This window comes from Scyliorhinus canicula, chromosome 23, assembly GCF_902713615.1.
Source record: "Scyliorhinus canicula chromosome 23, sScyCan1.1, whole genome shotgun sequence".
In the NCBI taxonomy this organism is placed as follows: Eukaryota; Metazoa; Chordata; class Chondrichthyes; order Carcharhiniformes; family Scyliorhinidae; genus Scyliorhinus; species Scyliorhinus canicula.
Genome location: NC_052168.1, coordinates 18,375,523 through 18,519,701, shown reverse-complemented (window position 1 = coordinate 18,519,701; position 144,179 = coordinate 18,375,523). Strand labels below are relative to the sequence as shown.

The 144,179-nt window shown below is 49.7% G+C and overlaps 2 protein-coding genes across 3 annotated transcripts; both read right to left on the bottom strand.

Annotated features, from left to right (window-relative positions):
• Nucleotides 1–27,203: 27,203 nt before the first annotated feature.
• Nucleotides 27,204–43,326, bottom strand: c23h22orf23 (chromosome 23 C22orf23 homolog). Its single transcript, XM_038783985.1, has 6 exons — nt 41,882–43,326; nt 39,332–39,394; nt 31,152–31,331; nt 29,409–29,539; nt 28,227–28,328; nt 27,204–27,375 (listed from the first exon to the last, which is right to left on the bottom strand). Exons 1-4 carry the CDS (start codon nt 41,973–41,975, stop codon nt 29,424–29,426), a joined length of 453 nt encoding a protein of 150 aa, XP_038639913.1. The 5' UTR covers nt 41,976–43,326; the 3' UTR covers nt 27,204–27,375; nt 28,227–28,328; nt 29,409–29,423.
• Nucleotides 43,327–47,549: 4,223 nt separating this feature from the next.
• Nucleotides 47,550–135,620, bottom strand: micall1a (MICAL-like 1a). Of its 2 annotated transcripts, none has more exons than XM_038783392.1 (16): nt 135,435–135,620; nt 129,393–129,441; nt 110,016–110,157; nt 107,896–107,996; nt 100,298–100,437; nt 94,973–95,856; nt 88,742–88,808; nt 73,328–73,650; nt 71,331–72,004; nt 59,171–59,305; nt 57,311–57,437; nt 53,177–53,267; nt 51,752–51,825; nt 51,550–51,664; nt 50,672–50,718; nt 47,550–48,186 (listed from the first exon to the last, which is right to left on the bottom strand). In XM_038783392.1, exons 1-16 carry the CDS (start codon nt 135,572–135,574, stop codon nt 48,062–48,064), a joined length of 3,234 nt encoding a protein of 1,077 aa, XP_038639320.1. In that variant the 5' UTR covers nt 135,575–135,620; the 3' UTR covers nt 47,550–48,061. The 2 variants fall into 2 exon arrangements, with proteins under 2 accessions (XP_038639320.1, XP_038639321.1); XM_038783393.1 differs by having other exon boundaries at nt 100,298–100,434.
• Nucleotides 135,621–144,179: the final 8,559 nt, after the last annotated feature.

The following is a 144,179-nucleotide window of genomic DNA, read 5'->3' as shown; positions in this document are numbered from 1 at the left end:
TGAATGGTCTCCTTCTGCACTGTAGGTTCTATGAAAGCTGTTCAAATGGAACCTCCGCGGTGACATTTTGTTGAAGATCTTCGTCTCGCTCTCAACGTGACAGGTTCGCAAGATTTTCAAAGGAAACAATATTTGATACTGTAAGGGAATACTCCCAGTGTGCGCACATTACCAATTTACCAAGGAATTGGCCAATTTACACATGTGGCATGAATATCTGGCAGTATTGTGAGGCCTCAGGGCCAACCCAGAGATATATATCTGTAAGTCCAACAGAGCCACTGGGATTGACACCATTCTTATCAAATGCGTATCCATTGGGCTGGCCACAAAGCATTACTGTTACAAATAATTTGAAGTTTACGAATCATGCAGTTCAGGCAGTACAGCGGCCAGAAAATGTTTTACGAGCACGGAACGCATCCTTTTTGAGCTGGGATGTTAAGAGTTTATCTTAAACTCTATAAGCAGCTGGGAAGCCCACATCTGGGGTACACATTCATAGTTTGGAGTCTGCACTTTCAGAGAGAGTGCAGGGACATGTTACAGAAAATGGAAGGGGGCGGCATGGGAGCACAGCGGTTAGCACTATTGCTTCACAGCGCCAGGGACCCGGGTTTGATTCCCGGCTTGGGTCACTGTCTGCTCGTTCTCCCCGTGTCTGCGTGGGTTTCCTCCGGGTGCTCCGGTTTCCTCCCACAAGTCCCGAAAGACGTGCTTGTTGGGTGAATTGGACGTTCTGAATTCTCCCTCTGTGTACCCGAACAGGCGTCGGAGTGGGGATTTTCACAGTAACTTCATTGCAGTGTTAATCTAAGCCTACTTAGGGGGCAGGACGGTGGCACAGTGGTTAGCATTGTTGCCTCACGACGCTGAGGACCAGGGTTTGAATACCGGCCCTGGGTCACTGTCTGTGTGGAGTTTGCTCATTCTCCCAGTGTCTGCGTGGGTTTCACCCCCACAACCCAAAAGATGTGCAGGATAGGTGGATTGGCCACGCTAAATTGCCCCTTAATTGGAAAAAATAATTGGGTACTCTAAATTTATTTTTTAAAAATAATAAATTAAGATCTAAGCCTACTTGTGGCACTAATAAAGTTTATTATTATGAGGGGACTACCTTATGAGGAGCATTTGCAAATTCGTGGACCACAATCTTTAGAGAAGGGAAGATTGATTTTTGATTTAGTTGAAGTTTATAAATTGATACAGGGCCTTGCTACTTTTGAGCCCAAGAAGCTCTTTATTTGCAATGACAGTATTATGCCGGGTCATCGGTTTAAGCTACACAAATTTGTTTTTAGTCTTAATATTCATTTTTTTAAAATTCCCATAGAATTGTTGATACTTGGTGTTGCGGGGGCTGGCAACGGCACCGCTACTGTTTGCCCCAGGGAAGTTTAGCGGGAGGCCTGTCCTGGCAGCCACGGAGGAAATTCCGCCAGTACTAGGTTGAGAGCAGGCTTGAGGGTGATGCTGATAAGAGGGAACCAGGGGTTTGAGCCAGGGGGAGATGGATGTGAGGTTCCGGGGATGGGAGGAGAGAGGGGTGAAGGAGATGAAGGATTTGTTTTTGGAGGGGCAGTTCACAAGCTTGGAGGAGTTGTGGGGGGGGGGGGTGAGGTTTGGGTTCCAACGTGAGGAGGGCTTCAGAGGAATTTTGCAAGGAAGGTCTTCCCAAACTTTCCAGTGGCACCGTTCTCTTCGTTGTTGGCGGAGGTGCTGTTGGCGATAGGGCTGGAGGGTAGGGTCGTTTTGGCGATTAACGGTGGGATCATGGAGGAGAATAAGGTGTCCACGGAAAGGAACTGAGACCAAGTGGGAGGAGGAGCTGAGGATTATGGTGCGAGGTGATGGGGAGGGTTAACACCTCAACCCCATGCGCGAGGCTGGGGTTGATTCAATTAAAAGTGGCGCACTTAACGAAGGCGAGGATGAGGCGGCTGCTTGAGGGGTGGCAGATAAGACATAGGAGCAGAATTTGGCCATTCAATCATGGCTGATATGGGCAACACGGTAGCACAAGTGGATAGCACTGTGGCCTCACAGCGCCAGGGACCCAGGTTCAATTCCCCGCTGGGTCACTGTCTGTGCGGAGTCTGCACGTTCTCCCCGTGTCTGCGTGGGTTTCCTCCGGGTGCTCCAGTTTCCTCCCACAATCCAAAGACGTGCAGGTTAGGTGGATTGGCCATGCTAAATTGCCCTCAGTGACCAAAAAAAAAAGGTTAGGAAGGGTTATTGGGTTACGGGGATAGGGTGGAAGCGAGGGCTTAAGTGGGTTAAGTGGATCAGTGCAGACTCGATGGGCCGAATGGCCTCCTTCTGCACAGTATGTTCTATATGTTTCTCACCCCCACCCACCTGCCTTCAAGAACCTCTCTATCTCAGTCTTAAAAGACACTCAGTGATTTGGCCTCCACAGCCTTCTGCGGCAAAGAGTTCCACAGATTCACCACCCTCTGGCTGAAGAAATTCCTCCTCATCTCAGTTTTAATACTAACTGCGAACGGTGTGGGAAGGACCCAGCTAATCATGTTCATAGTTCTGGTCCCGCGAGAAGTTGGAGAAATTTTGGGGGCGTCTTTTAGCCCCATATCAGGGGCCCTAGATGTATATTTGGAGCCTGGGTCCCTGGTGGCTATAGTCGGGCATGTCGGAGTTGCTGATGGGTACGATCGCTCGCAGGCGGGTCCTGTTGGGGTGGAGGTCAGCTTCTCCCCCCTGTGCCTCGGTGTGGCTGGGGAATCTAATGGAGTTCCTGTACTTCGAGAAGGCGAAGGTGGCTCTGAGAGGGGCAGATGAGGGCACCCATAAGAGATGTGGCTCATTTATCTTATACTTTGGGGATCTGGTTGCCGTCAAGGAGCGGGGTGCGGGGTAGTTTTGTGTGTGGGGGGGTGTTGGGTTTGTGTTTATTCTTTGTAAAAATGTTAAAATATTGAAAATTTGGGCAGCACAGTGGCGCAGTGGTTATCACTGGGACTGTGGCGCTGAGGACCCAGGTTCGAATCCCGGCTCTGGGTCACTGTCCGTGTGGAGTTTGCACATTCTCCCCGTGTCTGCGTGGGTTTCACCCCCACAACCCAAAGATGTGCAGGTTAGGTGGATTGGCCACATTAAATTGCCCCTTAATTTCAAAAAAATTAATAAATTGGCTACTCTAAATTTACCCCAAAAAAAGGAAAATTTGAATTAAAATATTTAGAAAAAAAGAATTGTTGACACTTTGCCAGATTTTGTTGTAAATACCGAAAATGTAGTGACTTTTAGAAGATTTATTAGAAACCTGTTATGTATAGGTTGTCTGATGTTTATGTTCTATTTTTCAAAACATGCTGTGCTTCCCACTGCAGGGCAATGAAAATGATTTTTGAAAAGGCATTTTGGTTTACTGATGTTTATTTCTAAGTCCGGTCAAATAGATTTGCAGTTACATGCACAGGAATTCCACTGGAGAAAATCCTCAAGCCAGGCAGACTTCCAAAACTTCCCACCTTTTAACCTATGAATTCCTTTGATGATGGAATACGAAGCATAAAAACGTGAGAGGGTTCCAAAGATGGCAGATTGCCAGTTAGCTCAGCAAGCTTTATCCCTCCGGTACCCTAATGCTTTCAATCAAATTGGAGGGATAGTGAGTTAGACTGAGACAAATTACAGGACATTAATTAACTTGCAGAAGGAGCAAACAATTGACAAATTAATTTCAACAATTGATAAAAGTGAGGGTGGCATGGTAGCACACTGGTTAGCACTGCTTCTTCACAGCGAACAAGGTCCCAGGTTCGATTCCCAGCTTGGGTCACTGCCTGTGCAGAGTCTGCATGTTCTTGTGTCTTTTAAAAAAAATTTTAAGTACCCAATTAATTTTTTCCAATTAAGGGGCAATTTAGCGTGGCCAATCTACCCACCCTGCACATCTTTGGGTTGTGGGGGTGAAACCCACGCCAACACGAGGAGAATGTGCAAAGTTCACATGGACAGTGACCCAGAGCCGGGATCGAACCTGGCACCTCGGCGCCGTGAGGCAGCAGGGCTAACCCACTGCGCCACCGTGCTGCCCTGTTCTCCCTGTGTCTGCGTGGGTTTCCTCCGGGTGCTCCGGTTTCCTCCCACAAGTCCCGAAAGACGTGCTGGTTAGGTAAATTGGACATTCTGAATTCTCCCTCAGTGTACCCGGACAGGCGCCGGAGTGTGGCGACGAGGGGCTTTTCACAGTAATTTCATTGCAGTGTTAATGTCAGCCTACTTGTGACAATAAAGATTGTTTTTTTAGAAACCTGCTCCTACAGATTGAAGAGAATGGTGTTGATGTAGTTCAGGGGAAACCAGATAAATATATGAGGGAGAAGGGATACGCTGGTAGATTTAGATGAGAAAAGGTGGGAGGACGCTCCAGTGGAACATGAGCACGGACTGGATGGGCCGAATGGTCTATTTCTATGTGTCGTTCTATGGAATGACAGCATTTTTAAAAATCTGCATGGATTCTGAATCAAAATGTAATTTGTCTTTACTCAACCCCAGAAATGCCAAACGCATTTGACTCTCCATGGGGCAGAAGGGCCTGGCATTGCCATCTGGGTCACCAATCAACACGAGGCATTTGTGCCCACTAAGTTTGCTTAAAGGGTGGCACTTTGCACGGTGCTTGACGGACCTATGCTGAATTCCAAGGCAATACTATCCCCACTGTGGCCTGCAGACTGGACGACCCATCCATGTGAGCCCGAGTGGTCCACAGAATCCATCCTTTGGGCGTCTAACTTTTCTTAGGACCTTTTCAGCTTTTGATGGGACACTAAATTGGGAGCTGAACAGATATCAGGGGCATCGCCAGGAGAACTTGCAACCACAATTGACAGCAAAGCACAGACCACACACTAGGGGCAGGACGACTGCATTATTCAAGGATGTTGATCCTGCAGTCGGGGGGGGGGGGGGGGGGGGGGGGGGTTGAAGGCGTTGAAGGCAGGGCTGTTAGATTTTTGGGGTTTTGGAGTGGATATATGTAGTAAATGCAATAATTGACCCACCAGTTAGCTAACTAACAACAATGGGTTTATTATCAATACAAACTTTGGGGCAGCACGGTAGCATTGTAGATAGCACAATTGCTTCACAGCTCCAGGGTCCCAGGTTCGATTCCGGCTTGGGTCACTGTCTGTGCAGAGTCTGCACATCCTCCCCGTGTGTTCGTCGGTTTCCTCCGGGTGCTCCGGTTTCATCCCACAGTCCAAAGATGTGAAGGTCACGTGGATTGGCCATGATAAATTGCCCTTAGTGTCCAAAATTTCCCTTAGTGTTGGGTGGGGTTACTGGGTTATGGGGATAGGGTGGAGGTGTTGACCTTGGGTAGGGTGCTCTTTCCAAGAGTCGGTGCAGACTCGATGGGCCGAATGGCCTCCTTCTACACTGTAAATTCTATGATAATCAATGAAACTAGAGATAATCGATGTCTTCATTCTAATCACTGGCTTCAAAAACCCGCACTCTGCACAGAGACCCCCGTGCCCGTTCTTCATTGATCGAATCACATGACTCTTCCGATACACGTCTTCTTAAAGGGATTAGGTTCTACAATATCCTCCTGGGGCAGCAGGGTAGCATGGTGGTTAGCATAAATGCTTCACAGCTCCAGGGTCCCAGGTTCGATTCCCGGCTGGGTCACTGTCTGTGTGGAGTCTGCACGTCCTCCCCCTGTGTGCGTGGGTTTCCTCCGGGTGCTCCGGTTTCCTCCCACAGTCCAAAGATGTGCGGGTTAGGTGGATTGGCCATGCTAAATTGCCCGTAGTGTCCTAAAAAAGTAAGGTTAAGGGGGGGTTGTTGGGTTACAGGTATAGGGTGGATATGTGGGTTTGAGTAGGGTGATCATGGCTCGGCACAACATTGAGGGCCGAAGGGCCTGTTCTGTGCTGTACTGTTCTATGTTCTATGTTCCTCGAGTTCAGTGTCAATGATCACTCCCTCAACAGAACCTTGTTACGATTCACCCCCCCCTCCCCCCGCACCCCAACTCTTCCCCTCCACTTCCTCCTCCCCCCAACCTCGGTTCCTTCCCCCCAACTTTCCACCCCGGCTAGACTCATCGGACCCTGTTCTGCCAGGCTCCGATGGCCGCAGCCCCTCCCCCACCTCACCCACGTTCACTGGCCGGCTAAAACCGGCCAGCGTGGAGGCCCCAGCCCGGGTCTCCTTCCCCCTTGCCCAGCCCCAGAAAAACCCAGAGGTCCCCTTTAGCACACAAACCCCGCATACACACCCACACCCCAAAGAACCCTCATTACGACTGAAAGTCCCATTTCTTCCCTTGTCCAAATATACACAACGTTGGCTCCTGTAGCCCACACTCCAGCTCGTAGAACAAAAAAGAAAAAAATACAGTCATGAGGCTACATCGGTACATGACCATTTCTCAATTCTGCCTTTGCAAACTCCTCCGCTGCTTCCGCCATCCCAAAATAAAAGTCCTTGAACTTGTAGGTCACCCTCAGCTTCGCTGGATATACAATGCTGCACTGCACCTTACTAATGTACAGTGCCCTCTTCACCCGGTTGAAGGCAGCCCGCCTCCTCGCCAGCTCCACCGTAAAGTCCTGGTATACACATATACCAGCTCCAGCCCACTGCACCACCCGCTTCTGCTTAGCCCAGCACAGGACCTTCTCCTTCACACTGTCCCTACAGAAGCAGAGTCACTACTCTTGGCGGCTCACTCGCCTTTGGTACAGACCTCCACAACCGATAAGCCTGATCCAGCTCATATCAGGAGGGATCCTCCCCCTCCCCCAATAGCTTCGCCAACATTGTGGCAAAATACTCAGTCGGCCTCGGTCCTTCCACTCCTTCGGGCAGCCCCACAATCCTCAAACTCTGTCGCCTGAACCTGTTTTCCAGGTCTTCCGTTTTGCCTCGCAGATCCTTGTTGATCTCTATCACCTTCCGCATCTCCGTCCCCATCGAGGTAAGTTGATCACTGTGCTGCAGTAATGTCTCTTCCACTTCCTTCAGCGCCTTGCCTTGCTCCCGCAGTTCGCCACTGCGCTTGCCACCCCCGTCCTCACCGGGGTAATCGCCTCCTCCACCAGCACTTTCAAAACCGCCCCCATCTCCTTCCTCATTGCCTCCATGTTTTTTGTGAACTGCCTTTCGAATTCCACGGCCATCACCTTAGTCAGCCGTAAGCAATGCGGCCTCCCCTGGTGCTCCAGCCTCCATTTTCTTTACCGACCCCGCGGTGACCTTTCCTCTCCCCGACGGACTTTCAGCTGCTTTTTTCACGGCCGTTTTTTTTGATCCTTGATATTTCCCTTCCCTGTGCTTTCTCCCGACTTTTACTGCCTTCGCTGCCCCTAGGACCGGGCGTTAACCCCCGACAATGCCGTTCCCGAACGGGAGCCCTCCAACACGCAGCTGCCTACCGCCCGCCATCACCAGAAGTCTAAAGAGTGAACCTTTATGATAAATGCACCATGTGATCTCGGTAGGTGGATGAACATCAGGTCGAAACTCAAGATATAAACCAACAGAGATTTATTTAACATTGAACAGGTAAATCTACAGAGCTCAGGACAAATACCTAGGTATCTGTGTTAGAATGGACATGTCCTGTGAGACTTTGTCAATATAAATGTTTTTATATTGGATATGACCTCAGGTTCAGTGTCATTGACCCCAGGAGGCTTAGAGGGGATTTGAGGAAAAACCTTTTCACCCAGAGGGTGGTGGGAATCTGGAACTCGCTGCCTGAAAGGGTGGTAGAAGCGGGAGCCCTCACAACATTTAAGAAGTATTTAGATGGGCACTTGAAACACCATGGCGTACAAGTCTACGGACCAAGTGCTGGAAAATGGGATTAGGATAGGTTTTTGATGGCCGGTGTAGACATGGTGGGCTGAAGGGCCTCTTTTGGTGCTGTGACATTCTATAACTCTCTGACACTTCCATAAGTGATTTTGAGAGCCCTGCTTGTTGCTTAAGTGTGAGAAAAACAATGGGAGAACCCCTCGGAAATTGGGAACTCTTACTCTGTGCACCCACTACTGCAGTGTTCTTCAAACTTTTTTTCCGGGGACCCATTTTTACCAAGCGGCCAACCTTCGGGACCCAACGCGGCTGACCTTCGCGACCCACGCCGGCCGACCTTTGCGACCCACGCCGGCCGACCTTTGCGACCCATGCTGGCCGACCTGAGCGACCCACCAAGGCTGACCTTCACGACCCACGCCGGCCGACCTTTGCGACCCACGCCGGCCGACCTTTGCGACCCATGCCGGCCGACCTTAGACAACTATTTTGGACATAGTGGGCTTGACTGAGATGGCTGAGAAGATCACTGCTCAGAAATCCCATATCGCAAAATTTCATCAAGGGTCACTTTTTTTTTGAATAAACATTTTATTGAGGTATTTTCGGTACAGTAACAACAACAAAATAAACAATACACATGAAACCATAAACATAGTGCAAAAGCCAGTTACCTTTTGTACAGGACCCACCCTTATTACTCCCCTACTCTAACCTAAACTACTCCCCCCATCTGCTGACGATTAATTTTCCGCGAAGAAGTCAACGAATGATTTCCACCTCCGGGTGAACCTCTCAAATCGTACTTAATTTTCTCCATACAGAGAAAGCTCGCCATGTCCGATAGCTAGGTCTCCGACTTCGGGGGCTTTGGGTCCCTCCATGCCAATAGTATCCGTCTCCGGGCTACCAGGGAAGCAAAGGTCAGAACATCTGCCTCTTTCTCCTCCTGGATTCCCGGGTCTTTCGACACCCCCGAAAATTGCCCCCTCTGGACTCAGCGCCATCCTTGTTTTAACACCGTGGACATGACATCTGCAAACCCCTGCCAAAATCCCCGAAGCTTCGGACATGCCCAGAACATGTGGACATGGTTCGCTGGTCCTCCCGCGCATTTTGTGCATCTGTCCTCCACCCCAAAGAATCTGCTCATTCGGGCCACTGTCATGTAAGCCCGGTGAACAACCTTAAATTGTATCAGGCTGAGCCTGGCACATGTTGAGGACGCGCTGACTCTACTCAACGCGTCATCATCTGTCACTTGATGAGAGTGTTTGAACCTTGCAAACATTGGACTAAAAACTGGGTACATAAAAGTTCTGGGTTGACCTAAAGGGGTCAAGTATTTCCATGGTGGGTGCGATTCTCTCATACAATCCTGGGGTGTCCCTTTTGCTGGCCTAGTTGTTGAGCAGGAAGGGGTAGACTTGGGTCAGAGAGGATGAAAGGTGTACTCAACGGGCGTGGTTCAGTGACACTGGGCCCAAGGAAATATGTTGTTGAAAAACACGACAAGTCTGAAAAGAGGGGTTTAAATAATGAGGGGGAGGGGGCTGAACAGGGAAAAGAAATGCGATAACGAGGATTAAAATATCAAAGGACTGATAAGTGAAACAGACTGCATCACCTCAAAAGTTAATATGATTTTACTTCAAATAGCATGGCGGCACGGTGGCGCAGTGGTTAGCATTGTTGCCTATGGCGCCGAGGACCCGGGTTCAATCCTGGCCCCGGGTCACTGTCCGTGTGGAGTTTGCACATTCTCCCCATGTCTGCGTGGGTCTCACCCCCACAACCCAAAGATGTGCAGGGTAGGTGGATTGGCCACGCTAAATTGCCCCTTAATTGGGAAAAAAAAAATTGGGTACTTTAAATTCATAGAGAAAATAAATGATTTTACTTCAAATAAACTAGCGCCATCGAACAAAAAAAAACTTAGCGAGCGAAAGACTGAATTTCTTTTCCAATTTGACTGATTCTGGAATTCCTTCGCTGATTAATGTTCTCTGCTTGTTCAGAGTTTTGCACGCAATGAGGTGAAGTCACCATAATCCTGCTGTAATATGCACTGCATGATCCCTACAGAAACGAGCCACTTAATAACAATGCTTAAATCCCGTCTGATGCTTGCTAATTATTCAAACTGCTAATCCAGGGAGTTGAAACTCCTCCAGCCTCTTGTCCTCTAATGCCACTTTCCCCCACACTATTCATTCTGAATCTTTCGCTGGGTGTGGCTACAGCAGATTAGAAGCAGGCGGAAGTATTGTGGGTTTAAGCGTGCTAATATTTGGTGATAAGTAGAAGGGCTCTTGCACAATGGAATATTGTTTGGAACTCGTGGAAAGGAACAGACATGGGTCTCTGTCCACCCAGTTCAGCCTCAGTGGAGTCCTGTCAGACTCAAATAAACACAGAAAATCCGGGAGAACTCAGCTGAAGACCACGTTCTCTCATTCGCTCCCGAGCTATTGGCTCACAACGCCGGTGGTCTTCGTTCTCAAGGTTGATAGGTGTTGGAGTCTGGCTCAGAGCTGCAGCTGATGTTGGGTTGAAGTCATTCTGACTCAAAACGTTAACTCTGATTCTGTCTCCACAGATGCTGCCAGACCTGCTGAGGTTTTCCAGCATTTTTAGTAACGATCAGATATTTATATCCATATGATTTTGTTTATTGGGGATCCAGTGTCCTTCAGGATTTACAGATAAACAACAACACCTCCTCCATGATAGATCTCAATAGCGGGGCCCCGCAAGGCTGCGCACTTAGCCCCTTACTGTACGCCCTATACACTCACAAGTATGTAGGAAATTTTGATTCCAACATCTACAAGTTTGCTGATGACATGACCGTACTGGGTTCGATCTCGAACACGATGAGTCAGAGTAGAGGTGGGAGATAGAGAACCTAGTGGCATGGTGTAACGACAACAATCTCTCCCTCAACGTCAGCAAAACTAAGGAGCTGGTCATTGACTTCAGGAAGTGAAGTGTTGTACACACCCCCTGTCTGCATCAATGGTGCTGAGGTGGAGATAGTTGAGAGCTTCAAATTCCTAGGTGTGCACATCACCAACAATCTGTCCTGGTCCACCCACGTCAACTCTACAACCAAGAAAGCACAATAGTGCCTATTCCTCCTCAGGAACTAAGGAAACTAAGAAAATTCAGCATGTTCATATTGATTCTTACCAATTTTTACAGATGCACCATAGAAAGCATCCTATCTGGCTGCATAACAGCCTGGTATGGCAACTGCTCGGCTCAAGACCATAAGAAACTATAGAGAGTCGTGAACACAGCCCAATCCATCACGCGAACATGCCTCCCATCCATTTTCTTTTTGATAAACAATTTTATTGAGGCATTTTGGCATAACAAACAAAAACAATACAAAACAGTGTGCAAAGAACAATCAACATAGTGCAAAAAAACAGCTCTCCTCCCAAAAGGACTCGCCTAACTAACCCCCTAATCTACGTTACCCTACATCGGCCGCTCTGTCCTCCTGGACTCCCGGGTCCTCCAAAACCCCAAAAATTGCCACCTCTGGACTTATCGCCACCTTTGTTTTCAGTACCCGGGACATAACGTCGGCGAATCCCTGCCAGTACTCCCTGAGTTTTGAACATGTGAACATGGTTCGCTGGTTCTCCCACACATCTGGCGCATCTGTCTTCCAGTCCAAAGAATTTACCCATCCGGGCCGATGTCATGTGGGCCCGGTGGACGACCTTGAATTGGATCAGGCTGAGTCTAGCGCATGTTGCGGTCGCGTTTACCCTACTCAACGCCTCCGCCCATTAATCTTCTTCTATTTCACCTCCGAGCTCCTCTTCCCATTTAAGCTTCAGCTCCTCGGTCTGAGTCTCCTCAGCCCTGATAAGTTCTTTATATATATATCCAAGACCCTCCCCTTCCCCACCCATCCTCTGGACACCACCCTGTCCTGGATCCCCCTAAATGGCAGGAGATGGGAAGGACGGAATGTGTCTGCGTAGACAATCCCGCACCTGCAAGTACCTGAAATCATTCCCTCTCACCAGGCCAAATTTCTCCTCCAGCGCCCTCATGTTCGGGAAGCTCCCGTCTAGAAACAGATCCCCCATCCTCTCAATCTCAGCCCTCCACCATGCTTGAAACCCACTGTCCATATTCCCCGGGACAAACCGGTGATTGTCGCAAATAGGGGACCAAACTGATGCTCTCACTTCCCCCACGTGCCTTCTCCATTGGCCCCAGATCCACAATGTTGCCACCACTATGGGGCTGGTGGAGTACAGTGCCGGCGGGAACGGCAGGGGCGCCGCAACCAGGGCCGCCAAGCTGGAGCCCCTGCATGAAGTGGCCTCCATCCACCCCCAAACCGACCCCGCACTCACCATCCACTTCCTTATCATAGCTATGTTGGCCGCCCAGTAGTAATTACTAAAGTTTGGCAGCGCCAGCCCCCCCTCCCCTCGGTTCCTCTCAAGCATCAATCTCTTCACCCGCGGGGACTTTCCCGCCCACACAAATCCCATAATCATAGAACATAGAACAGTACAGCACAGAACAGGCCCTTCGGCCCTCAATGTTGTGCCGAGCCATGATCACCCTACTCAAACCCACGTATCCACCCTATACCCGTAACCCAACAACCCCCCCTTAACCTTACTTTAATTAGGACACTACGGGCAATTTAGCATGACCAATCCACCTAACCCGCACATCTTTGGACTGTGGGAGGAAACCGGAGCACCCGGAGGAAACCCACGCACACAGGGGGAGGACTTGCAGACTCCACAGACAGTGACCCAGCTGGGAATCGAACCTGGGACCCTGGAGCTGTGAAGCATTTATGCTAACCACCATGCTACCCTGCTGCCATTCAATTGACCTTCCTAAAGAAGGACCGCGGAATGAAAATGGGGGGACACTGGAATACGAACAGGAATCTCAGGATCGTCATTTTAACCGTCTGCACTCTCCCCGCTAGTGTCAGTGGGAGCGCATCCCACCTCCTGAACTCGACCCTCATTTGCTCCACCAACCGAGATAAGTTTAACTCCCTCAGCCCCCTCCGGGAGACCAACAATTCTTAAATTCTGCCGATGGGACCTATTTTCCAGGTCCTCCACCTTTTCTAGGAGCCTGTTTTGTTGGTCCTTCAGCCTCTCCATCTCCACCACCGTTTGGTGATCCTCCTGCTCCTCCGGTGCCTTCTCCAGCTTCTGGATCATCCGATCCTGGGCATCCAGCCTATGCTCCAGGCGCTCGATTGATTTCTGAATCGGGTCTAAACTGTCCCGTTTCAGTGTGGTGAAGCGCCCTTGGATGACCTTCAGCAGATGCTCCGACGTTGGCTGGGCTGTCTGCACCGGGGTCCGGACGTCGGCCATATTGTCCTCAGCAGCAGCTTCTACACCACCCTTGTTTGCCCACTTCTTCAACTGCTTACGATTCTTCCTGCTCCTTAATTCCATACACATATCTGGAGCCAGTGCCTATGCCTTCAAATCCAGCGCTCAAAAGTACAAAAAAGTCGGAGGAAAAGGTCCAAAAGTCCAACCGAACCGAGAGCCACCAAATGTGCGACTTACTCCCTCATAGCTGCCACCAGAAGTTCCCGCCTCCCATCCATTGACTCTGTCTTCACCTCTTGCTGCCTTATGAAAGTGGGAAACATAATGAGAGCCACTTCCACCCAGGTTATTCTCTCTTCCAACCTCTTCCATCGGGCAGAAGATACAAAAGTCTGAGAAAACTAACAGGTTTAAAAGCAGCTTCTTCCCTGCTGTTACCAGACTCTAAATGACCCTCTTATGGACTGAACTGATTCCTCTACACATCTCCCTCTGTGGCAGCACTAAACTCCGTATGCTCACCCGATGTCTATGTCTACATATTTATCGCTGTCCTATGTTTTTCATGTATGGAACAACCTACCCGGATTGTACGCAGAATAATACTTTTCACTGTACCTCAGTACACATGACAATAAATCTAAATCTCTGCAGGACTATCCAGCTCTGACACCATTAGCCCAGCCCCTCCCATATTGACCTGAGGCTAATCCCAGTTCTTCTAATTCTATGTCACTTGTATTGAGGAATATTTTCAAGTGACCAACGCTGGGATTAGGGGTGTGGCTGAATGGAAAGAGACTTTACAAAATGTGAAAAGGCCAAAGACTGCCCTGGACAGAGGCTCCCTCACATATTAGCTGCCAGAGTCAGGTGCCCTATGGTTCAGTCGGAGACGCTTACACCTTAGTCCGAACATTGTGGACTCAGTTCCATGACAGAGATGTGAGGGACTGCTGCATTGTTGGAGGTGTAGCACTGAGGGACTGCTGCACTGTTGGAGGTGTAGCACTGAGGGACTGCTGCATTGTTGGAGGTGTAGGACTGAGGGACTGCTGCACTGTTGGAGATGTAGGACTGAGGGACTGCTGCACTGTTGGAGATGTAGGACTGAGGGACTGCTGCACTGTTGGAGGTGTAGCACTGAGGGACTGCTGCATTGTTGGAGATGTAGCCCTGAGGGACTGCTGCATTGTTGGAGATGTAGGACTGAGGGACTGCTGCACTGTTGGAGGTGTAGGACTGAGGGACTGCTGCACTGTTGGAGATGTAGGACTGAGGGACTGCTGCATTGTTGGAGATGTAGGACTGAGGGACTGCTGCATTGTTGGAGATGTAGGACTGAGGGACTGCTGCACTGTTGGAGATGTAGGACTGAGGGACTGCTGCACTGTTAGAGATGTAGGACTGAGGGAATGCTGCATTGTTGGAGATGTAGGACTGAGGGACTGCTGCATTGTTGGAGATGTAGCCCTGAGGGACTGCTGCACTGTTGGAGATGTAGGACTGAGGGACTGCTGCATTGTTGGAGATGTAGCCCTGAGGGACTGCTGCACTGTTGGAGATGTAGGACTGAGGGACTGCTGCACTGTTGAAGGTGTAGGACTGAGGGACTGCTGCACTGTTGGAGATGTAGCACTGAGGGACTGCTGCATTGTTTGAGGTGTAGCACTGAGGGGCTGCTGCATTGTTGGAGATGTAGCACTGAGGGAATGCTGCACTGTTGGAGACGTAGCAGTGAGGGACTGCTGCACTGTTGGAGACGTAGCAGTGAGAGACTGCTGCACTGTTGGAGATGTAGCACTGAGGGACTGCTGCATTGTTGGAGGTGTAGCACTGAGGGACTGCTGCTTTGTTGGAGAGGTAGCACTGAGGGATTGCTGCATTGTTGGAGGTGTAGCACTGAGGGACTGCTGCATTGTTGGAGGAGTAGCCCTGAGGGATTGCTGCATTGTTGGAGGTGTAGCACTGAGGGACTGCTGCACTGTCGGAGGTGTAGCATTGAGGGACTGCTGCACTGTTGGAGACGTAGCACTGAGGGACTGCTGCACTGTTGGAGGTGTAGCACTGAGGGAATGCTGCATTGTTGGAGGTGTAGCACCGAGGGACTGCTGCATTGTTGGAGGTGTAGCACTGAGGGACTGCTGCACTGTTGGAGAGATAGCACTGAGGGACTGCTGCACTGTTGGAGATGTAGCACTGAGGGAATGCTGCACTGTTGGAGATGTCGCACTGAGGGAATGCTGCACTGTTGGAGATGTAGCCCTGAGGGACTGCTGCACTGTTGGAGATGCATCACTGAGGGTCTGCTGCATTGTTGGAGGTGTAATGCTGAGGGACTGCTGCATTGTTGGAGGTGTAGCACTGAGGGAATGCGGCACTGTTGGAGGTGTAGCACTGAGGGTCTGCTGCACTGTTGGAGAGGTAGCACTGAGGGACTGCTGCACTGTTGTGGAGTAGCACTGAAGGAAGTCTGCACTGTTGGAGGTGTAGCACTGAGGGAATGCTGCACTGTTGGAGATGTAGCACTGAGGGACTGCTGCACTGTTGGAGGTGTAGCCCTGAGGGATTGCTGCATTGTTGGAGACGTAGCACTGAGGGACTGCTGCATTGTTGGAGATGTAGCACTGAGGGACTGCTGCATTGTTGGAGGTGTAGTGCTGAGGGAATGCTGCATTGTTGGAGGTGTAGCCCTGAGGGATTGCTGCATTGTTGGAGATGTAGCACTGAGGGACTTCTGCATTGTTGGAGGTGTAGCACTGAGGGACTGCTGCACTGTTGGAGGTGTAGCACTGAGGGACTGCTGCATTGTTGGAGAGGTAGCCCTGAGGGACTGCTGCACTGTTGGAGGTGTAGCACTGAGGGACTGCTGCACTGTTGGAGGTGTAGCACTGAGGGACTGCTGCACTGTTGGAGACGTAGCACTGAGGGACTGCTGCATTGTTGGAGAGGTAGCCCTGAGGGAATGCTGCATTGTTGGAGATGTAGCACCGCGGGACTGCTGCATTGTTGGAGAGCTAGTGCTGAGGGACTGCTGCATTGTTGGAGGTGTAGCACTGAGGGACTGCTGCACTGTTGGAGAGGTAGTGCTGAGGGACTGCTGCATTGTTTTATTTTTGTTATTTTTAAAACGCATCTTATTCAAACTTGTATCAAAGTAGTTTGCAGCAAATAAACACTCTGTGAAACATTATTCCCAATAATCAACTATACAGTTTGGGGCAGCACGGTGGCTCAGTAGGTTAGCACTGCTGCCTCACGGCGCCGAGGTCCCAGGTTCGATCCTGGTTCTGGGTCACTGTCCGTGTGGAGTTTTTACATTCTACCCGTGTCTGCGTGGGTTTCGCCCTCACAACCCAAAGATGTGCAGGCTAAGTGGATTGGCCATGTTAAATAGCCCCTTAATTGGAAAAATGAATTGGGTACTCTAAATTTATTTTTAAAAACTATACAGTTGGTACAGATTCTCCTCCCACTTCTCCTTGATCTTCACCACCCGCTCGCCTCCCCGCTCCCACAGCCACTTATATATATCCCCAATTCTTCCCTCCCCTTCCACATCCGGAAGCAACAGTCGCTCCCAGCAGGCTGTATCCCGGCAATCTAGGGAACCCCTTCCAGACCTTTTGTGCAAAGTCCCTAACCTGCAGATATCTGAACTCACTACCCCTCGACAGCTCTACCCTCTCTCTGAGCTCCTCCAGACTGAACCCTTCCTCCAAATACAAACCCTCACCTTGACCAGCCCCACTACACATCCCATCCCCCCCCCCCCCCCCCCCCCCCGGCTCAAACCCATGATTCTCGCACAGCAGCGTTAGCACCGACATCCCTTCCACCCTAAAATGCCTCCTCAACTGATTCCATATCTTCACTGTGGACTGCACCACTGGGTTCTCTGAACACCTACTCGGAGCCATTGGCAATGCTGCCATCACCATAGCCCTCAAACTAGACCGCTTACAAAATTCCTCATCCATCTAACCCACTCTACCCCTTCTCCTTCCCATCACCGCTGCACCTTGGCCACATTCGCCGCCAAATAATGAAGCAAGTTTGGCAACACCAACCCCCCCTGCTGCCTCTGCTTCTGCAGCAGGGTCCTCCCCACCTTAGGACCTTCCCCATCCATACAAAGTCAGAGATGATTGTGTCCACTTTCTGAAAAAAGGCCTTTGGTATCAAGATCGGGAGAGACTGAAAGATAAGGGGCAGCAGGGTAGCATGGTGGTTAGCATAAATGCTTCACAGCTCCAGGGTCCCAGGTTCGATTCCCGGCTGGGTCACTGTCTGTGTGGAGTCTGCACGACCTCCCCCTGTGTGCGTGGGTTTCCTCCGGGTGCTCCGGTTTCCTCCCACAGTCCAAAGATGTGCGGGTTAGGTGGATTGGCCATGCTAAATTGCCCGTAGTGTCCTAATAAAAGTAGGGTTAAGGGGGAGGTTGTTGGGTTACGGGTATAGGGTGGATACGTGGGTTTGAGTAGGGTGATCATGGCTCGGCACAACATTGAGGGCCGAAGGGCCTGTTCTGTGCTGTACTGTTCTATGTTCTATAAACAAGAACCTCGGCAGAATATTCATTTTCACCACTTGGACCCTCCCCACCAATGTTAAGTACAGTGTGTCCCACCTCTTAAGATCCTCCCTGGCCTCCTCCACCAGCTTTGTTAAGTTCCACTTATGGAGCCCCGTCCATTCCCTCGCTACCTGAATCCCCAAGTACCTAAAACTATCCTTTGCTACCGTGAATGACATCCCCCCTAAATTAGCCCGCTGTGCCAGCTCATTCACCGGGAATACCTCGCTTTTCCCTACATTCAACTTGTATACCGAGAACCCTCCAAACCTCCCCAACAGGCCCATAATCCTTCCCATACTCTCCAACGGACCCGAAACATACAGCAGGAGGTCATTGGCATAGAGCGACAACCGAAGCTCCCTCGGTCCCCTCATTATCCCCTGCCACTCTGCCGACCCCCTGAGAGTCATCGCCAACAGCTCTATGGCCAGCACAAACAGCAGCGGCGACAGCGGGCACCCCTGCCTCGTACCCCTGTGTAAGTCAAAGCTCCGTGAGCTCATATCATTCGCCCTCACCCTCGCTCTTGCCGCCACATACAGCAACCGCACCCATGCCACAAATCTCAGCCCAAACCCAAACCTTCCCAAAACTTCGAACAAGTACCGCCACTCTACCCGATCAAATGCTTTCTCCGCGTCCATGGACACCACCACCTCCGATACCAGAGCTCTCGACGGATTCATCACCACATTCAACAGCCGGGAGCTGCCTGCCCTTCACAAAGCCTGTTTGATCTTCTGCAACCACCCCGGGACACAATCCTCCATCATCCCCGCCAACAACTTAACCAATACTTTCACATCCATGTTCAATAGTGATATGAGTCTACACGACCCACATTCCACTAGATCCCTCCCTGTTTTTGGGATTAGTGTGATTACTGCCTGCTTCATCGTCTCTGGCAACTCCCCCTTCTCCAGTGCTTCATTAAATGCCCCCAACAGATGTGGTGCCAAGTCCGCTGAAAATTCCTTATAAAATTCTGCCGGGTACCTATCCGGCCTTCCCCGACTTCATACCCCTGATACTATCCAGCACCTCCCTCAGCCCCAGGGGCTCCTCCAACACCTGCCTCTTTGCTTCCTACACCTGGGGAAATTCCAGCTTGTCCAGAAACCACCCCATGTACCCCTCATCTCCTCCTGGGTCTGCCTCATAAAGTCCATGGTAATACTCTCTAAATGCCTCATTTATCTTCCCTGGCTCTGACACCAGATCCCCAGCCCCAGTCCGGACCTTCAATATTTCCCTGGACGCAGCCTGTCTCAGAAGCTGGTGCGCCAGCATGCGGCTCGCCTTCTCCCCATAGTCATATTGCACCCCTCTTGCCCTTTGCAGTTGCCCTACCGCCCTCCCTGTTGTCGGCCAGTCAAATTGCCTGTGATCTCAGTGATCCAGCTCTGTGACCAGTGATCCAGCTCTGTGATCTCACTGATCCAGCTCTGTGATCTCAGTGATCCAGCTCTGTGATCTCGGTGATCCAGCGCTGTGACCTCGGTAATCCAGCTCTGTGATCTCGGTAATCCAGCTCTGTGATCTCGGTGATCCAGCTCTGTGATCTCAGTGATCCAGCTCTGTGATCTCGGTAATCCAGCTCTTTGATCTTGGTAATCCAGCCGTGTGATCTCGGTAATCCAGCTATGTGACCAGTGATCCAGCTCTGTGATCTCAGTGATCCAACTCTGTGACCAGTGATCCAGCTCTGTGACCTCAGTGATCCAGCTCTGTGATCTCAGTGATCCAGCTCTGTGATCTCGGTAATCCAGCTCTGTGATCTCGGTAATCCAGCTCTGTGATCTCAGTGACCCAGCTCTGTGATCCAGCTCTGTGATCTCGGTGATCCAGCTCTGTGATCTCAGTGATCCAGCTCTGTGATCTCGGTAATCCAGCTCTGTGATCTCAGTGACCCAGCTCTGTGATCCAGCTCTGTGATCTCGGTGATCCAGCTCTGTGATCTCAGTGATCCAGCTCTGTGATCTCAGTGACCCAGCTCTGTGATCCAGCTCTGTGATCTCGGTGATCCAGCTCTGTGATCTCAGTGACCCAGCTCTGTGATTCAGCTCTGTGATCTCGGTGATCCAGCTCTGTGATCTCGGTGATCCAGCTCTGTGATCTCAGTGATCCAGCTCTGTAATCTCAGTGATCCAGCTCTGTGACCTCAGTGATCCAGCTCTGTGACCTCAGTGATCCAGCTCTGTGATCTCAGTGATCCAGCTCTGTGATCTCAGTGATCCAGCTCTGTGATCTCAGTGATCCAGCTCTGTGACCTCAGTGAATCCAGCTCTGTGATCTCAGTGATCCAGCTCTGTGATCTCAGTGATCCAGCTCTGTGATCTCGGTAATCCAGCTCTGTGATCTCAATGATCCAGCTCTGTGATCTCAGTGATCCAGCTCTGTGATCTCGGTAATCCAGCTCTGTGATCTCAGTGATCCAGCTCTGTGATCTCAGTGATCCAGCTCTGTGATCTCAGTGATCCAGCTCTGTGACCTCAGTGAATCCAGCTCTGTGACCTCAGTGATCCAGCTCTGTGATCTTGGTAATCCAGCTCTGTGATCTCAGTGATCCAGCTCTGTGATCTCAGTGATCCAGCTCTGTGATCTCAGTGATCCAGCTCTGTGACCTCAGTGATCCAGCTCTGTGATCTCAGTGATCCAGCTCTGTGACCAGTGATCCAGCTCTGTGATCTCGGTAATCCAGCTCTGTGACCTCAGTGATCCAGCTCTGTGATCTCGGTAATCCAGCTCTGTGATATCAGTGATCCAGCTCTGTGATCTCAGTGATCCAGCTCTGTGATCTCGGTAATCCAGCTCTGTGATCTCAGTGATCCAGCTCTGTGATCTCGGTGATCCAGCTCTGTGATCTCGGTAATCCAGCTCTGTGATCTCAGTGATCCAGCTCTGTGACCTCAGTGATCCAGCTCTGTGATCTCAGTGATCCAGCTCTGTGACCAGTGATCCAGCTCTGTGACCTCAGTGATCCAGCTCTGTGATCTCGGTGATCCAGCTCTGTGATCTCAGTGATCCAGCTCTGTGATCTCAGTGATCCAGCTCTGTGATCTCAGTGATCCAGCTCTGTGATCTCAGTGATCCAGCTCTGTAATCTCGGTAATCCAGCTCTGTGACCAGTGATCCAGCTCTGTGACCTCAGTGAATCCAGCTCTGTGATCTCAGTGATCCAGCTCTGTGATCTGTGATCCAGCTCTGTGATCTCAGTGATCCAGCTCTGTGATCTCAGTGATCCAGCTCTGTGATCTCGGTAATCCAGCTCTGTTATCTCAGTGATCCAGCTCTGTGATCTCCCCTGTGATCTCAGTGATCCAGCTCTGTAATCTCGGTAATCCAGCTCTGTGACCAGTGATCCAGCTCTGTGATCTCAGTGATCCAGCTCTGTGATCTCAGTGATCCAGCTCTGTGATCTCGCTAATCCAGCTCTGTGATCTCAGTGATCCAGCTCTGTGATCCAGCTCTGTGACCTCAGTGATCCAGCTCTGTGATCTCTCCTGTGATCTCAGTGATCCAGCTATGTGATCTCGGTAATCCAGCTATGTGACCAGTGATCCAGCTCTGTGATCTCAGTGATCCAGCTCTGTGACCTCAGTGATCCAGCTCTGTGACCTGTGATCCAGCTCTGTGACCAGTGATCCAGCTCTGTGATCTCAGTGATCCAGCTCTGTGATCTCAGTGATCCAGCTCTGTGATCTCAGTGATCCAGCTCTGTGATCTCGGTAATCCAGCTCTGTGATCTCAGTGATCCAGCTCTGTGACCTCAGTGATCCAGCTCTGTGACCTCAGTGATCCAGCTCTGTGATCTCGGTGATCCAGCTCTGTGATCTCGGTAATCCAGCTCTGTGATCTCAGTGATCCAGCTCTGTGATCTCAGTGATCCAGCTCTGTGATCTCGGTAATCCAGCTCTGTGATCTCAGTGATCCAGCTCTGTGACCTCAGTGATCGAGCTCTGTGATCTCCCCTGTGATCTCAGTGATCCAGCTCTGTGATCTCAGTGAATCCAGCTCTGTGATCTCAGTGATCCAGCTCTGTGACCTCAGTGATCCAGCTCTGTGACCAGTGATCCAGCTCTGTGATCTCAGTGATCCAGCTCTGTGACCAGTGATCCAGCTCTGTGATCTCAGTGATCCAGCTCTGTGACCTCAATGATCCAGCTCTGTGACCTCAGTGATCCAGCTCTGTGATCTCAGTGATCCAGCTCTGTGATCTCGGTGATCCAGCTCTGTGATATCAGTGATCCAGCTCTGTGATCTCAGTGATCCAGCTATGTGATCTCGGTAATCCAGCTCTGTGATCTCAGTGATCCAGCTCTGTGACCTCAGTGATCCAGCTCTGTGATCTCAGTGATCCAGCTCTGTGATCTCAGTGATCCAGCTCTGTGATCTCGGTGATCCAGCTCTGTGATATCAGTGATCCAGCTATGTGATCTCAGATCTTCATAAGGAACACTGTCTCCACATCGACAGGATACACACCACACACACTCATGACCGGACGCCCTATGAAAGGTACAGAATTCCTTTTAGGACTGGACATGACAAGCCCCGAAGTGACGGCCCTCACACATGAAAAGGCAGTTAAAGATCTAGTTGAGACTGTGAGGTCTGCACAGCTCGCAGCCGCAGTCCAGCTAGGGAAACGCCGACAGCAACGGACTGCCTGTTTCAATAAGACCGTACACACCACAGAATTCCAGGTTGGGCAACAGGTAATGTTATCTGTTTATAACCCCAGCAGTTTTTTGGCTCCAAAATATCCGGCCCCTACTCAATTTCGGACAAAATTAGCCCCTCCGTTTACAGGATAAAGTATCCTAATGGGAAGACCGCGTGGTTCCATATAAACCAGTTAAAGGCATATGGAACACAGGCCAACCATGCTCACCATGTCCTGCTGGATGCAGCAGAACACTTCACCCCGCCCACCAGAGACACTTTTCCACCATCCCCCTCACAGACCAGTTCATCCACGGACTCGCCCAAGACTCCGCCCACAGACCACTACAGACCACGCCCCGACACGCCCACAAGCTGCCACAGCAGAGACAGCAGGACTGACACTGACTCTGAAGACAGCGACACCACACAGCCATACAGCCCACACTGCACCAACTACGACCCCGACTCCAGTGACCCCATGGAAGTCACCTACCTCAAATATCCAGAACCACCACCCGACCCCGACTACCCCGACAACACACTCGACCCTACACAATGGCACAGGGACAATTCCTACAGACTTGTCCGCAATGATGAAAGTGACCCCCGGTCACACAACTCCAAAATAGCATGCCTGATCCACACAAGGGTGTGGGATCCGGGAGAGCAGGACGACACGGTGTCTGACTCCCGACACGGCAACCCCTTTGTGACCCTGTTCACAGAGGCAGAATCAAAGTGAGGTGTCCAGATGATGTAAGATAGGAATCGTTTGAGGGAAACGATGTCCTTTCTGATGGAACCTGCACGTATGTTTGTCTTCGTTGTATGTTTGTTTGTTTTCAGGAATGTACATTGTTCAGCTGGAGGATGGACATCTTCTTTTCAGCTGAAAAGATTGTGACCACCTCACATGCACGTTAGTTTGTCCGCAGATACTTTTGAGAACTTCGGTTTGATTGGAGATCTTTTCCAAAGTTGTAACACTTGTGACAGCCTGGTGAGCAGCTCACCGTATCGTCTAAAATATCTGAAGACCAGCTCATGTCCTCAGTTGGAGCATCTTGGCTCCCTTGGTTTCTTTTTCAGGTGCCCCTCTATTCGGCGAAATAGAGGCTGCAAGTCATGGTAAACACATTCGTACCCGTTTTTTCCAGGTTACTCAGGCAGTGGACAAACGGCACTGAGGACCCGCCCTGTCTGAGAACCAACCCTTGGTCAGCCAAGCTCGGGTATGGCACAGCACGCCCTACCCGGGGATCCCATCCAACTCGTACCCGTAGCGGCCCATACGCAACTCATTCGGATGTTTATTTCAAAGTTTGTTTTCATTTTAGGTTAGGTAGCCCTTCGGCCACCATCCCACATGCTATTTACATCCGGGAACATTCGGATGGTAAATCAGCAAAGCCTGCGAGACGGCTCGCAGAAGGAAGGATTGTTAGGTGTATGCTGGTCTTTAAATTCGCTTTTTGAAAAAAAAAATGAGGGGAGTCACAGGGTGTGACTTAGCCAGTCATTTTAAAGGGTCAATTGGGATTTGAAAGACAGATGCACTAACAAGTAAAGGTCTTAAACTGTGTATTGACAGATACTGTGCTTGATCCCAAAGGTTTCAAAGGACGAGACAGAGGTCGAAGCCAGGATTGTCAATACCGGAGGAAGAAGGAAGAGAAAGAAGAAGAACAACAAAAGATGATGGAAGCCCACTTATTACTGTTTAATGTCATATGTATATGTGTGGAAACAAGACACGTTTCCCCCACAACCCCCACCGTAAATGTTAGTACAACAAACCCCCAGTGCTCAGCTCTGATCAGCGAGGTTCAGACCTGGTGTACTAAATTCATGACGTGGTACTCCATGTCCTACATAATCGAATCACTGTTGGTGATCGCGATCCTCATCATCCTAGTGCAGACCCTCAGGTTGAGGAAATGGAAGAGGAGAGCCTCTCGTTCCAGCACCTCACCCATCTATAGAGTGCAATCCCCCATCTTCGGATTCCACCAACCCCTCAACCCCTCACTGATTACAACACTCTGTAAATAAAATTCAGCCATGTATTATATTGTTCCATACTCGACTGCCGAGTTGGGAAGTGTGATGTTGTGGTGTGAATGGTTAAGATTTTAGAGTGATTAAATGTTTAAGTTAAGGTTAAGGTTAATAGTGATAGGTAGAGGTTCCCAGTTGTAGTAATGCATGTCCCTTTGACATAGGGCCAAGTAGAAATGTTAGTTAAAAATTTTTTCTCTTCTTCCCATAGTTTAGAACAGAGTAGAACAGGAACTGGCAAGAGGTCAGAACACAAGGAAGGCAAAGTACATAGGTGATCCTTCACAATAGTATGATTGTGAGGATCACAAGGAGGGAATGTAGCCATGCTGGCCACGCAAAATGGACACTGAGCCAAACTAAAATGGAAGACTGCTGGGAAACAGACAGTTTAGCCAGAACAGCAGTCTGCAAAGAGCAGTTTGCATTCTGCAGCAGCAGAAACCAGTTTGGGCTCAGGTGAAAAGACCTTAGCTAGGTGCAAATGGCAAAACGCTTTGCATGCTAATGAGGCCATCAGACTTGAACACCCACACAATAGATACATTTGGTTCTGAATGGACACATTCTAATCAAGACCCAGACATCGAGGCACCAGAAACCTCCAAACAAAAGGACATAAGAAACGCCCCCTCCATCACGGAGACCCCCTCGCATTGGGGAATTAATCCAGTATCGATAAGAAATTGATCCAATAGGTAGAGCCCGCCCGAGAAGAGGGAAGGACAATGGAACCCCTATAAAAGATAGGGACCTCGTGTTGTCCGGTCTGTTAAACCCGTGCTCCGGCTCTGACTGACACCTTGCATCCTGACTCCAGCCGTTGAGCACCAGCCGCCGAAACCGTAAGTTCAACGCTCGCTACGCGATCCAAGCCCACTAGACTCCCAAGTACCAGAACGCTTGCTGAAGGCTGCAGTGCCAGACCAGGACGAAGGCCTCGTTCTCTGACCTTGCCTGTTCCTGTTAGATAAGTATTCTGTTCACTTAAGTTTAGTTATAGCTTAGTCTCTTAGTGTGTGCATGAGTATTTATTATAACTGTATAATAAATATTGATCGTTTGAACTTTACTAATCGGTGTATCGTCTTTATTACTTTGAACTTGACCTTGGAATACTTGTGACGTTGCCTATACGGCAACTGGCGACTCCAGAGCTAAATAATTACATAGAACAGAGCCTAGCAGTGTTAAGCACACGTCGAACTCGGAGGCGTGTTAATACACTCCAATAAACGCGTTTTACGCCCATAGTAAAACGTGCAACACCAGCTCTGTGATCTCAGTGATCCAGCTCTGTGATCTCAGTGATCCAGCTCTGTGACCTCAGTGATCCAGCTCTGTGATCTCAGTGATCCAGCTCTGTGACCAGTGATCCAGCTCTGTGACCTCAGTGAATCCAGCTATGTGATCTCAGTGATCCAGCTCTGTGATCTCAGTGATCCAGCTCTGTGATCTCAGTGAATCCAGCTATGTGATCTCAGTGATCCAGCTCTGTGATCTCAGTGATCCAGCTCTGTGATCTCGGTGATCCAGCTCTGTGACCAGTGATCCAGCTCTGTGACCAGTGATCCAGCTCTGTGATCTCGGTAATCCAGCTCTGTGATATCAGTGATCCAGCTCTGTGATCTCAATGATCCAGCTCTGTGATCTCAGTGATCCAGCTCTGTGACCAGTGATCCAGCTCTGTGACCTCAGTGATCCAGCTCTGTGATCTCAGTGATCCAGCTCTGTGACCAGTGATCCAGCTCTGTGACCTCAGTGATCCAGCTCTGTGATCTCAGTGATCCAGCTCTGTGATCTCAGTGATCCAGCTCTGTGATCTCAGTGATCCAGCTCTGTGATCTCAGTGATCCAGCTCTGTGATCTCAGTGATCCAGCTCTGTGATATCAGTGGTCCAGCTCTGTGATCTCAATGATCCAGCTCTGTGACCTCCCCTGTGATCTCAGTGATCCAGCTCTGTGACCTCCCCTGTGATCTCAGTGATCCAGCTCTGTGATCTCGGTGATCCAGCTCTGTGACCTCCCCTGTGATCTGACAAACCAATATAAACACAAAATGCTGGAATCACTCAGTGGGTAGAAACATTTTGTGTCGAGGAGAATTGGGAAGAGTTAGAGATGGAAGAAGTTTAAAGGAAGCAAAGGGATGGGGAACAGAGGAATGATCATAGAGGAAAGGTCTGTGAAAGACAAAAGGGTCGGGTGGAGATCACCTCTCCACCCTGTGCCCTGGCGTGACGGGGGGACCTGCTGGAATTCCTGATGCGTGAAAAGGTCAAATTTGAACTGAGGGGAAGGATGGAGCACAATTCACGGGCATTATTCATTATGCACTTTCGAGAATTGGATTGCATCGAACATTAGGAGGGTGCCTGGGCGGGTTGGGGGGAGGGGGGACTGTATGTGTTGACTATGGGTGATTCCTGGTTCCTTTTTGTCATTTGTTAACATGCGGGCATGCAGACATAATGTCTGGGATTTGGTGAGAGAATGGGATCGTTGTTATTGATATGGGGATTGACATTACGTTCGTCACTGATTATTGTTTATTTTTGGGTGAAAATTTGGGAGAAATGTGAAAAGGAGGAGAAAGAAAAAGGTGGTTGTTGTGGGGCTGAAAAGGGTAAGCTTGAGCAAATGCAGCAGCTTCTGTCCAACACACTGAGGGAAGTGTTTAGGAATAAAGAGGAGGGTATTGCTGGAGAGGAGCTGGACATGAATTGAATCAGTCCTTGGCAGCGATCAGCTCCACAAGTAGGTGTTTCTGTTTTATTATTTTAAATAAATTTATTCCAGATAATTTATAAGACTTTTGACTTGCTGATGAAACTAGGACTAAGCGGATTCTGTCTCTCTCTTGGCCGTCTCCAGTTCATTATTCCTGCTCTTGTCAATCTCCTCCATCTCACGGATTTTCTGTAACAGACAGAGGGGTAGTTAATGAAGGGGTGGCAGAGAGATTTAGGGGGGAAATGTGCTGCGTGAGGGGGTTGGCACTCTCTTCGCCCTCAGAAAGGCCAGCTCGTGCCAGGCAGATGGGTGAGGAGAGTGCCAACCCCCTCACTCAAGACACCAACACGCCTCTTGCACGCGTAGCTCGGTAGCTGTGTGAATCCCGCCATTCACTGTGTGCTGCAGCCCCATCAACCACTGGACGTTCTCCCTTCACCCTCTCAGACCACAATCTGTGCTCAGGCAAGCTTTCCCTCTGCCTGTTAGCTGTTTAATTAGGAGGAGGGACTCCCTACAGTACATTCAGCAGGGCCGGCCCTACACAGTGGGGGTATACTGGAGGTGTGGGGAGTGGAATCCTCAGTAGCTCGAGCTCGAGGGCAGCATGGTAGCACAGTGGTTAGCACAATGGCTTCACAGCTCCAGGGTCCCAGGTTCAATTCCCGGTTTGGGGTCACTGTCTGTGCGGAGTCTGCACATCCTCCCCGTGTGTGCGTGGGTTTCCTCCGGGTGCTCCGGTTTCCTCCCACAGTCCAAAGATGTGCAGGTTAGATGGATTGGCCATGATAAATTGCCCTTAGTGTCCAAAATTGCCCTTAGTGTTGGGTGGGGTTACTGGGTTATTGGGATAGGATGGAGGTGTTGACCTTGGATCGGGTGCTCTTTCCAAGAACCGGTGCAGACTCGATGGGCCGAATGGCCTCCTTCTGCACTGTAAATTCTATGATTCTGCCAGAACTTTAGCACGGAGCTCTTTCTCTGACATAAAAGAATAATAAGATCACAGTGCCTGTGAATGGGGATTGTCCCGGTACCTGAGAGATTTCGGTTTGAATGATTGCTCGGAAATCCTTTCCCCGCCAAGGACACTCCATTTCCTCCAGGAACACTTCGCCTCTCTTCAATCTCATTACACACTGGAAATAGAAAAATAAAGTTTAATAACAGACATCACCGTCCTCCTCCCCGCCTTCACTCTCACTGACTCATTATCCACCATCCCTTCACTAACTGCTCCCTCCCTCAGTAACACCCCCTCACTAACTGCTATCCTCCCTCAGTAACACCCCCTCACTGACTGCTCCCTCCCTCAGTAACACCCCCTCACTAACTGCTCCCCTCCCTCGGTAACACCCCCTCACTAACTGCTCCCTCCCTCAGTAACACCCCCTCACTAACTGCTCCTCCCTCAGATACACCCCCTCACTAACTGCTCCCTGCCCTCATTATCACCCCCTCACTAACCTGCTCCCTCCCTCGGTAACACCCCCGTCACTAACTGCTCCCTCAGTACACCCCTCACTAACGGCTCCCTCCCTCAGTACCCCCCCTCACTAACGGCTCCTCCCTCATTCACCCCCTCACTAACTGCTCCCTCCCTCGGTAACACCCCCTCACTAACTGCTCCCTCATACAACCCCCTCACTACTGCTCCCTCCCTCGGTAACACCCCCTCACCAACTGCTGCCCTCCCTCGGTAACCACCCCCTCACTATCTGCTCCCTCCCATCGGTAACACCCCCTCACTAACTGCTCCCTCAGTAAACACCCCCTCACTAACTGGGCTAGCCCTCCCTCAATAACACCCCCTCACGAACTGCTCCTCCCTCAGTAACACCCCCATCACTAACTGCTCCCTCCCTCAGTAAAACCCCCTCACTAACTGCTCCCTCCTCATTATCACCCCCTCACTAACTGCTCCCTCCCTCGGTAACACCCCCTCACTAACTGCTCCCTCAGTAACACCCCCTCACTAACTGCTCCCTCCCTCAGTAACACCCCCTCACTAACTGCTCCCTCCCTCAGTAACACCCCCTCACTAACTGCTCCCTCCCTCGGTAACACCCCCTCACTAACTGCTCCGTTCCTCAGTAATACCCTATTTACACTGTCCACCCTCACTGACATCCACCTCACACCCGGCCCAGGACCAGTGGTGTCGGAATCAGACTCAGGAACAAACTTGGTAGTGGAGGCTCTTGGACAGAAACATTTACATTCATCAAACCGGTCTATTTCCGGTGCCTCTTCCTCCTCCTTTTTGGTATTGGTTTGCGATGGAGCTTGGGTTCGTCTTTCCCAGTCTCCATGAGATTCTGCAGCCGCTGCTTTTCCTTCTCCAAGTTCCCTGTGGTAAAACAATGAATAAGTGTCACAGCGAGTGAGTGTGTGAGCAAGTGCAGAGGCGGGAAAGATAGTCGCAGCTACTGACAGAGGGAGAGGGAATATGAGCGAAGGAGGGAGTGTGAGCCAGAGAAGGAAAGAGAGCAGGAGGGGAAGAAGGGGAAGGCGGTTGGAAGAAGGGAGTGGAAGGCAGGGAGAGAATAAGGGGAGGAGGAGAGAATGGGGCAGCAGTAAAGGGGGGCAGGGGACAAGGAGAGGTGGCAATGAAGGGAACGGGAAGGGGGGAAAGAATGAGGGGAGGGAGAAGTGAAGATCAGGGAAGTAAAAAAGAGGAGATTGGATAGTAGGTAATGGGCAGCATGGGAAGAAGGAGAGTGAAAGAAAATAAAGGGAAGAGAAGTTAGTGAGGGGGGAAAGGGATGGATGCAGAGGAGAGGGAGTATGGGGAGAGGCGAGGAGGCGTGGGCTGGTCGATGAAATGGGAGGCATGGTGGGGGCGGAAGAAGTGATTGTAAGGGAAAGGGAATAATTTGTGAGGGAGGACACAAAGACTAGGCAGTTGTCATTCCATGGATATTCTCATGGACAGCTGAAGCCGTGTCAGGTAGATTGGTGAGGGTGAGATCGAGTAGATTTCTCTCTCTGGTTGATTCTCTCACCAGCAGCCACAAGCCCAGTCTAGCTGTAATCTCCTTCGGGAACGTGAACTGTTCACTAAGTGCTAATGATGACACAAAGGGGCTGGTTTAGCACACTGAGCTAAATCGCTGCCTTTTAAAGCAGCACGGTTCAATTCCCGTACCAGCCTCCTCAAACAGGCGCCTGAATGTGGCGCCTAGGGTGTGGTAGTCGGTTGTAGAGGTATTACGGTACCTAGTAATGCTGGAACACCATTGGTAGATAATGTATGCTTGCGGTGGGTCGAGCCTGTATGGTAGCTCCGCCCAGCAAGGCGGGGTATAAGAGCCCGTGCCACCCCAGCAGCTTCCTTTCTGTACCTGAGCTGCTGGGGGAAACATCTAGTTGTATTACAACCCTCGCTTTAGTAGTCATTGATTGTGAACATAGGGCTTTTCACAGTAACTTCATTAAAGCCTACTCGTGACAATAAGCGATTTTCATTTTTTTCATTTCATTTCATTTTCAAGATAGATAGGACCGTAAGTTATGAAGAGGACGTAAGGAGGCTACAAAGGGACCAAAAATAGGTTAAGTGAGTGGGCAGAAATCAGGCAAATTGAGTGTAATGTGGCAAATGTGAAAGTCAATTTTATAAAGTATATTATTAAAGATATAATCTAAGTGGCGAGAAGGTACAAGACTCTGAAATGCAGAGGGATCGGAGTGTCCTAGTGCATGAATTGAAAAAGTATACAGGTTGGGGAGAGGCAAGGAGGAGTGGGGTGGCATTCAAAACCCGGGTCCTCTGGAACAGTACCCTGGGTCCCTGGATTACTAGTCCAGCGACAATACCACTATGCCACCACCTCCCACTTCCCGAGGGTCCTTTTCTGTGGGGTCTGTTTAATAAATAATCCAGTGATGGGACAGATTGAGATGTGACAGATTAGAGGCTGCTGCAAAGTTTGCTCCATTGGATAAATTTGAACACCTACTTGTTGCCCGAGGCCGGAACCTTTCCCGTTGGTATGCGTCTCCAGCACGGCAGCTCTCTGCGGATCGCAGGTGTGGTTTGCAGGAAGGATAGACTCGGACGGATGGGGTTGGTGGAAGTGGCGGGGGTGTCGAAACCTTGCTGGAGTTGGGATTGCAGCGCGTAGGAAATGAATCTCCCTCTAGAAGAAAAAAGAATGTTAAAACAACAAACATGGTCCGGGCTCCAGCAAATATGAGACCACATTTTCTTAGCGAAGGAGGCCATTCAGTCCATCGTACCTGAGCTAGTTCATAGTGGTATTTAAGTAATCACCGTTACTTTGAATCCATAGGATCCATGCGTTGTACAAGGCCATTCGGCCCATTGAATCTGCACCGACCTCCAAAGTGTATCCCACCTAGGCCCACTTGCCCACACCTATCCCTGTAACCCCACCTAACCTGCACAACTTTGGACACTAAGGGGACAATTTAGCACGGCCAATCCACCTAACCTGCACATCTTTGAAGTGTGGGAGGAAACCTGAGCACCCGGAGGAAACTCACGCAGATACGGGGAGGATTGTGCAGACTCCACACAGTCACCCAAGGCTGGAATTGAACCTGGTCCCTGGAGCTGTGAGGCGGCAGTGCTAACCACTGTATCACCGTGCTGCTACCGTTCCCTACCCTTTCCCCATTGGTCCTGTTTTTCAAGCTTTTACCCATCTCCTTTTGGAAAGTTACTACTCAATCTGCTGTCACCCTGCGCCCTGTCCGGTGGTGGATTCCAGATGATAAGCACGGACGTGTAAAATTAATTCTGTTCATTTCTTGCTTTTGCTGTTCTGCCAATGATCGTAAATCCATATTCTCCGATTACTGACCATTCTGCTAGTGGAGGCTGTTTCTCCTTATTTATTCTTTCAAAACCCTTTACAATTTTGTCAAATCTCCCCTTGACCCTCCAGCGCTGTGGAGAATAATCCACGGCGTTGCTTCACTGTCGCTGGGTCAAGTCCTGGGCCTCCCTCCCTTTCAAGCGCCGTGAGTGTGCCTATGCCACATGAACTGCAGCGGGTTCACGAAGGTGGCTCATCACCACCTTCTCAAGGGCAATTAGGGAAGGGCTTCACAGCGCCAGGGTCCCAGGTTCGATTCCTGGCTTGAGTCACTGTCTGTGTGGAGTCTGCACGCTCTCCCTCTGTCTGCGTGGGTTTCCTCCGGGTGCTCCAGTTTCCTCCCCAAGTTCTGAAGACGTGCTGTTAGGTGAATTGGACATTCTGAATTCTCCCTCCAAGTACCCGAATAGCCGCCGGAATGTGGCAACTAGGGGCTTTTCACAGTAACTTCATTGCAGCGTGACACTACTTGTGACAATAAAGATTATTATTATACAAAACGCTGGGCCGGGCCAACGAGGGCTCACATCCCTCTAATGAACGAAAAAAGCAAAGCTTCTGATGAGACCATCAATTCACTGCGACACGTGGTTAGAAGTGAACAGTGGTTTTAATCGTCTACAACAGAGCCTGCCTGTGATAAGATGAACTCCAGATGAACTGGCAGGCAGGCTCTCAGCATCAACCTTTATACTTCCGGTTAGGGGAGGAGCCGTGGTGGAGCCAAGGGTGGAGCCCAGTACAAACTCCCGTACACTCCCAGTGCATCTCCCTCTAGTGGCAGAGCAGCGCAACTGCTCGTGTGCCGAGCTTACAGAGACATAGTACACATGTGTAATACAGTGTGAATTATGCTACTGTGATTCACCACATTCACCCCCTGTAAAAAAATCAAGTCCGGTGGGGGTGGTGGCTTACAGATTGAGTCTGTCCGGTGGCCGAGTTGTCCGCTGTGATCGGCGGAGCACCGGGATTGCAGCCCCTTATGGTGACTGGGTGAGCACCGTCGGTTGGGGTACGATGGCGGACTCCGGGGGCGATTCCGCCCGAGCTTCGTACCCGTCTGGTTCGACTGGGGACGCTGGGAGCTAGCTGGCGCGGAGCGCGCAAAAAAAAAAGCGAACTGGTAGGTGCGGGGCATGGGGGGGCGAGTTGGGTGGGATGTAGTGTGAGGGGTACCTCGGCGGTGGTAGTGGGCGGGTTGGATCCTGCAGGTGCTAGGTCCCAGAGGGATACAGTGTCCTGACGGCCGTCAGGGAACTCTACGAAGGCGTACTGTAGGTTAGAATGCAGTAGGAGCTCTTTCTCTACGAGTGGGTCAGTTTTGTGTGCCCTGACGTGCTTCCGAGGAGTACTGGGGCTCGGTGTCTTCAACCATGTCGGGAGCAAAACCCCCGTGGTAGCGCCCCTGGAAAAATAAAGAGCCGCTCGTGAGGGGTCTGGTTGGTAGCGGTACATAAGAGGGACCTAATAGTGTTAAGTGCGTCGGGGAGGACTTCTTGCAATGGGAAATCGGGAGATTCCTGGACCGGAGGGTCAGTAGGACGGTCTTCTAGACCGTCGCTTCTCCCTCTCCACCTGCCCGTTCCCCCTGGGGTTATATCTGGTAGTCCTGCTTGAGGCGATGCCCTTGCCGAGCAGGTACTGACGCAGCTCGTTGCTCATAAAGGACAACCCTGGTCCCTGTGTACATAGCGGGGAAACCAAACAGGTGAAGATAACTATGCAGGGCCCAAATGACTGTGTGGGAGGGTCGTATCGGGGCACGGGATAGCAAAGGGAGAACTCGTCTATGACGTTCAGAAGTACACATTCCTGTTAGTCCGAGGGGAGTGGCCCTTGAAATCGATAGCGAGGCGTTCAAAGGGCCTAGAAGCCAGGTGGGCCCTGTCTGGTCTGTAGAAGTGCGGTTTGCACTCCGCACAGATCGGGCAATCCCTGGTGATGGCTTTTACCTCCTCGGTGGAGAAAGGCAGATTTCGGGCTTTAATGTAGTGGGCGAGCCGGTGACCCCCGGGTGGCAGAGGTCACTGTGGATGGCTTTTAAGCGGTAGCTCTGTGCGCTGGCACATGTCCCGCGGGACAGGGCATCTGGGGGCTCGGTGAGCTTCCCCGGTTGATACATAATATCGTATTTGTAGGTGGAGAGTTCGATTCTCCATCTCCGAATTTTGTCATTTTAATTTTGCCCCTTTGCGAGTTGTCAAACATGAAGGCAACCGATCGTTGGTCGGTGATGAGGGTGAACCTCCTACCTGTGAGGTAGTGCCTCCAGTGACGAAGAGCCTCCACAATGGCTTGTGCTTCCTTTTCGACTGAGGAGTGTCGAAGTTCCGAAGCGGAGAGGGTTCGGGTGAAAAATGCGACTGGTCTCCCTGCCTGATTAGTGTGGGTTGCTAGAGCTACCTCTGAGGCGTCGCTCTCAACCTGAAAAGGGACGGATTCATCCACCGCCCGCATGGCAGCCTTGGCGATGTCCTCCTTGATGCAGTTGAAGGCCTGGCGAGCCTCAGCTGACAGAGAAATAGTGTGGCCTTAAAGAGTGGGCTGGCTTTGTCCGCATATTGAGGGACCCACTGGGCATAATACGAAAAGAATCCAAGCAACCGTTTGAGGGCCTTGGGACAATGAGGAGAGGGAGTTCTAAGAGGGGGCATACGATCCGGGTCGGGACCCAGGACTCCGTTTTCCCACGACATAGTCGAGGATGGCTAGTCTGGTTGTGCGGAAAACGCCTTCTCCTTGTTGTATGTGAGGTTAAGCTTCTGGGCCGTCTGGAGAAATCGGTTGAGGTTGGCATCGTGGTCCTGCTGGTCATAGCCGCAGATGGTGACGTTATCCAAGTACGGAAACGTGGCCCGCAGCCCGTACTGGTCCACCATTCGGGTCCATTGCTTGTTGGAACACCTAAACCCCATCGTGACGCCAAAGGGGACCCGGAGGAAGTGGAAGAGCGCCAGCGCCTCAAACGCCGTGAAGTGGCGGTCCTCCGGCGGATTGGGAGTTGTGGTATGCAGACTTCAGATCCACCGTGGAAAAAATCCGATACTGGCCGATCTGATTCACCATGTCTGCAATCCTGGGCGGGGGTACGCGCCGAGGAGCGTAAACCGATTAATAGTCTGACTATAATCTATGACCATGCGGAATTCCCCCCGGTCTTGACGACCACCACCTGAGCTCTCCAGGGATTGTTACTGGCCTCTATGATCACCTCACGTAAAAGCCTCCGGACCTCGGATCGAATGAACACCCTGTCCTGTAGGCTGTACCACCTGCTGTGAGTGGCTACGGGTTTACAGTCCGGAGTGAGGTTGGCAAACAGAGGAGGGGGGGGAGATTCGCAGCGTGGCTAGGCTGCAGATAGTGAGTGGGGGTAGGGGTCCGCCGAAGCTGAGGGTGAGACTCTTGAGATTGCATTGAAAGTCGAGTCCCAATAAGAGTGGGGCGCAGAGTTCTGGCAGGACGTATAGTTGGAAATTAGAGTAGCTAGCGCCTTGGATTGTTAGAGTTGCGACGGTGCACCTTTGGATATGGCAGAGTGGGAACCCGAAGCGAGGGAGATAGTTTGCCGTGCAGGGAAAACGGGGAGTGAACAACGTCTTACCAGATCTGGGTGTACGAAGCTCTCAGTGCTCCCGGAGTCGAAAAGACACGGTGTACTGTACCCGTTGATTTGGACCGTCGTCATAGAGTTGTGGAGATGCTTTGGGCGTGATTGGTCCAGTGTGACTGCGTTGAGTTGCGGGTAGTCGGCGGCTCGGTCGGCTGCGCTGGGATGGCCCCGCGATGAGTGCCCGCTGAGGTCGCAGTCTTCAATCGAGTTTTCTGAGTGTGGAGAGGATGGGGCCCAAGATGGCCGCCCCGTGGATCGCACGTGGCGGGCGGCAAGGAAGATGGCATCCAAGATGGCGGCCCCCATTAGTCGCCCGTGGTAGACCGCGTGGTGGGGGTCTGCCAAGATGGCGGCCCCCATGGATCACACGTGGCGAGTGGGGGCGGAGTTGTGGGCATAGGCCGTTGCGTTCCGGGGCCTGTGGGCCTGCGAGTGCGGAGAGCGATTACTTTGTGCCGCTGGAGGTTATGGGGCTGGGGTCTTCCTTGCCAGGCACACTCTGGCGTAGTGGCCTTTTCGCCCGCAGCTGCTGCAGGTCGCGTTGGGGGCCGGGCAGTGGTGCCGCAGGTGCTGGGCCTGGCCACAAAAGTGGCAGGCTGGGGCAGCATGGTGGCTGAGTGGCCGCGCGGCACAGGCCTGGGGGAGTCGCTGGTCGGGGGCCCATGACGGGGTCACGCGGTCGGCAGGAAACGAGGTGAGGCTACGAAATGAGACCTCCATAGTTGTAGCGATTTCAACAGTATCTTCTAAATTTAGGGCCCCCTTCTCCAGCAGTCACAGGCGCACATAATTCGATCTAAGGCCTGCAACAAAGACATCGCGGACAGCAAGTTCTCTATGTTCTGCCTGATAATTACACTTACAGCCTGATAATTACAGTCCCGGGATAAGGGCTTTTAAAGTCTCTGAGGAATTCTTTTAGCAATTCTGTGGGGCGCTGGCGGCGAGTAGTAAAAACGTGGCGCGCGTAGACCTCATTGATAGGCCTCACGTACATTCTATCGAGTAGGGCCCGGGCCTCTGTATATGAGCTGGTACAGTTTAGCTGAGTAGATATACGATGGCTCACCCTTGCGTGCAGTAGACTGAGTTTCTGCTCCTCCGTCGTTTCTGTGATGCTTGCTTCAGCCAGGTAGGCCTTAAAAACATCGGAGCCAATGCGAAAAGATTTATTTCGCCTCTGCATCCTGCTTTCCTGTTTCAAAACCATGGATATTACAGAAACAGCTGTTTCCACTTGTCATGTTGCTTCAAAGACCTCTGGATGTAAAAATCCACCCACGCCCATCCAGACCCCATGTTCCTGCCAGTTCATTATAATAGACCATTTAGTTCAGGGGTTTCCTGCTCTGCCAAGAATAATTGCAGTATATGGAAAACCCTCTCTACAACTCCATCCCAGAATCGGTTTAGACCATCACCATCTTTCTCTTCCCCGCTAAAGCAAAATGTTTTTATAATGTTTACCAAACTGTTGTATTTCCTTTGATCTTCAATCAGAAGAGATATCCTCGGCAATTGTTTTCAAATGTCAAACATAACCCGGTCACATCGAATCCCCCCCCCTATGCTTACTGCTTTCTTTCAGTTTATTATAACCCACCCATCTCCCCTTTCTAAATGGGGGAGGTTAAGGGCAGTCGTATATAAAATCATGGAGGTTCACTCAAAAGAAAGGTAGGTCCGATGAGACACTGGAAAAGAGATCCATGTGAGAAGTCGACATTTTCACAAAAAAGAAAACAATAACAGTAAATTCTAAGAACAACAAAAAAAAACAGAACCCCCCCCCCCCCCCCCCCCCCCCCCCCGTAAATACAAAAGAGAAACAATAAATTAACGCCCGTCATTGGCAAAAAAACAGATATTCAACCCAAAACAAAGAGACAACCCCCCCCCCCCCGCCCCCCCGGGTTGCTGCTGCTGCTGACCTTTTGTTTTTACCGTTCTGCCAGGAGATCTAGGAATAGTTGCCATCTCCTGAAAAACCCCTGCACTGACCCCCTTAGGGCAAATTTCACCCTCTCCAATTTAATAAACCCCGCCATATCGTTGACCCAGGCCTCCACACTTGGGGGCCCCGCATCCTTCCACTGAAGAAGAATCCTCCGCCGGGCTACTAGGGACGCAAAGGCCAGAACACCGGCCTCTTTCGCCTCCTGCACTCCCGGCTCCACTGCAACCCCAAATATTGCGAGTCCCCAGCCTGGATTGACCCTGGATCCCACCACCCTCGATACCGTCCTTGCTACACCCTTCCAAAATTCCCCCAGCGCTGGGCATGCCCAGAACATGTGGATATGGTTTGCTGGGCTCCCTGAGCACCTAATACTCCTGTCCTCGGTCCCAAAAAACCGGCTCATCCTTGTCACGGTCATATGAGCCCTATGCAGTACCTTAAACTGTATGAGGCTAAGCTTCGCACACGAAGAGGAGGAGTTCACCCTTTCTGGGGCATCCGCCCATGTCCCCTCCTCCATCTCCTCACCCAGCTCCTCCTCCCATTTATCTTTCAGCTCCTCCAACGAGGCCTCGTCTACCTCCTGCATCACCTGGTACACTTCTGAGATCCTCCCGTCTCCAACCCATACCCCCCCGAGAGCACCCTGTCCTGGACCCCACGAGGCGGCAGCAGGGGGAACCCCGCCACCTGCCGCCTGACAAACGCCCTTACTTGCAAGTACCTAAAGGTGTTCCCCGGGGGGAGCCTGAACTTCCCTTCCAGCTCACCCAGGCTCGCAAACTTCCCGTCTATGAACAGGTCCCCCAGCCTCCTGACACCTGCCCTGTGCCAACTCAGGAACCCGCCATCAATTCTTCCCGAGCGAACCGGTGGTTCCCCCGTATCGGGGACCACATCGAGGCCCCCACCTCCCCCCTGTGCCGCCTCCATTGCCCCCAAATCTTGAGGATAGCTGCCACCACCGGGCTCGTGGTATACCTCGTCGGAGGGAGCGGCAGCAGCGCCGTTGCAAGCGCTTCCAGGCTCGTACCCACACAGGATGCCATCTCCAGCCTCTTCCATGCCACCCCCTCCCCGTCCATTACCCACTTACGCACCATCGCTGCGTTGGCAGCCCAATAATACCCACAGAGGTTGGGCAACGCCAGCCGCCCCCCCCCCATCCCTGCCACGCTCCACGAACACCCTTGGAGTCCCGTGTGCCCACACAAACCCCGTAATGCTCCTGTTAACCCGCCTGAAAAAGGCCTTCGGGATAAGGATGGGGAGGCACTGGAACAGGAACAGAAACCTCGGGAGCACCGTCATCTTGACTGACTGCACCCTACCCGCCAAAGAGAGTGGCAGCATGTCCCACCTCTTAAACTCCTCCTCCATTTGCTTCACCAGCCTTGTGAGGTTTAGCTTATGCAAGGCCCCCCAGCTCCTGGCCACCTGAACCCCCAAGTACCTGAAGCTCCTCTCCGCCCTTTTCAGTGGGAGCCTCCCAATCCCCCCCTCCTGGTCCCCCGGGTGTACCACAAACAGCTCGCTTTTCCCAAAGTTAAGCTTATACCCTGAGAAATCCCCAAATTTGCTGTCCATGTGTTGAGGGTACACCCACAGCGCTGTTGGAGCATTGCGTGGGGGGGGGTCCTGGATTTTGACAAACACTCCCGGCACAGTTACAACATGAGATTTTGTTGAGGATGAGAGGCTCGTGTGTACGTTTATACTCACCCTGAAGTTTTCTGGAAAGCTGTCTCTGCTGGAATTGATTTAATTTGGATTCCTGCATCATCACTGCAAGAGGGATAAGATGAGGTCAGACAGTGTGAGCAATGAGGTGGAGGGGGGGTGGTGTTGGCATACACAGCCTGAGGTACACAATGTGTCTGTCACATTTGCAAGTAAGGAAGTAAAATTGCCTTGGTTCCAGGTGACCACAGGCTGCTTTCCCCTTTGAGAGGGGGGGGGGGGGGGGGGGGGGGGGAGAGCTGACTGGTGGTGATTCAACTCGAGGATCACCACACCTCAGACGAGAGGCAAGGTTGAGAAGGCGGGGCCTTCATGAATAACCTCAGCCGGTACGGGGATTGAACCCACGCGGTGGCCTTGAACCCACGCTGTTGGCCTCGCTCTGCATCTTGAACTAGCTGTTTACCACCATGCTAAACCAGAGTGCGTACATTCCATACTGACAGAGAAAATGATGCTGAACACCTCTCGGGTTCTTGCCCCTCTCTGTCCTTTCCATGATTGCTACATTCAAATAATTAAAGTCCCTCGTTATAACCACTCGAGAATTCTTGCAATTCTTTTTTAAAATAAATTTAGAGTACCCAATTAACTTTTTCCAATTAAGGGGCAATTTAGTGTGGCCAATTCACCTAGATTGCACATCTTTTGATTGTGGGGGCGAAACCCACACAAACACGGGGAGAATGTGCAAACTACACATGGACAGTGACCCAGAGCCGGGATCAAACCTGGGACCTCGGCGCCGTGAGGCAACACTGCGCCGCCGTGCTGCCCTAATTCTTTATAATTTCTATGACTATTTGTTTGCCTACCTCTTTCCCACTATACCAGTTGCTGGCTAATAAACTACACTGGGAAATGTAATGGCACCTTGTTTGTTTCTCAGTTGCAGCCAAATAGATTCTGTCCTTGACCCCTGTCCCTCCACCACTGTCATCTGCTTAATCAACACTGCTACCACTCCTCCTTTCACTCCTTGCCTGAACACCTTGCATCCAGGGGTATTTAGTACCCAGACCTGCCCTCACTGAGTCAGGTCTCTGTAATCGCCATAAATCATATTTGGTAATGATATTGGTTCTCTGTGTCTGCAGCTCACCCATCTTAATTAGCGAACTCCACACAAATGGGAGCAGGACATTACACAGGGGTATCGATAGATTAAATGAAGGGGACGGGGAGAACTGTGGTAGTTAGAGTTCGATTGCGACCTTGGGTCACTGTGTGGAGTTTGCACGTCCTCCTCGTGTGTGCGTGGGTTTCATAGAACATAGAACATAGGACAGTACAGCACAGAACAGGCCCTTCGGCCCTCAATGCTGTGCCGAGCCATGATCACCCTACTCAACCCACGTATCCACCCTATACCCGTAACCCAACAACCCCCCCCTAAACCTTACTTTTATTAGGACACTACGGGCAATTTAGCATGGCCAATCCACCTAACCTGCACATCTTTGGACTGTGGGAGGAAACCGGAGCACCCGGAGGAAACCCACGCACACAGGGGGAGGACGTGCAGACTCCACACAGACAGTGACCCAGCCGGGTCCTCTGGGTACTCAGGGTTCTTCCCACAGTCAAGAGATGTGCAGGTTTGGTGGATTATCATAGAATTTACAGGGCAGAAGGAGGCCATTCGGCCCATCGAGTCTGCACCGGCACTTGGAAAGAGTACCCCACCCAAGGTCAACACCTCCACCCTTTCCCCATAACCCAGTAACCCCACTCAACACTAAGGGCAATTTTGGACACCAAGGGCAATTTATCATGGCCAATCCACCTAACCTGCACATCTTTGTGACTTTGTGACAATTAGCCAAGCTTAATTCCCCTTAGTGTCCAAAAAGGTTGCCGTGATGTGGAGATGCCAGCGTTGGACTGGGGTGAGCACAGTAAGAAGTCTTACAACACCAGGTTAAAGTCCAACATGTTTGTTTCAAACACGAGCTTTCGGAGCGCGGCTCCTTCCTCAGGTGAGGAATTCACCAAAGGAAGGAGCAGTGCTCCGAAAGCTAGTGATTGAAACACACATGTTGGACTTTAACCTGTAAGACTTCTTACTGTTTGTAATTGCTGGCTGTATCTGTAATTTTCACAGTAACTTTGATGCAGTTTTAATGTAAGCTTCCTTATGACACTAATAAAGATTATTATAATGTTAAATTTCTGTGATTCCTATACAAGGAAACTCACGTTCCTAAAGCATCATTTAAAAAAATAAATTGGTACCCAATTCATTTTTTCCAATTAAGGGGCAATTTAGTGCGGCCAATCCACCCATCATGCACACCTTTGGGTTGTGGGGGTGAAACCCACGCAGACACAGGAGAATGTGCAAAGTCCACACGGACAGTGACCCAGAGCCGGGATCGAACCTCGGACCACGGCGCTGTGAGGCAGTAGAGCTAACCCATTCCACCACCGTGCTGCCCCCTAAAGCATCATTTATTAGACTTGCATTGCTCTCTCTATATCAGTGCTATCAGTGATATCCGTGAATATTTATTGTTGTATATTTTTTCTCACCTTTCAAAAGGTCCTGGGTCTCTTTGCTGTATGAAGCTCTGGCACAATTCCAGAATCCGATCCCAGTTTGTCCCTTTTCCTGATTGTTGGCCATTTTATATGAATGTGTCTCTGCTTCACCACCAGCCCTAGGTTCTGAGGCACTGGATCAGCAGCTGGTTACAGTGCCTGTTAGTGTTAGGACACAGAGCAGCAAAATCCCAGACTGGTCAGTGTCTGGAGAGACTGACCAGAGGCCAGATGGATAGTGACTGGTTAGACTGACCAGAGGCCAGATGGATAGTGACCGGTCAGAGACTGACCAGAGGCCAGATGGATAGTGACCGGTTACAGTGACCAGAGGACAGATGGATAGTGACCGGTTACAGTGACCAGAGGACAGATGGATAGTGACCGGTTAGTGTGACCAGAGGACAGATGGATAGTGACTGGCCAGAGGACAGATGGATAGTGACCGGTCAGAGACTGACCAGAGGACAGATGGATAGTGACCGGTCAGAGACTGACCAGAGGACAGATAGATAGTGACCGGTTAGAGACTGACCAGAGGCCGGGCCGACAGTGGGTGACCAGTGGCCACTCAGAAGCCGGGCGGACAGTGGCGAAAGGCCAGACAGACAGTGGGTGACCAGAGGCCGGGCCGGCAGTGGGTGACCAGAGGCCAGGCGGTCAGTGGGTGACCAGAGGCCGGACCGGCAGTGGGTGACCAGAGGCCGGACTGGCAGTGGGCGACCAGAGGCCAGACGGTCAGTGGGTGACCAGAGGCCGGTCGGACAGTGGGTGACCAGAGGCCGGGCGATCAGTGGGTGACTAGGGGCCAGACGGTCAGTGGGTGACCAGAGGCCAGATAGTCAGTGGGTGACGAGAGACCGGTCGGACAGTGGGTGACCAGAGGCCAGACGGTCAGTGGGTGACCAGAGGCCAGACGGTCAGTGGGTGACCAGAGGCCGGTCTGTCAGTGGGTGACCAGAAGCCGGGCCGGCAGTGGGTGACCAGAGGCCAGACAGTCAGTGGATGACCAGAGGCCGGTCGGACAATGGGTGACCAGAGGCCAGACGGTCAGTGGGTGACCAGAGGCCGGGCGATCAGTGGGTGACCAGAGGCCGGGCCGGCAGTGGGTGACCAGAGGCCAGACGGTCAGTGGGTGACCAGAGGCCGGTCGGACAGTGGGTGACCAGAGGCCGGTCGGTCAGTGGGTAACCAGAGGCCAGACGGTCAGTGGGTGACCAGAGGCCGGGCCGGCAGTGGGTGACCAGAGGCCGGGCCGGCAGTGGGTGACCAGAGGCCGGACAGGCAGTGGGTGACCAGAGGCCAGACGGTCAGTGGGTGACCAGAGGCCGGTCGGTCAGTGGGTGACCAGAGGCCGGGCCGGCAGTGACCAGCTGCTGTTCTTCAATCTGGGCGCCGAGGCCCCGCTGCTGTTGTTCCGCTCCGAACCCGTTACTATGGTGACACAGAGCCCGCCCCTTAAAACCCAACACCCACCGCGCGAACTACAACTCCCAAACCGCACCGCGCGGACAACGCCCAACATGCACCGCGCGAAGTGCAACTCCAACCAATCACCTCGCGAACTACAACACCCACCATGCATCAGGCCAGACAGAAATAAAATACCGACAGGGTTCGAGGGGCAGTGGCTACCGGCGTCGGGGCTAGTAACCACCTGATCCAGTGGAGTGTCGCGGGGCGGGAAGGAGGAGGACACGGGATCCAGTGCAGTGTCACTGGGGTGGACAATCACTGGATCCAGTGCAGTGACACTGGGGTGGGTAATCACTGGACCCAGTGACATTGGGTCATATGGTCATTGTATCCACTGGTGTGGCGATGCCGGCGTTGGACTGGGGTGGGCACAGTGAGAAGTCTTACAACACCAGGTTAAAGTCCAACAGGTTTGTTTCGAATCACTAGCTTTCAGAGCACTGCTCCTTTGTTGTAATGATGTGGAGATGCCGGCGTTGGACTGGGGTGAGCACAGTAAGAAGTCTTACAACACCAGGTTAAAGTCCAACAGGTTTGTTTCAAACACGAGCTTTCGGAGCACGGCTCCTTCTTCACCTGAAGAAGGAGCCGTGCTCCGAAAGCTCGTGTTTGAAACAAACCTGTTGGACTTTAACCTGGTGTTGTAAGACTTCTTCCTTTGTTGTAAGACTTCTTACTGTATCCAGTGACAATGGTGCAGATGGTCATAGGGAATCCAGTGCAGTGATCTCTGGGGGGGGGGGGGGGGCGGGGATAAGCGAAATTAATCACTGGACCCAGTGATAGTGGGGGGGTAATCACTGAATCCAGTTACATTGCAGTGGGCGGTCACACTGGATCCAGTCAGGTTCATTGCGGAGCAGTTTCTGATGAGCTTTTAACTACATATTTGCAGTCATTAAAACCACCTATTTTTCTTTTACCTTCAATCCATCGTCAAACTCCAACCCTTTCTCAGCTCACCTGAGCCTCATTCACAATTTCACTAACTCTGAAGTTGGCTATTCTAATTGGATGGTCATCCACTATAATTTTGAGGTCAACCACAACTCTGTTGCCCATGTCCTGACTTACACCGAATTCCATTCCCCTAACCCCCGGCCTCTTTATTGCTAAATTACAATGGTTTCCTGTTTTTAAAAATTCTCATCCTTTTTTCAAATGCCTCACTGACCTCAGCTCTCCATAGCTCTGTAATCTTACCCAATCCAATGATCCTCCAAGATATCTGTACTCCTCTAATTCTGGGCTGTTAAGCATGCCAGGTTTCAGTGATTCCACCGTGGGCGGCTTTGCCTTCAGCTGCCGAGGCTCCCAAGTGCTGGAGCTCCCTCCCTGACCACCTGTCTAGCTTTCCTCCTTTCACCAAGCTTGGTGTCCTATTTTGTTTTATAATGTCTCTATAAAGCTCTGCGATGTTCCATTAGGGCAGCACGGTACAGGTAGCATGGTGGTTAACACAATTGCTTCACAGTTCCAGGGTCCCATGTTCGATTCCTGGCTTGGTTCACTGCCTCCCCGTTCTCCCCGTGTGTGGGTTTCCTTCGGGTGCTCCGGTTTCCTCCCACAGTCCAAAGATGTGCAGGTTAGGTGGATTGGCCATGCTAAATTGCCCTTAGTGTCCAAAATTGCCCTTAGTGTTGGGTCGGGTTACTAGGTTATGGGGATAGGATGGAGTGGGCTTGGGTGGGGTGCTCTTTCAGAGGGCCGGTGCAGACTCGATGGGCCAAATGGCCTCCTTCTGCACTGTAAGTTCTATGATTCTATGATTAAAGGCACAATATTAATGCAAATGGTTGGTGAAGCTGCAGGTAACATGAATGTTGGTGACTGGGAAGCATGAAAATAGCTTGCACAGGCCCCTATTCAAACAAAACGACCATCAGACGTGAGGTAACAAAGGAGAAAGTTTCCCACTTGAACATTGAGTGTTTCCAAACCTGACAAAGTAACACGTTGATGAGCGTCTCAATCACAATCAGTCATTAACCAGTCACACATTTGGACAATATTCCATTTTATTGGTCCCAATTTTTCCCATTTTGTTAGCAGAATAATATAGCTTTAGAACAGTGCTTGTGGTTTCAATAAATATTATATACAAATAGGTACGGCCGAAGAACAGAACAAAGAAATGATCTGCATCAGCAAAACCGTCCAATTCATCTGAGGAAAGCAACCCGATGACTACCAAAAACATCTGATGAAATGACACCAATAGTCCCTCTAGAGTAAATACAAAACAAAAGGTTTGATATCAAATTGAATTAAGGCATATTTTTGGCAGCTGTTCCTGTATATTAGATAGAAATATAATTAATGCTAAGAAACTACAAAATCTAAAGACAAACTGTTAACTGGAGTAAGAGTGCATATTGCCAGGGCTCAAGTCCAGTATTCAGACCAACACACAAAGTTTCTCAGTCAATTTACGGAAGCACAGGGTTAACGTTTCAAAAGACAAAGTTGAGAGTCCTTGATAAAGTCTGGGCGACGTGAGAATGCAAACCAATGCCAATTTGATCGTGTTCATGTGCAAATGCCCCAACACAAGGCAGGACTGGAAGTAAGACCCTAACTGATTGAAATACGAAGACTTTTCCTGCATCAGAATGGCGTCAGCTCCCCTTCGGCATGCGGAATTAGAAACAGATCTAAAGGACAGGCCATTCACCAGCCTCAAGTTTAAGTCCCACCGCACGATACTACAGCATACTGTAACGCATACTGATCACGGCCGAGGTGTAGCAACAGCACTGGCACATTAAGTGCAGTTGTGAAGACCATCTGATTTCCAGTTTGAACCTGGAGAGTAATGATCAACAATAGCACAATGCAGGCTGACACATTACAGGTCAACTGAAGTGCAATATTAGCCTCAGGAACAGCTTCACTGTATATATGTGATCTTCATTACAAATAACATGTAAGAGCACAGTTGCAGCACCTGGTGTCTGCAAATGGACACCTGTAGGATGTTTGTCTGCTCACAAGATGCTTGAAAGTGCACAATGCCACATGCACGTGTTATATATGGACATGCATGCGTATATATCCTGCTACAGCTTTCAGATGACTGCGGTGGTGTTGCACAGCAGTGCAAATGTTGTTAACCATTGTTTACACTATCACTGCAGAGTGGAATGCCTCATTTATGCAAAGCTAGCACCGAAATGGGAACATGAAGACGGTTATGGTAGAAGTGAGCTTCTTCTGCAAGGTTCCAGTTGTGAAGCTTTCACAGTCTGGAGGTTTGTAGCTCCGTCACGGTGCAGAGATTCGCCTGATGGCAATGAAAGAGACTGGGGACCACAGCCCACCGATTCCACATTCGAAGACCGTTCACACATACTCTATCCTGCTTCATTCTGAAAAGATGCCTTGGATGATGTGCACAAAGCAAAATTAGTGAAGCCGGCAACAGCTCCCTCCATACAAGGGAACTCCAATATTGACGGACCGGCAATTGAAAGGGAAGTGGTGCAATCAACAGTCTGTTCAGGACTCGAGCGCGTTCATAACCAGAGCTGGAAAGGGTCAGCATCACGTCTCAACAACGAGCTGAAACAATATGGGACCAAGTGAAAAGTCAGTGTGACGCACAAACCCAGAGATAGAGAGGTTAATGCTTTGGGCTCTGGCCCTTCTGTCTTTTCCCTTCCTGATTCTAGCACTGTTCCTCTTCATTATTTCAATTCTGAAGGACTGCTCACCCCACAGATGTTGATTGACCTGTGCCCAAACCCAGAGAGTGCCCAGTGCCCCCAGATGGCACCCTGTGCCTCCAGACTGGTGGGCGCTCTGTGCTCCCAGTGTCCACATCCTATGTTCCCAAATTGGTGCCCTGTTTCCCCCCCCCCCCCCCCCCCCCCCAAAGAATGCCCAGTGTCATGTGCCTGACGCCCTGTACCCCCAGAGTACGCCCTGTGCCCCCAGACTGTCTGGCACCCTGTGCCCTAAGGTGCCTGGTGCCCTCTGCCCCAGGGTGCTCGCCACCCTGTGCAATGAAGTAGCACACAACTCTCATATATAGTCCCTGATGAGACACTGGTAAGTTACTGCATTTTGGAGATTTCAGTTACAACTGGTAAAGGTTTCCACTTTCTTCTGGTGATAATTAATCTTCAGACACCGTGCCTAAAAAAAACCCAGCACCTGAAAATAAAAGTTCAATATTGTGTTGTGCGTTGCCAGGTATTTTATGCAATGTGTTGTACAGTAGCAGGAGTGTGAGAGACAGGAACTAGACAGGATCTTCACATACTGATAAAGAGATGCTACCCCAGAGCACAATGGCTAGGCGTGGAACTAGTGAACAAGTATAGAATCAGTCAGGAACTAGCACTCAACCGTGCAGCTGTGAAACTCTGCATAACACTGTAGAGAAGGAAAGAACAGACTTTAGCCCGAGAGAATGGATGAAGTGTCTCATCGGTGATGTTAAAACGCGTTCAGCACTATAATACAGGACTGGAGTGGCTTCTATTGCACATAAACTAAAGATATATAGTGAGTAACATCAGGTCAGCACCATGAGGGAGCTGGTTAATGTCAGTATGAGACTTCGATACTCTTCCTATAAACCAATCACCAGACACTGTGAAGTTGAACAAGTCCCAACAAGTGCAGCCGTGCCAGTCATCGTCAGCTGGTGCCACACATGCAGCTTTCCGTTCACCTCAGAACTTTCACCAGTCACAAATTCTTCTCCTTGGCATTTTTGGACTTTCCCTCTGGTTTGTTGCCCAGAAACTTCAGCATCTTGCTGGGTTTGAATTTCAACTTTTTCTTTATTTCACTGTTAGTGTCTTTGTGGAAATCTGTTTCGTAAAAAAAAAAGATCAGGTTTCTGAAGAATACAAATTGGTTAACACAGCCCGGCCAGCACGAGGGAGCGGGGCCTGCGGTCAGCCCGGGGGAGCGGGGCCTGCGGTCAGCCCGGGGGAGCGGGGCCTGCGGTCAGCCCGGGGGAGCGGGGCCTGCGGTCAGCCCGGGGGAGCGGGGCCTGCGGTCAGCCCGGGGGAGCGGGGCCTGCGGTCAGCCCGGGGGAGCGGGGCCTGCGGTCAGCCCGGGGGAGCGGGGCCTGCGGTCAGCCCGGGGGAGCGGGGCCTGCGGTCAGCCCAGGGGAGCGGGGCCTGCGGTCAGCCCGGGGGAGCGGGGCCTGCGGTCAGCCCGGGGGAGCGGGGCCTGCGGTCAGCCCGGGGGAGCGGGGCCTGCGGTCAGCCCGGGGGAGCGGGGCCTGCGGACAGCCCGAAGGAGCAGGGCCTGCGGTCAGCCTGGGGGAGCGGGGCCTGCGGTCAGCCTGGGGGAGTGTGGCCTGCGGACAGCACGAGGGAACGAGGCCTACACAGCACGAGGGCACGGGTACTGGATTCACTGTTGGTCTGCCTCAGGAGTTAATAAGAACATAAGAACTAGGAGCAGGAGTAGGCCATCTGGCCCCTCGAGCCTGCTCCGCCATTCAATTAGATCATGGCTGATCTTTTGTGGACTCATCTCCACTTTCCGGCCCGAACACCATAACCCTTAATCCCTTTATTCTTCAAAAAACTATCTATCTTTACCTTAAAAACATGTAATGAAGGAGCCTCAACTGCTTCACTGGGCAAGGAATTCCATAGATTCACAACCCTTTGGGTGAAGAAGTTCCTCCTAAACTCAGTCCTAAATCTACTTCCCCTTATTTTGAGGCTATGTCCCCTAGTTCTGCTGTCACCCGCCAGTGGAAACAACCTGCCCGCATCTATCCTATCTATTCCCTTCATAATTTTATATGTTTCTGTAAGATCCCCCCTCATCCTTCTATATTCCAACGAGTACAGTCCCAGTCTACTCAACCTCTCCTCATAATCCAACCCCTTCAGCTCTGGGATTAACCTAGTGAATCTCCTCTGCACACCCTCCAGCGCCAGTACTTCCTTTCTCAAGTAAGGAGACCAAACTGAACACAATACTCCAGGTGTGGCCGCACCAACACCTTATACAATTGCAACATAACCTCCCTAGTCTTAAACTTCATCCCTCCAGCAATGAAGGACAAAATTCCATTTGCCTTCTTAATAACCTGTTGCACTTGTAAACCAACCTTCTGTGACTCATGCACTAGCACACCCAAGTCTCTCTGAACAGCGGCATGCTTTAATATTTTATCGTTTAAATAATAATCCCGTTTGCTGTTATTCCTACCAAAATGGATAACCTCACATTTGTCAACATTGTATTCCATCTGCCAGACCCGAGCCCATTCACTTAACCTATCCAAATCCCTCTGCAGACTTCCAGTATCCTCTGCACTTTTCGCTTTACCACTCATCTTAGTGTCATCTGCAAACTTGGACACATTGCCCTTGGTCCCCAACTCCAAATCATCAATGTAAATTGTGAACAATTGTGGGCCCAACAATTGTTAAGAGCACTGACAACAGCCAACGTTTATATAACACCTTTAATGTAATAAAGTGTTCCAAGGTTCTTCAAGAGATTGGTATCAAACACAATTTGACACTGTGCCAGGTAAGGAAGCTTTAGCAGAGGTGACTAAAAGCTTGGTTTCAAAGAGGGTTTAAGGAGTGTATATCAGGAGAGAGAGGTGGTGTGGAAAGGTTTAGGGAGGTAATTACAGTGTTTAGTCTCGATGTTGGGGCGATCACAATTGATTGTGCAAGAGACCAGAACATGATAAGCACAGGTATGTTCGAGGGGTTAATGACTGTAGGAAATTAGAGATGAGGGAAGTGAGGACATGGAGGGATTTGAAAGAACGAATGAGAATTTAAAAATCGAGGCACTGTTCCCTCAGGGAGCAAGCACACTCTGCTACACAATGTCTCAGATGGGGCAGAGTACATTCTCCTGGGCACTATGTGACATTTGTCTAACAAAACACTCAATATTCAATAGATAAGAAACCATCACTAGGCACAGACACATTTGTGCATGAAAGGACCCAGCCAGGTGGGGGGAGGTTACCACACAGAATGATAACAACATCAATATTTGTGCTTCGACCATGAGAACCTCCAGCTTTGGGCAGACTTGAACCTGATGTGACTGGTTCTCGGTGAGAGGTGGCAGTAGCTGAAGGCATGACTACCAATGGCAGAGTGATTTAAAATTCAGGGATGCTCAAGAGGCCAGAACTAAAGGGCAGAAATCTCAGAGGGTTGCAGAGCTAAAGGAGATTACAAAGATAGGAAGGGGTGAATTCATGGAGGGATTTTTGGACTTTTCAAATCAAGATGTTGCTTAACTGGAAGCCAATGGGTTCACCTGATGGGTGAATGGGACTTGCAGCAAGTATCTTACCTTTGTTTTTTATCATTGCCGCCAGCAACTTATCCTCCTCTTCCTCTCTGTAAAATAGTAACGAGAGAGAATTAATCTCCTAGTTCTCTCTCACGTACACGCCTTTGGGCATAATAAAGATATCGTCCACTATCCCGCGCCCATCGCTCACCGCCAAGAAGCTTGTTTTCTAACATCCTGTGCCAGTTCCCCCTACAGGACCCTGGTACCCCAATATCCATAAGATGTAGGAGCAGAAACAGACCACTCGGCCCATCGAGTCTGTTCCGCCATTCAATGAGATCATGGCTGATCTGATATAATCCTCACCTGCATTTTCCCGCCTTATCCCCATAACCCTCGATTCCCTCACTGATCAAAAATCTGTCCATCTCAAAACCCGCTGCAGGCTATGGCACAACAAGCAGTTGGGAACCATTCTACTAAACTCCAATGAGTACAGGCCTAATCTACTCAACCTCTCCTCATAAGAAAATTCCTCAATATCCGGGATCAACCTTGTGAACCTTCTCTGGACGGCTGGTTACCAATAAAGGATCCTAGTACTTCCACATAGATAATCGTAGAATCCCTATAGCGTAGGAGGCTATTTGGCCCATCGAGTCGGCACCAATCCTCTGAAACTGCACCCTACATAGGCCCACTCCCCCACCCACTGCCCGAAGCCCCACCTAATCTTTGAACACTAAGGAGCAATTGATCATGGCCAATCCACCTAACCTGCACATCTTTGGACTGTGGGAGGAAACCGAAGCACCACCCTGTGCCAGTTACCCCTACAGGACCCGAGTACCCCTACATCCTGTGCCAGTTAACCCCTACAGGAAGCCAGGCCCCATTATCCTGCACCCCAGCACCCTAATTACTGATTAGATTACCGCTGTCGGTCCTCATCTAGGCTGTTGATGATGGCATTTCTTTGCTCGATGACTGTAATTAACTCCTGCATTAACTCGGTCTCTCGCGCTCGATCCTCATCGGTCCAATCTTTCTCTGCAGGGACAATTGAAGCAGTGATGAGCCGGAGGGATTTGGGAGTGAGGGGGTAAATCCTGAGTGCACACTGTAGCAGCCACTGACCTGGTTTGTTGAGTAGACAGCGTAGTTCATACTCCACGTCAGCCTGTCGCTCCTCCAGATTCTGCTGCTTGAAACTGGGAAAGGACAGGGTTCATTCACATCATTAATACGGGCTTCACACAATCTTAAAATCATAGAATGACTGAAGTGCGGAAGGAGGCCATTAGGTCTGCACCGACTCTCCGAAAGAGCACCCTATCCAGGCCCATCCCACTACCCTCTTCCCTATTCCTGAAAGGCCACCTAACCTGCACTAAGGGGCAAATTGATCATGGCCAATCCACCTAACCTGCACATCCTTGGACTGTAGGAGGAAACCGGAGCACCCGGGGGAAACCCCACAAGGTTGAGGGGGGCTCATGCCGCCCCCCTCAAACACAACTCCAAATGCCAATTGGTATATAGCCGACCATCCATTTACAACTCCTTCATTAAGCCAGTGCGACTGGGCTAGGGCAAACTGCGCCTGGGTCCAACAATTGGGTCCAAGCTCAGGGACTAGGACAACCTATTGATTTAATCTTCTTGTACTACATGGAAACAGTTGCCTGGGCCAGAGCAGGCCTGTCTGAAATACCAGTCTGTATTAGCACTCTTGTTCATGATAGAGGAACGAGCATAAGATAGAAATGACAGCTTCACACAAGCACCCGCAGGGATCAGTGCTGGGACCTTTGCTGTTGAATAAACTCGGTTTGTTCTCACTGGAACGACGGAGGTTGAGGGGCGACCCGATAGAGGTCTACAAAATTATGAGGGGCATAGACAGAGTGGATAGTCAGAGACTTTTTCCCAGGGTAGAGGGGCCAATTACTAGGGGGCATAGGTTTAAGGTGCGAGGGGCAAGGTTTAGAGGAGATATACGAGGCAAGTCTTTTACACAGCAGGTAGTGGGTGCCTGGAACTCGCTGCCGGAGGTGGTGGTGGAAGCAGGGATGATAGTGGCATTTAAGGGGCATCTTGACAAATACATGAATAGGATGGGAATAGAGGGATATACACCCCGGAAGTGTAGAAGATTTTAGTTTAGAAGGGCAGCATGGTCGGCAGAGGCTTGGAGGGCCGAAGGGCCTGCTCCTGTGCTGTACCTTTCTTTGTTCGCCCAAAGTTTACACAGGGGTGCAGAGGATAATAATTTCAATAACAAACTAGCTCAGGATTGGCTGTATGCCTAACGCCACAGACGGTTCACCAAAGGCAGCCCGCTTCCCATCACCTCTCCTTCACACACCACCCCCTAGGTCAGAGACGTCTCAGCAATCCCTGAACATCCACAAAGAGTAAATTAATTAGGAACAGAGCCCTTTACCCTCAGGACACCCCTAACATTCACAAAATCATTGCGCTTCAGAGGTGTCTGAGACTTGGCATCAGAGGACTTCTTGGAAGGAAGAAGTCCCAGTTTCAGGCCTCGGCAGAACTCACGTGTAAACCAGCTCCGACTCCCGGCGAACTAGCATGTGCTTCTCATGGATCAGCTTGAACCAGTCGACCAAGAGATCATCTTCCTCTTCATCTGCAGATGCAAAATAAAAATTAATGCTTTTTTTCTTTCTTTTCCAATTAAGGGGCAATTTAGCACGGCCAGTCCACCTAACCTGCACACCTTTGGGTTGTGGGGGTGAGACCTGCACAGACACATGGAGAATGTGCAAACTCCACACAGTGACCCGGCGGTGGGATCAAACCCAGGTCCTCAGTGTTGTGAGGCAGCAGTGCTAACCACCGTGACGCCCCAACGAAAATGTTTGCTGATTGGAGATGTGCCAAGTCCCATTTGCCCTCCGAAGAATCACTGCCACTCACTCACCTGCCTAACCCACAGTCCCCTATTTCGCCCACGTTTTATCCTTATTTTCAAAACCCTCTGTAGCTTTCCCGTCCCGAATACATAACAGGGATGAGTTATATACGCAAACTACAATGGAAATCTCTCTTGGCCTTTGATGTGAACGGATATGAATTCTCCTCCCGCCAGCTGATCAGCATTCCATCCTCTGTAATATTGGGACAGCATTTCTGTAACCTCCAGCCATCCGGAATTCTGCCAAGCTCCAATTCCAGCCTCTTGTGCATTCCCGATCTTCATCCCTTCACAATTGGTGGCAGTTCCTTCAGTTGCTTTGGTCCCAAGCTCTGAAATTCCCTCCTTAATTCTCTCCCCCTTTTTAAGAAAAGAACTTTCCATTCCCTAGGCACCAACTCCGACCCTCTCCCTGGTAACAGTCGAACTGTTGCAACGTAACAAGATAAACTTCCAACCAGAAAACTGTGTAATTACCAAGACAGGTGTTCCCGCCTCGATAACATCGCCCTGGTCTTCTACATTTTCCCCTTCGCAACCTGGAACTCATCCTAAACATCTGCTGCCTGGGTCCAAACGCGCACCAAAGCCCATTGAGCCATCACCCTTGTACTCGCTGACCTACACTGGCTCCCACGGGGTTAAGCCACACCGTGTATTAAAATACTCAACCTTGTTGTCAAATCTCTCCACCAGCTCATTGCTCCCCATCTCTGCAAACTCTTCCCACTCCAAAACCCTCCGTGATATCTATGCTCCTCGACAATTTTCTGCAGCAATATGTTCTAGAACCAACAAGTGGACAGGGTTCCGGCTTTGACCTGAAACACTGACTCCTTCTCTCTGTCCACAGATGCTGAGAATTTGCAGCATTTTTGTGTTTTTATTTCAGATTTCTAACATTGAAAACATTTTGATTTTGCTGTTATACTTGTTAGGGATGGTGTGTTATACAGAATATTACTTTCACTTCATCGGCTGGACAGACACGTGCATATAAATAGAGTTTTTTGAAAAGAACACTTCCGCTAAGCGAAGGATGCTGGCCTACGGCAGCTACTATGTTGCATTTGCGAAGGACACAAGCTGCTTTATGGAACGAAAGAGAAAATACTGGAAAATCGCAGCAAGTCTGGCAGCATCTGTAGGGAGAGAAAAGAGCTAACGTTTCGAGTCTAGATGACTCTTTGTCAAAGCTGCTTAATGAGTCGATGCAGCTCTCTGTAAGTGGATAAGAGAGTGAGTGGACGGAGTGGATTACAGAAGCCTAGCTGAAACCAGAAATCCAGCTCTTGGATGTAAAATATACTGGATTTGAATTAACAGAGAATGCCACAGGAGACAGGGCAACTAAACTGCCTTATCCCCTCTCCCCTTCTCTGAAAGCTCTCTCATTAAAGCGGAGATGTTTCTCATTTGAAAACCCACCAGAAGACATCGCATTAATGGGAAGTTGGACGTATTTGTACATTTGCTAATATTTTCTGCATCTTTACCCGAGTGAGTTTTAGCAATTAAACTAACTCTTTACTTGTTAACTTAAACAACCTGTCAGGCTTATTTCTTACACCAAGGTATGTACATGGTTAAGTGCATTTTGTCTGGACTTAAGGTGGCATTCAAAAAGATTCTACACAAGAACACTACTAATAAAAGTGACAGTGCATGGAACCGGAGCCACAAGTAGGAAACTAGTTAGGAGGTAGGAGACAGAAAATAGGGATAATGGGTAGGTGTTACCCAGAGATCTATACTGTCGCTGAAACTTTTCACTATATTTCTTGTTCTGATATGTATAATGTAGGGAGCGTAAAGGTTAACAAGATGATGTTCATGCATCTGAACACTAGATGGCACCACAGAGTAGTCATATAAATATACTATGACTCCTGGGATTCTGGGAGAAGATGTTAATGGCAGGTTAAGATAGGCTGTTCATTGTATTAGAGAGAGATTAGACAGCATAGTCAGTTCTTATAGATTTCTGTAGCATAGATTAAATAATGTTCTTTCCTTAGCTATTACTTAGTAAGGTGTGCAAATCATTAAATAAACTAACTTTGTTTGAAATACATAGCTTGATGTTCTTTGTCAGCACTACGACTTTTAGCCATCTTGAGGGACTTAACTGAGAACAGCACATTTCTAAATGGCATAGATTGAGGAAGTGATCCATGTATCCAAGTTTGCTGATAACATCAAGTTAGGTGATATAATAAGTACTGCTGAAGTGAACAGAATCTTGAAGAGGCGTTGATGGATTCGATGGGTCCATGTGGACCCCGGTTGAGAACCACTGGTCTAAATAGTGAGAAGCTGGGAATTGTGAAGTAGGGATATTTAAAGGCCCAAGTACAGAGCTATGTCAAGCTACAGGTACAAAAACCTTTGAAAAGGCTATTAAACACAGTGGTTAGCACTGCCGCTTCATGGCGCCGAGGTCCTGGGCTCGATCCCGGCCCCGGGTCACTGTCCGTGTCGAGTTTGCACATTCTCCCCGTGTCTGCGTGGGTCTCAACCCCACAACCATAGATAGGTGGATTGGCCACGCTAAATTGCCCCTTAATTGGAAAAAAAAGAATTGGGTACTTTAAATTTAAAAAGTATATAAAAAGGCTATTGAAATAACAATAATAACAATCTTTATTAGTGTCACAAGTAGGCTTACATAACACTGCAACGAAGTTACTGTGAAAATCCCCTAGTCGCCACACTCGGCGCCTGTTCGGGTACACTGAGGGAAAATTCAGAATGTCCAAATCACCTAACACGCGCGTCTTTCGGGACTTGAAGGAGGAAACCGGAGGAAACCCACGCAGACACAGGGAGAACGTGCAGACTCCGTAGACAGTGACCCAAGCTGGGAATCGAACCTGGGTGCCTGGCGTTATGAAGCAACAGTGCTAACCACTGTGCTACCGTGCCTCCCCTAATGGCCACTAACTCTTGAGAGAGGTCAAAATATTGGCCTGTGTCTCAGGGGGCAGCAATATAAAGGGAAGTTACGTGACCACTGTGTAAAGCTCTGGTTAGACACCATCTGGAGTAATTGAGTTCTGAGGAACACACTCAAGAAGGATATTTTGGAGCTGATTCACCAGGTATTATCAGGGTTATATTATGGGGACAGATTGCATTGATTAAGCTAGCAGTCCCTTGAATAACGATTAAGGGGGTCATCTAATTGATGTGCTTAAGATATCAAAGGAGCTGTCGGGATAGAGAGTGAGAAGCCGTTTCCTGTAGAGGGGGGGGTCACTGTAAAGTGTGAGGTAGGCCGTACAAGGAATTCTGGAACTCTCTCCCTTAAATAGATGTTGAGGCGAGGGGTCAAATGAAAATTTAAAAATATTGTAAATAATTGTGGCCCGAGCACTGATCCCTGTGGCACTAGTTACAGGTTGTCATTCTGGTAATGCCCCTCTCATCCCAACTCTGTCTTCTATCAGTTAGCCAAGCCGCTATCCATGCTAATATTCTACCTGCATCACCATGGGCTCTCCCCATAGCTCTGCTTATTTATTTCCCTCAATTACATATCCAACTCTCTTTTGAAATCATTTGCCGTCTCCGCTTCCACCACGCTCATGGGAAAGGTCTTTCAGGTCATTACCACTCGTTACATTTTTAAAAAAAGTTCGCCCTCACCATTCCCCCTGCACCTCCAGCCCCAAACCTTAAATCTGTGCCCCTTCAGTCCCTGTACCATCAGCTATTCTGGCAATTCTAGTTTAAAGAGCGTCAGCTGAACCCACCATTTTCACAGCTGCGCAGCTTTTCCTCCAGTGCAACCCCATGATGCTCCAGTTCATCCAGACTCTGCTCCAGTTGTTCCAACTCTCCTTGGATACTCTCCTCTGGAATGTACTGATCTGCATGCACCTGAAAAATCACACAACTTTGACAGATTAGAAACTGTTTTCAAAATGAACAGAACACATCAGGGTAGGAAAAGAAAAGCGTGAATCATCCTCAAAGGCCACATTTGAGGTCCAGAGTTACGAGCACAGGTCCATGCTACTCAATCCCATTTGCCCTGGATCAGTTGCAGGGTTTGGCCACATTTTCAAATGGTTGCCAGGCACAGCACCACGCAAAGCTTTTCCATTTTGACGTGAAGGCAAATTTAACATCGTCCAAACAGTGCTCCTCAAATAACACTTTCTACCGGTTGAGAAAGTGAAAAAACAATCCGAGTGTGATAACAGGTCTCTTTCTTATTTTCTTTCACACACACAGGGAACCCACACATGATGCACTATCAGAGTGTGTGAAAATAGCAAACACGTACACACAGGGCATAAGTGAACACACTAACAGCTCCCAATGGACAGTATTTTCCAGTCCCCCCGTGGCGGGTTCTCCTGGCGAGTCACTGAAACCTCCATTCACACTGGCAGGACTGGAAGATCTCACCAGCTTGAAGGGTTGGAAAATTCCGACCACAGTGTGTTAACAGCCAAGCTGCAACCCCACCCACACGCGCGCACAGCTCCAGCCCCGCGCGCACAGCCCCAGCCCCGCGCGCGCACAGCCCCAGCCCCGCGCGCGCACAGCCCCAGCCCCGCTCGCGCACAGCCCCAGCCCCGCTCGCGCACAGCCCCAGCCCCGCTCGCGCACAGCCCCAGCCCCGCTCGCGCACAGCCCCAGCCCCGCTCGCGCACAGCCCCAGCCCCGCTCGCGCACAGCCCCAGCCCCGCTCGCGCACAGCCCCAGCCCCGCTCGCGCACAGCCCCAGCCCCGCGCGCGCACAGCCCCAGCCCCGCGCGCGCACAGCCCCAGCCCCGCGCGCGCACAGCCCCAGCCCCGCTCGCGCACAGCCCCAGCCCCGCTCGCGCACAGCCCCAGCCCCGCTCGCGCACAGCCCCAGCCCCGCTCGCGCACAGCCCCAGCCCCGCGCGCACAGCCCCAGCCCTGTGCATGCAGAGGGTGACATGCGGAGCCTTAGCAGAGGGGTGGCAGGTGGGAGCTCGGGAGAGAGATGGCGAGAGGGGTGGCAAGCAGGGTCTCACGAGAGGGGCGGTGAATGGGAGCCTACCAGTAAGAGATGCCAAGTGGTAGGCGGTGAGCAGAGAGGGAGGTGGGGAGCTGGATGCAGGGAGTCAGAGATGGGAAGTGGGAGACAGGGAGCAGGTGGTGTAGAGGAGGCGAGGGCTCAGGCTAACGGCACAACCAAAATCAATACTGCCACCAGTTGTGAATACATAATACTGATGTCAGTGGGAGGAGAAGCCTTGCATTCGCTGGATTGAGTGAGTGGGTACCGAGTGCATTCTTTAAAAAAAAAATTTAGATTACCCAATTATTTTTTTCCAATTAAGGGGCAATTTAGCCTGGCCAATCCACCTACTCTGCACATTTTTGGGTTGTGGGGGCGAAACCCATGCAGACACGGGGAGAATGTGCAAACTCCACACGGACAGTGGCCCTGAGCCGGGATCGAACCTGGGACCTCAGCGCCGTGAGGCAGTTGTGCTAACCACTAGGCCACCGTGCTGCCCTGGTACCGAGTGCATTCAGTCACCCGTTCCTTATCAGTGTTAGATGATAGCGTTCTTGGTATTAGAAATGTAGGTTCAGTGAAACCAAAAGCAGGTTAAACATCTTACACTTACCTTGCGTTTAATTAATGGGAATCCATGGCCAGGTGCAGGTGGGCGAGCCGGCTTTGGCCCTTTCCGTGGCCGAGGTGGGGCAGTTATTCCAGCTGGACTGGACTTTCTGTCAAATGGATTTTCTTTACATGAAGACTGGAAAAAAAAAAGTGTTTTTAATTTTCTGAACAAACATTGATTCCCCAATGGGTGCACAGCGGCCATGGACCAAAACAGCGCTATGGACCCGGGTTTGATTCACGGCTCGGGTCATTGTCTGCGTGGGTTTCCTCCGGGTGCTCCGGTTTCCTCCCACAAGTCCTGAAGGTCGGGCTTTTAGGTGAATTGGACATTCTGAATTCTCCCTCATTTTATTTCCTATATTAATCAAAGAGCGTAAAGGGAGCCAGGAGTTTAGAGTGCAGCTGACTGGAAGCAGAGTCGGAGGGCGGAGGTCCAGTTGGTCTACGGGGCAGCTAATTCTGTAAAGTAAGAGGGGATGGAGGCTAGGGCAGTTGCATGCTCCTCCTGTAGGATGTGGGTGGTGAGGGATACCACTGGTGTCCCCGCTGACTATACCTGCGGGAAGTGCACCCAACTCCAGCTCCTCAGAGACCGTGTTAGGGAACTGGAGCTGGAGCAACTTCGGATCATCCGGGAGGCAGAGGGGGTTATAGAGAAGAGTTACTGGGACGTAGCCACACCCAAGGTACTGAACAAGAGTAGCTGGGCTACAGTCAGGGAAAGGAAAACTAACAGGCAGACAGTGCAGGGATCCCTCGTGGCCGTTCCCCTTCAAAACAAGTATACCGTTTTGGATGCTGTTGGGGGGGGGGGGGGGGGGGAATGACCTAGCGGCCAGGTCTCTGGCACTGAGTCTGGCTCTGGGGCTCAGAAGGGAAGGGGGGAGCATAGAAAAGCAATAGTAATAGGAGATTCAATGGTTAGGGCAATAGATAGGAGATTCTGTGGTCGAGAGCGAGACTCCCGGAAGGTATGTTGCCTCCCGGGTGCCAGGGATGTCTCGGATCGTGTCTTCAGGATCCTGAAAGGGGAGGGTGAGCAGCCAGAAGTCGTGGTGCACATTGGTACCAACGATGTAGGTAGGGCAAGGGGTGTGGAGGTAATAAACAAGTTTAGGGAGTTAGGCTGGAAGTTAAAGGCCAGGACAGACAGAGTTGTCATCTCTGGTTTGTTGCCAGTGCCACGTGATAGCGAGGCTAGGAATAGGGAGAGTGTGCAGTTGAACACGTGGCTGCAGGAATGGTGTAGGAGGGAGGGCTTCAGGTATTTGGATAATTGGAGCGCATTCTGGGTAAGGTGGGACCTGTACAAGCAGGACAGGTTGCATCTGAACCAGAGGGGCACCAATATCCTGGGCGGGAGGTTTTCTAGTAGTCTTCGGGAGGGTTTAAACTAATTTGGCTGGGGAATGGGAACCGGATTTGTAGTCCAGCAACTAAGGAAGTCGATATTCAGGATGCCAAAGCACGTAGTGATACAGTGAGGAAGGTAACACTGACAAAGTAGAGTACTTGTAGGCAAGGAGATGGGTTGAAGTGTGTATACTTCAATGCAAGAAGCATCAGGAATAAGGTGGGTGAACTTAAGGCATGGATCGTACTTGGATAGAAGAGGGGCAGAAATGGTTGTTGGAGATCCCTGGTTATAGATGTTTCAACAAGATTAGGGAGGATGGTAAAAGAGGTGGGGCGGGTGGCATTTTTAATTAGAGATAGTATAACAGCTGCAGAAAGGCAGTTCGAGGGGGATCTGCCTACTGAGGTAATATGGGTTGAAGTCAGAAATAGGAAAGGAGCAGTCACCTTGTTGGGAGTTTTCTATAGGCCTCCCAATAGCAGCAGAGATGTGGAGGAACAGATTGGGAAACAGATTTTGGAAAGGTGCAGAAGTCACAGGGTAGTAGTCATGGGTGACTTCAACTTCCCAAACATTGAGTGGAAACTCTTTAGATCAAATAGCTTGGATGGGGTAGTGTTTGTGCAGTGTGTCCAGGAAACTTTTCTAACACAGTATGTAGATTGTCCAACCAGAGGGGAGGCCATGTTGGATTTGGTACTTGGTAATGAACCAGGGCAGGTGATAGATTTGTTAGTGGGGGAGCATTTTGGAGGTAGTGACCACAATTCTGTGACTTTCACTTTAGTAATGGAGAGGGATAGGTGCGTGCAACAGGGCAAGGTTTACAATTGGGGGAAGGGTAAATACAGTGTACTTGATAAGTATGTACCTGTCAGGCAGGGAGGAAGTTGTTGAGCAAGGGAACCGTGGTTTACTAAGGAAGTTGAAGCACTTGTCAAGGGGAAGAAGAAGGCTCATGTTAGGATGAGACATGAAGGCTCAGTTAGGGCACTTGAGAGTTACAAGTTAGCCAGGAAGGACCTAAAGGGAGAGTTAAGAGCGAGGAGAGGACACGAAAAGTCGTTGGCAGATAGGATCAAGGAAAACCCTAAGGCTTTCTATAGGTATATCAGGAACAAAAGAATGACTAGAGTAAGATTAGGGCCAATCAAGGATAGTAGTGGAAAGTCGTGTGTGGAATCAGAGGAGATAGGGGAAGCGTTAAATGGATATTTTTCGTCAGTGTTTACACTGGAGAAAGACAATGTTGTCGAGGAGAATACTCAGGTTCAGTCGACCAGGCTGGATAGAATTGAGGTTCACAAGGAGGAGGTGTTAGCAATTTTGGAAAGTGTAAAAATAGATAAGTCCCCTGGGCCAGATGGGATTTATCCTAGGATTCCCTGGGACGCCAGGGAGGAGATTGCAGAGCCTTTGTCCTTGATCTTTATGTCGTCTTTGTCGACAGGAATAGTGCCAGAAGACTGGAGGATAGCAAATGTCGTCCCCTTGTTCAAGGAGGGGAGTAGAGACAACCCTGGTAATTATAGACCTGTGAGCCTTACTTCGGTTGTGGGTAAAATGTTGGAAAAGGTTATAAGAGATAGGGTTTATAATCATCTTGAAAAGAACAAGTTGATTAGCGATAGTCAACACGATTTTGTGAAGGGAAGGGTCACGCCTCACAAACCTTATCGAGTTTTTTGAGAAGGTGACCAAACAAGTGGATGAGGGTAAAGCGGTTGATGTGGTGTATATGGATTTCAGTAAGGCGTTTGATAAGGTTCCACACGGTAGGCTATTGCAGAAAATAAGGAAGTATGAGATTGAAGGTGATTTAGCGGTTTGGATCAGTAATTGGCTAGCTGAAAGAAGACAGAGGGTGGTGGTTGATGGCAAATGTTCATCCTGGAGTTCAGTTACTAGTGGCGTACCATCTGTTTTGAGGCCACTGCTGTTCGTCATTTTTATAAATGACCTGGAAGAGGGTGTAGAAGGATGGGTTAGTAAATTTGCAGATGACACGAAGGTCGGTGGAGTTGTGGATAGTGCTGAAGGATGTTATAGGATACAGAGGGACATAGATAAGCTGCAGAGCTGGGCTGAGAGGTGGCAGACGGAGTTTAATGCGGAAAAGTGTGAGGTGGTTCACTTTGGAAGGAGTAACAGGAATGCAGAGTACTGGGCTAATGGCAAGATTCTTGGTAGTGTAGATGAACAGAGAGATCTCGGCATCCAGGTACATAAACCCCTGAAAGTTGCCACCCAGGTTAATAGGGCTGTTAAGAAGGCATATGGTGTGCTAGCCTTTATCAGTAGGGGGATTGAGTTTCGGAGCCACAAAGTCATGCTGCAGCTGTACATAACTCTGGTGCAGCCACTCCTGGAGTACTGCATGCAGTTCTGGTCACCACATTATAGGAAGGATGTGGAAGCTTTGGAAAGGGTTCAGAGGAGATTTACTAGGATGTTGCCTGGTATGGAGGGAAGGTCTTACGAGGAAAGGCTCAGGGAATTGAGGTTGTTTTCGTTAGAGAGGAGAAGGCTGAGAGGTGACTTAATAGAGACATATAAGATAGTCAGAGGGTTAGATAGGGTGGACAGTGAGAGTCTCTTTCCTCGGATGGTGATGACCAACACGAGGGGACATAGCTTTAAATTGAGGGGTAGTAGATATAGGACAGATGTCAGAGGCAGTTTCTTTACTCAGAGAGTAGTAGGGGTGTGGAACGCCCTGCCTGCAACAGTAGTAGACTCGCCAACTTTAAGGGCATTTAAGTGGTCACTGGATAGACATATGGATGAAAATGGAATAGTGTAGGTCAGATAGGCTTCAGATGGTTTCACAGGTCGGCGCAACATCGAGGGCCGAAGGGCCCATACTGCGCTGTAATGTTCTATGTTCTAATGCTGTCAGACAAGAATTGAAGTGCATAAGTTGGGAACATAGGCTGTCAGGGAAGGACACAGGTGAAATGTGGAACTTATTCAAGGAACAGGTACTGCGTGTTTTTGATATGCATGTCCTTGTCAGGCAGGGAAGAGATGGTCGAGTGAGGGAACCATGGTTGACAAGAGAGGTTGAATGTCTTGTTAAGAGGAAGAACAAAGAAAATTACAGCACAGGAACAGGCCCTTCGGCCCTCCCAGCCTGCGCCGATCCAGATCCTTTATCTAAACCTGTCTCCTATTTTCCAAGGTCTACTTCCCTCTGTTCTTGCCCGTTCATATACCTGTCTAGATGCCTCTTAAATGATGCTATCTTGCCCGCCTACCACCTCCGCTGGTAAAGCGTTCCAGGCACCCACCACCCTCTGCGTTAAAAACTTTCCACGCACATCTCCCTTAAACTTTCCCCCTCTCACCTTGAAATCGTGACCCCTTGTACCTGACACCCCCACTCTTGGGAAAAGCTTGTTGCTATCCACCCTGTCCATACCTCTCATAATTTAGTAGACCTCAATCAGGTCCCCCCTCAACCTCCATCTTTCCAACAAAAACAATCCTAATCTACTCAACCTTTCTTCATAGCTAGCACCCTCCATACCAGGCAACATCCTGGTGAACCTCCTCTGCAAGGAGACTTATGTAAGGCTGAGGAAACAAGGTTCAGACAGGGTGCTGGAGGGATACAAGACAGCCAGGAGGGAACTGGAGAAAGGGATTAGGAGAGCTAAGAGAGGGCATGAAAAATCTTTGGCGGGTAGGATCAAGGAAAACCCCAAGGCCTTTTACACATATGTGAGAAATATGAGAATGACTAGAGCGAGGGTGGGTCCGATCAAGGACAGTAGAGGGAGATTGTGTATTGAGTCTGAAGAGATAGGAGCGGTCTTGAACAAGTATTTTTCTTCAGTATAACCAAACGAGAGGGGCCATATTGTTGGAGAGGACAGTGCGAAACAGACTGGTAAGCTCGAGGAGATACTTGTTAGGAAGGAAGATGTGTTGGGCATTTTGACAAACTTGAGGATAGACAAGTCCCCCGGGCCTGACGGGATATATCCAAGGATTCTATGGGAAGCAAGAAATGAAATTGCAGAGCTGTTGGCAATGATCTTTTCGTCCTCGCTGTCAACAGGGGTGGTACCAGAGGATTGGAGAGTGGCGAATGTCGTGCCCCTGTTCAAAAAAGGGAATAGGGATAACCCTGGGAATTACAGGCCAGTTAGTCTTACTTCGGTGGTAGGCAAAGTAATGGAAAGGGTACTGAGGGATAGGATTTCTGAGCATCTGGAAAGGCACTGCTTGATTAGGGATAGTCAGCACGGATTTGTGAGGGGTAGGTCTTGCCTTACAAATCTTATTGACTTCTTTGAGGAGGTGACCAAGCATGTGGATGAAGGTAAAGCAGTGGAAATGAAATGAAAATGAAAAATGAAAATCGCTTATTGTCACGAGTAGGCTTCAAATGAAGTTACTGTGAAAAGCCCCTAGTCGCCACACTCCGGCGCCTGTTCGGGGAGGCTGTTACGGGAATCGAACCGTGCTGCTGGCCTTCTTGGTCTGCTTTCAAAGCCAGCGATTTAGCCCTGTGCTAAACAGCCCCTATGTTTAGGATGTAGCGTACATGGATTTTAGTAAGGCATTTGATAAGGTTCCCCATGGTAGGTTTATGCAGAAAGTAAGGAGGCATGGGATAGTGGGAAATTTGGCCAGTTGGATAACGAACTGGCTAACCAATAGAAGACAGAGAGTGGTGGTGGATGGCAAATATTCAGCCTGGAGCCCAGTTACCAGAGGCGTACCGCAGGGATCAGTTCTGGGTCCTCTGCTGTTTGTGATTTTCATTAACGACTTGGATGAGGGAGTTGAAGGGTAGGTCAGTAAATTTGCAGATGATACAAAGATTGGTGGAGTTGTGGATAGTGAGGAGGGCTGTTGTCGGCTTCAAAGAGACATAGATAGGTTGCAGAGCTGGGCTGAGAAGTGGCAGATGGAGTTTAACCCTGACAAGTGTGAGGTTGTCCATTTTGGAAGGACAAATATGAATGCGGAATACAGGGTTAATGGTAGGGTTCTTGGCAATGTAGAGGAGCAGAGAGATCTTGGGGTCTATGTTCATAGATCTTTGAAAGTTGCCACTCAAGTGGATAGAGCTGTGAAGAAGGCCTATGGTGTGCTAGCGTTCATTAGCAGAGGGATTGAATTTAAGAGCCGTGAGGTGATGATGCAGCTGTACAAAACCTTGGTCAGGCCACATTTGGAGTACTGTGTACAGTTCTGGTCGCCTCATTTTCGGAAGGATGTGGAAGCTTTGGAAAAGGTGCAAAGGAGATTTACCAGGATGTTGCCTGGAATGGAGAGTAGGTCTTACGAGGAAAGGTTGAGGGTGCTAGGCCTTTTCTCATTAGAACGGAGAAGGATGAGGGGCGACTTGATAGAGGTTTATAAGATGATCAGGGGAATAGATAGAGTAGACAGTCAGAGACTTTTTCCCCGGGTGGAACAAACCATTACAAGGGGACATAAATTTAAGATAAATGGTGGAAGATATAGGGGGGATGTCAGAGGTAGGTTCTTTACCCAGAGAGTAGTGGGGGCATGGAATGCACTGCCTGTGGAAGTAGTTGAGTCGGAAATGTTAGGGACCTTCAAGCGGCTATTGGATAGGTACATGGATTAGAGTAGAATAATGGAGTGTAGATTAATTTCTTCTTAAGGGCAGCACGGTAGCATTGTGGATAGCACAATTGCTTCACAGTCCAGGGTCCCAAGTTCGATTTCGGCTTGGGTCACTGTCTGTGTGGAGTCTGCACGTCCTCCACGTGTGTGCGTGGGTTTCCTCCGGGTACTCCGGTTTCCTCCCACAGTCCAAAGATGTGCAGGTTGGGTGGATTGGCCATGATAAATTGCCCTTAGTGTCCAAAATTCTATGATTAACCTAGGACAATAGTTCGGCACAACATCGTGGGCCGAAGGGCCTGTTTTGTGCTGTATTACTCTACCTTAAGCAGGTGCCAGAGTGTGGTGACTGGGGATTTTCACAGTAACTTCATTGCAGTGTTAATGTAAGCTTATTTGCGACACTAATAAAGATTATTATTGTTCTTGCGATTTGGGAACTAGTCACAGAATTTGGGCTGGTGAGAGCGCCGTTGTGATCGGGGATTCATTAGTTGGGGCAAAGACAAGTTGTAAATGCCAGGCTGAACGTTAGTCACCAAGAATGGAATGCAGCGAAAACAAAGGCTAGAAAATAGACAGCAAAGCTGTTGTTCAGTGGTTAGTGGTATGTACAGTAAAATAAGGAGTCGAGTAAATAAGGCAGGTGAGCTGAGCGCATACATAGACACCTGATCTGTCTGATATCATCACTATTACTGAAACATGGCTAAACAAAGGGCAGCATTGGCAGCTCAACATTCCTAGTTATTTTCAGATGGGATAGAAACTGACAGAAAAATGGAACACAATATCGAGGAAATAATGCTTGGTGAGATTAAATGCTTGAAGGATCATCAAATGAGGCCATCTGTGTTAACTGTCGAACAAAAAAGGGGACAACCATACGGCTAGGAATACACTATAGACCCCAAAACAGTCAGAGGGAAACAGAAGGACAAGTATATAGGCAGAGTGCTGGAAAGTACAGAAAGAGGGCAGTGGTTTTTTTAACTATCCTAATGTTAACTGGGATAAATTCCATGTAACTTGCATTGAGGGCACAGAATTCCTAAAATGTATTCCTCAAAAGGAGTGGCTGGTGAGATAATTGATGCATTGGTTTTAATTTTCCAAAATTCCCTAGATTTGATTGGAAAATAGCAAAATTTAACTCTTTTTTCAAAAAGAGAGGGAGACAGAAAGCAAGAAACTACAGACCAGTAGCTTGTAGGAAAATCGTTAGAAGCTATCATTAAAGATGTTATTGCAGGGCACTTGGAAAAACTTGTGGTGATCAGGTAGAGTCAACATAGTTCTGAGAAAGGGAAACCATGTTTTTGTACCCAATTATTTTTTTCCAATTAAGGGGCAATTTAGCATGGCCAATCCACCTAACCTGCACATCTTTGGGTTGTGGGGGTGAGACCCACGCAGACACGGACAGTGACCCAGGGCCAGGATCAAATCCAGGTCCTTAGCACCGCAGGCACCAGTGCTAACCACAGTGCCGCCCCCAGGGAAACCATGGGTGCGATTCTCCGCACGTCACGCCAGGTGGGAGAATCGCGGGAGGGCCGGCGAATCACACCACGCCGCCCTGGCATCCCCCGCGATTCTCCCACCCCCCAAAAAATGGCGTGTCACGTTTTTCGACAGGCCGCTCGCCGTTTCTCACGTGACCGGCGATTCTCCGGCCCAGATGGGCCGAGCGGCCTGCCGAACCTGACCAGTTCATGCCGGCGCCAACCACACCTGCCGGCGTGAACAGCGCGCGACAGGTGAGTGTGGGCCTGTGGGGGGCGGAGGGTGGATCGAGAACCACGGGCGTGCTCAGCAAATGTCTGGCCCGCGATCGGTGCCCACAGATCGTCGGGCCGGCGTCTGTAAACGACGCACTCTTTACCCTCCGCCGCCCCGCAAGATCAAACCGCCATGTCTTGCGGGGCAGCGAAGGGGAAGACGGCAACCGTGCATGGAGCCGGCCAACCTGCGCATGCGCGGCTGACGTCACTTCGGCGCCAATGGCCGCGTCATTCCCGGCGCGCCGCTTTGACGCAAGCGTCAAGGCTGTGCTCACGGGATTCATGCGCCGCCGCTCCCAGACCCCCCCCCCCTCGAGAGGAGAGAGAGAATAGGGGGCGAGGAGCAGCCTCCGACACCGGAGTGAAACACTCCGGGTTTCACTCCGGCGTCGGCACTCAGTCTCCCATTGGGAGAATCGCACCCCATGTTTTTTTTTTTAAATTTAGAGTGCCCAATGCATTTTTTCCAATTAAAGGGCAATTCAGCATGGCCAATGCACCTACCCTGCACATCTTTGGATTGTGGGGGCATAATATATTGGAATGGATTGAGAAATGGTCAGCAAACAGGAAACAAAGTGTAGGAATAAATTTCCAAGTGGCGGGCAGTGACTAGTGGGGTTCCACAGGTGCATTACCCAGAATCTATTGAGCGAGGTTTTCAAGATAAGGAGAGCGTTGTTAGAAATAAACTATTTCCACTGAGTGTGGAGTCTATCACGAGGGAAGACAGTCTGAAGCCAGACTTACTAAGAATGAAATCAGGAAACACTTTTTACAAAGAAAGGCTAGTAGAAGTTTGAAACTGTCTTCTGCAAACAGCAAGCAATGGTGGATCAAATGGTCATTTTAAATCCGAGAGCTACAGGATTTTCTTATTCACCAAAGAGATTAAGCTGGGTGGTGTTGGAGCAAAGGTGGGTGAATGGAGTTGGATCAGTGATCAAAACGATTCTACAAGAAGAGTTGAAACACTAACACTGTTTCTGCCCCCACAGATACAGTGAGACCCACTGAGTACATAACTGTTACAGTGCCTTTTTCATTACAGTGTATTCTTATAAGCCTTCTCCCATGTAATTGTTTTACTGGCATCTGTTGAGGGTTTTGAGCATGTGCGAATGTTTGCAGTCTGCAAGTGTGTCTGCGAGCAGACCCTGTTTTATATGCGCTCCTGTTTTCACAGTTATTACTGTTATCGTTGAACTTTTGGTTACTTTGGTTACATATAAAGAAGTTCCTTCTTTTAGACAGCGCATTTTGTCTACCTCCTTTGTGGCCTCAGGTTACCATAGTAACATACGAATTGGGAGGACTGAGCCCCTGAACCCTGCTCAGGCATGCAATAAGACCGTGACTGATTGTGGCCTCAACGCGTCATTCTGCCAGCCTCTCTAACCTCGGACTGCTTTGCTAGTCAGGAGTCTATCTACCTCTGCCTTCCTTGACCCTGCCTCCACTGCTCTCTGGGGAAGGGAGTTCCAAAGATGCATGATCTCCTGAGAAAGAATTTCTCCACATTGCCATTTTAAAGATGAGCGAGACCCCTTATTTTAAAACTGTGCTCCCCAGTTCTAGTCTCTCTCACAAGGGGAAACATCCTTTCACATCCACCCTGCCAAGCCCCCCCAGGATCTTGTACGTCTCAGTGAGATCTCCTCTCATTCTTCTAAATTCCAGCCTGTCCAAACCTTACTCAATCGATCATCCCGCCCAGTCCAGATATTTCCAGCACGTTATTTTCGTTTTAGGTTTCCAGCTATCGCAGGATTTTGTTTTTAATTCTAACTACTTCCTAATTTGTCGAACCTGCATGTGGAAGGTGCATACGAAGGTTGCACAGGAACTGGTGCGGTGACGAAAGGGAAAATGCTGGAAAATCTTAGCAAGTCTGGCAGTATCTGTAGGGAGAGAAAAGAGCTAACGTTTCGAGTCCGATGACTCTTTGTCAAAGCTCCCCCCGTTCCACTGATCCTTTCATGTGCCTCCAACATTCTGCCTCCAAGTGGACCCCCCCCCGCCGGGACAATTACCTGCCCTTGATCTTTTCATTGAGAACTGTCGACGGGACATTGGCCGCCTTAATTTTTCTGCCCCCCTCACCCATGCCAACCTCTCTCCTTCTGAACTTTCTGCTCTTCACTCTGTCAGGTCTAACCCCGACGTTGTCATCAAACCTGCCGACAAAGGGCGTCTGGCGCACTGACCTCTACCTCGCAGAGAGCTGAGCGCCAACTCTCCGATACTTCCTCTTACCTCCCCCTGGACCATGACCAGACCACTGAACATCAAACCATTATCTTCAACACCGTTAGCGACCTCATTTCCTCCGGCTGCCTTCCCCCTACGGCTTCCAACCTCATAGTCCCCCAACCCCGGACAGCCCGCTTTTACCTACTTCCCAAAATCCACAAAAAAGACTGTCCCGACAGGCCCATTGTGTCAGCATGCTCCTGCCCCACCGAACTTATTTCCTCATCTCGACTCCATCCTCACTCCTCTGGTCCATTCCCTCCCCGCCTACATCTGGGATTCCTCTGATGCCCTGCATCATATTGACAGCTTCCAATTCGCGGGCCCTAACCGCATTCTATTCACCATGGATGTGCAATCCCTCTACACCTCCATCCCACACCAGGACGGCCTGAGAGCTCTTCGCTTCTTTCCCGAAGAGAGACCCGGACAATTCCCATCCACCACCACTCTCCTCCGCCTGGCTGAACTCGTTCTATCTCTCAACATCTTCTCCTTTAACTCATCTCACTTTCTCCAAATCAAAAGTGTAGCAATGGGTACCCATATGGGTCCCAGCTACGCTTGCCTTTTTATGGGGTATGTGGAACATTCCTTGTTCCAGGCCTATCCGGGCCCCCTGCCACAACTCCTTTACCGATACAGCTTTGACAAAGAGTCATCGGACTCGAAACGTTAGCCATTTTCTCTCCCTGCAGATGCTGCCAGACTTGCTGAGATTTTCCAGCATTTTCCCTTTCGTTTCAGATTCCAGCATCCGCAGTAATTTGCTTTTCAACTGGTGCTGTGATACTGAGACTAGGTCCAAATACAGAGACTGTGACCGAAGTGTCTGTCTTTCCAGCTGCTTGACCAAGGCATGCTTCACAATTGACTGCAAGCTAAAACAGAGTTGGTTAAATGGCATGCAGACGCAAGGGGGAATTCTTTAATTGATGGACAGGCCACCCACCAACCCTGGATCAGTGCTGCAGCCCCAGTGCAATAAACTGAATAAATGACCTGCGTCTGATAGTTTCCTCACTCACAGGAACCCATTCTTCCCTGCTCCAAGAGGCACTCCATGTCGAACACGTGCTAACATTCCCAGGGAACTTCTGTCCTGACAGAAGGAAATACACAATACTATCCAGTTATCCGACACCATAATAACCTACCTTTGGTTGATGGTCAGTGCTGGAGTGTTTCAGTCTGTTTGTTTCAGGGGATGGACGAGCAGGTATCGGAGGACTACGGCTGACTGGGGGTTTAGGTGGAGGTCGGCGATGACTGGACGGTGAAGGACTTTCGGTAATCAAAAGTGTATTCTCACTGGCTGCAGAATTCTCGTTGGCCGCTGTGTAACTCTCGCTGACCGCTGTGTGACTCTCGCTGACCGCTGCGTAACTCTCGCTGACCGCTGCGTAACTCTCGCTGACCGCTGTGTAACTCTCGCTGACCGCTGTGTAACTCTCGCTGACCGCTGTGTAACTCTCGCTAGCTGCTGAGGGACTCTCGCTGACCTCTGCGGGATTCTCGCTAACCTCTGTGAGACACTCACTGGCCGCTGTGTGACTCTCAGTGATCTCTGCGGGATTCTCGCTGGCCGCTGTGTGACTCTCTGTGGCCGCTGTGTGACTCTCGGTGATCTCTGCGGGATTCTCGCTGGCCGCTGTGTGACTCTCGCTGGCTGCTGCTGGGCTGTTGTCTGCCGTCCCGGCTTCAAACCTTCGGTGAAGTTCTGGAGTGGACTTTGCAGAATTCCCCGAAATACTCTCCATGCTGAGGGACGGGGATGGGCTGGTTTCGGAGGCAGAATAATCGTGCGTCTGAAACTGGAGCGAGTGAGAGGCTGAAAAAAATGAATAACTCTGAACTCTAGTCCTCTAAGCTCAGGAATGAAATTAAAATTGGAAATGTATGCTCATTTCATTAAAGTCTTTGAAATAAACACAGACAGCTGAAAAAGCTTTTAAAAAGCTGGAAAGAACCGAGCAATTGACAGCTAAGAAAGGGTTTGTATCCATAATACAGAGTATTCCTCACATCAAGGAATGTAATAACCCCAACTACCCTGTATGGTGGACTTTAGAAAAGAAAAGCTCCATGATGCCAAAAATCTTTTAAAAATTCAGTCATGGTTAGTTCCAGTATTTTAAATCAAGGCGCATTTGGCTCTAATAGTTACAGATCGAAAAGCTAATTGGAATAGATCTTATCCCAAACCTATTTCTAGGAGTAGTATCACACCGTAGGATTATGATTCACATTTTAAAATATTCAACAGTGTGGGGGCCACACTCCAACTTAACCAGCACCACCACACCTGACGGAATAGTGAAGGTGGATCACTGGGAGCTGCATCACTTCACAAATAACATTGGCCCAACCTTCCTGGTAGCCAGGCCAGTGGCAGGGGGCAAGTGACCCAATGGAGTCTATTTAGATTGACAACCAAGTTCTTTGTGAGGGTGGCAGGGAAGGTTAAGGCTCCCAGAGGATTGGCAAATTTGTCTGATGGATTCCGAGCTGGCTCCCCAACAGGAAACAGAGAAGCTGGAAATAACCGTCCTGGGGAGAGGCAAGTGACCTGTCCTCTGGGCCCTTTCTTACTTTTAATATTTGTAAATGATGTGCAATAGAGCAGGAATCAGAGAATGGTTCAGCACAGGACGGACTCATTTGATAGGCTCTCGGGGACAGCTATGCGATGAATCGCACTCTCCCGTTCTTTTGCTACAGCGCTGGTTAAAACATTTTCCCCTTCAGCATTTATTCAATTCTCTCATGAAAGTTGCCGCTGGATCTGCCTCTGTCACCCTTTCAGGGACAGTGCATTCCAGATCATAATATACCACGCAAAACAACATTTGGGGGCGGCACGGTGTTGCAGTGGTTAGCACTGCTGCTTCATGGCGCCGAGGACCTGGGTTCGATCCCAGCCCCGGGTCACTGTCCGCGTGGAGTTGGCACATTCTCCTGGTGTCTACGTGGGTCTCACACCCACAACCCAAAGATGTGGAAGCATCTCCGTATGTGACGTGACATTAAATAAATCAGGGAACGATTCTACTGAAGGTTATCTGTCTCGATAGGAACACAATCCTCTCCTTAATATAATACAAACATCCACTTGAAACCCCCATAAATTAAGAGAGCAGTAACGCAGGCTCACCCGAGGGTGATGCATTTGGTACTCGGGGCGCCACCCTCTTCTTGCTCCTTGGGCTGTTGGCCAGCTGAATCCCATACCATGGGTGGTTTGATTTGGGTGTAGTGTCTGTCGATGCTGTGCTCTGCACGTCGTCAGACGCATCGTCTGCTTCCTCCTCGTCATCCATGTCAAACGGGTTCAAGGCATGGGACTCTGCTGCCTCCTCCTGGGCACTGCTGGGCTTGGCTGGTACTCCAGGCCGGGGAGGGGCGGGCCTTCTCTTTGATTCAGAATTGACCAATGCAATCCAAGGGTGCTCTTTAGCTTTGCTGTCTTCTTCTTTCCTGTTTGAAACAAACAAATGGTTAGAAAACACGGCACGACACTGCACTTCCTCCTTTCAAACTGATCGCACTTTCATTCCAAAAGCACAGCTTTACTGTCAGTAAAGATAAGGGAGTTAAAGGGGACTTTGCGGGGGCAGGAAAGTGAAGCTGAGGCCACAATCAGATCAGCCATGCTCTTATCGAATGGCGAAGATGGCTCGAGGGGTCTCCTCCTGTTCCTAATTCATATGTTTGTGTGTTTCTTTGTTAAACTGAAATTTTATAAATTAAGATTGCATGATAGCAATGATCAGGGCTCAAGGCATAAAGACCCCCCAAACCACTCTGACCCCCCAAACCACTCTGACCCCCCAAACCACTCTGACCCCCCCAAACCACTCTGACCCCCCCAAACCACTCTGACCCCCCCAAACCACTCTGACCCCCCCAAACCACTCTGACCCCCCCAAACCACTCTGACCCCCCCAAACCACTCTGACCCCCCCAAACCACTCTGACCCCCCCAAACCACTCTGACCCCCCAAACCACTCTGACCCCCCAAACCACTCTGACCCCCCAAACCACTCTGACCCCCCAAACCACTCTGACCCCCCAAACCACTCTGACCCCCCAAACCACTCTGACCCCAAACAATTCTGACTAGGCCACGACATAAAGGTCAAAAGCTTCAGTTTGTAAATAGTGGCATTATTTTGCGTGAAGTGATGCAGAAATTCTTAACACGAACCTTCCAAGTTGCATCTATTTCCTGTCAAGAAATGGAAATGCACCATTGATGCTTTGGTTTAAGGAATGATATTTAATGGAAGACAACAGTTCCATGATTTTAGACTGGGTCATGCTTTTGAGGCAGTGGTTACATTCCCTGTCGTTTACAAGTCATTTAAGCCACGCCTGCACTCGTATCGCCATAGCAGACTTCAAAATGATCAACCTGACCCAACAAGAAGCTAAGATGACGGCTGAGGTGTGGGACATCTTTCCAAATGTCGTTGCCCGAAGACACAAGTGTGCGATCATCGACAAACTATCCACTGGGACTGCATAAGCCATCAAGCAAAGAAAGGGGAGAGTGCTGAAGCTATAATCTCCTTTGTCGACCAGCTTAATGTCAGGCAGCCTCTCAATTAGCTGTCTTGTAATGCAGAACAAGGCCAGCAGTACGGTTCAATTCCCGTACCAGCCTCCCCGAACAAGCGGCGGAATGTGGCGACTAGGGGCTTGTCACAGTAACTTCATTTGAAGCCTACTTGTGACAATAAGCAACTTTAATTTCATTTCCATAACATCCACAGTTTCCAGACCCTTCTGAATTCTAAGGCCAGAATTTGACGGTTCCTCCCTAACCCGATGGAACCCCACCCCCCGCCTAGGAATCGTGAGGAACACACATCCTGACTCCTCAAAGCCTGCCCACAATCTACAAGTCAGGAGTGTGATGGAATACTCTCCACTTGCCTGGATGAGAACAGCTCCAACAATACTTAAGATCAACATCATCCAGGACAAAGCTGGATTGGAACCCCATCCATCACCTTAAATATTCCTCCCTCCACCATCAATGCACGGTAGCAGCCGTGTGGACCAACTATAAGATGCATTGCAGGAACTCACCAAGGTTCCTTGGGCAGCACCTTCTAGAAGGACAAGGGCAGCAGATTTCTGGGAACACCACCACCTGTAAATGTCCCTCTAGGTTACTCACCTTCGTGACTTGGAAATATATCGGTCGTTCCTTCACTGTTGCTGGGTCAAAATCCTGGAAATTCCTCCCTAACAGCACAGTGGGTGCACCTACACCACATAGACTGCAGCGGCAACTCACCACCACCTTCTCTTTTTTTAAAAAACTTTTTTTTTTAAAATTTACCGGACCAAATTCATTTTGTTTTCAATTAAGGGACAATTTAGCCAATGTGCCGACCCTGCACGTCTTTGGGTTGTGGGGGTGAAACCCACGCAAACACGGGGAGAATGTGCAAACTCCACACAGACAGTGACCCAGAGCCAGGATCGAACCTGGGACCTCGGCGCCATGAGGCAGCGGTGCTAACCACTGCACCACCGCGCTGCCCTCACTCACCACCACCTTCTCAAGGGCAATTAGGGATGGGCAATAAATGCTGGCCAGCTAGCGAAACCCACATCCCTTGAATTAATAAAAAAACACATCTAGATACTGAAAATATAATCACATGGATTTCAGAAGCTCATGCTTGTGTGTGTTGCTGGCTAGGCCAACATTTATTGCTCACGTCCAATTGCTGTTGTGGAAATGGTAGTGAGCTGCCTTCTTGAACCGCTGAAGGCCATATGGTGCAGGTACATCCACAGTGCTGTTAGGAAGGGAGTTCTAGGATTTTGACCCAGCAACAGCGATGGAAAGGCCAATATAGTTCCAGGGTCATGGGGGTGTGTGGCGTGGAGGGGAACTTTAAAGGGAACTCGCATGCATTTGCTGCCCTTGTCCTTCAAGGTCGTGGGTTCGGAAGGTGCTACCAAAGGATCATTGGTGAATTTCTGCAGTACATCTTGAAGACTGCACACAGGGCTGCCAATGCGTGTCGTCGGTGGAGAGAATGAATATGTAAGTTCTCGGGTATGGGGTGTTGGATCAAGTGGGCTGCTGTGTCCTGGATGGTGTTGGGCATCTCGAGTGATGGTGGAGCTGCACTCATCCAGGTGAGCTCCTGACTTGGGCCTTGCAGGTGGTGGGCAGGCTTTGGGGTTGAGTTACTTGCCACAGAATTCCCAGCCACCTACTTGGCTGTTGTAGCCACGGTCTTCAATAAAGTCGCATGACTAAGGTCAGAGCATGGGGAGTCAAGGGACAAGTTGCATAATGGTTTACAATCCAGCTGCAAAACTGGAAATAGAGTAGGTTCGAAGGTAGTTACTTAGGTGGGGAGCTGGTTCCACAGTTTACTTTTTTCATTAACGGATTGGACTACAGGAACAAAGTACAATTTCAGAACTAGCACGATGTTAAACTGCGTGATCTAGTTAATACAGACGAGGACTGCACCAAAATGCAGGACAACATGAATAAATCACTGCACTGGATGTGTGGGTGATATTTTCATGTGGGCAAGTGTGAGGTGGTGAATTTTAGGAGGAAGAATAGTACATACTCCTGGGGAAAATGGGAGACTACATAAAGTTGAGGAGCAGAGAGATCTAGAGATACAGATTCTCAAATGACAAAGCAGCATTGCAGTTAGCAAGATTCAAACCAAGCACTGTAGCTCATGTCTAGAGGGACAGAATTGAAAAATAGAGGGGTTTATGTTAAACATATAGAACAGGGGTGGGCAAACTTTTCCGTGCAAGGGCCACATTCAGAAATTCACAATTCACAAAGGGCCGCATAGTATATTAAGTAAAATAATTACTTCACCCGGTTATGATTCTGGGTGCCTCATATAGAACATAGAACAGTACAGCACAGAACAGGCCCTTCGGCCCTCGACGTTGTGCCGAGCAATGATCACCCTACTCAAGTCAACGTATCCACCCTATACCAGTAAGTAACCCAACAGCCCCCCCCCCATTAACCTTAAAAATAAATTTTAAAAAAATTTAAAAAAAAAAAAAAAAAAAAATTTTTTTTTTTTTTTAAATGACTTGGTGGGCCGCAGAAATACCTTTGGCGGGCCGCATGCGGCCCGCGGGCCGTAGTTTGCCCACCCCTGATATAGAACCTTGGTTAGACCACACGGAGTGCAGTGCACAGTTCTGGTTTCCATATTACAAAAAAAGTCTATTATTAAAGTCCAAAGCTGTACAGCTGTGTCTTCATTTGCACTAAGTCCTGCTCACCCGCCATCGCAGTACAAGCCCACGGTCATGCAACGTTTTCATAGAATTTACAGTGCAGGAGACCATTTGGCCCATCGAGTCAGCACCGGCCCTTGGAAAGAGCACCCTACTTAATTCCACGCCTCCACCCTAACCCGTAGCCCAATCTAACCTTTTGGACACTAAGGGGCAATTTAGCACGGCCAATCCACCCATCTTTGGACTGTTGGAGGAAACCGGAGGACCCGGAGGAAACCCAGGCAGACACGGAGATAAAGTGCAAACTCCACACAGTCACCCGGGCCGGAATTAAACCCAGGACACTGGAACTGTGAGGCAGCAGTGCACCAAATGCAGAACGATGGGCTGAATAACCTCCTTCTGCACTGTAAATTCTATAAATCTATGCTCTGCAGCACTTACCTAATTCTTGGGAATCCCTGATTTTAACTGCTCCAACATTGGTCATCTGCCTTCACCTGTCTAGACCGCAAAGCTCTGGAGGCCTCTCTGCCTCGCTGTTCTCCTTTAAGCCGCTCCCCAAAACTTAACTCTTTGACCATTTCGTTGGTCGTCTGACCTAATATCTCCTTTGTGGCTCAATGTCATTTTATTTCTTGTAAAGCGGACATTTTATGTTGAAACAATGCCATATAAATGTCTGACTGATGTCGGGGAAATAACTGCACTGACAGGCGCTGCTGCAGTAGCCAACTACCGGCACCGGATGGCAGTAGAGGTACTGGCTCAGAGATGAGATGAACACAACTCTCCTGGACCCAGCAGATTTAACATAGAAAATGATATTGTAAAGAGAGTTGAAAGGTGAAAAAGGAAATAAAAATGTGATAGAACAAAATGTTGTGGACTAATCAACGTTTGAAAGGAAGGCAGGTCAGCAGAGTTCTGCCGCAGACTCGATCAGCTCAGTATCCCACATGCTGTACAGTTCTATGTACCTCCCATTCCCAACATTCAGTCTCCCTTTTAATCTCAGGCGTTTAGTGAACAAACAAAATACTAAAAATAGAAAAAAGACACAGTTCAATGATCAACAGCTCACTGGGATTATGGGTTGTTCCCAGTGACTGGAGGAAGGCTAATGTGAACCAATATTTAGGAGATGCCAGGAAGGGTCAGGCCCAGTGGCTTCAGTTATAGGTAAGTTTCTGGAAGGGATAACTTATCTGGTCACCTACCCTAGATAGAGGAAAGTTATTAAGACTCTCAACATGGTTTGCTTTTTTAAATTTAGAGCACCCAATTCTTTTTTTCCAAATAAGGGGCAATTTAGCATGGCCATTCCACCTACCCTGCACATCTTAGGGTTGTGGGTGTGAGACACTTGCAATCACGGGGAGAATGTGCAAACTCCACACAGACAGTGACTTGGGCCCGGGATTGAACGCGGGGCCCCGGCGCCGTGAGGCGGCAGTGCTAACCAGTGCGCCAGCGTGCTGCCCTCTCTTCGTGGTTTCTATCAATACGGTCACATCTCACCCGCCTCGCTGCGATTTCAGAGGTGTTCAAAGGTTGGTGGATGAGGGAGGGAGCTTAGTTAGGTTCATGGATTCAATCCCGGAATTCTCCGTCTTTCTTCAACCGTTACAGATCTTTTTCTTTGAACAAGCTTTCAGTCAGCTGTCTCGTTGTCTCCTCAATGTGACATCGCTCTTGTTTAGCCTCCTGGGATGCTTTACTAGATGAAAGGGGGCTAGATAATAAATTGTTATTTGAGGAAGTTTTTTTACAAGATGTCACACCTTGGGTGAAATGCCCAGAGATGTGGGGTTGGTTGGATAAATATTTAGCTGTATTTTCATCAGAAAAAGGTGGTTATTAAAGGCAGTGGTTCTGTGTGGGAATTGGTCCCCAGGGGAGTCCCACAGAATCGGGTCGGGACGGGACTGCTCCTTTTCACCATCTTTGTCCACAATCGGATTTAAGACACTGGGGAAAACAGTCCGTATGCAAGGATAACACCATTTAGCATGCTGGTTCCAAACTAAAATCTGCTCAAGTGGGAAAGAGGGCCAGGATAAGGTTCACGATTAATGTTAAAAAGCTAGATAAACACTTAAGAATACTGGGATGTAATCTACAGTGACTGAATATAAACAGAAAACATTTTGCCTGTGTAAATCTTCAGTTAGATCTTTGGATATGTTGCACTATTTTTCAAATATTATAGAAATATAAATCTGAGATATTATATAAAATACATTATTAATATGCTTTATATTTATATATATATATATATATATATGTGCATACAGTTGTGTGTATAATACATAAATGACGCAATACAGAAATGGATCATTCAGCCAATCCATTCCACCGTATACCCTCCGTATGGGCAACCTGTTTCCATATCTCTTCAACCCCTTTTCCTTTATACCCTAGCCACTGTAAGTGTAGTCCCTTTACGTGGGGGTGAAAGATTCCCAGGAGACCAATAGCCAGTTTAACAGCCCTTAATGATCACAATTGGCTGAAAAGTTGCAACGTTTTACTGCAGAACAGCTTAACTTCGATTTGCGATACTTAAAATAATGAAGGGGCGAGACTACATCGGTGCGATGTGAATCAGACAGGTTAGAGAGCATCAGGAACATGTTTACAAGTGATGTAAGCATGTAGTTAGAGATGTCAGGTGATTTCTTTCTTCACAGTCACTGAACATTTAGAACAAGTCACTAGTTGACACGTTGAGGTCAGCTGAACATGTCTCTGCCTGAAGCTAATGCCACACTGTATAAACGGCAGCTTGTGTGCTGGCTGAGGTGACTCGTGGTTCCTGTGGTTGACTGGGATCCATTCTGGCCACCTTCAGGCTGGCTGGAGAAGGAATCTCAGAGAATTCCTTTTTGCCTTGAACTGGTATCAGGTTTGTTGTTGCTCTATTTATTTATCCTCCCCCAGGAGATGATGTGTTCCGGGGGCCCTGGAGATCGATGCTTAATTGAAACGCAAACTGTGAGGAAGCAGCACAAGGACACAGCACAAAGCCTTTTTGGCAGGTTTGAATTTTAACACAGCGGACAACAAGCTTATCGCAAGCAAGGGCGTCTGCGCCTCGCACCTCTCCAACTCGGAATCATTGAGCTGGACTGCGGGTTGGAAAGACTGACACATAAGGGACGGGGATGAGTTTCTGGACAGTTTTATCCAGAATATAGTTGCACCCCAGGGGAAAACACAGCTTTAGGAAAGGGAACGCTAAAAAAGCTAAAAGGTCTTAAAATTGACAAATCTCCTGGCCCCGATGGGCTACACCCTAGAGTTCTGAGGGAGGTGGCTGAAGAAATAGCGGAAGCGTTGGTTGAGATCTTTCAAAAATCACTGGAGTCAGGGAAAGCCCCGGACGATTGGAAGATCGCTGTTGTAACCCCCTTGTTCAAGAAAGGATCAAGACAAAAGATGGAAAATTATAGGCCAATTAGCCTAACCTCGGTTGTTGGTAAAATTCTAGAATCGATCGTTAAGGATGAGATTTCTAAATTCTTGGAAGAGCAGGGTCGGATTAGAACAAGTCAACATGGATTTAGTAAGGGGAGGTCGTGCCTGACGAACCTGTTAGAATTCTTTGAGGAGGTGACAAGTAGGTTAGACCAGGGAAACCCAGTGGATGTGGTCTATCTGGATTTCCAAAAGGCCGTTGATAAGGTGCCACACAGGAGGCTGCTGAGTAAGGTGAGGGCCCATGGTGTTCGAGGTGAGCTACTGGCATGGGTTGAGGATTGGCTGTCTGACAGAAGGCAGAGAGTTGGGATAAAAGGTTCTTTTTCGGAATGGCAGCCGGTGACCAGCGGTGTCCCACAGGGTTCAGTGTTGGGGCCGCAGCTGTTCACCATATATATTAATGATCGGGATGAAGGGACTGGGGGCATTCTAGCAAAGTTTGCCGATGATACGAAGTTAGGTGGTCAGGCAGGTAGTGCTGAGGAAGTGGGGAGGCTGCAGAAGGATCTAGACAGTTTGGGAGAGTGGTGCAGGAAATGGCTGATGCAATTCAACGTGAGAAAATGTGAGGTCTTGCACTTTGGAAAAAAGAATCTAAGCATAGACTACTTTCTAAACGGTGAGAAAATTCATAATGCCAAAGTACAAAGGGATCTGGGAGTGCTAGTCGAGGATTCCCTAAAGGTAAACATGCAGGTTGAATCTGTGATTAAGAAAGCGAATGCAATGTTGTCATTTATCTCAAGAGGGTTGGAATATAAAAGCAGCGATGTGCTACTGAGCCTTTATAAGGCTCTGGTTAGGCCCCATTTGGAGTACTGTGTCCAGTTTTGGGCCCCACATCTCAGGAAGGACATACTGGCACTGGAGCGTGTCCAGCGGAGATTCACACGGATGATCCCTGGAATGGCGGGTCTAACATATGATGAACGGCTGAGGATCCTGGGATTGTATTCATTGGAGTTTAGAAGGTTAAGGGGAGATCTAATAGAAACTTACAAGATAATACATGGCTTAGAAAGGGTGGACGCAAATAAACTGTTTCCGTTAGGCGAGGAGACGAGGACCCGTGGGCACAGCCTTAGAATTAGAGGGGGTAAATTCAGAACAGAAATGCGGAGACATTTCTTCAGCCAGAGAGTGGTGGGCCTGTGGAATTCATTGCCGCGGAGTGCAGTGGAGGCCAGGACGCTAAATGGCTTCAAGGCAGAGATAGATAAATTCTTGATGTCGCGAGGAATTAAGGGCTACGGGGAGAATGCTGGTAGGTGTTGAAATGCCCATCAGCCATGATTGAATGGCGGAGTGGACTCGATGGGCCGAATGGCCTTACTTCCACTCCTATGTCTTATGGTAGTGGGAAATTGAAAAGGTTGAGAAAGTCCCGTCCAGCAGGACGATGTACTGTTTGTTACCTGTGAGAACAAGGAGAAAGACTGCACAGTGGACACCACAATGCGGAGTGGACACCACAATGCGGAGTGGACACCACAATGCGGAGTGGACACCACAATGCGGAGTGGACACCACAATGCGGAGTGGACACCACAATGCGGAGTGGACACCACAATGCGGAGTGGACACCACAATGCGGAGTGGACACCACAATGCGGAGTGGACACCACAATGCGGAGTGGACACCACAATGCGGAGTGGACACCACAATGCGGAGTGGACACCACAATGCGGAGTGGACACCACAATGCGGAGTGGACACCACAATGCGGAGTGGACACCACAATGCGGAGTGGACACCACAATGCGGAGTGGACACCACAATGCGGAGTGGACACCACAATGCGGAGTGGACACCACAATGCGGAGTGGACACCACAATGCGGAGTGGACACCACAATGCGGAGTGGACACCACAATGCGGAGTGGACACCACAATGCGGAGTGGACACCACAATGCGGAGTGGACACCACAATGCGGAGTGGACACCACAATGCGGAGTGGACACCACAATGCGGAGTGGACACCACAATGCGGAGTGGACACCACAATGCGGAGTGGACACCACAATGCGGAGTGGACACCACAATGCGGAGTGGACACCACAATGCGGAGTGGACACCACAATGCGGAGTGGACACCACAATGCGGAGTGGACACCACAATGCGGAGTGGACACCACAATGCAGAGTGGACACCACAATGCAGAGTGGACACCACAATGCAGAGTGGACACCACAATGCAGAGTGGACACCACAATGCAGAGTGGACACCATAATGCAGAGTGGGCACCACAATGCAGAGTGGGCACCACAATGCAGAGTGGACACCACAATGCAGAGTGGACACCATAATGCAGAGTGGACACCATAATGCAGAGTGGGCACCACAATGCAGAGTGGACACCACAATGCAGAGTGGGCACCACAATGCAGAGTGGACACCACAATGCAGAGTGGACACCATAATGCAGAGTGGACACCATAATGCAGAGTGGACACCATAATGCAGAGAGGACACCACAATGCAGAGAGGACACCACAATGCAGAGTGGACACCATAATGCAGAGTGGGCACCACAATGCAGAGTGGACACCACAATGCAGAGAGGACACCACAATGCAGAGTGGGCACCATAATGCAGAGTGGACACCACAATGCAGAGAGGACACCACAATGCAGAGTGGACACCATAACGCAGAGTAAGATACCCTGGCTTAGAAGACTCTCCAGATTGGGGTGAGAAAGAGGAATAGAAATGTAGTAGCAATAGGGGACTCTATAATTAGTGAGCACAGTAAGAAGTCTTACAACACCAGGTTAAAGTCCAACAGGTTTGTTTCAAACACAAGCTTTCGGAGCACTGCTCCTTCCTCAGGTGAGCTCCGAAAGCTAGTGTTTGAAACAAACCTGTTGGACTTTAACCTGGTGTTGTAAGACTTCTTACTGTGCTCACCCCAGTCCAACGCCAGCATCTCCACATTATAATTAGTGAGGCAGAGAACATCCTCTGAAGCCATGAACAAGGATTCCAAAGGGTGTGTTGTCTACTTCGTTGCCAGCCCCATACCAGCCTCCCCGAACAGGTGCCGGAATGTGATGACTAGGGGCTTATCACAGTAACTTCATTGAAGCATACTTGTGACAATAAGCGATTATTATGATTACCCAGTGCCAAGGTAAGAGATATCTCATGGTGGCAGGTAAAGGTTAATCCAGTCCTTGTGGTCTATGTTGGAACAAATGACGTTGGCAGGAACAGAGTGGAGGTCCTGCTGAAAAAGCATCGGGGTTAGGCTCTAAATTAAAAAAGCAGGATCGTGAGGGGAATAATCTCTGCATTACTGCCCAAACTATACGCATTTTGGCAGAGGACAGACAGATCAAGAACATTAACGTGGCTAAAAGGGCAGGCTTGGGAAAGAGATGTTTTGTTTCATGGGTCGGGCACAATTTCTGGGGCAGGAAGGGGTTGTACTGATGGGTAGAGCGCCATGTGAACCAAGCCTGCCACCCTTCCCGTACCAGCCTCCCCGGACAGGTGCCGGAATGTGGCGATTAGGGGCTTTTCACAGTATCTTCATTGAAGCCTACTCGTGACAATAAGCGATTTTCATTTTAATTTCAGATGGGACCCATGGCCTAGCAGAAAGGGTTAAAACAATAGGTGAGGTTGGATCTGCAAGAAAGCTCCAATAAGCAGCCTAAATGTTAACAAAACAGGACAAGAGAACAAAAGAAAGAATGAAGTGAGTAGGATATTGATGACAAGAGAACAAGTGGCGAATGGATTGCTAGCTGGGTTCAAGACAGAAAGAGTGGATGAGTTTTCAGAGTGGCAGAAGGTGGAAAGTGGCGTTTCACAAGGATGAGTCCTGGGAACACAGCTGTTTACAATGAACAATTTGGACATGGGAATCAAAAACACAATTGCTAGACAGCAAACTAGAGAGGGTAGGGAATACAGAGGAGGACTCCAACAAGTTACAAGATGACATTAACGAACCTGAAGAATGGACAAATAATTATGAAATGAATTTCAACACAGATGAATGTGAGGTTGCACATTTTGGTAGGAAGAATATGAAAATCACGTGTTACCTGGGAGGTGCAAGTTGAAGGGTGGCAGCGATAGGAACAATGGGATCTTGGGGTAGAAGTTGTTGGAAAGCTTAGCTGGAGCATCAAAAAAAGCAAAACAAGCACCAGGCTTTATGAAAATGAAATGAAAATCGCTTGTCACGAGTAGGCTTCAATGAAGTTACTGTGAAAAGCCCCTAGTCGCCACATTCCGGCGCCTGTCCGGGAAGGCTGGTACGGGAATCGAACCGTGCTGCTGGCCTGCTGTAAAAGCCAGCGATTTAGCCGAGTGAGCTAAACCAGGGATAGAATTGAAAAGTAATAGTTATGCCAAACCTGTATCAAACCATGGTTAGACCACACTGTACTGCATGCCTGTTTCCTCTTGAACAAAGAGTATAATTGGAGGCCATCAACACAAGATGGTGACCAAAACGTCCAATAGGAAATTCAGAAGGAAGTTCTTTACCCAGAGAGTGGTGAGAATGTGGAACTCGCTACTACAGGGAGCGGTTAAAGTGAACAGTATAGATGGAGTTAAGGGGAAACTGGACAAGCACATGAAGAACAAGAAAATAGAAAGATATAATGGTATACTTAGATGGGGAAAGATGGGAGTAGGCCCGGGTAAAGCATAAACACCAGCATGGATCGGTTGGGCTGAATGGCCTGTTCCTCTGTCGGATATCCTATGTATATCCTGGGTCAAAATCCTGGAACACCCTTCTGACAGCACTGTGGGTGTACCTACATCACACAAACTATAGCGGTTCAAGTTGACAGCTCACCACCACCTTCTCAAGGACAATTAGGGACATGCAATAAGTGCTGGCCTAGCCAGAGAACCCGACACTGAGGGCCGAAGGGCCTGTACTGCGCTGTATCGTTCTATGTTCTAAAAGAATATGTTTTTAAAAATGTACGTAATCCTAAGGATGTATGCTCTAGATGGCCAGAGGCACAGAAGGAATTCAGGTTTTTAAAAGGGAGAGAAATACTTAATTGAAAAGGAAAAATGAAAATGAAAATAGCTTATTGTCACAAGTAGGCTTCAATGAAGTTACTGTGAAAAGTCACCACATTCCGGCACCTGTTCGGGGAGGCTGGTACAGGAATTGAACCGTGCTGCTGGCCTGCCTGGGTCTGCTTTCAAAGCCAGCGATTTAACCCTGTGCTAAACCAGCCCCTGGGGTGTATGGGGATGTGGAGTGTGTGCAAACAGTTAGGAGCAAGAGATAGAAGAGCATGGCAATGCAGGTTAGATGGACCGAATGTCCTGCCAGGTTGCTGGGTTAAGAGATGGAAGGAAAGCCAGTGTTCATACTCCTGATCACTATCTAGCGATGACCACTGGAAAGGGTATTGTGGTGACCAGGGGAGGACCAGAGCAGACTGACCCGTCATCCTTTGTCCCATCAATGCACAGTTTTGACTCTTACTTGATGAGATGGCAGAATGGCAGTGGAAAACTGAGGTAAGATCAGCTAATGTGTTGTCAATTTACACTGTTCAATTTGACAATTACATTGTTATGGTGGATATTAATTGGCTTTGGGAACACATAAATGGGGGATGCCCTCTCCTTTATTTGATTATTTTTAAGAGTACAAATAAATGATCTTCTGCAGCTATATTCATGGCTGGGTGGCCCTGGAGAGGAGCATATGGTGTCCACAGCTACACTAGAGGCCTTCTGCGACTGCTGGGCACCACGGGGACTGGGGTGTATCATCACCTCCAGGATTGATATTTTGGTTTAGTTATAAGTTTCGCAGAGCTTTACAACACAGAAGAGGCCCTTCAGTCCATCATGCCAGTGCTGGCCATCAATCACTATCTGTGGGCAGCACCAGGGACACTGGCTCAATTCCAGCCTTGGGTAACTGTGTAGAGTTTACATGTTCTCCTCGTGCCTGCGTGGATTTCCTCCGGGTGCTCCAGTTTCCTCTCTCAGTCCATGCCAAATTGCGCCTCGGTGCCCAAAGATGTGGGATTATGGGGTTACGGGGATAGGGCGAGGGAGTGGGCTTAGGTAGGGTGCTCTTTCAGAGAGTCGGTGCAGGCTTGATGGGCTGAACGGCCTCCTTCTGTATTGTAGGAATTCTATGGTTCTATACAAATCCCATTTTCCAACATTTGGTCCGTAGCCTTGTATGCTCATCAAGTGCTCATCTAAATGCTTCTTAAATGTTGTGAGGGTTCCTGCCTCTACCACCCTTTCAGGCAGCGAGTTCCAGATTCCCACCACCCTCTCGGTGAACAGGTTTCTCCTCAAACCACCTCTAAATCTCCTGCTCCTTACCTTAAATCCAGGCCCCCTGGTCATTGACCCTCAACTAAGGGGAGAAGTTTCTTCCGATCTACCCTATGTTCCTCATAATTGTGTTCACCTCAATGAGGTCTCCCCTTCAGCTTTCCTTTGATGCTTTGTTCCAGTGCCCACCAGGCAGGGGCTGTTACCCCCGCTTGTTTATTTTTAAAAATTATTTGTTTTATTTTTTAAAAGAGCATAAATAGGAGATCTGCTGCAGCTACGGTTCAAATGTTACCGGAGAAGGACCAAATGGTGTCCGCTGGTACACGAGACCTTCCGCATGCGGCGGGCACCGCGGATGCCAGAGGGCATCATCAGCCCTGGGAATTACAGCTCAATTTATTTTAGCAAGTTTCCGTTAAAAGTTGATTTATATTACTTCGCCGCATCAGTCACCCCTTTTCATTTAGTTTATTAGTTATTTTAATGATTTAATAATATTTTATTGTCATAAGTAGGCTTATATTAACACTGCAATGAAGTTACTGTGAAAATCCCCTAGTTGCCACATTCCGGCACCTGTTCGGGTACACAGAGGAAGAATTCAGAATGTCTAATTCACCTAACAGCGCGTCTTTCCGGATTTGTGGGAGGAAACCGGAGCATCTGGAGGAAACCCACGCAGACAAGGGGAGAACGTGCAGACTCCGCACAGACAGTGACCCAAGCTGGGAATGGAACCCGAGACCCTGGCGCTGTGAAGCAACAGTGCTAACCACTGTGCTACCGTGCTGCATCGTTTTGTTCAAAAGTACATTGAATTAGGGCTTCACCCTGTGCGGAGGGGTGCGACGAGGGAGGTCCTCTTTGCATGTCTGCTTCTATGCCTGGACAAGGTGATCATTAACATGTTCACACAGCGTGTGGTCGAGGGCGGACTGTCTGCTATTTTTCCCACTGCTCTGTTCACAGCTGGGTGCCTAGCAAGAGAGAGCAGGTGGTGTCCACCAGTATACGTAAAGCCCTCCACACCAATGGGTGCCATGGGGACTGGAGTATACTGTCAGCCCAGGAATTACATTTTTGGTTTAAATGCCTAAGTTTCTTTTTGAAAGTTTTGCTTTTGTTACAGTGCCCTAACAGGGGCAGTCACATCATCCCTTCCATTAGTTTATTTTACTGATTTATTTGTTTTTTTCCAAAAGAGCTTAGAAATAGGGGATGGCTGGGACACTGGGTTGTGTGGGAGGCGAGCTGTGAGACTGAACAAGTCAATAAACCCTCTCAATATAAATCTCTGTCTTTGTTTCAGCTTCACAAACCATCTTGGATCCTGTAACCAAACACTATATCCCAAAGGAGCAAGCAGTCAACCACCAAATAAAAAATAATCACAGTTATCAGTGTCATTTTAATTGCCAACAACACCCTGCTCCCGGCAATTACCAAGTCTGGTAGAGCAATGCAGGTTTCTTTCTAAGGAGGATATCTATTGAGTGAAAGTCCCTGGCTAACCTACCGCATAAAGGCACTCACCTTTCCGTAAGGGATTGTGGACGGTCACGTGGCTTCGGTACAGGTGTAGGTTGCTCAGTCACTCCTCCTAAATGAGTAGCAAAATAAATTATTGAAGCTTTTGCTGGAGAGAGTCAACAAACAGCGACGGGGCGTTTCACGGACAGTTACGACAAACAAAACGTGCAAGCTCACCCCCCCATCTAAATCACCTTTGTAAAGCTTTCACTTGCGCTGGTTATGAATTTCTGGTCCGTTTTACAGAACCCTTCCAGGTTCAACGTCACAAGGTTCTCCTGTAAGCAGACCCCGCATCTTTTAAAATCAGGCGTTTACTGTTATTGCCCAGTGTGGGCATGGTCAGGTGACGCAAGGAGCGTCACGGGGAAATCCTCTTGCTCTATGAACTGTGTATGGGAGCCACACACACTCAGCCACAGGGACTTCCCCATTCTTTTAGAGGGGGGAGAATTGATTTTTATTTTACTGACAAGACACTAAACATCTCTGGGCCCTGCACACACAAGCAAGAGCGACATTGCACGCCCAGCCGCTCAGGTGGCTGTCACATGTCTCTAAGTTGAAGAGGTGCAGGGGAGCGCTCCCCGGTATCCTGGCCAATAGTCTTTCTTTTGGTTTTAATGAGGTCATGTGGTTTATAAAATAATTAGAATTCCTCTTAAAACAAGCCGAACACCAGCAATTTTATAATAGACTTTGAGCAATTGGAGAGTATTCTCTAACCTGTAAAAAAGGACCTCAGTCCTTGCAACAGACTCCTAATTACAGATTGGTAATTCCTCTCAACCTGCCTGCCTCAATTTTCAGTACTGTGTGCTTGGGAACACCAGCCCACCCAATCAGGGAAAAATGACTGTGTCCCCTTTAAGCACTTTAGTCCGTGGAAAGGTCGGGTACCTTTCTCAAATCTACTCTATATAAGGCCTTGTTCTCAGCCCAAATGTTTACTTCTGTTCATAACCTTGCTCCAGAAACCAGCTGCCAGCTCAGCAAAGACAAGTTTACACAATGATCCCAAAGGAATCTGAAACACACACCAGCTTCACCATATCTGGAGACTCACTGTCCTTCCTATGAGCTAAATTTATACAATGCCTCATCACACCGAAACGCCTCACAGGATCAGGGATTATAGCACAGAAAGAGATGCCCTCTAACTTTACCTGAAATGAAAAATGAAATGAAAATCGCTTATTGTCACGAGTAGGCTTCAAATCAAGTTACTGTGAAAAGCCCCTAGTCGCCACATTCCGGTGCCTGTTCGGGGAGGCTGGTACGGGAATTGAACCGTGCTGCTGGCCTGCCTTGGTCTGCTTTCAAAGCCAGCTATTTAGCCCTGTGCTAAACCAGCCCCGCTGTGCACAATAATCTCATTTGCCATATTCTTTTATATTCTCCGTTTTAAAAATCCTTATCCAATTCATTATAAATGTTCCACTTGTTGCCTCAATAATGCCTTGTGGTAAAACATTCTTTACAAGGGGCGGCACAGTGACTAGCATTGCTGCTTAACAGCGCCAGGGACCCGGGTTCGAATCTGGTCTTGGGTGACAGTCTGTGTGGAGTTGCACGTCCCCCCCCCCCCGCCGTGTCTGTGCGGGTTTATCTCTGGCTGCTCCCACCCAAAGATGTTCAGATTGGGTGGATTGGCCATGATCAATGGCCAATCAATGGGTTACTGGGCAGAGGAGTGGGCCTAGGTAGGGCACTCTTTCGGAGGGTCGGTGCAGACTCGATGGGCCGAATGGCCTCCTTCTGCACTGCAGGGATTCTATGGATTCATATACTGAATGATAAACTCAGGGCGCTGCGTGTAATCAAATTGTCAATTACCCCAAACTACCTTTCACTTCTCACCCTCAATTTCGAGATGAATTCCACATTTTTACATCTTTCTTCATTGATTCCTGGAATCAATCTAGTAAACCTCTCCTGTGCCTTTTCTTTAAAACAAGGAATTATATCGCAGTTACAACACGGAACAGCTCCTTCAGTCCAGCAGAACCACATTGGTATTTGTGTTCCACGCACAATCTCTTCACATCTGGGAACACCAGCCCACCCAATCAGGGAAAAATGACTGTGTCCCCTTTAAGCACTTTAGTCCGTGGGATCTGGGGTAATTCCTACTTGACACTAAAAGCACTACAGTGCAGTGGTTTGAGAACAAAAGGACAGGTCCCAGGAACTGGGATCAGTGGTACTACAGTCCACTGACCTAGGAATATTGAAGAAGGATGGTTCATAATCTGGGAGAATGCAGTGAAATCAGGAAGCATTGAGAATGCAGTTGAACAGCATTGGGTTTAAAAGATGGAGAGGGTAACATGTGACACAGTTGTGGGTTCAGCTGTACTGAGAAGGGTGTGCAAGCTTTGGGATGGCCCGTAACCTGCAGGATTTGGGGGTTGGGGATCCCACTGAGTGGCTTTCTCATTTCTCATGAAATGAATTTCTCATTTCAGTCCTAAACAGTCTACCGCGTATCCTCAGACTGTGACTCCTGGTCCTGGACACACCCGCCATCGGGAGCATCCTTCCGGCATTGACCCTGTCTAGTCCTATTAAAATTTTTATAGGTTTCTGAGAGATTCCCGGCTCATTCTTCTGAACTCCAGCGAATATAATCTTAACCGACTCAATTTCTCCTCATACGCCCGTCTTGCCATCTCAGAAATCAGTCTGATAAACCTTCGCTGCCCTCCCTCTAGAGCAAGAACATCCCTCCTCAGATAAGGAGACTAAACTGCACACAATAGTCCAGGTGTGGCCTCACCAAAGCTCCTGTACTCGAATCCTCTCACTAAGGCAGCCAACATACCATTTGCCTTCTTTACCCCTGTCACACCTGAATGCTTACCTTCAGTGACTTGTGTACAAGGACACCCAAGTCTCGTCGTTGCACATTCCCTCTCCTAATTTATAGCCATTCAGATAATAATCTGCCTTCCTGTTTTTGCTACCAAAGTGGATAACCTCACATTTATCAACATTATACTGCATCTGCCATTCATTTACCCACTCACAGCCTATCCAAATCACAATGAAGGATCTCGGCATCCTCCTCACAACTCACCCTCCTATCCAGCTGTGTCATCTGCTAATTTGGAGATATTACATTTTGTTCCCTCATCTAAATTATTAATATAATTTAGCACTGTTGCTTCACAGCACCAGGGTCCCAGGTTTGATTCCTGGTTTGGATCACTGTCTTGTGCAGAGTCTGCACGTTCTTCCTGTGCTTGCATTTTCTCCGGTGCTCCGGTTTCCTCCTCAAGTCCCGAAAGACGTGCTTGTTTGGTGAATTGGACATTCTGAATTCTCCCTCTGTGTATCCCAACAGGCGCCGGAGTGTGGTGACTTGGGGATTTTCACAGTAACTTCATTGCGGTGCTAATGTAAGCCTACTTGTGACAATAATAAAGATTATCAATAGCTGGAGTCCCAGCGGCAATCCCTGCTGTACCCCACTAATCACTATCGATGATAGTCCTATGGTCACCATTACTGAGTTGCTTTTAATTCCAGATTTATTAAGTAATTAATTTTTTTTATTCAAGGGATGCGGCCGTTGCTGACACAGCCAGCATTTATTGTCCATTGTTAATTGCCCTTGAGAAGGTGATGATGAGCTGCCTTCTTGAACCGCTGCAGTCCATGTGAACTGAATTTACTTTCCAATAGCTGCCATGGTGTGATTTGAACCTGTGACCTCAGAGCCTGAGCCCCTGGAATAAGAGTCCAGTGAGATTCCCCTGCTACACCGCTATATCCCCGTGTGAAACTAAACAAGGACCATATAACCTTTTCCTGAAGAGTAGCCTAGTCCAGCTATAAGCAGACCGCACCAGTCTGATAGCATTACCACTACACCAGTCTCCCTCCCCCTTTACCACAGAAAAGCTGTTCATATTTTACAGGAGACCTTTGGAACTGAATCTTCACCAGGCTTCCAAGCCTTTTGGCAAAGGCAAAGACATTTTCAAACCCCCTGGATAAGGGAGACGCATTCTGCTACTTCAACTCAAATTTACTGATCCACGCCCGGAACGTCTGCATATTTTCAGAATGTACAGGTGTGTTTCAGGAGTAAATTTATGGAGGCAAAGATTTCCAGGGTCAAAGGTGTTTTGAAACAGGTTTGGACCTTTATTTCAACCACGGCTAGGTATTATCTTCCATGTTTCCAACTAGGAAGGTCCTGACTCTAGTGACGCCCGAGCACAAAACCCGGGCTTACGCTCACAGTGCAGTGCACGAGTGAGTGCTGTGCCGTCAGAAGTGCTGTCGTTTGAATGTGCTGTCTAACCTACCTGTCCTCACAGGTGGACAAATAATATCCCATGGCACTATTCGAAGGACAGAAGAATTATCCCCTCGGTGCCCACCCAATATTTCTAGTTTAAAAAAATATTTTGAATTAAGGGGCAATTTAGCATGGCCAATCCATCTACCCTGCACATCTTTGGGTTTGGGGTGAGACCCACGCAGACACAGGGAGAATGAGCAAACTCCACATGGACAATGACGCAGGGCCAGGATCGAACCCTTGTCCTCGGCGCCGTGCGGCAGCAGTGCTAACCACTGCGCCACCCTCAATATTTCTAGTTCAGCAAAAAGGCCGATTGTCTGGTTCTCACATTGCTAATTGTGGAATCGTACTGTGTGCAACTTAGCTGGCGTGATTCCTACATTACCGCAATGTCTAACATTCAAAGTACTTAATTGGCTGCAAAATTGGAAGTCCTGGGTTCCAGTAATTCGCAAGTCTTTCTATTTCAAATATAAACTTTCAAGATAAAACACTAAATGACATAAAAGACAATGCAGTGGGTAAATGCAATCGAACTATGACGTATTCATTTCTTGAATTTATTTTGGGCATTAGTTATCAGTTCAGAAAGAAAAATCCTTCAAAGATAATCTAGGTTCATCAACAAAGATTGGACAATGTGGCAAATATATACAGACTGTTTCAATGCTAAACACAGACATGAAAGCACATAAAAGCCATGTTTGTCGACAGGAAATGCATCTACGAGCAGTATTTTTAACATTTCTTTACATGTAACCTTACTGCATACCCGGTTAAACTAAAACAATCGTCCTGGAACAACAGATTTTAAAATGTTATACACATGGGAGACAGCAAAGTATTGTTTCCAGGAAGGCCGTCAAAGGGAGCCGGGGGACTCCACGACTGAAGCTGGTAACTCTATCTGCACTAATCTGCAACTTGGTTAGGAATAGAAACAGGAGGAGGTGTGCCATCTCTACAATGCCGTGCTTTATTCCTGTACTCCAGTCCCCTTGCAATAAAGCCAACATGCCATTCAAATTACTTGCAATGAGTTCCTTTGTACACACACACAAGCTTCTCCGAACATCAGCATGTACAAATTTTGCACCTTAAAATAAAATTCTGCTTTACTATTCCTCACGAGCAACGTGAATTGCTTCATTTCCCCCACAACATACTCAGTCTGCCATCTGGTTGCCCACTCACTTAACCTGTTTATATCTCTTTGCAATTTCTCTTTGTCCTCCTCGCAACTTAAATTTATAACTCACTTTGTGGAAGGGAAGTCATTGGAAACTGTTATCGGGAGCAAAATAAAACTTTCTTTTGGGAAGGCATGGGTTTATCGAGGAGAGCAAGGATTAAGTGTTGAAGGCAAATCACTTCTGACTAACTTGTCGCCGTTAACAGAGAAGGTTGATCAAAGTAGTGTAGTAGATGTTTTATATCTGGACTTTCAGAAGGAATTCAACAAAGCGTCATACAAGAGACTTAAGAAGATGGAAGCTCCGGAATCTAGGGGAAAACGGAGTGTAGTCCCGTCACACTTAAATCCCCACTGACTTACACTGACAGCTCAGATTTATATTGCTCACATCTTTAATGCTCTCCACGGCCATGCCCCACCACATCCACGTGATTCCCTTCAGCGCTACAACTCCAATCGTGAACTCTCTCTCTCTTTGTTTCACTGTGGGCGGTCATGGCCGTTGCTAACCAGGCCCTAAACTCAGGAATTTCCATCCTTAAACCCCTCAAATACCTCTTCCTTCAAAACCTTCCTTATGATCAATTTCTCTCACAAAGCTTTGGTGTAAATCTACTACACGCTTATTCTTTAGCTTAGCATCCATTCTTTTCCTCACTCTGACAAGCATTGGGACATTTCCTTACATTATAGATACTGTACCAAGTGCAGAAGCATCACATACCATTTACCAGTATAGTGCTCTCCGGCTTCTGGACAGATATTTCACCCGTTACACTCCCACCACTGAAGCTAATTCGTGTTCGAGGTACTGGACGTGGTGTTGTCACGGGTGATGAAGCAGAGTCAACCGTTTTCCTCGGTACAGGAACCGGAGGGGTTTTCAGCTTCTCGTCCGGGGTTTCTTTGTTCACTAAAGCCAGGTTCGTGTCGGGGCTTTTGTCAGTGCTTCTGACTGGAGTCCCCGAGGCATTGGTGCTTGCTGTATTCTCTGTGGCCATGCCCATCTCCATGTGTGCTGCTTGCTGTGGCTCGGTCTGAGAATTCTGCAGGTCAGACTGCGACCCTGGCAATGGCTGCTCGCCCACCCCACGTTCGGACTGTTCTTTGGGATCACAGGAATCTGTTGATCTTAGTGCTTCCTCTCCTGGAGGAGAATCCGCACCAGGCTTTGATGTATCTTCGAGGTCAGAGCTGTGCGAAAGCTCCAGGTGTCTTGATGTTGTGCCAGTGATAGAGTGACTGCTTCCAGCGGGAACTGAAAAGACTGCAGAGAGCTGTTTCACTGAAAGGGAAAGACCCTCTTTGGTGTTTGGCTTCTCACCACCTTCCTCTTCATTTATTTCTGTCTCTAATGACGGGCTGCCTTTATAATCTTCTGATCTCTTTGTGGGTCCCTGGGGACGGTGTAGTGTCAGTGGGCTAGCTGATGAAAGTGTCCGTGCAGGCAGGGAGCCAGAGCCGTGGGGTGATTGCAGGGGCTGACTGGACAGAGGGCGCTGCAGTTGGCCGGTGACCCGCCCTCGATGGTGCGTACAGACGAAGGTGCCCAAATGTGCGCCAGGTTTGTAGGCCCCAGGGAGCAGAGTGCTGGAACACTCCTTACACCTGAGCGGAAAGAGAAAACGAGTATGATTAAACCAGCAGGGCCGATCAAGCACCAGTCTGTGATCAAGGTAGGACACATCTCCTCACTAAAGATAACACTAAAGACCAAGGCAGGCCAGCAGCACGGTTCAATTCCCGTACCAGCCTCCCCGAACAGGCGCCGGAATGTGGCGACTAGGGGCTTTTCACAGTAACTTCATTTGAAGCCTACTCGTGACAATAAGCGATTTTCATTTCATTTCATTTTTTGAAGCAACAGTGCTAACCACTGTGCTACTAGGCCGTCCATGGTTAAAAGGAATTAAAAGGAATTACAGCACAACTCAAGCAGCTTGACACTCTTCTAAGCAGAACTCTTTAATTGGTACCTGTCACTGCAATCACTATCTCCCTCCTCCTTATCTCTAATGCAGTGTGTACAATCTACAAGACGAAGGTTACCAACAGCACCTTGATCAACAAGGGCAAAAGCAGCAATGGGGAGAGCCATTGCCTCCAAGCCACACACCATCCTGATTTGGCCATACATAACCGTTTCCTCAATGTTGCTAGGTCACATGGCACAGTGACAAGCACTGCTGCCTCACAGCATCAGGGACCCGGATTCAATTCTGGCCTCGGGTGACTGTGCGAAGTTTGCACATTGTCCCCAAGACTGTGTGGGTTTCCTCCGGTTTCCTCCCACAGTCAAAAGATGTGCAGGTTAGGTGGATTGGCCATGCTAAAATTACCCGTTAGTGACCAAAGATGTGGTTAGGTGGGGTTACGGGCTTAGGGCGGTGGTGTGGGTCTAGGTAGAGTGCTCTTTTGGAGGGTCTGTGAAGACTCGATGGGCCGAATGGCCTCCTTCTGCACTGTAGGGATGCAATGAGAATCCTGGATTTCCTTCCTTAACAGCATTAAACTACCACATGGACTGCAGCAGTGGAAGACATCACCACCAGCTTCTGAGGGCAGCTATGTCTGGGCAGAAAATGTGGTTATAGAACATAGAACAATACAGCGCAGTACAGGCCCTTCGGCCCACGATGTTGCACCGACATGGGAAGTCAAAAACTAAAGGGCATCTAACCTACACTATGCCATTATCATCCATATGCTTATCCAATAAACTTTTAAATGCCCTCAATGTTGGCGAGGTCACTACTGTTGCAGGCAGGGCATTCCACGGCCTCACCACTCTTTGCGTAAAAAACCTACCTCTGATGTCTGTCCTATATCTATTACCCCTCAATTTAAGGCTATGTCCCCTCGTGCTAGCCACCTCCATCCGCGGGAGAAGGCTCTCACTGTCCACCCTATCTAACCCTCTGATCATTTTGTATGCCTCTATTAAGTCACCTCTTAACCTTCTTCTCTCTAACGAGAACAACCTCAAGTCCATCAGCCTTTCCTCATAAGATTTTCCCTCCATACCAGGCAACATCCTGGTAAATCTCCTCTGCACCCGTTCCAAAGCTTCCACGTCCTTCCTATAATGAGGCGACCAGAACTGTACGCAATACTCCAAATGCGGCCGTACCAGAGTTTTGTACAACTGCAACATGACCTCATGGCTCCGGAACTCAATCCCTCTACCAATAAAGGCCAACACACCATAGGCCTTCTTCACAACCCTATCAACCTGGGTGGCAACTTTCAGGGATCTATGTACATGGACACCGAGATCCCTCTGCTCATCCACACTGCCAAGAATTTTACCATTAGCCAAATATTCCGCATTCCTGTTTTTCTTTCCAAAGTGAATCACCTCACACTTCTCTACATTAAACTCCATTTGCCACCTCTCAGCCCAGCTCTGCAGCTTATCTATGTCCCTCTGTAACCTGCAACATCCTTCCACACTGTCTCCAACTCCACCGACTTTAGTGTCGTCTGCAAATTTACTCTCCCAACCTTCTGTGCCCTCCTCTAGGTCATTTATAAAAATGACAAACAGCAACGGCCCCAGAACAGATCCTTGTGGTACGCCACTCGTAACTGAACTCCATTCTGAACATTTGCCATCAACCACCACCCTCTGTCTTCTTTCAACTAGCCAATTTCTGATCCACATCTCTAAATCACACTCGATCCCCAGCCTCCGTATTTTCTGCAATAGCCGACCGTGGGGAACCTTATCAAACGCTTTACTGAAATCCATATACACCACATCAACTGCTCTACCCTCGTCTACCTGTTCAGTCACCTTCTCAAAGAACTCGATAAGGTTTGTGAGGCATGACCTACCTTTCACAAAACCATGCTGACTATCCCTAATCATATTATTCCTATCTAGATGATTATAAATCGTATCTTTTATAATCCTCTCCAAAACTTTACCCACAACAGACGTGAGGCTCACCGGCCTATAGTTACCGGGGTTATCTCTACTCCCCTTCTTGAACAAAGGGACCACATTTGCTACCCTCCAATCCTCTGGCACTATTCCTGTAGCCAATGATGACATAAAAATCAAAGCCAAAGGCTCAGCAATCTCTTCCCTGGCTTCCCAGAGAATCCTAGGATAAATCCCATCAGGCCCCGGGGACTTATCTATTTTCACCTTGTCCAGAATTGCCAACACTTCTTCCCTACGCACCTCAATGCCATCTATTCTAATAGCCTGGGTCTCAGCATTCTCCTCCACAACATTATCTTTTTCCTGAGTGAATACTGATGAAAAGTATTCATTTAGTATCTCGCTTATCTCCTCAGCCTCCACACACAACTTCCCACCACTGTCCTTGACTGGCCCTACTCTTACCCTAGTCATTCTTTTATTCCTGACACACCTATAGAAAGCTTTTGGGTTTTCCTTGATCCTACCTGCCAAAGACTTCTCATGTCCCCTCCTTGGTCGTCTTAGCTCTCTCTTTAGATCCTTCCTCGCTTCCTTGTAACTATCAAGCGCCCCAACTGAAACTTCACGCCTCATCTTCACATAGGCCTTCCTCTTAACAAGAGATTCCACTTCTTTGGTAAACCACGGTTCCCTCGCTCGACCCCTTCCTCCCTGCCTGACTGGTACGTACTTATCAAGAACACGCAATAGCTGTTCCTTGAACAAGCTCCACATATCCAGTGTGCCCAACCCTTGCAGCCTACTTCTCCAACCTACACATCCTAAGTCATGTCTAATGGCATCATAATTGCCCTTCCCCCAGCTATAACTCTTGCCCTGCGGGGTATACTTATCCCTTTCCATCACTAATGTAAAGGTCACCGAATTGTGGTCACTGTTTCCAAAGTGCTCACCTACCTCCAGATCTAACACCTGGCCTGGTTCATTACCCAAAACCGAATCCAATGTGGCCTCGCCTCTTGTTGGCCTGTCAACATATTGTGTCAGGAAACCCTCCTGCACACATTGTACAAAGAACGACCCATCTAATGTACTCGAACTATATCTTTTCCAGTCAACATTTGGAAAGTTAAAGTCTCCCATAACAACTACCCTGTTACTTTCGCTCTTTTCTAGAATCATCTTCGCCATCCTTTCCTCTACATCCCTAGAACTATTAGGTGGCCTATAGAAAACTCCCAACAGGGTGACCTCTCCTTTCCTGTTTCTAACCTCAGCCCATACTACCCCGGAAGAAGAGTCTCCATCTAGCATCATTTCCGCCACCGTAATACTGTCCTTGACTAGCAGCGCCACACCTCCCCCTCTTTTGCCCCCTTCTCTGAGCTTACTAAAACACCTAAACACCGGAATCTGCAACAACCATTCCTGTCCCTGCTCTATCCATGTCTCTGAAATGGCCACAACATCGAAGTCCCAGGTATCAACCCATGCTGCCAGTTCCCCTGCCTTATTTCGTATACTCCTGGCATTGAAGTAGACACACTTCAAACCACCTACCTGAACACTGGCACCCTCCTGCGAAGTCAAATCTGTGCTCCTGACCTCTATACTCTCAATCTCCCGTACCCCAAAACTACAATCCAGGTTCCCATGCCCCTGCTGAATTAGTTTAAACCCCCTCATAGAGCACTAACAAATCTCCCCCCCAGGATATTGGTGCCCCTCAGGTTCAGATGTAGACCATCCTGTCTATAGAGGTCCCACCTTCCCCAGAAAGAGCCCCAGTTATCCAGAAATCTGAATCCCTCCCGCCTGCACCACCCCTGTAGCCACGTGTTTAATTACTCTCTCTCCCTATTCCTCGTCTCATATAAAATGAGTCACTATTACTCGTCCTCAGAGCTAATTAAAAAGAATTACAAAATACGTTTTTCATGCATAATATCCAAGTGAGTTCGATATCCTATTAATTTTCTTAAGTGATTGCTAGTGTAGTTGCTGAATCAGACCTGTCAATGTAGGAAGCCACTAAATGGCCTTGATCAGAAAGCATTACAAGTCTAAGTAAGTGGCTCTTACTATTGTGCATACAATAGATTCATTTAGAGATCAGGGGCATTGCAGCAAGGAGTCTGGACCATCACTTCACATTACCTAAAGCAGTTGCGATGATAAAGTTTCCCATCCACCAGGTATCTCTGTACCAAGTGAACGTGTTTGCTGCAAATTGCACATTTGCTGCTGAGTGTGTTCCGACTGGGCCTCTCTGCAGTTTCATCCGAGGAGTCATTCTGCTGGATAAAGGACATGGAGGTTAGAAATGACACACTGCCAGTACTAAACACCTCAGGGTCTGGGTGAAAACAGAGTGGCCGCCACCCTTTTACAAGGTGAGTTATAGAATATAGAATATAGAACAGCACAGAACAGGCCCTTCGGCCCTCGATGTTGTGCCAAGCAATGATCACCCTACTCAAACCCACGTATCCACCCTATACCCGTAACCCAACAACCCCCCCTTAACCTTACTTTTTAGGACACTACGGGCAATTTAGCCTGGCCAATCCACCTAACCCGCACATCTTTGGACTGGGAGGAAACCGGAGCACCCGGAGGAAACCCACGCACACACGGGGAGGACGTGCAGACTCCACACAGACAGTGACCCAGCCGGGAACCGAATCTGGGACCCTGAAGCTGTGAAGCATTTATGCTAACCACCATGCTACCGTGCTGCCAGTGTATAGAGCACAGACACAGGCCATTCTGCCCAACTGGTCCATATGCTTTATACTAGCCTCCTTCCACCAGTCTCCATCTAATCCAACCAAAGTAATTTTCTATCCCTTTTCCCTGTGTTTATCCAGCTGCATCTTTGTGACTTATCGTAACCACTCCCAGTGGTTGCGAATTCAAATTCTAATCATGCTCTGGGTAAAATTTCTCCTTCATGAACTCATAATTAGATTTACTGGTGACCATCTAATATTTAGTCTCACAAAAATTGTAACATCTCCATATCCACCCTGTAAACCCCTCCATCTTTACAAAGATCCCTATCAAGTCACCCCTCACAGTCTGCTCTTTTCCAGAGAGAAGAGCCCTGGCTTGTTCAATCTCTCATAATGATTACAACCCCTCACTTCTGATCTTGATTTCCTCTTTATAATAGAGGCCAGCAGAGTGGATATCAACTGTACTGTACTGCAACGGGAAGGTTGGGGTCACCCAATCGTCTTGGCTGCTTCGTGGATACAAAAGTCTGAGAACATGCACGACTATTCAAAAACAGCTCTTCCCCCCCACTGTTACCAGACTCCTAAACGACCCTCTTATGGACTGACCTGATTAACACTGCACCCTGTATGCTTCACCCAATGCCGGTGTCCATGTATTTACATTGTGGGCCTTGTGTTGCCCTATTATGTATTTTCTTTTTATTTTCTTTTCTTTTCATGTACTAAATGATCGGTTTGAGCTGCTCACAGAAAAATATTTTTCACTGTATCTTGGTACACGTGACAATAAACAAGTCCGGGACTTCCGGTGGCAGCTTTGGTGCATCCCGCTCGGGTTGGAACCTTGGACCTTTTTCCCTGATTTTTTTGTTGGATCTGAAGTGGAAAATTGGTGTTGGACGCAATTGTGAAGAGGAATCCTACATCAGTGCATGGAGAAGTGGAACAGGAGTGCTCGCAAAGGAAGAAATAGACGAACGGAGAAGGCTTGGGCTGAGGCTGCAACGGAAGAAAGCATGGCGGAGAACCGGAGTTCTGCCTTGACGACTCAGTGGTCTACAGAGCATTTAATGCAGTTCATACAGGAGGGCTTTGCCAAGCAGAAACGGGAATGTTTGGACCCAATTAAGGAGTCGATTGCGCGACTGGAACTCAGACTGGATGCTCAGGATCCAGAAAGTGGAGAAGGCACTGACTGAGCAGGAGGAGCACCAAACAGCAGTGGAGTTGGAGGTGGAGATGCTGAGAGACCAACAGAAAAAGCTCCAGGAGAAGGTAGAGGATCTAGAGAACAGGTCCCACCGGCAGAACCTGAGAATTGTGGGTCTCCCGGAGGGATCCGAACGAACGGACGCAGGGGCATACATAGCGGCTATGGTTGAGAAGCTACTGGGGGAAGGGATGTTCTCCCAACCCTTGGAGGTGGACAGGGCGCACAGAGCGCAGCGAGGAAGTCATGTGTGGGTGACTTCCCCGAGTGCAATGGTGGTGAGATTTCACAGGTACCTGGACAAGGAGTACATTCTACGGTGGGCCAGGCAGACGCGGGGCTGCAAATGGGAGAACAGTGTCCTACGTATATATCAGGATCCGAGTGCGGACGTGGCCAGGAGAAGAGCAGGGTTCAACCAGATAAAATCTACCCTTTTTAAGAAGGTAAAGTTTGGACTACTGTACCCGACCCGTCTTTGGGTTACGCATGAAGAGCAACATTTCTATTTTGGGGCAATAAACAAATCGAATGAATCCAATCCAATAACCTTTGCTCAGTCCGCAAGCATGACCCCACCTTGCTGTTACTTATCATTTTAACTCAGCACCTCGCTCTCGTGCCCACATGTCCGTCCTTGGCCTGCTGCGATGCTCCAGTGAAGTCCAAAGCAAGCTGGAGAAGCAGAATCTCATCTCCCGATTAGACACGTTACAACCCTCAGGACTCAACATTTGGGTTCAACAACTTTAGACTGCGACAGTGCTCCATCTTAATCCCATACATTTATTGTCTCAATGCAGCCCCCCCCCCCCCCCCCTCCCCAAAACACCCAGCCATCTGTCTCTTGTCTTAAGGTTGCTCCATCTTGTTGCAATCTCTCCTAGCAATTTTCTAATCCCCAATACATGTTTTCCCTTTCCTCAGTTCTGATGACATGCGATATGGGCTTTTCACAGTAACTTCATTGAAGCCTATTCGTGACAATAAGCAATTTTCATTTTTCATTTCATATGGACTCAAATGGTTAACTGTTTCTCTCTCCCTCAGATGCTGCATTTTCCCAGCACTCTCTGATTATGATTCAGATTCCAGCATCTGCCGTATTTTGCTTCTTTTAATGAATGTCGGTGAAACGTCATAAAATACAAGGTGGCGGCTGTGAGATTGCTTCAGAGGATTTGATTTGAGAGTTTTATACTCGCGCACCAAGCGTCAGGCCACACTTGGATCTGACTGTTTAGCTCACAGACCATCCCCCCCCCCCCCGACATCCGAGCGCTGAGCTAGCAGAGCAGATCGCACCCCATCCCGCTTTCACTCTCACCCCAAAGCCAGATTACTGCTCAGGCTGTAAGACAAAACACCGCCACATGTTTAACCCATAACCTCAGCTGAAGAGTTCGGATGAGAAACACAGAGAATTTCAAAACAATTGATGTCAGACTTGCAACAGATGAATGTATCTAAAAATATTATCTCAGCCTCGATGCTATTTTGTCTATTTTTAACCTGACCTAAATAACACGACTGGTAATCTTTGCAGCAGTGAGGGAGGCTGAACAGAATCGGTAGGGAGACATTGTTCAGGAACAACAGACGGCAAAGATTTAAAGTTTAAACATTTAAAAGAATCAAAAGTGATGCCGGAAAAATCTTTTTCACACAGCGAGTGGTTTGGGTCTGGGGTGCCTGGAAGTGTGGGGGAGGCAAATTCAATCGAGGCATTAGATGATTATTTGAACAGAAACAATGTGCAGGGGTACAGGGAAAAGGCAGGGGAATGGCAATAAGCCATGATGCTCATTTGGAGAGCTGGTGCAGACATGTTGGGCCAAACTGCGTCCTTCTGCACCGTAACAATTCTGTGATTCAGTGGAGAGGCAGTATTATTTGTGTTGCACAGTGCAATGGCGGAAGAATTTGCCGATTGCTGGTCACTGTCCACAATCACTGTGCATTAAGGTCAGATTTTACACAACTACACAGAATTATACAGCACAGTAACAGACCATTTGGCCCATAAGGTGTGTACACCACACATCTCGTCCCACACCATCCGCCTCATCGCATCTTTCGATTCTCTTTCCTCTCGCACTCATTCTAGTTTCATTTTGAAAGGATCAAAACCAATTGCCTCAACCCTTTCCATATTCTAACTACCCTGAGTAGAAATACTTCTCAAGGCCCTATTGGATTTGTTAACAGTTATCTTGTATTTATGGTCTGTAGTTTTGGATCTATCCCTAGGTGGAACCTTTCACTGACTCTATCCAATCCATTCATAACGTACAAAGATGTCAATAAGATCACTTGGATCTAAAGGGAAAAAAAGCACTCAACTACATAGAACATAAAAATTGTCGTTTCTCACGTTGGACCCGACTAGGGTCCTATCCAAATTTAACACAACTTCCAATACTTTTAAATTCTCGACCCAGAGAAACAACTCCCAGTTAGTATGCAGTTTATTTGATTTGTGGACCCTGCAGGCTGCTTTTAATAATTTGCTAACCTGTATCCATAAATTCCTTTACCCTCGCATTCCATTCAATTTATTTGCTAAGATGCAGTTGATGGGCCAGATTTTCCTCCTCCGCGTCGGCGTGTTCTGCAGCTGGGGAGGGTGGCGTGCGAGTGCCCACTGCGCACCCCTCGCCACCGCAAAACCCATGGCGAGAGTTCGCCGTTGGCGGGACCGTAAGATCTCGCCTGACATTTCTCTTGTTGTGGCACCTTATCCAAAGTCTTTCGGAAATCCTAGCATACGACTTCCGTCACAACACGTTTGTCTAACATTTCTGTCACCGTTTCAAAGCAATGGACTAGGTTCGTTAAGTATGACTTAGCCTTTCTGAATCAGAGCAGCTGACTATTTTCTGCTATATTTCATGTCTCGAGGTGCTGTTCCATCACTTCCTTCAGCTTGGATTCCAGTACCTTTTCTATCTGACATGAAGCTGACTGCTTTACAATTCCCAGATTTTGCTTCACAAGGAGTGGGGAGGCTGGCCATTGGAAGTTTTACCTTTTGATATCAGCAGGTTAAAAGTTCCAGACTGTAACTGTGACAGAATCTGATTTCAAAGCTCATATATTTTGAGACAGCAATTGAAACAGGAAACTGAACCTTCCTAGAAGCGAAGGTCATAAGGTTATGATTGCACACCATAACTTCTGGAAGGCTGAAACTGGTTGAAACATACAAGAACAAAGACAAATACATCACAGGAACGGGGCCTCGGCCCTCCAGGCCTGCCATACTGCCCGTCTAAACTAAAATCTTCAACACTTCCGGGGTCCGTATCCCTTTATTCCCATCCTATTCATGTATTTGTCAAGATGCCCCTTAAACGCCACTATCACCCCTGCTTCCACCACCTCCTCCGGCAGTGAGTTCCAGGCACCCACTACTCTCTGTGTAAAAAAACTTGCCTCGTACATCTCCTCTAAGCCTTGTCCCTTGCACCTGAAACCCATGCCCCCTAGTAATTGAGCCCTCTACCCTGGGAAAAAGTCTCTGGCGATCCACTCTGTCTATGCTCCTCATAATTTTGTAGACTTCTAACAGGTCGCCCCTCAACCTCCTTCGTTCCAATGAGAACAAACCGAGTTTATTCAACCTCTCCTCATAGCTAATGCCCTCCATACCAGGCAACATCCTGGTAAATCTCTTCTGCACCCTCTCTAAAGCCTCCACATCCTTCTGGTAGTGTGGTGACCAGAATTGAACATTATACTCCAACTGTGGCCTAACTAAGGTTCTATACAGCTGCAACATGACTTGCCAATTTTTATACATAATGCCGGCCAATAAAGACAAGTATGCTGTATACCTTCTTGACTACCTTCTCCACCTGTGTTGCCCCTTTCATTGACCTGTGGACCTTTACACCTAGATCTCTCTGACTGGCAATACTCTCAAGGGTTCTACCATTCACTGTATATTCCCTATCTGTATGAGACCTTCCAAAATGCATTACCTCACAATATAAAAGAACACAAAGCCAACAGAGCTCAGAGGATGATTCCAGCGGTGCAGTACAGGCAGGTTTAAGATGGAGGCTAGACCCAGAAGCTGAGATTCTGCCTATATGCAGTTGTTGCAGCTGTTGAAGATAACAGTGGTGGATCTACACCATCCAGACTGAGGAGGTTCAGCAGAAAATGTGCCATTTTTGATGAAGACCCTGCCCCTGGAACTCAAGTTGGTTGTGCACTGCTGCCAGTTGAAGATCAGGCCAAAACCTGGAAGAGGAGCTGAAATTCTTTGTGAGGAAGACAAGAATCTTGAACAACACTGATGACATATATGCTGAGTGGACTGGTGAACCAATTTGTAAAGTCTGCCTCAAATGCATATGTCATTTAATGTGTAATTTGTAGTTTATAATCAACCACAATTTGTCTGCTAATTCAGGGTTTCGGAGCACAGGAGAGTACCTAAGATGGTACAGCAATATTCCCATTATCTGACATTCTAACAAACTGAAAACTCTTAGCTGGAATTCTGTGGCTGGGTCTGTTTTCCCACTGGTAGTTGCCACCTGTTGGTCTATCCTTGCTCCAGTCTCACCTCCCATTGTTCTGTAGCACTATCTCCCCCCAGTGCTGCTCACTCAATTTTGTGTGCTCCCGCACCTCTCAAGACCCCGACACCCATGTGATCACCCCGCAGCTTTATGATTAGACGGAAAACCCGGAACTCGCCTTACATCTTAGCTAATAGACATATTTAAATAATCGGCACCTCCTGTTTCCAGAGCCTGCCGGATGACAGATTTTCCTGTATTAAGTATTTGCTTTGTTTGACTCTTGTTCAGTAAAGGTTATTTTGTTTAAACTGTGGGATCTGGTAGCTTCATTTGGTAAATTGAGATTTTGGATTTCTATTTTAAGTAGTTGTTACTGGTCTTGAAGTAGATCATAACAATGGTCCGCAAAACAATTCCAATTCCAGAGCTCGCCTGTCTATACTCTATCCAGTAAGAAGTCTTACAAGACCAGGTTAAAGTCCAACAGGTTTGTTTCAAACACGAGCTTTCGGAGCGCTGCTCCTTCCTCAGGTGAATCACCTGAGCTGCGCTCTGAAAGCTCGTGTTTGAAACAAACCTGTTGGACTTTAACCTGGTGTTGTAAGACTTCTTACTGTGCTCACCCCAGTCCAACGCCGGCATCTCCACATCATATACTCTATCCCTCATCCTTCGCCCTATTCCAGAGTTCGCCTGTCTATACTCTATCCCTCATCCTTCGCCCTATTCCAGAGCTCGCCTGTCTATACTCTATCCCTCATCCTTCGCCCTATTCACCCTAACCTATATTGGCTCAGCATCCTCCAACACTCCAGCTTTAAAATTACCACCCTCCAGTTTAAATCCCTTCACGGTGTCACGCCTTCCTAACTGTGTACTCGAACCCATTTCCCATCCCACCATTCTCAGAACTCTGTTCCTTTGGCATCTTCAGCATTCCATGCCTTGTGCTCCACCAAAGGAGATCGTGCTTTCAGCCAACCTTCAATCCTTCGTTTCTCCATATCCTCTTCCTACTTTAAGATCCCCCTCAATATCCCCCTTTTTTCTGCGAGCACCTCCGCCTTTGGCTCTGCTTCCATTTTTTAGATTATGCCTCTGTCAAGCCCCCAGATGTTTCTCTGAATTAAAGGTGCTACGGAAATATAAATTGTTAACGTGATTACAAGGGTACCACGATTGTTAATGAAGAATGTAATTTCAATGACAGTTAACAGGATTACAGAGTCAAGTTATCCAAATGGTTGCTGATCACTAACACAGACTTACGTTTGACGAGAGGACTTGCTTGCTCACAGTGACTGCTTTCTTGATTAATGGTTCTGATGGTGATGTTTCAGCCGGTCGCTTCATGGAGGGAGGGACACCAGCTACAGAGAAATAAGCAACATTACCCTGGAATCTTCAAAATCCTAACTGACCAATTTGCCGTCCATAATGGTCTCTGTTCCCACAGCCCTTTGGCAGGGTTCACACTTTCACAATAAAGACATCACATCACAGGAAGACATGAATTACCAGAGCAGGAGGAGATGGCATCACAATTGCCAACAGTACACTTGTCTGCAGCCTGAACAATTGATTTGTTTTATTATTCAACAATTTAATTTGCTACTGGCTGTAAGTGTCTCTACCAAGGTTAGCATTTATTGTCCCATAAAGGGTGCAGAGGAGATTTACCAGGATGTTGCCTGGGCTGGAGTAGTAGCTGCTATGAAGTGAGATTGGGGATAGGGTGGGGTTTTTGTTGTGTGGCGTACTGACCTCTACCTCGCAGAGGCTAAACGCCAGCTCTCAGACACTTCTTCCTACCTCCCCCTCGACCATGAACCCACCACCGAGCATCAAGCCATTGTTTCCAGGACTATCACTGACCTAATCTCCTCTGGGAGAGCTTCCCTCCACAGCTTCCAACCTCAATTTCCCAACCCTGGACAGCATGCTTCTACCTCCTCCGCAAAATCCACAAACAGGATTGTCCTGGTAGGCCCATCGTGTCAGCCTGTTCCTGCCCCACCTTGAGTCCATACTCTCTCCTCTTGTCCAGTCCCTTCCCACCAACATTCACAATTCCTCCCACGCCCTACATCATTAACAACTTGAGCTAACCTGCAGATTAGAACAACAAGTTGAACAGTCAGCAGTTAATCCAGTCAGATATGCATACAAGCATGTGGAGTTTATAGAATTACCAGCATGCAATCGATACATTTTGAAGATGGAAAGCACAGGTCTCCTTATTCTCTCACGGTTTGAAAGTTAATTTGGAACAATTGAAAGCTGGACGGTTGCTGCCCAGGCTCTCAAGACACAAGATCACAAACAGTCAAGGACAAGACCCTGATCTATCCATCAGCTTACCCTCTAATTCCTTTTGGAGTGTGGAGGCACTTTTTGTACAGCTAGGCACTTGTGCTAGCTTAGGGGGGAGCTGACTTGTGTGTGATCTATCAGGAGAAATTTCAGGTGGCCAGACAGCTTCGAGGAACATTAGAAGCACATTCCGCATCAGCAGACTGATTCTTGCAGTGGCTTTGTTTTGTGAGCTTCATTCGGTGACATAACTAGTGATCGAATCCGTTCTAGGAACTTTGCACACTGGCTACTTGGGCGAAAGTACCAGATGGCAGGAAGCACCTGCAGGTCTTCAAGGGCTGAGAACATTAGGAAATATTGAGAGTGAAAGTCAATGTTGACGGCTTGTAGAATCGTAAAACTGGACGGCGCGATGGTGCAGTGGGTTAGCACTGCTGGCTCACGGCACCGAGGTCCCACTTTCGATCCCGGCTCTGGGTCACTGTCCATGTGGAGTTTGCACATTCTCCTTGACTGCGTGGGTCTCATCCCCACAACCCAAAGATGTGCAGGGTGGGTGGATTGGCCACACTAAATTGTCCCTTAATTGGAACAAAAAATGAATTGGGTACTTTAAATTTAAAATGTTTTTTTACAAAGAATCATAAAGCGAACAAACAAGTGAAAACCATTTATAAAGGAACACACAGAAATGCTTGTTTGGCAAAAACTGTGTTCCGATCTTGCCAAAGACACTGGTAAAGAGATTAAACATGAAACTGAGACCAAAGCTAATGCGGAGCAACAATGCAACGTCAGAGAAGCAACAGATATTGCTTCCTCTTTCTGTCAGCTGAATGGGGGAACTCCTCAGTCACTGCTATTTTGAGATCGTTAGCCCACTGAATCAAGCAAATAGGTGTTCAAACTCCCCTATCCTTTCGTGTCTCTGGTGGCAATACACCTGGAAAAGGAAACAGCAGTGGCCTGGGAACCTTTATCGGCAAGCTGGTGGAAGAAACCTTGCTGCCGTCAGCAGACAAAGCCAGAGGCGGGAACACAAACGAAACTGCGCGACTGTCCCAACTCCGTACCGTGGGTCTGGTTGGTGAAGTAGTTGTAGAGCTGAGATACATAAGTCAGAATGCTGAGACGGTCTGGAACACGCATTGCGACCATGTCTTCCGGGTCCAAGAGTGCCGGAACCCCCAGCTCTTGTTCAGCCACTTCAAACGCCTATGGAAACAAAGACACATGTTAGAGACGGCGAGCTGTTGGAAGAACAAGGTTGGAAATGCACTCCCCCCCCCCCCCCCCCCCCCCCCTCCCCCCCGGAACACTGAGGTATCACATGTCGGGGCCGAATGGCCGAGTCCTTATTCTAATCCATCTACGTCACGAGTTAGTTGTCAGTGCCAGGCATAGCCACAGAAACTCGCTGAACAGGACTTTATCCTTCAAACAGGCATTCGATAGAACGCAACACCCGAGTTCAGAAATTTCAGATCATAATTTCTGCCTTTATTTTTTCCGGTGTTAACTGCGGGTAATGATGCCGCTATTCCCAAGTGGACCGGTGCTTCTCAAACGTTTTGCAAACTGTTAATCCATTTCGAGGCTTGAAAACTGCCCGGACCCCTCGCAACCCCGGAATTGTGAGCCCCAGTTTGGGAAGCCCTGTTCTAGGCCCATCTTCTGTTTCTCGTCCCATTACCACCTCCTTTTGCATCATCAACCTTTTTGCCATTTAATCTCTCCTGCCTTCCACCCCATCACCGTTTGTCCTTTCCTACCCCTTTTTACCCTGATTCCGCACTTGCTTAAATCTCTTAACTTTTCATGTTGTGGTGAAAAATCATCGGCCTGCAACATTAACTGTTTCACTTTCCACAGATGTTGCCAGGCTGTTGACCATTTCCAGCATTTGCGGTTTCTATGACAGCCACATTTTTGCTGAACATTTCTGAGTCAAGGCTTTTACAATTGGTCTTCTGCCAATTTATTGGGGAAAGGAAGTCTGCTTAGTCAAATGATCAGTGCACTATGGAAAAATAGCTAGGAAGTAAGTAAGGTGAGTGAATGATTTGAAGAGAATTTTTATTTCGGGGGTTCATTAAATTGACGGCGTCACAGTGGCTAGCACTGCTGCCTCACAGTGCCAGGGACCCGTTTTCAATTCCGGCCTCGGGTGACTGTGTGTGTGGAGTTTGCACGTTCTGCGTGAGTTTCCTCCGGGTGCTCCGGCTTCCTCCCACAGTCCAAAGATGTGCAGGTTAGGTGGATTGGCCATTCTGAATTTTCCCTTAGTGTCCAACGGTTAAGTGGGGTTGTGGGGTTACAGGGACAAGGCAGGGGAGCAGGCCTTGGTAGAGGGTCGGTGTAGACTCGATTGGCCGAATGGCCTCCTTCTGTACTTAAGGATTCTAGAATTCAGGTGATGAGAAGACTGTTAAAATGTCTTCAGGATCCAAGGCTTTCCAAAAGCCAGAGTACAAACCAAGAAAATACTTCCATCATCAAAGATGCCTTGTTTTTTTTCTCTCAATGCAGCAAGCTGTATTTCTGATTCCAGCTCATTATTCAGACAGCTGAAATACAGAGTCAGGGGTTAGGAGCAATCAGAGCTGGTTTCAGAGCCGGTTTCCAAGGAACAAAGCATTCATTCAGTGAGAACATGGAGAGCTCAGGCTGCTGGCAATCCCTCACTGGATCTTTAACGTTTACCTTCCCCAAGGAATTGACCTTTCCATGTTTCTGGCAAGGAGAATGTCAGGAGCTATCTTATCAGCAACTGACACATCACTGTTTCTGGCAAGGACATCCACCTGATTCCTGGCCCCACTGAGTCTCCGCTGAGACACCGAGTGGAGCTGATGAGGAGCCGTGGGCGAGAACAGACCCGATGATAAATAATTCTATAATCCTTTTTTTTTAGAAAATATTTTATTCAGGCATTTATAATTTTAACACTTTTAAACAGAAAAAAAATCCAACATAGATGCAAAACCCACAATAACTTGCCCCCCCACCCAAATCCAGACCCCAACCAACCTGGTCCATATAAACAATCCGTCTCAAGGCCCTCCCTTCACTGGTTTGGTTCCTTATTAGTCACTCCCATCTTTCCTTGAAGAAGTCGATGAACGGCTGCCACCTTCAAGCGAACCCCTGTAACAAACCTCTTAAGGCGAATTTGATATTCTCTGACCTGAGAAACCTCGCCATGTCGCTTTCCCATATCCCCGACTTCGGGGGTCCGAGTCCCTCCACCCCAGCAGAATCCGTCTCCGGGCCACCAGGGAAGCAAAGGTCAAATCATCGGCTTCTCTCTCTCCCTGGGCTCCAGAGTCTTCCAATGCTCCGAATATCGCCACCTCTGGACTCGGAGTCACCCTCCCTTGCAGGACTTCAGACATGATGTCCGCAAATCCCTGCCAAAAGCCCCTCAACCTCGGACACGCCCCGAACATGTGCACATGATTCGCAGGACTTCCCCCACAATAATTCTATAATCTTAACGTCTGGTTTGCATTATGGTCATCTTCAGTGGTTGAGTGTAGAATGGGAGTCATCTGCATGGATGGAATACAGACATTATTTACGCATCATCCCACTATCTCTGTACAATTAGCGCGACCTCAGAGTTCCTTTCCCTTCCTTGATGTCTAATTACATACAAGCGATGGGAGGTGACAGCCATTTTGCTATGGAATGCACAAAAGATTGCTGGAGGTAAAACAGTCTGTAACAAACAAGCCGGGCTGTTTAATCGAATAATTAGTCACAGTAACATATTAGAGGACAATCTAGCAATTAACTCAGATAAGGGACAGGGGACAATTTAAGCAATCAACTCAGTTACTGAAAAGCAGATCATTTAGCAATAGGTGCAATTAAGGGATAGGAGCCAATCACAATTTATAGTGTAGAATGGTTATAGTACAGGGAGAGGCCATTCAGCCAGTGGATCTCTGCAACAGAAATCCGGCTAGTCTCACTCCCCTGCCCTTTCCCTGTGGCCCGACAAAGTATTTCTCATCAGATGTTTATTCAATTCCCTTTTGCAAGTCACAACTGAACGGGTCTCCACCACAAGCTCAGGCAGTGCTTTTGAGATTCCAACCAAACACTTTTTCGTCAACAACCTATGTATACACATATATATCCAGGCCTCTCTATTCCTGCATCCGCTTTAGAAATCATCTGCTAATTTTTTCAATACCTCTTCGTTCTTCTGACTAAATGTATCGCTTCACACATTGCTGCATTAAATTTCACCAGCCACGGGACTGCCCATTCCAACCTGTTGTCCTCTTGAAGTTTATCACTATCCTCACAGTTCACAAAGTTTTGCCGTCTACAAATGTTGAAATTGTGTCGCCCACACACCCAAGTCTAGAATATTTAGGGGTGGCACGGTGCTTAGCAGTGCTGCCTCACAGCGCCAGGGACCCGGGTTTGATTCCAGCCCTGGGTGACTATGTGTGTGGAGTTTGCCATTCTCCCAGTATCTGTCTGGGGGTTTCCTCGCACAGTCCAAAAATGTGATTAGGTGGATTGGCTGGGCTAAATTGTCCCTTAGTGTCCAGGGATGCACAGGTTAGGTGGGGTGGACGGGATGTGTGGACCTGGGTAGAGTGTGCCTTCGGAGGGTCAGTGCAGGCTCGATGGGCCAAATGCCCCCCTTCTTCAATGATATATCAAGGAAAGCTGTGGTCTTAGTGTCAACCTCTGGGAGAACCTTCCTTCGATCGGAAAAACAGCTGTTCACCACTTGTCTCCTGCCACTGTAACTTTAGAAGCATCTCCTTCCTTGGTAAAGAGAGATGCAATGTACTCATTTAATACCTCGGCCATGCCTCCGCCTCTATGTAAAGTTCCCCCTTTTGGCTCCACCCCATCTCTTTGTTATTTATATGCCGGTAGAAGACTTTGAGATTCGCTTTTATGTGAGCTGTTAATTTATTCTCATACTCTCTGCCTCCCATTTATGTTCTGTCCCTCAGACCGTTCCATACTCAATCTGGTTCTCACTAGTATTATTAAGCTGGCATCGATCATACACTTTTTATTTTTTGTTGCTTCCTTTAACTCTCCATCTTTCATCCAGGGAGCTCTGGCTGGCCCATCGCTTCCTCTTGTGGGAATGCACTTTGACTTGCCCCAAACTATTTTCTCTTTAAAGGAAGCCCATTGTTCCCTGTACAGTTTTGCCTGCCGATCTTGGAATCCTCTACCTGGGCCAGGTCCGTTCTCATCCCACTGAAATGAGCCTCCTCCGCTGTAGAAATCAAATTGCGTTAAGGGACAATGGACACATTGTTCATACCCTCCCTGCCCAAAAAAAAAACATGCAAAGAATGCAGGAAGGAATGGCTAATTGTTTGGAACCGCTGACCCACTAGGGGTGAGAGTCTGTTGCAGCAAGTCTTTCAGCCAGGCTGCATGACGTTGTGGTTGATTGAGAGATTCATGCTCAGACTTTAACCTTCTGGTTAAAGGTTAACACGGGACTTTAGGTGTCCTGTGTAACGGTGCATCAAGGACATTAGGCCAAAGCAAAAGGGAACCACTGCTTCACCGACCAGCTAACAAGCTGGGACTAGTGGGATATTCCTGCTGAAAACTGATCTTCTATCTAAATTTCACAGCATGGATGTTGGTTCAGAGTATTAAAAAAAAAGTAACGTTGTAGAAAGAAGCCAGAATGTTGGAATGTTTAATTATTTTGGAAATGGGACTACTCTAGTGAAATCTGCCATGTTTGCTTTTGCTTCTGTTAGATCATGCTCAATTTGTAGCTCTGGTGAGACAGAGTGTATCTTTCAACTGGAGATTAAAAGGTTATGGAGCTAATTTATAATTCTTTCATATGCATCATCAAAATAAATGATTGTTTATTCTGTAGCTCCATTACAGCACACGTAAGCATTGCAAGCTTGCCTGTGGAGCAAGCCTCTTTGCATCGAACATGAGAAGATATCTTGATACTGTGACGAATGGGAGAAATTTTCATATTTTAAAATTTGCATGGAGTATTTTTGCAGTGATTTCAAAGGGAGAGAATCATTGTAACCCTTGGATCGCAGCTGGCAGCGTTAGTTTGAGTTGCTTCTGGAACACCAAGCTGGACAGACAGGGCTGAGTTTGCTCTGAAAGGATTCTCCCCCTAAAAGGCGTTGCATCAATGTAAGCAAGTGGAAACCCTTGTTGTAGATTTTATCCATGAGTGGCATCCAAGATATATTGGTTTGCTTAATTGGAATATATATATATTTTCGGCACAGTGGAACAGTGTTTAGCACTGCTGCCTCACAGGACCAGGGGTCAATTCCGCCCTTGGATAACTGTGTGGAGTTTGCACTTTCTCCCCGTGCCTCCGTAGATTTCCTCCTGGTGCTCCGGTTTCCTTCCCCAGTCCAAAGCTGTGCATTTAGGTGGTTTGGCCATGCTAAATTGCTCCTTGGTGTCCAAAGATGAGGGGTTACGTGGTTAGGGAGAGGGATTGGGCCTCGGTAGGGTGTTCATTCAGAGGTACAGCGCAGAATCGATGTGCCGAATGCACTATAGGGAGTCTATGATTTTACACTGAGGCAGGGATAGAAAACAAGTAAAATGTTGAATGTAATGGCAGCACATTGGCGCAGTGGATAGAACTGTTGCCTCACGGCACCAAGGTCCCAGGTTCGATCTCGGCCCTGGGTCACTGTCCATGTGGAGTTTCCACATTCTCCCTGTGTTCGCGTGGGTTTCGCCCCCACAACCCAAAGATGTGCACGATATGCGGATTGGCCACACTAAATTGCCCCTTAAATGGAAAAAATGAATTGGGTACTCTACATTTTAAAAAACAAATGTTGGATGTAAACATTTCCTTGTTGCGAATGTGTTCAAATTAAAGTTTGCTTTACCCTAAAAGCTGTCTGCTAGTCAGTGTTGTCACTCCTGTGGCGCAGTAACCTTTTTGCAGTTTTCCAAAGTTATAAGTTAGGTTCTCATCCGGAATCCCATAACAAATTGGGGTTCTCGTTCTTGGACCCACAACAATATCTAGAATGTGCCAAGTTGTGTGAGCATCATAGAATCGTTACAGCACAAAAAGCAGCCATTCGGCCCATTTTCTTCGTACTGATTCTGTGAAGGAGCAATTCATGTGCTTCCCCCTCCCTGGACATCACTGCACATTCTTGCTTTTCAGATATTAAGAACATTTTTTAAAATGTGGAAACATTTGCAGCTGATTGTGTCTACACCAGCTGAAAACAGAACTGGGCCTAATCCCATTTTCCGGCATTTAACCCGGACGGGACCTCGGGTGCATATTCTGCCACCTTTTAAAGCAGGCGTTGTCAAAGTCGGGGGAGCGGCCTGCGGGTGGGTCACGGGCGGGTGTCGGGAGGGTCATGGAGCCATCCGCTGCGGCGCTCCCGATTGCTCAAATCCACGTGCAACAGCCGCCTTTTAATAAAGCTGGCTGCAAGCGGCTTCAAAATGGCCACAAACATATTTTAAAAATGCGGCTGCACTGCGCATGCGTACCCGCTCGTCGGTGCGCATGCACACCGATGAACAGGCACGCATGCGCAGTGCGGCCGCATTTTTTTTATACGAGATCGGGGGAGTTTTTATTTGATGAAATTTTACAGGAAAAAAATGCAGAAACTGAAAATATTTTCATCCTCTAAAAATTGGAGGTTCACCACATTTCACCTGAACATTACAAGGTAAGAGAAAATGGTGGGTCGCGCAGGTTGGCCGACATGGGTCATGCAGGTCGACCGGGTTTGGTCGCGAAGGTCGGCCGGCGTGGGCCGCGAAGGTCGGCCGGCGTGGGCCGTGCAGGTCGGCCGGCGTGGGCCGTGCAGGTCGACCGTGTTAGGTCGCGAAGGTCGGCCGCGAAGGTCGGCCGGCGTGGGTCGCGAAGGTCGGCCGGCGTGGGTCGCGAAGGTCGACTGAGTTAGGTCGCGAAGGTCGGCCGGCGTGTGCCGCGAAGGTCGGCTGGCGTGGGTCGTGCAGGTCGACCGGGTTAGGTCGCGAAGGTCGGCCGGCGTGGGTCGTGCAGGTCGACTGAGTTAGGTCGCGAAGGTCGGCCAGCGTGTGCCGCGAAGGTCGGCCGGCGTGGGTCGTGCAGGTCGACTGAGTTTGGTCGCGAAGGTCGGCCGGGTTGGATCCCCGGTAAAAAAGTTTGAAAAACACTTTAAATGATGTGGAGATGCCGGCGTTGGACTGGGGTGGGCACAGTAAGAAGTCTTACAACACCAGGTTAAAGTCCAACAGGTTTGTTTCGAATCACTAGCTTTCGGAGCACAGCTCATTCATCTGTACCACTGCTGTCAGCTCTACTGCTTTGTTCCGGATACTGTGTGTATTGCTGGGACAGGTACTTTAATTTGCCTTTATTATCCAAGTAACTGCCGACTTTCTGAGAAGTTAATTGGAAACGTGCCAATGCATACCGGCTCCCCAGCTTCAGGGCGATTGTAATCACTGGCTCAAGGTTAATAACAGTCAGTCCTGAATAGGGAAGGCAACTATAATAGGAATTTATTCTAATTTGAGATTTCCCCAAAATGGGGGCAGCAGACTGTCAAAAGGGACAGAAGCAAAGACAGACCAGTAATTAAAAGTTTCACTTGGTAGAAAAAGCGATTATAAGCAAAGAATTATTTTGATACGGTCCACTGATCTCAGCCCAATAAAAAATTTAGCTCTTTCACAAGAAATTTGGTTTAGCAACTGCAGTTATTGTTAATGTATAACAGTCTGTGGAGTTGGTATTTAATCTAACCACGTATAATAGAAATGTATAAATTCCCACAGAGTAGGGGTAAGAGAAATGTACAAGTGGCAAATTGTAATGAGTAGGAAAGGGTTCAATCAACCGAAGTTCCGAATTGCAAAGTTTTCAAGTACGCACTTATTTTTAAGTGTTATAGCTTGCACTGCATGATAAAACTGTGAATGTTTGACTTCCATGTTCTAGCACTCTGATTTTAGCTGGAACAACTAAACACACATAAAATCCACCCTGTAACGCCACTTTTATAGTTCTATTACGGCTGTTTTTAATAACACCTGATTGGCTAATAGTAACTTCTATGTGAGCTCAAGAGGGCAGAGCATGCCAGCCCCGATGTCACCCCCTCTGCCCTTTTGCTGCTGAGGTGTGTGCCCTGAGGCAGGTGGCCCTGCCCTGTGGTGGGTGTCGTGCAGGACAGATGGTCTGGCCTCCTGTATAAAACAGAAAATGCTGGAAATACTCCGCGGATCAGACAGCATCTGTGGAGGGATCAGATCGCTCATCTTTTGTTTAGAAATGGAAAAGGTTCAAGATGACGCAGGTTTTGGATAGAGGCAGAAGAGAAGAAGGCGTAAAGAAAAGGGAACGCCTGTGATTGGGTGGTGTAGATGAAGTGACAAAAGGAATGATGGTTCAAGGCAAGAGGAAGTGGCAATGGGACAAGTATGGGCGGCACGGTGGCTAGCACTGCTGCCTCACAACGCCAGGGAGTCGGGTTCGATTCCGGCCTCGGGTCACTGTCTGTGTGGACTTTGCACGTTCTCCCCGTGACTGCGTGGGTTTTCTCCGGGTGCTCCGGTTTCCTCCCACAGTCCAAAGACGTGGTTAGGTGGATTGGCCATGCTAAATTGCCCCTTAGTGTCCACAAAGACGTGCAGGTCAGGTGGGGTTACGGGGATAAGGTGGTGGTGGTGGTGGGGGTCCAGGCAGAGTGCTCTTTCAGAGGGTTGTTGCAGATACGATGGGATTCCATGGATTCTTTTTTTTTTTGCTTCTTTTTTAAAAATAAATTTAGATTACCCAATTCCTTTTTTCCAATTAAGGGGCAATTTAGTGTGGCCATTCCACCTACCCTGCACACTTTGGGTTGTGGGGGCGAAACCCACGCAAACACGTGGAGAATGTGCAAACTCCACACGGACAGTGACCCAGAGCCAGGATTGAACCCGGGACTCGGTGCCGTGAGGCTGCAGTGCTACCCACTGTGCCACCGTGCTGTCCTAGAGAGTCCGTGGATTCTTAAGTAAAAAAACAAAAGAAGGGTTTAGAGGGGATGTAAATGGGCCCTGCGGAATCATTACCGACATTTAACATCCCCCCCCCCCCCCCCCCCCCCCCCCCCCCCCCCCCCCAGAAAATGGGAGACGTTATGACTGAAATCTCCAGTCCGGAAGGCTGTAAAGTGCCTAACTGAAAGATGAGGCTCTGTCCCTCGAGTTTATATTCAGCTTCATTGGACTGATGCTGTAGGATGAAGACAGGAAGGTCAGAGTGGGGAATGGGGCAGAGAATTAAGCTGATGCTGTCTGGTCAAAGTAGAGGAGGCTGAATTTGCCGCAGCAAACGCAGGTGTAGTGTAAGACAGACAGGCCTGTGTGATTGGCAGGTCCCGGAAAAGCCAGCGATTTAGCTGAGTGAGCTAAACCAGCCCCTACAGGGGCCCTTACAGGGACTTAGGCAGCAATCAACAGGATCTGTGGGTTAGAAGTAAAGGGAAGAGAGATATTACCAAGACACTATTTCTTTTGGACTTTCCAATTTCTTTGCATGGGGACCGAGATCATTTTTAAACGAGGGAGGCAGCAAATTAACCAGTGCAAGCTAAACAGTGGCCCGGATTTTTGAGCATCAATATTCCTGCCCAGTGCGGGCTAAGAAAATCTTTTGATGGGACCAGGGTCTGCAAAACAAAACCTGCCTTTCTAAGTCAATTAAATAGATCGGACTTGTAACCGGACAGGTACAGGAGGAAAGCTTGCGGTAAAACTCGAGGCTGCGGATACAGCAAACATGAGACTAACAGGAAACATCGCCTGGCTACCGCGCAGACACGGGCGGGAAGTGGGCAGTACTGGCTTGGGCTGGTGCCACCAGGACTGACCAGGCATAGTGCTGCCGTGAACCAGCATGGCACCGCCAGGGCTGACTGACACAGAGTCGCTCGCACGGAAAAATACTCCAGCAGGTACTATCCAGCGTTTCAGTAATTGTTACAGATTTAAATAGCACCCTTTAAGACAAACACTGTCCTCAGTTCCTTGGTCCGGACAGTTAGAATACATCCGTAATAACACATCCTGTTCTACTTTAAAACTGAATTCTGAACAACACTGTTATTCCTGTTGTTATTATGAACAGATCAGAAAGGAACATGGTAAACTGTTGATGTCATGGGTTTCACAGCTGGCACAGCGCAGTGAGTACCAGGGTGCTGGAGCTCACTGGCACGGCTGGCTGGGTAGCACGCTGCACACCGTGCGGCTGATTCACCGCCAGAAAACCCACACACACTTTGCATTCAACATAGATATCCTGCTACACCGATCAGAAACCTAATCAGCTTGAAAATGGCTGCAATAAGTGAGTGAGTGTGTCTGCAGTCAGCCACTCAACACTGGGTAACCAGCTGAGAACTGACTCTGAACTTGTTCCGACCTGCCAGCCCACAGAAAACCCAGACTCAGGGAAAATATAACTCCCTGCCGACACAATCATTCACTGTCTCAATGTGACCCTGAGTGTAGACAATCAAGCATCTGTCTGATTCTTCACAGAACCCTGCCTCCACACACAGGCGCCACTGCAAACAGTGCCTTAACCGGCCCAAGCTATTGCAACACCCCCCCCCCCCCCCCTCCCCCCCCCCCCCACGATCTCCGGACCCTGAGCTTCCCTCCAATGCCCTGTCCCCAATCTCCCCCCCCCCCCACCCAATGCCCTGTCCCCGATCCTCCCCCCACCCAATGCCCTGTCCCTGATCTCACGCCCTCGCCCAATGTCCTGTCCCTGATCTCACCCCCCCCGCCCAATGTCCTGTCCCCGATCTTCCCCCCCCACCCAATGCCCTGTCCCCGATCTTCCCCCCCCAACGCCCCGACCCTGAGCCCCCCAACGCCCCAACCCTGAGCCCCCACAACGCCCCGACCCTGAGCCCCCACAACGCCCCGACCCTGAGCCCCCCCAAACGCCCCGACCCTGAACCCCCCCCCACGCCCCGACCGAGCCCCCCCAACGCCCCGACCCTGAGCCCCCCCAACGCCCCGACCCTGAGCCCCCCCAACGCCCCAACCCTGAGCCCCCACAACGCCCCGACCCTGAGCCCCCACAACGCCCCGACCCTGAGCCCCCCCAAACGCCCCGACCCTGAACCCCCCCCACGCCCCGACCGAGCCCCCCCAACGCCCCGACCCTGAGCCCCTCCAACGCCCCGACCCTGAGCCCCCCCAACGCCCCGACCCTGAACCGCTCCAACGCCCCGACCCTGGCCCCCCCCAACCCTGAAACCCCCCCCCCAACGCCCCGACCCTGGCCCCCCCCAACGCCCCGACCCCGATCTCCCCCCAACGCCCCGACCCTGAGCCCCCCCAATGCCCCGACCCGGAGCTCCCCCCAACGCCCCGACCCTGAGCTTCCCCCCCCCCAACGCCCCGACCCTGAGCCCCCCCCCAACGCCCCGACCCTGAGCCCCTCCAACGCCCCGACCCTGAGCCCCCCCTCAACGCGCCGACCCTGAACACCCCCAACGCCCCGACTCGGAGCCCCCGCAACGCCCCGACCCTGAGCCCCCGCAACGCCCCGACCCCCCCCCCCCACGCCCCGACCCTGAAACCCCCCCCCCCAACGCCCCGACCGAGCTCCCCTCAATGCCCCGACCCTGAGCCCCCCCCCCCCAACGCCCCGACTCTGAGCTCCCCCCAACCCTGAGCCCCCCCCAACGCCCCGGCCCTGAGCCCCCCTCCAACACCCCGAGCCCCCCCAACGCCCCGACCGAGCCCCCCCCCCAACGCCCCGACCCCGAGCCCCCCCAACCCTGAGCCCCCCCAACCCTGAGCCCCCCCAACGCCCCGACCGAGCCACCCCAACGCCCCGACCCTGAGCCCCCCCAACGCCCGGACCCCGAGCCCCCCCAAAGCCCCGACCGAGCTCCCCCCAATGCCCCGGCCGAGCTCCCCCCAACGCCCCGACCCTGAGCCCCCCCAATGCCCCGACCCTGAGCCCCCCCCCAACGCCCCGACCCTGAGCCCCCCCCACGCCCCGACCCTGAGCCCCCCCCCCAACGCCCCGACCCCAAGCCCCCCCAACCCTGAGCCCCCCCAACGCCCCGACCCTGAGCCCCCCCAACGCCCCGACCCTGAGCCCCCCCCCCCAACGCCCCGACTCTGAGCTCCCCCCAACCCTGAGGCCCCCCCAACGCCCCGACCGAGCCCTCCCAACGCCCCGACCCTGAGCCCCCCCAACGCCCGGACCCCGAGCCCCCCCAACGCCCCGACCGAGCTCCCCCCAATGCCCCGGCCGAGCTCCCCCCAACGCCCCGACCCTGAGCCCCCCCCCAACGCCCCGACCCTGAGCACCCCCCAACGCCCCGACCCTGAGCCCCCCCCAACGCCCCGACCCTGAGCCCCCCCACGCCCCGACCCTGAGCCCCCCCAACGTCCCGACCCCAAGCCCCCCCAACCCTGAGCCCCCCCAACGCCCCGACCGAGCCCCCCCAACACCCCAACCCTGAGCTCCCCCCAACGCCCCGACCCTGAGCCCCCCCAACGCCCCGACCGAGCTCCCCCAACGCCCTGACCCCGAGCTCCCCCCAATACCCTGACCCCGAGCTCCCCCCAATACCCTGACCGAGCTCCCCCCAACACCCTGACCCCCCCCAACACCCTGACCCCGAGCTCCCCCCAATCCGCTGACCGAGCTCCCCCCCAACGCTGAGCTCCCCCCCATCGACCGACCCTGAGCTCCCCTCAACGCCTCGACCCTGAGCTTCCACCCCCATACCTCGACCCTGAGCACCCCCCAACGCCCCGACCCTGAGCCCCCCCCAACGCCCCGACCCTGAGCCCCCCCACGCCCCGACCCTGAGCCCCCCCAACGTCCCGACCCCAAGCCCCCCCAACCCTGAGCCCCCCCAACGCCCCGACCGAGCCCCCCCAACACCCCAACCCTGAGCTCCCCCCAACGCCCCGACCCTGAGCCCCCCCAACGCCCCGACCGAGCTCCCCCAACGCCCTGACCCCGAGCTCCCCCCAATACCCTGACCCCGAGCTCCCCCCAATACCCTGACCGAGCTCCCCCCAACACCCTGACCCCCCCCCAACACCCTGACCCCGAGCTCCCCCCAATCCGCTGACCGAGCTCCCCCCCAACGCTGAGCTCCCCCCCATCGACCGACCCTGAGCTCCCCTCAACGCCTCGACCCTGAGCTTCCACCCCCATACCTCGACCCTGAGCACCCCCCAACGCCCCGATCCTGAGCCCCCCCCCCAACACCCTGACCCCGAGCTCCCCCCAATGCGCTGACCCTGAGCTCCCCCCCAATGCTGCAAGCCTGAGCTCACCCCCACTACAACACCGACCCCAAGCTACTCCCCCAGCCCAAACATTCCGATCCACAGCAAAACTGCACACCACTACAGATAAAGGCAGTGGCAGAATTCCTGCAAACAGCTGGCTGTCACACACAGGTCTGTAAGCACCAATACCCATAATATGGGAACTTTTTTTTGTACAGTGGTCATAAAATTGCACAGGCAGAGCTAAACCTAGCTGTGCTTAATCAGAAAATCATTGCAACCGTACACGCTGAACCAGAAAACAGCTTCACCCATGACTAGTATAGAACCCTCCAAGGCAGAACGGTGACATTAGGTGACAAAGGTCCCATTGATTCTGGAGCCATGTGTCAGCCATCTCAATGACCCTTTCTAAACTCGTCAGAGGCAGCTTTTGTGCAATTTTAAATGTTAGCAGTGTCCTATCGTAGATTATGCGATAATTGGTGGGGAGGTAAATAGTGAGTGGATAGCTTTAGATCACAGGAGGATATAGACGGGCTGGTCAGAAAGGCTGATCAGTGGCAAATGGAATTCAATCCGGATAAATGCCAGGTGATGCATTTGGGCAGGATAAACAAGGCACGGGTACATGATGAAAGACTGGACCGTGGGAAGCACGAGGATCAGAAGGACCTTGGTGTGCATGTACACCGATCCCTTAAGGTAGCAGAGCAGGTGGAGAAAATGGTTAAGACACATGGCATATTTGCCTTTATTAGCCGAGGCATAGCGTTTAAGAACAGGGAGGTTGTGCTGGGTGTATAAAACGCTGATTAGGCCACAGCTAGAGTATTGCGTGTAGTTCTGGAATCCAGATTATAGGAGGGATGTGATAGCACCGGAAAGGGTGTTGCCTGGGCTGCGGATTGTTAGCCATGAAGAGAGAGTGAATAGACTTGGGTTGTTTTCCTTGGAGCAGAGGAGGCTGAGGGGGGACATGATTGTGAAAATAAATGAGGGGCAGAGATAGAGTAGACAGGAAGAAACTTTTCCCCTTGGTGGAGGGATCACCGGGGAGGGGCACAGATTTATGGTAAGGGGCAGGATGTTTAATGGGGACATGAGTGGGGTCTGGAACTCGCTGCCTGAGAGGGTGGTGGAGGCAGAGACCGTGATAACATTTTAGAAGTATTTAGATGTGTACTTGTGATGCTAAGGCAGACAAGGCAATGAGCCAAGTGCTGGGAAATGGGATTAGAATACTTAGGTGGGTGTTTTTGACTGGTGCAGATGCAATGGGTCTTTTTTGTGCTGTGGAACTTTATGACACTGTCTGGGATATTTAAAGACATCAACCGGTTAAAAATAAAATTGCCCATAAAGCACCTCAGGTCGTTTGTGCTTAGTAGATGGAACAGAACTATTCCACAGCAACCTGAGAGCGATGCAAGAGCCAAACTTCTGCTTGAATCAAACTTCCCTCTCTCACCTTCTGAGCAAATGCTGCACATCTAGTGCCTCACACGTACGTCATCGGCACAAACGTCCTTTATTCTAGCCGATTATTCAGTCGGGTCTTAGCATCTCCCTTATTAACTTATGCAACACAATCCAATTAATTAATTGAATTAACTTTGCAGCTAATCTACTTGGTTTCAGAAGCGGTCTGATCCCTCAGTTCTCCAGTCACTCGAGAACGCTGACACCAGTTTCCACTCCAGCTGAATTTCCTCAACTCTCTCAGTAAATTCACGCAGTCAATGCATTGCTTGGTCAACCTGTTGCTGGTTTACACCATCACAAGACGACAAATACAGTTCTTTTAACTGAAGCGAGATTATGGCTAGTTATCCTGGACACCTGTGGATCGAAGGACATAGGTGGAGTATTGTTAAAATCCTTGCCCACCCCTCTAAATCAGCGATGTTAGCAGAAAGACCCCTTCGCAGCGACTTCATTCGAACTGGGCTATCCAAACACTTAAGTCACCAAATCTGATCAGGGACAGAGAGAGAAGCAGCAATATATCAAAGAGTGATGATGAAGAGTTATGGGCAATGAGGTGGGTCAAGGGTCAGTGATCAGAGGATAATAAGGTTCAGGGTTTCTCTAAAAATGGATGAGCAATTTGGGGTATAAATTCTTAATTGGAGGGTGGCCAATTTCAGTGAGGCGAGAACAAATTTGGTATTAGTAAACTGGAATCAAAGATTGGCAGGCTAGGCTGTTAAAGAATACTGGGCAGTTTGACAGCAGAAAAAGTGTGTACATAACAGATGTCAGATAAATAATATAAGACCAGGCAGCATAATGGAAAAGAGAAATAAATAACATATAGAACATAGAACAGTACAGCACAGAACAGGCCCTTCGGCCCTCAATGTTGTGCCGAGCCATGATCACCCTACTCAAACCCACGTATCCACCCTATACCCGTAACCCAACAACCCCCCCCCCCCCCTAACCTTACTTTTATTAGGACACTACGGGCAATTTAGCATGGCCAATCCACCTAACCCGCACATCTTTGGACTGTGGGAGGAAACCGGAGCACCCGGAGGAAACCCACGCACACAGGGGGAGGACGTGCAGACTCCACACAGACAGTGACCCAGCCGGGAATCGAACCTGGGACATAATATAAAATTGCTTATTGTCACAAGTAGGCTTCAATGAGGTTACTGTGAAAAGCCCCTAGTTCGGGGGGGGCCGGTACGGGAATTGAACCCGCGCTGCTGGCATTGTTCTGCATTACAAGCCAGCTGTTAGCCCACTGTACTAAACCAAGATGGAGCATAAGAGACGAGACTGGCAGCTAACATAAAAAGGAATCAAAAAGGAATATTAATAGTAAGAAGCTAAGAGATGGGGTAGGGCCAATTAGGGACCAAAAGGGCATCTACACATGGAAGCGGAGGCATGGCTAAGGGACTAAATCCAGAAACTGCAGCCCGGTCAGTTTAGCCTCAGGGGTGGGAGAACTTTCAGAACGATAATCTGGGATAACATTAATCCACACTTGTTTGTGTGACTGTGAATTGAGGAAAGCCAACATGGATTTGTAAAAGGCAAGTCCTGTTTCACTTGCTCGAGTTTTCTCATGAGGTAACAGAGAGGGGTGATGAGGGTAACGCAGTTGGTGTGTTGTACTTGGACTCCGAAAGACATTTGAAAAAGTACTACATAATTGGCCTGCCAGAACGTTCATGAAATGATGGGAGAGAGGCAGCATGGATATAAAGTTGGCTGTGTGAGTGGAAACGGACAGTAGTGGTGAATAATTGTTTCTTGGACTAGTGGAAGGTATTCAGTGGAGTTCTTCAGGACTATGTTGCTCGCCGAAACGCCACTGTTTTGCCAATAAGCACTTCCGTTCCTCTCATCTTCTAGTCCCTCCCGCTCACTCCTTCCTCAACCTCATGGCCTTTGATCCTAAAGTGAGTCTCTTGCATAAAAGACATATCTGCCTTTAAACTTTTCAAGTGAGCGAACACTCGCGATCTCTTGATCGACCCATTCAATCCTTTTTTTTTTAAATTTAGATTACCCAATTATTTTTTCCAATTAAGAGGCAATTTAGCGTGGCCAATCCACCTACTCTGCACATTTTTGGGTTGTGGGGGCGAAACCCACGCAGACAAGGGGAGAATGTGCAAACTCCACACAGACAGTGACCCAGAGCCGGGATCGAACCTAGGACCTCAGCGCCGTGAGGCGGTTGTGCTAACCATTAGGCCACCGTGCTGCCCCCCCATTCAATCCTTTAACATCCCATGAGATCGGTCTGGTCTGGCAGAAAGACTGACCCCCATACAGCCAACCGCAGCTCTCTCCCCCACTTCATTTACATTAACCAGCATTTCTGCTACAGGGTGACCCCTACCAGAGGCTAAATATGAACTTCATTAAAACCAAAACTTCTAAGTCTCCCCTCTACTCCATCACTACAAACCCGTATTGCCCAGCTCCTGATTTCCTTCCCGTACACCCCCGCATATCCCACTAAACTCCAAATACGTTCAAGACCCATAATATCTATACCCCGAACATAGAGTGGAACATGTTGCAAAGCTCTATAACTACATATTAACAGTGCAGTGTTAAATAAGAGCAAAATATCAACAATACCAATCAAACTTGAAAACATACAGCCCCTTCGGGGCCTCACGGTAGCATGGTGGTTAGCATCAATGCTTCACAGCTCCAGGATCCCAGGTTCGATTCCCGGCTGGGTCACTGTCTGTGTGGAGTCTGCACGTCCTCCCCGTGTGTGCGTGGGTTTCCTCCGGGTGCTCCGGTTTCCTCCCACAGTCCAAAGATGTGCGGGTTAGGTGGATTGGCCATGCTAAATTGCCCGTAGTGTAAGGTTAATGGGGGGATTGTTGGGTTACGGGTATACGGGTTACGTGGGTTTAAGTAGGGTGATCATTGCTCGGCACAACATCGAGGGCCGATAGGCCTGTTCTGTGCTGTACTGTTCTATGTTCAACCCCGGGACGATACCACAGTTCAGCTTTGCAGGTGAACCCACACATGAACCACCGGTAGCATTGTGGATAGGGCAACTGCTTCACAGCTCCAAGGTCCCAGGTTCGATTCCGGCTTGGGTCACTGTCTGTGCGGAGTCTGCATGTCCTCCCAGTGTGTGCGTGGGTTTCCTCCGGGTGCTCCGGTTTCCTCCCACAGTCCAAAGATGTGCAGGTTAGGTGGATTGGCCGTGATAAATTGCCCTTAGTGTCCAAAATTGCCCTTAGTGTTGGGTGGGGTTACTGGGTTATGGGGATAGGGTGGAGGTGTGGGCTTGGGTAGGGTGCTCTTTCAAAGAGCCGGTGCAGACTCGATGGGCCGAATGGCCTCCTTCTGCACTGTAAATTCTATGTCCTCAGACATCTCCCAATCCATATTCTTTCATAAAAATATCCATCTCCTCCTGCGAGTCAAAATAATGTTCATTTCCGTCAAACGTGACCCACAAACGAGCCGGGTATAACATGCCTGACCAAATCTTGTTATTGAAAAGAACAGCATTGGCCTTATTTAAACGTGTTGGAACATACGGGCTGTGTGGCCTTCCCAGATACGTTTACTGGTCTCCTTGGCCCACTTCAGGATCCTTTCCTTGTCGAGGTATTGATGTAGCCTCACGATCATTGCACGTGGCCACTCCCCTGATCTCAGCTTTCTCCCCAGCGACCGATGAACTCGATCCACAACGGGAGGACGGTCAAATGCTCCCACCTCCACCATGGGTAGCCCCATGATCCTCAGGTTCTGCCTCCGTGAGCGGTTCTCAAGACCACCAGCCTTCTCCCTCAGCCATTACCAGCATTTCAGCCTCCATTCCTCCTGGTCGGCCATCAATTCCTCAGCCTTCTGGATCGACGCCTTCCGAGTCCCCAGACTCTGCTCTACTCTCCCAAGGGTCGACTTTATCTACTCCATGGCTCTTGCTGGATCCATTGAAGCCGCCAGCCTCGGCTTCTTGAATTATGCCGAGATAAATTTGATCACTTTCTCTGTCAAACAGACTGGCGACATCGCAGGTCCCTCTGCCATCTTTTCCTTTCCAGTGCCACGCATGTTGTCCTGGGTCCGAGAGATTGCTCGACGCATTCCTCATTTTATTGCTTTTTTTTGAAGGAGGAAATCTATTTTCTTAATTCTGTCACTTTTTCCGCTCGCAGCATCCCTGAAAATCGGGCAGAAAAGGCCACAGACTGCGTGCTCGGGCAGGAACCATCTCATGCGTGGGCACGTTCTCCATGGCCGCCACCGGATGTCACATGGAGGGATAAAAATGAAACTCACCGTGAACACTCGCCAGCATCTGGAGGCTGAAAGGTTTTAAAAAGCAGCAACTTGTCCCCCCACCCTCTGCAGTGAATTCCCATCCACACCAGGTTCTTATGTTGGCTACATCATGCACAAGCCTCGTCACACTCTCCACTCCCACACATTTTGCGCGCAGCACAATTCACTCCGTACTCAAAACAGCTGCATGACCACAAACGCTTTTGCTTTATCATTTCACCTCTTTCTCGGTTGGGGGATGGAGCAGTGGAGAGCGCGACCAAGTGACTATTCTACAGATCAGATGCAAACCAAGGGTCTGACCAGGAAATGGTTGGCTGCAGTCATATCAACAGGAAACTTTGTTATATTAATAATGAAACACTCACAAGGCGATTGTTTTCGTAGACATTTTCTTTGGAGAGCGAATCGAAGTCTCTGAAAAAGAGACAAGAACGTCAGACACAACATACCCGCGATAAAATACCAAAGTGAGAGCTGAGATAAAGACATACAGAGGGAGACAGTCAGAGAATGGGAAAGAGATGGGGGAAAGAGTGAGTGAGGGGGCAAGGTTGGGAAGGGGGTCAGGGATGAGGTTGGGAAGGGGGTCGGGGATGGGGGGGGGGGAAAGAGGTTGGCTGCGATGGGGAGGAAGCAGGTGGGGAGGGAGGGGAGAGGGCATGAATGCTGCGGGGAGTGGCGCAGTGGGGTGAGGGGGGATAATTGCTGCAGGGAGGGGTGCAGCAGGGTGAGATGGGGATGTTGGGCACCTGTGCGGCGATACCTGCGGAAGATTAGAGAGCAAGAGGACCCGTGAGAGGTCTGCACTGGGGGAAGGGCAGGCAGAAGATCAGGTGGTATTGAAGGGCATGGTGGTGTTGACCATCTCGTCCTTTCCATTCTGTTTTATAGAGTTGTTTAAGAGAGATTGGATAGTCTAGCTCAAGTAAATAGCTTAAGTAAAGCGTTAAACCTGATCACTTGGAGAAGATGCTCGAACGAGCAGCCAATATTTACACAAATGCCTTGAAATCAGTGCAAATTTAATCTGAAAGTTCGACTTCCAATTGAAGCACACTCCAGCAGATCAGTCCTCGAGATTGTTCCTGTAAATACAGTAGTGGCCAGCTGGAGTGTGGCACTGGCATTAAATTGGAACAGACTGTAGGCAGCTCAAGGTCACACACCATTAAACCCACACATTAACATGCTTTGATGCATCTATAGAAAGATGTTGGTGCCAATTCCTGACGCAGTCAACCTCTAAATGGAACGCACTGAGCAGGGATGGGCAGCTGGCAGGGGAGGAGGGTGGCTGGGCAAGGTGGTAGCATGGTGGTTAGCATCAATGCTTCACAGCTCCAGGGTCCCAGGTTCGATTCCCGGCTGGGTCACTGTCTGTGTGGAGTCTGCACGTCCTCCCCGTGTGTGCGTGGGTTTCCTCCGGGTGCTCTGGTTTCCTCCCACAGTCCAAAGATGTGCGGGTTAGGTGGATTGGCCATGCTAAATTGCCCGTAGTGTAAGGTTAATGGGGGGATTGTTGGGCTATGGGTATACGGGTTACGTGGGTTTAAGTAGGGTGATCATTGTTCGGCACAACATCGAGGGCCGAAGGGCCTGTTCTGTGCTGTACTGTTCTATGTTCTAATGGGGTGAGTGGCGAGTGAAACAGGAGGGGAAACATCAAAGTGCAACAGCTCTCAGTACAGTGAATCACTCAAGACTGCTGGTTGCGTATGGGAGGCCCCCGCACCCCCCCTCACTCTGAGGAGGAAACTCTCTGAATCATTTACCTCCCTCCTCTTTCACAGCTACCACCCTTGGGCACGTAGTTGAGATTTGAGGAGAGTCTGGCCTGCCCAACACCAACACGGTAACGACACCGAATGTCTGCGATTCTTCCAGAACCTCACCCCAACCCCAGCTTGCATTTTCAAAGGTTTTAAAGGGCGGGCTGTACTCTCTTTCGCACAATCCAACTGAAACGTTGTGATCTCATCAATGCTTGGATGGTCCGGCAAACCCTTGATTCTTTCTCAAGGAGAGTTCTGGCATGTACGGCTACAAATTCTTTCTTGCACTTTGTCCCTCATCGATCAGCCATTTCCGGCCTCACATTCTGCTCTCACCCAAGGTGAAACTCCCCTACTGCTTACACCCCTCGAGCAGGGGGCCACTGAATCACCTGTCCCACAAAGGTACACGATTCTCACTTGTTCGGGAGTCAGAGCCGAAGCCGGGGCCTGGTAGGCCCTGCCGGCTGGCAGTGCCACTCCCAACGGTGCCGATAAAGCGGCATGCTTTGTTCTGGATGGCGTGGAGCTGAAGTCATCCAGCAGGTGGAGAGCATTCCACCACGTCCCTGTCTTGTGCCTTGTCAGGAGGCGAGTTGACGTCCGCATTTTCTGGCCTGCTCTGGCAGCCACAGTATGTATATGCCTGGGTTCAGTCTCTGGTGAATGGCATCCACTAAGTATCTCTTATGCTGGATGATATGCAATACAGGCCTGGGCCCCAAGCACAGGCGCAGCAAAGCCATGTTTCATCACCATACTCACAATCAGGTTTCGTACAATCTTGCAAAAAAAACCTATAAATACCTTAATATATCATTGCAACACAGCTGTACTGCACCCTCTACCCACAAGACTGAAGATTTCAATTGTTGTTATTCCCCAGAGCAGAGTTATAAATTGATGCGATACTCAAGGAATGTAACAGCGAGAAGGACCCAGTGCCAAGCCCAGTTTTTTAGTACAGGAGGTGGCCATTTGGTCTGCTGTATCTGCGCCAACCAAAACAAAGAGCTATCTTGTCTAACCCTACATTCTTTGCTCCTTAGTTTACAGTGCTTCAAGTGCACATCCAGGTATTGTTTAAATAGGGCCTGTGTTTCTGCTTCGAGCACTGAGAGAAGGTGCTGCCGGCTCACAGTTTCTACAACGTGCCCGAATCAATTCTGGGATGAAAAAAAGGCACCAAACCAAAGCAAACAGGGTGACCTACTCTACCTGATGGCATAGCGATGCCCCCCATGATCCAATATCTCAGTTATCCCCAGTGGGCCGGGTCACCAGCAACAATTTGCAATCTGGTGATGAAAGGAAGCAGCAGCCGAGTCCCCCCCATCGCCACTTCCCAACTTTACCCTCACCGTCCACCTCAGACCTTTCCCGAACTCCACCCCCACCCATAATTTCCCCATTCTCCTCCCTCTCATCCCGTCCCCCTCCCACCCCCTCGCTACCCCCTTTCCCCACCACACCCTCCCGCGTCCCCCTCACCCTAACCACCCTCTTTCCCCCTTGCCACCCTCTTTCCCCCTCACCACACCACCCTCTTTCCCCCTTGCCACCCTCTTTCCCCCTCACCACACCACCCTCTTTCCCCCTTGTCACCCTCTTACCCCCTCACACCTTCCTTTCCACCTCACCTTCCGTCTTGCCACCCTCACTCACCCTACCTCTTTCACTGTCCCCCCCACTCCCTCTCCACCTCCTCACTCCCTCTCCTCCTCCTCATCCCTTCCCCCCCTCCACCCCTCCTCACCCCCCTCTCCACACCACCCTCTCCCTCAACCCCCACACACCATCCTCTCCCTCACCCTCTCCCCTCCCTCGCTCATCCCCTCCTCCCTCACAACCCCCTCCTCTCCCTCACACCCCCTCCTCTCCCTCACACCCCCTCCTCCACACCCTCTCCCTCGCTCACCCCCTCCTCCCTCACACCCCCCTCCTCTCCCTCCCACCCCCCTCCTCACCCCCTCCCCAGCCCCCCTCCCCGCCTCCTCACCCCCCTCCCTCACCCCGTCAACCTCAACTCCCTCACACCATCCTCTCCCTCACCCCCCTCCCCCAGTTTCCCCTCCCTCTCTCACCCCCTCCTCCCTCGCACCCCCCTCCCCTCCCTCGCACCCCCCACCTCCCCTCCCATGCGCCCCCCTCCCCTCCCTCGCGCCCCTGTCCCCTCCCTCGCACCCCCTCTCCCTCATGCCCCCCTCCTCCCCTCCCTCACACCACCCCCCCTTCCCACTCACCCCTCCCTCACCCCCCTCCTCTCCCTCACCCCTTCCCTCCTCTCCCTCACCCCTTCCCTCCTCTCCCTCAACCCCCCACACCACCCCCTCCCCTCCCTCACACCACTCCTCCTCCCCTCCTCTCCCTCACCCCCCTCCCTCCTCTCCCTCACCCCTCCCTCCTCTCCCTCACCCCTCCCTCCTCTCCCTCACCCCCTCCCTCCCTCACCCCCACGCCCCTCCCTCTCCTCTCCATCACCCCCTTTCCCTCACCCCACCCCTCTCCCTCACCCCCTTCTCTCCCTCACCCCCTTCTCTCCCTCACACCCCCCTCCCTCACACCCCCTCCCCCTCACCCACCCTCCTCTCCCTCACCCCCTCCCTCCTCTCCCCACCCCCCTCCCTCCTCTCCCCACCCCCCTCCCTCCTCTCCCCACCCCCCTCCCTCCTCTCCCCACCCCCCTCCCTCCTCTCCCCACCCCCGCCCTCCTCTCCCCACCCCCTCCCTCCTCTCCCCACCCCCTCCCTCCTCTCCCCACCCCCTCCCTCCTCTCCCTCCCCCTCACCCTCGTCTCCCTCAGCCCCCTCCCTCCTCTCCCCCTCCCTCCTCTCCCCCTCCCTCCTCTCCCTCACCCCCTCCCTCCTCTCCCTCACCCCCTCACCCCCCTCCCTCCTCTCCCTCACCCGCCCTCCCTCCTCTCCCTCACCCCTTTCCATCCTCTCCCTCCCTCCTCTCCCTCACCCCCTCTCGCTCACCCCCTCCCTCCTCTCCCTCACCCCCCTCCCTCACTCCCCTCCCTCCTCTCCCTCACCCCCTCCCTCCTCTCCGCCCTCCCCTCCCTCATCCCCCTCGCCCTCCCCTCCCTCACCCCCTCCTCTCCCTCACCCCCCCCGCCCTCCTCTCCCTCACCCCCCGCCCTCCTCTCCCTCACCCCCCCGCCCTCCTCTCCCCACCCCCCTCCCTCCCCCTCACCCCCCTCCCCCTCGTCTCCCTCACTCCCCCCTCCTCTCCCTCAACCCCCTCCCTCCTCTCCCCCTCCCTCCTCACCCTCACTCACCCTCCCTCCTCTCCCTCACCTCCCTCCCTCCTCTCCCTCACCCCCCTCCCTCCTCTCCCTCACCCCCCTCCCTCCTCTCCCTCACCCCCCTCCCTCCTCTCCGCCCTCCCCTCCCTCATCCCCCCCCGCCCTCCCCTCCCTCATCCCCCCGCCCCCCCCTCCCTCATCCCCCCGCCCTCCCCTCCCTCATCCCCCCGCTCTCCCCTCCCTCACCCCCATCCGCCCTCACCCCCCTCCGCCCTCCGCCCTCACCCCCTCCGCCCTCCTCTCCCTCACCCCCCCGCCCTCCTCTCCCTCACCCCCCCCGCCCTCCTCTCCCTCACCCCCCCCGCCCTCCTCTCCCTCACCCCCCCGCCCTCCTCTCCCTCACCCCCCCCGCCCTCCTCTCCCTCACACCCCCCTCCCTCCTCTCCCTCACCCCCTCCCTCCCCCCCTCCCTCACCCCCCGCCCTCCTCTCCCTCACCCCCCCGCCCTCCTCTCCCTCACCCCCCCTGCCCTCCTCTCCCTCACCCCCCCGCCCTCCTCTCCCTCACCCCCCCGCCCTCCTCTCCCTCACCCCCCACCGTCCTCTCCCTCACCCCCCTCCCCCTCACCCCCCTCCATCCTCTCCCCCTCCCTCCTCTCCCTCACGCCCCCGCCCTCCTCTCCCTCACCCCCCCGCCCTCCTCTCCCTCACCCCCCCGCCCTCCTCTCCCTCACCCCCCCGCCCTCCTCTCCCTCACCCCCCACTCCTTCCTCTCCCTCACCCCCCCCGCCCTCCTCTCCCTCACCCCCCCGCCCTCCTCTCCCTCGCCCCCCCCCTCCTCTCCCTCACCCCCCCCCCTCCTCTCCCTCAACCCCCCCTCCCTCCTCTCCCTCACCCCCCCTCCCTCCTCTCCCTCACCCCCCCTCCCTCCTCTCCCTCACCCCCCTCCCTCCTCCCCCTCACCCCCCCTCCTCTCCCTCACCCCCTCTCCCTCCTCCCTCACCCCCCTCCTCCCTCCCTCACCCCCCTCCCTCATCCCCCCCTCTCCCTCACCCCCCTTCCCTCCTCCCTCACCCCCCTCCCCCTCATCCCCCCCTCTCCCTCACCCCCCTTCCCTCCTCCCTCACCCCCCTTCCCTCCTCCCTCACCCCCCCTTCCCTCCTCCCTCACCCCCTTCCCTCCTCCCTCACCCCCCTCCTCCCTCACCCCCCTCCCCCTCATCCCCCCCTCTCCCTCACCCCCCTTCCCTCCTCCCTCACCCCCCTTCCCTCCTCCCTCACCCCCCTCCCCCTCATCCCCCCCCCTCTCCCTCACCCCCCTTCCCTCCTCCCTCACCCCCCTTCCCTCCTCCCTCACCCCCCTTCCCTCCTCCCTCACCCCCTCACTCACATCAGATCAGGCCGATGCCGGTGGATGATGGCGCAAAAGGCGAGTCCGTCCCTGAAGCTCGAGCTCATGTTTTTCACCTCCACCCCCGGGTAGCCGGTGGCCTGAATTCGGGCCCATTCCTGCAGCGCTCGGGTCGCCATGGGAGCGGCTCCGGACAGCGCCTGCCCGCCACTTCCGGTCCTCCCCCGCCACTTCCGGCTCTCCCTCAGCGCCCCCTCCGGCAACCCCGCGGCACTGCAACAGCGGCACCCTCTCTGTCCACTGCCGGCACTGCAGCAACTGCGCCCTCTCTGTCCACTGCCGGCACTGCAGCAACTGCGCCCTCTCCGTTCACTGCCGGCATTGCAGCAACTGCGCCCTCTCCGTTCACTGCCGGCATTGCAACAAGAACGCCCTCTCCGTCCACTGGCGGTACCGTAACAGCAGCGCCCTCCCGGTCTACTACGGGTACTGCAACAACTGCGCCCCATCTGTCCATTGCCGGTATTGCAACAGGTACTACAGTAACCGCGCCATCCCCGGCCAATACAGGGTACTGCAGTAATAGCGCCCCCTATGGACCGCGCCATAAATCGCAATTATTACCAAAACCCAATATTGGGTCACCCCCCTGGTCAGAAATGGGACTGCACCAATTCAGGCAGAAACTAAAGCACAATGTTGGAAATGTCCAGTTGCATGGGTGGAGAAAAGAAGCAGAATTAATCTCCAAACTCATCAATGTTTCATCAGTTTGAATGTCACCCAGTGAAGGGGACAGGGTTCGATGGCCAGTGCCCCGATGTTGCCTTTATAACCCTCAGCCACCAACCAGCGTGGTCGGATCACTCTCGAAGTGGTCATGTTGGACTCGAAACGTGAACTGTTTCTCTCTCCACAGATGCTGCCAGGCCTGCTGAGATTTTCCAGCATTTCTTGTTTCTATTTCAGATCCTTTCATCCGCCCAATTTCGCTTCAACGTTCTCTGATCAAGGACCTGGTTTGCCATCGTGCATTCCACTGTAGATGGTGCCCAAGTTCCTCCAGTGTTGAAAAGAAAAATCCAGCTTCTTTTCCAGTGAGAACAAAGTTGGTCCAAATCAGAGCATCAGAGCCACTGCCATAAATGTGAGGTTACAAATGTGAGGTTATCCATTTTGGTAGGAGTAACAGCAAAAGGGATTATTTAAATGATAAAACGTTAAAACATGCTGCTGTGTAGAGGGACCTGGGTGTGCTAGTGCATGAGTCGCAAAAACTTGGTTTACAGGTGCAACAGGTGATTAAGAAGGCAAATGGAGCTTTGCCCTTCATTGCTAGAGGGATGGTTTAAGATTAGGGAAGTTATGCTGCATCTGTCAAAGGTGTTAGTGAGGCTACACCTGGAGTATTGTTCTTAGTTTTGGTCTCCTTACCTGAGAAAGGACGTACTGGCGCTGGAGGGTGTGCAGAGGAGATTCACTAGGTTAATCCCAGAGCTGAAGGGGTTGGATTATGAGGAGAGGTTGAGTAGACTGGGGCTGTACTCGTTGGAATTTAGAAGGATGCGGGGGGATCTTATGAAAACATATAAAATTATGAAGGGAATAGATAGGATCGATGTGGGGAGTTTGTTTCCACTGGCGGGTGAAAGCAGAACTAGGGGGCATAGCCTCAAAATAAGGGGAAGTAGATTTAGGACTGAGCTGAGGAGGAACTTCTTCACCCAAAGGGTTGTGAATCTATGGAATTCCTTGCCCAGTGAAGCAGTTGAGGCTCCTTCATTAAATGTTTTCAAGATAAAGATAGATAGTCTTTTGAAGAATAAAGGGATTAAGGGTTATGGTGTTTGGGCCGGAAAGTGGAGCTGAGTCCATAAAAGATCAGCCATGATCTCATTGAATGGAGAGCAGGCTCGAAGGGCCAGATGGCCTACTCCTGCTCCTAGTTCTTATAAAGGGTTACAACCATGTGACCACAAAAATATGTAAACAGTGTGTAAAACAACAATGTTTTCAGAAAAACTATCTCTCGAGTCACTCATGGAATAAACAGAACCTGATCAAAACAACTTTTCTCAAGCGTTGCCAAACCTCTGGGTTAGATTGGAGTCTCCAGGAAATGAAGGTCGTTTGCAACCCTGGAGAAAAAGCATCGGGGCGGGAGGGGGGGGGGGGGTTGGTTGCACACTTTACCTCCAGTTACTTTTGTGATTGGGTGGTGCAGTGGTTAACACTGCTGCATCACGGCGCCGAGGTCCCAGGTTCGATCCCGGGTCACAGTCGGTGTGTAGTTTGCACATTTTCTCCGTGCTTGCATGGGTTTCATCCCCACAACCCAAAGATGTGCAGGTTACGTGGATTGGCCACGCTAAATTGCCCCTTAATTGAAATAAATGAATTCGGTACTCTAAATTTTAAAAAAAAAGCGGGCTCATCAAGGAAGAAATTGCGAGGCATCTGGATAGAAATTGTCCCATTGGGCAGACGCAGCATGGGTTTATAAAAGGCAGGTCATGCCTAACTAATTTAGTGGAATTTTTTTGAGGACATTACCAGTGCAGTAGATAACGGGGAGCCGATGGATGTGGTATATCTGGATTTCCAGAAAGCCTTTGACAAGGTGCCACACAAAAGGTTGCTGCATAAGATAAAGATGCATGGCATTAAGGGTAAAGTAGTAGCATGGATAGAGGATTGGTTAATTAATAGAAAGCAAAGAGTTGGGGATAAATGGGTGTTTCTCTGGTTGGCAATCAGTAGCTAGTGGTGTCCCTCAGGGATCCGTGTTGGGCCCACAATTGTTCACAATTTACATAGATGATTTGGAGTTGGGGACCAAGGGCAATGTGTCCAAGTTTGCAGATGACACTAAGATGAGTGGTAAAGCGAAAAGTGCAGAGGATACTGGAAGTCTGCAGAGGGATTTGGATAGGTTAAGTGAATGGGCTTGGGTCTGGCAGATGGAATACAATGTTGACAAATGTGAGGTTATCCATTTTGGTAGGAATAACAGCAAACGGGATTATTATTTAAACGATAAAATATTAAAGCATGCCGCTGTTCAGAGAGACTTGGGTGTGCTAGTGCATGAGTCACAGAAAGTTGGTTTACAAGTGCAACAGGTGATTAAGAAGGCAAATGGAATTTTGTCCTTCATTGCTAGAGGGATGGAGTTTAAGACTAGGGAGGTTATGTTGCAATTGTATAAGGTGTTAGTGCGGCCACACCTGGAGTATTGTGTTCAATTTTGGTCTCCTTACTTGAGAAAGGACGTACTGGCGCTGGAGGGTGTGCAGAGGAGATTCACTAGGTCAATCCCAGAGCTGAAGGGGTTGGATTATGAGGAGAGGTTGAGTAGACTGGGACTGTACTCGTTGGAATTTAGAAGGATGAGGGGGGATCTTATAGAAACATTTAAAATTATGAAGGGAATAGATAGGATAGATGCGGGCAGGTTGTTTCCACTGGCGGGTGACAGCAGAACTAGGGGACATAGCCTCAAAATAAGGGGAAGTAGATTTAGGACTGAGTTTAGGAGGAACTTCTTCACCCAAAGGGTTGTGAATCTATGGAATTCCTTGCCCAGTGAAGCAGTTGAGGCTCCTTCATTACATGTTTTTAAGGTAAAGATAGATAGTTTTTTGAAGAATATAGGGATTAAGGGTTATGGTGTTCGGGCCGGAAAGTGGAGCTGAGTCCACAAAAGATCAGCCATGATCTAATTGATGGCGGAGCAGGCTCGAGGGGCCAGATGGCCTACTCCTGCTCCTAGTTCTTATGTTCTTATGTAACGTGCTGTGAGTGGAGCTGATAAGGATAAGGCCAGCCATGCAAAGAACCTGGGACCTTGGTGAGTGGTGAGACAGAGGGAGGGAATCTTCGGCCATGTGCACCCGACAAGCCCGAGGTCAATGGACCTTTACATAATCTGCGTCCAGCCTGTGGTGATCTTGCGGCAGGCGCGGAGCAAGAATCCAGCCCAAACAATCAATCTTTTAAATAATGACATTTAAGGACTGAGAAATAAAGAGAAGTACAACGAGAGTGTAAATTAGAGTCAACTAAGGTACAGAAAGATGGAAAGATTAGATTGAAAGAGAGAAAAAAAGAATAAAACTAAATGAAAATATGCATTAAAAAAATCTCTACCAACAATTTATACCTGCAGAAGTTTTCTTTTCTCAAAGATTTAGCCTACCCAATTCATTTTTTTTCAAACTAAGGGGCAATAAGCGTGGCCAATCCACCTATCCTGCAAACTCCACACGGACAGTGACCGAGTGCCGGGATCGAACCTGGGACCTCGGCGCCATGAGGCAGCAGTGCTAACCATTGCGCCGCCTTTCAGCCCTCGTACCTGCAAAAGTGAGACTGAACTGTATAAATTGTTCCATTTTGGTTGAATGACTTTGTATTAACAAATGTCAAATTGCTAATCGTGTTATAGAGTTTTTCAGCACAAAGGAGGCCCTATGGCCAATCGTGTCTGTGCTGGGCAGCAAGCACCTAGCTGTTCTAATCCCATTTTCCGGCACTTCCACCTCCCTGTTCTTATGTTCTGTGCCTCGGCTAATAAAGGCATGCACCCCATATGCCTTCTTAACCACCTTATGTAGCTGTCCTATGCTATGGACAAGCACCCAAAGGTCCCTCTGGTTCTCTGTACTTCCGAGACTCACCGTTTATTGTGTATTTCCTTGTCTTGTTAGTCCTCCCAAAATGCATTGCCTCACATATTTCAGTGTTAAATTCCACTTGCCACTGACCTGTCCAGTAATCAGCCCAATAACCAGCAATTGCCGTACAACCCAACAGGCCCGATGGGCAGCAAATGTTGGCCTTGGCAGCCACCCCCACATCCCATGAAAGAATCAAAAATAAGTGGGAGGAGGGCGGCACGTTGGCGCAGCGGTTAGCACTGCTGCCTCACGGCGCTGAGGACCTGGGTTCGATTCCGGCCATGGGTCACTGTCCCGTGTGGAGTTTGCACATTCTCCCCGTGTCTGCGTGGGTCTCACCCCCACAACCCAAAGATGTGCAGGGTAGGTGGATTGGCCACGCTAAATTGCCCCTTAATTGGAAGAGAAAAGAATTGGGTACTCTTCATAAAAAGAAAAGTATTATGTCGAAATAAATCGGTATTGAGAGCAAGGAGGTCAATTTGTAGCTGATAATGGTCAGATTAGGAAGCAACATTTTCAACAAGTAATCAACTGTGATTAAATGTATTCCTGGACGTTTTATCACATGATCCCCCCCCCCTCCAGCCATTATTCAGCCAACTCATCCATCCTTGTGACGCACGGCCTTCCTACGGCCAATCGGAAATGAGAAAGATCCCTTAGCCAACTGGATGAGGCTTGACCAACAGCCTTTATTTCCCATTTTCAATATTTTTATATCTTGTGCTGGGAAATGTTCAAGAAAACTGACAGAAAAACACAATTTTTTTTAAATGCCTCTATGCTTTTCCTGCAGGATCATACACACAGCAGTGACCTGCAGATTGATTAGCGATTCATAGAACATAGAACGATACAGCGCAGTACGGGCCCTTCGGCCCTCGATGTTGCACCGACATGGAAAAAACTAAAGGCCATCTAACCTACACTATGCCCTTATCATCCATATGCTTATCCAATAAACTTTTAAATGCCCTCAATGTTGGCGAGTTCACTGCTGTTGCAGGTAGGGCATTCCACGGCCTCACCACTCTTTGCATAAAAAACCCACCTCTGACCTCTGTCCTATATCTATTACCCCTCAATTTAAGGCTATGTCCCCTCGTGCTAGCCACCTCCATTCGTGGGAGAAGGCTCTCGCTGTCCACCCTCTGATCATTTTGTATGCCTCTATTAAGTCACCTCTTAACCTTCTTCTCTCTAACGAAAACAACCTCAAGTCCATCAGCCTTTCCTCATAAGATTTTCCCTCCATACCAGGCAACATCCTGGTAAATCTCCTCTGCACCCGTTCCAAAGCTTCCACGTCCTTCCTATAATGAGGCGACCTGAACTGTACGCAATACTTCAAATGCGGCCGTACCAGAGTTTTGTACAACTGCAACATGACCTCATGGCTCCGGAACTCAATTCCTGGAAACGCCAATCCAATCTATTTGTTACCAACAGGAGAGGTTTTATTTAAACAGCCCTCATTTTTCCTCTCCCCTCAACAGAAAGGCATTTTGATTTTGATTTCACCCTTTATTTTTTTAAAATAAATTTAGAGTGCCCAATTCATTTTTTCCAATTAGGGGGCAATTTAGCGTGGTCAATCCATTTACCCTGCATATCTTTTGGGGGCGAAACCCACGCAAACACGGGGAGAATGTGCAAACTCCACACGGACAGTGACCCAGAGCCGGGATCGAACCTGGGACCTCGGCGCCATGAGGCAGCAGTGCTAACCATTGCGCCACCGTGCTGCCCCTATGTCACCCTTTATAAATGCTATGATGTGGAGATGCTGGCATTGGACTGGGGTGAGCACTGAGAAGTCTTACAACACCAGGTTAAAGTCCAACATGCTTGTTTCAAACACTAGCTTTCGGAACACTGCTCTTTCCTCAGGTGAATGAGGAATTTATAAATGCTGGCAGATTTTGCGACCCCAGAGTTTCAGTGCGACCCAATTTTCTGAGCGATAACCCCACAGCAAGCCCAAGCTAGGATGGGAAGTGGTGGCGCTGTGGCATTGTTGCTGGACTAGTAATCCTGAGAGCCAGAGTAATGCTCTGGGGACCTGGGTTCAAATCCCACCATGGCAAAGATGACACCGAACATTGAAAGTCTAACAATGACCATGAAACTATTGTCGAGTGTCGTAAAAACTCATCTGGTTTGCTTTTTGGGGAAGGACATCTACCGTCCTTACCCGGTCTGGCCTACACGTGACTCCAGACCCACAGCAATGTGGTTGACTCTTAAATTCCCTCTGAAATGTCCTTTTAAAACTCAAGAGGGTTAGTTTATTTATTCGCAAACACTCAAAATGCAGGAGGCAGTGTCGCTACATAAGCCCTGGTGCATCCATACTGTAACAGATGGGGATCGAGAAAGAAGGATTTACAGGGCAAAGACTAGAGAGAAAATAATTATTGTTTCACTTAAATCAAGAGTCCAGAATCCAAAGTCCAATGGCTTCACAGAGGTCAGCAGGTCGAAAACTGATGCTGGATAATTCACAGTTCCAGAAGAGTTGACTCCACGATGAGATGCAGAGACGAATCAGTCTTCTAGGCGATGGTACAGAAGTTCCAATAGAAAGTGTAGATGAGGGACAGCCATTAAAACGAGTCAACCAACATTGCTGAGAGTCTGGAGTTATGCATCGGCCAGCCGATTTCCTTCCCTAATAGAACGCAACCCATTTTCTGTGCTGCTGCTGCTTGGTCGATGGAAGATGGCAGGCTGATTTGTAGTGCAGCAAGAAAGTATAAATGGTTCTCCCAGCTCTCCACTTTGGCTTTGGCAACGGGTGTATATTCCTTCATCTGGGTTCCTAAGGTTGTTAATGTTCTGACCATTCCGAACCCGGAAAGGTTGGAGGGTCCTTTGTCCTAGCAACAACTCAGCTCCAGTTGGCCAGGCTGGTTTACAGAACAGAAATGGGCTTTGTATAATCCCCTTTGAATTTGATCTTGGAAATACACAGGGACCATTAGTGCACCTTTAGGGATAATGAGGTGCGCATTTCTTCCGCACTGCCAGATTAGCTCCTGTTGTTCAAAGGCTAGGTGTGGCTTGTCATTTTGAAAGGGTTTTACATTTTAGGAATTAGCCGTAATGGTATATATTTAGTGTGAAGTCTTAGCCCCCTAACAGATTTAACAAGTGTCTGGATTTTCAGCTTGCTGGAGGCTGTTGTTTGTCCTGTACTGCCCTGACCTCGGGGGTGATTTTAATTCTGAGTCAGTGCTAGCTGTGTGTCTGGGAGAGGGACTGTGCTCCTGCCTAGCCCACAACCCCCCTCCCCCTCCCTAGCACTATTTTCTGTGACGGGAACTAACAGGAATTGTAGAGATGATGGATGCAACTTAAGACTTGGCTGGAAAGTTATGCTTCCTGTCGGATGTCACAGATCCAGTGATCATAGTTTAGCATCGACTCCACAGCAGATTCCAAACCAGTAACTAAAATAGCTCCTCAGGAATGACTGGGCTGAAACGGAAGACAAGGGACATCTGGCCCACCAGCTAGGGGGTGAGAGATTGCAAACCATACACGGGAGGAGGTGGGTGGGGGGGGGGGGGGGGGGGGGTGTCAGACTGTACGAATTGATTCCACTTTAAACAGGGTGACGGGCTAGAGCGACCCACAGGGGATAAAACGTTGCTTTTATTTTCGTGTTCATTGAAATCAGGCTAGAACAAAATACCAACGACAAAGAATAACAGGGAAAGGTTGACACAACATGGGCACATTGCCAGCCTCATGGAGCAGCTGCACGGAGGTGGGTCACAGCAGTCAGTGATATATATTACTGAGTAACCAGTGAATAAGACACAGCTCCAAGTTGTATACAATGGTGGATACAATGGTGTACATGCAGGAATTGTGACTGACTGACTGAATACCGTGTACGTGAATAACTGTACCGTGTGTGTCACTGACTGAATCATAGAATTTACAGTGCTGAAGCAGGCCATTTAGCCCATCGAGTCTGCACCAGCCCTTGGAAAGAGCACTTTATTTAAGCCCACGTCTCACCCTATCCCCATAATCCCACTTAACCTAATGGACGCTAAGGGGCAATTTAGCTTGGTCAATCCACCTAACCTGC

Coding starts and splice junctions, on each gene's coding strand:
- micall1a (XM_038783392.1), bottom strand. CDS start 135,574: ATGGCGACCCGAGCGCTGCAGGAATGGGCCCGAATTCAGGCCACCGGC. Junction 107,997..110,015: donor CTTCACCAACCAGACCCACG/GTACGGAGTTGG, acceptor ATTTCTCTGTAG/CTGGTGTCCCTCCCTCCATG. Junction 72,005..73,327: donor ACCAAATGCATCACCCTCGG/GTGAGCCTGCGT, acceptor CATTTTTTTCAG/CCTCTCACTCGCTCCAGTTT.
- c23h22orf23 (XM_038783985.1), bottom strand. CDS start 41,975: ATGGCCAACAATCAGGAAAAGGGACAAACTGGGATCGGATTCTGGAAT. Junction 31,332..39,331: donor GCTTTCCAGAAAACTTCAGG/GTGAGTATAAAC, acceptor TTTTTCTTCTAG/AGGGAGATTCATTTCCTACG. Junction 29,540..31,151: donor GTTCCGGCCTCGGGCAACAA/GTAGGTGTTCAA, acceptor GTTTTACCACAG/GGAACTTGGAGAAGGAAAAG.